Source organism: Aquarana catesbeiana, linkage group LG07 (genome assembly GCF_042186555.1).
Source record: "Aquarana catesbeiana isolate 2022-GZ linkage group LG07, ASM4218655v1, whole genome shotgun sequence".
Taxonomy (NCBI): Eukaryota; Metazoa; Chordata; class Amphibia; order Anura; family Ranidae; genus Aquarana; species Aquarana catesbeiana.
In genome coordinates this window covers 251,407,240-251,551,418 of record NC_133330.1, presented here as the reverse complement: position 1 = coordinate 251,551,418, position 144,179 = coordinate 251,407,240, and positions in this window count along the sequence as shown.

The window sequence follows — 144,179 nt, the reverse complement described above, 5'->3', positions numbered from 1 at the left end:
GTAATAAAAGTAAGGAATATCCCTTTTGGTAGAGTAGAAGCATCCTGGATGATATTCTGTGTGTATCAGAACAATTATTATGCCCCGTACACACGGTCGGATTTTCCAACGGAAAATGTGTGATAGGACCTTGTTGTCGGAAATTCCGACCGTGTGTAGGCTCCATCACACATTTTTCATCGGATTTTCCGACACACAAAGTTTGAGAGCAGGATATAAAATTTTCCGACAACAAAATCCGTTGTCGGAAATTCCGATAGTGTGTACACAAATCCGACGGACAAAGCGCCAAGCATGCTCAGAATAAATAGAGATGAAAGCTATTGGCCACTGCCCCGTTTATAGTCCCGACGTACGTGCTTTACATCACCGCGTTCAGAACGATCGGATTTTCCGACAACTTTGTGTGACTGTGTGTATGCAAGACAAGTTTGAGCCAACATCCGTCGGAAAAAATCCTAGGATTTTGTTGTGGGAATGTCCGAAACAAAGTCCGATCGTGTGTACGGGGCATTACAGTTGTTTATACTAAAGCGTATAGAATTTTATGGTTCTGTTGTACTAGTTATATCTTTCACAGCTAAGGTACTGCAAGTTCTGCAGTGGTGGCTGGGAGTGTATTAGAAAATCCCTGACCAGAAAAGCAGCCATATTGTTTAGAAAAATTGTATTATGGAGAGAGGGTGCCTCACACAATCATGGAAGACTGTTCTTCGAACAATACTCAATATAAGTGCCTTCCCCTTGGCCACAGTTACCCTGCAGCAGTAAAATGGCAGTCTATTATAGGTGCAGATCTACACAGCAAATCTAAAACTTTTTTTTAACAAAGGCTTTAACACTTGTCACAGGTCACAGCCATGCCTCATAAATGAGACATTGAGGTTGATTTATTAAAACTTGAGAGTACAAAATCTGGTGCAGATTTGCATGGTAGCCAATCAGCTTCTAACTTCAGTTTGTTTAATTATGCTTTGACAAATAAATCCTGGAAGCTGATTGGTTTTCATGCCAAACTGCACCAGATTTTGGCATTACGTCTCCTTTCACACTGAGGTGCTTTACAGGCGCTATAACGCTACAAATAGTGCCTGCAAAGCACCTGTAAAGCGCCTCTCCTGTCACTCCAATGTGAAAGCCCGAATGTTCTTTAACTGTTCTTTTCTACCTCCTCATGGCTCCATGTCTAGCCTGCTTAGTGCATCTGTGTGAGAGTTAACAAACTAATTGACACTAACTGTGATTTAAAAAGCCACAAATGTGGGAAATTAACCTTTAATTTCCATATTAACCTGTGTGTGTCACCTTCTGTGTCTCTACCAATGCCAAACTTACCAGGGTTTGTAAACTTTTTATCAGGGCCATTTAGGTGATTTCTGTTATCATTATGATTTAAAAAAGATCCAAAAAACTATGTGATAATAAATGGCTTCATGTGATTGCTATCCTTAAAAAACACAGTTTTTTGGCATGATCAGTCATATTTCCAATATTGATGCCAAAATTTCACAATTTCTGCCAGGTTATGCAAACATTTGAGCATGACTGTATGTGAAACTGGCACAAATACGAATGTTATACACATTGTATATACTTTATACATTACATTTTTACAAAGATAAATCATAAAATAAATAACTAAATAAAAAAAAAAACATTTAAAATTAAAAGCTCTCCAGCCTACCTTGGACAGCAAGCATCACAAATAAAGCAGCTTTACAGTTTGCTAATCGCTGTTCATTTACCTGTTGTATAACGTATCTCTTATAGCATGCCAGTCTCTTATAATGTGGAAGCTCTTTCATAACAGAGTGGTGATAAAAGCAGGTTTTTGGTGGTATGGGGGTCAAACCATAGGGACAAGAAGATTCTGGAGTGGGCTGCAGTTCTATTTACAGCTCTACAGATACATTTTTTTTAAGTACTATCAGTTTTTTCATGTATTTTTATATTTTGGATAATGGTTTTGATATTTCCCTCCATTTATAATGGCTATATTTATAATCTGCAACTATTCTGCTTTTGTAGTATAGGTATTCATTAGAATATACACAGAACTCAATACCAAAATCTTAATTTTAGATTTTATTTAGTTCCTAGCTGACCCACAGGTCTAATACTTTCATACCACAGCCCATTCCAACCTACTACTAACACTATCCTACACAGTGAATGCTCTTTTCCCGTTATGCCCCCAAGTCTTATACATGCTGTAAATGGAAGCTTTATAACTGTTTCACTTGTCTGTACATGCCACTTTCAGACCAAGCCAAAAGTTTTACTTTGCTTGAAGTAATAAAACGCCCTTCGTAAGGCATGCACACATAATATGGAGCTTAATACTTCATAATTTTCCCATAACTAAATGTCACAGGACATGGAGATATAGTAAGTGTTTATAGCAGTAAATAGAAGCATCAAGCAGTAAAATTGAGTTTAAACTTAGGAAGGAAACAATCAAATGGCAAGGACTGGAAAGTAAGAGCATTAAAAACATTTTGATATTAAAAAACTTGATCTGAATGTCTAATAGTTAACGAAAGAATATTAGATAGATTATACAATAATGTAGACTAGATCTGGTCTTGAACTTATTAAACACCAATTGACCAAAAGTTTGTGAACACGCAACCGTCACACTTATATGAGCATGTTGGACATCCCATTCCAATACTATGGACATTGATTTGGAGTTGCATCTTCCACCACTTTGCAGCTATAACAGCATGCACTCCTCTAAGAACACTTTCCATAAGATTTTGGAGTGTCTGTGGTAATGGACACCCACCGAGCCACAATAATAGTTGTGAGATCAAGGATTGATGTTGAGTGAGAAGACCTGACTAATTCATCCTAAAAGTGACCAAAGGGATCAGACTGGAGCACTGTGTTATTCATTCATGTCTGTATTCCCTTTCAGACACCATACTTACTGTAAAGCCAATGTCACACTGGCAACTCGGTCACTAGTCCGGTGAATAACAAGGTGCAGCTGCTACACTACCCAACTGAAGCTACACCAACACATAATCTCAAGGGACCAACAACATTGTGAAAACATAGTGACCCCCTAAATGATAGTAAGTGGATGCTTAGCGATTCAGTGAAAAGCCAGTCAAATATTATTGCCTGAATAGTGATTGCTTTATAGCAGATGCAGTCACTGTCTAGGTATTCAAGTAGCCATGGGTACTGGGGCTGCCTGAATACAATAGCCGGCAGGGTAGATACCTCTGTGCATGTTGTTTAGCGTGTATGGGAGAATCGATTTTTCAGCCAGGTGCTTTACTTCTTGTCCCAATTGACAATACTTACTACATTGTATCTATGGAAAAGTAGTATCATCACTCTAAAGCCCCGTACACACGGGCAAAATGTCGGGAGAAAATGGCTGATTCAAAAACAATCAGCTGACATTTGGTCCATGTGTATGTGGGTCTGTCCGACAGAAGCCAGCGTGGTTGCATAAAAAAAAACCTGTTAGTGTGTACCCAACTTAAGGTGCTAATTCACACCAGCCTCTGCATTACAGCACAGCGGCTGGTGTACATTGCAATGCCGATGTGCCGATTGTAGCGCATCACACTGTTCACTTTTTTAAAAAAAGCAACTTGGTGTGATCCAGGCCCATAGGGGTCAAGGGATTTTGCCTTGTTTTGCAGTGGTACTGCACTGGAATAGCTGCCCAACGCAGTCCCACAGTATCTGGTATGAACAGACCCTAAGACAGGACTACAGGACACCTCTCCTCTCTATAACATAGGAACAGTTATGTAGTTCACAGAGATAAATTAGATAAAGCTAGTAAGACTGTCTGAGATAGCACAGCTGTCCACAAGACTGCACTGGATTTCAGGCAGGATCAGCAGACATTTTTTTTGCACTTATTAAACAAACATAAAATGATGCATTCAATGGTACATTTAAAAAACCAAAAGAGCAGTTCAATATTGAGTTCACATACTGTACACTCTGATGTGGCCCGCCACCTCCTGCTCTGGGATGGCGGATTGGCACGCCCAGAACATGGGTCCCTACCCGCTATCCCGAGCATCAGTGTAAAGAATGGAGCTGCCGCTAAAGGAAGCAGAACCGATGCTTCCTGTATAGTGCCAGCTCCTGTCACAGGCGGAGTGATACCAAATGTACTCCGCCTGTGACAGGAGTGATACAGGAAGCATCGGCACGGCTCTCTGCTGAAGCCGCATGCTTCCTCTAACGCCGGCTCCTGTCCCACTGATGGGATGATGGGTTGTGAACCCACCAACACTACCCACCAGCAGTACCAGCTAGCAGTACCCACCAGCAGTACCAGCCAGCAGTACCCACCAGCAGTACCAGCCAGCAGTATCCACCAGCAGTACCAGCCAGCAGTATTCACCAGTAGTACCAGCCAGCAGTACTCACCGGCAGTACTAGCCAGCAGTACCAGCCAGCAGTACTCATCAGCAGTACCCACCAGCAGTACTCACCAGCAGCACCGGCTGGCAGTACCCGCCAGCAGTACCAGCTAGCAGTACCAGCCAGCAATACCCACCAGCAGTACCCACCAGCAGTACCTGCCAGCAGGACCCACCAGCAGTACCCACCAGCAGTACCAGCCAGCAGTACCAGCCAGCAGGACCCACCAGCAATACCCACCAGCAGTACCAGCCCTGAAGCACAATCAGCAGCAGCCACCAGCCATACCTGCCTGGGGGACAGTAGCAGCCAGTGATACCTACAGGAATCCTGAGGAAGAAGTGAAGATTGAGGTCAGTTGAGGTGCAGGTACTGCAGTGCATCAGTGTGAAAGCAGCCTTAGGCCCTTTTCACAGGATCAGTCCAATCGGGTCCGCCTGTCTGTTTTTCAGGTGGACCCAATCGGACCCTCCATTCACCTCTATAGAACGGCAGATGTAAACGGAATTGTGTCCGTTTACACCCACCTATCTCCAATCTAATTAGATTAAAAAAACAGAAGGGGATCTGTCCCCTTCTGTCTGGGTGGATTGGCGGGCCCGTAGAGTAGAGCGGGCTGTGTCCGTGTCTGTGTCCGCTCTGCATATGCAGAGCGGACACAGACCTGTCATCTGCCTGCTCTGCTCATTGTGGCCCCCGACCAGTTACCAAGTCTCTAAAGTGGCCCTCACTCCTAAAAAGGTTGGATACCTCTACTTTAAAGTGTCACTAAACTCTGGTTTAAAAAACAAATCTGTTGAAGCTCATTACAAGGAGGCAGAAAAACACAATAAGTATAGTTTAATGAAAAATAGATTAAAGAGATTAAACCCAGGTCCCTGCATTCACTATATCTGTCTCCCACAGTATACAGAACATGGAAATGCAATAGTTTAAGTAAATATAAACTGCAAAATACCTTTTCTCATCAGCAATTAGAGCAGTCTTGTGACTTCTATCAGTGTGTGGTTAAAGCTTGTAGGAGGTGTTTTCATTCTCTCCTGATTGTCCTATGAGGCTGCAGGACCCCTGTCCTTCTATCTGGACAGTGCTGATTGGTCATGTGCTGATCCCATGCACTCTCCCAAGGAAAAAAGCTCTCTAGCAATCCACACCAAATTGAGCATGTGCAGAGTGCCCCCAGGGCTCTGTTCTATCAGGAGATGGATTGGGGACTATGGAAGAAGGGCGGGATTAGAGAAGATAGGATCAAACAGCCTTTTCACACAATGCAGAGGATTAACCCCTTCCACAGTGAGTATAACAAGCATGCTTTACTGCATATACAGACTGATTTTACTGTTGTGGGTTTAGTAACACTTTGAGTAATGGATGTGCATGAATTATTTTCGGGGGAATAATGAAATTACCCAGCCCAACAATGGAATAATGTGATAATATAAAAAAAATTGCGCTACTCATATAAGGAAAAGAGCTGCCTGCACCAGCAGTAAGACTAATTGCATATCATATATGGGGGAAAAATGTTTACTGTGCCCTAGGGCAAAGGTGAGCACATAAAAATGGTTGTGCTGAAAAGTGCAAAAAAAAAAAAAAAAAAACTACTCAAAGATACTTAAAAGTGTTTTTGTGAAGGTGAATATTAAGTGCACCAAAAAAAACCTTTGACTCGAAGTCCCATTGGACGAAACGCGTCAGTACACAGCCTGCTAGGCACCATACACTGAGCCTGTTTTACTAGTTCCTGTGATCACATTTTATGTACGCATCTTGAGTGATGTTTGTACCAATTCTTTATTATTAAATACCATACGTTGTTTTGATCTGCGCTATGTGGAGGCCTTCCTTTTTTTCTTTTATGATCCTCTTTTTTCCCTGATGGGAGGAGAACTACATGTACCAGAAATATCATGGCTGAGTCCTTGTTCCCAGGATTGTGGCCCGATCAGATTGCTGCAAGTGTACGCTCACATCAGTCCACCTATAAGAGTGTGTGGCTTGTGATCCTGACCTTCGTTCATGCCTGTTTGACCCACCGCCGCTGGCGTGTGTGTCCACATCTTAGGGTAAGAGTACCCATCTCTCCCCTGAGTGTTGGAAGCACAGTCCTGGGTGCCGTGTGTGAATATCACCTTACATGCTTTAGAGACTTACCAATATCTGTGATCCATGCCTTCCTTGAGTCGTGTTAGATGAATCTACTAGGCTGTTTACTTTTTGATGGACTCTTTCATTGTCTCATTGAGTTCAAAGTTTATATGCATAGTCCTCTTTTTGATATAACATCACACCCGTGATTGGTTACTATATATATTTGTTGTACGAAAGTATTAATAGATTTTGCAGTTATACCAAAGTATCAATAGATAATGCAATGTCATCTGACCTTTTGACATTTGTGAGATCCCATTGGGTTTTTTTTTGGTGCACTTAATATTCACCTTCACAAAAACACTTTTAAATATCTTTGAGTATAGTTTTTTTCTTTTTTTGCACTTTTCAGCACAACCATTTTTTGTGCTCACCTTTACCCTAGGTGTATATCTAGGGCACATTAAACATTTTTACGCTGAACTTTTTCCCCCCAACAATGGAATAACCCTAGTCCTTGTCCAAAATAAAAAAAGAAAAGCTGTGTTTGACCTAGCACTGTCTTCACAGCAGCATGCACTTTACAAGGCTAAAAAACCTATGCTTACAAACTGAGAAACAAATAAAGTGCTGTTTAAAGGCAGTAAAGGTGAAATTGTAATTTTTTTATGCATTCATAGCCCAGATTTAAAATATTTTTCAGTATGCTATTTAGAAAAATAAAAAAAAAGTTCTCTTTTGTCACTGCTGAGACATTGAATAGGAATGTTATAAAATGAGAAAAACAGCACGCTGCATTCACACAAAGACAACTTCAAAATTGTGGCTCAGGTGTGAACAGGATTTTAAATATTTAAGTGATAATGAAACAGATTGGCCAATGTACTATCTATCTATCTATCTATCTATCTATCTATCTATCTATCTATCTATCTATCTATCTATCTATCAATCTATATATATATGTATATATATATATATATATATATATATCTATATATATATATATATATATATATATATATATATATATATATTACCGGCAGTAAGTAAGTAGATATCACCCAGAATGTAAGAATGTAACTCTCTGGAATGTTTCTTTATTAATAATCTCCATATTTTGGCCCACTACAAAACGTCTGCTTTATAAACCATTGTTGGGTTGTGTCCTGGCAGTAACTTGAGATGGACTGATTATTTTTACAATTTTATAGGGGCCAGGTACCGACATAAACAGGTCCTGTTACAGTTAATACAAGGATCTGACAGCTTGACGTGTTTTTATTGGCACTTTTCCTCAAAGCAGGGAGCTTCATTTTGTTGAAGAATGTAATAGATTAGTCTATTAATGCATTACTCATTTCAACAAAATATGTCTTATCACCCCAGCAACAATAAACCTTAAAGCGATATTGTGATATTACAAAATTACAAAGCGATATTACAAAAATGTAATATATTTCAGCTTACCAATCATTAGTTGTGGTAGCAGCAATAGTTTTAATTTTTTTAGGCTGTGTTCCTTCTGTTTTCACTTGGCGATCTGGCCAGTAACACATAGGGTTGCCACCTTTTCTTCAAGCCAAACCCAAACACTTTAGCGGCGCACAGCAATTTTTGTTGTAGTATACACTATATGATTAGTAAAAGACCTGGGACACCTTTGGGTGTGCCAAGAAAAGTAATAATGTGGCGGGGGGAGGGGGGTGGACATGGGGAGGTTGTGGGTGGTATAAAAAGGAGGGGCTTCAAGGGGAGGGGTGACCTAGGAAAAGAAGGTGGGGGTGGGGGAATGGAAAGAGGGGATGCAGCAAAGAAAGGTGGTAGGTTGGTGGAGTTGGGTGGAATTCAGACAAGGATGGGGAGGGAGGAAAGGGAGGAAAGGAATGGAACGAGACCTGCAGAGAGAAGGGAGCTTGCTCTATAAGGTGAGAGATGTGGATGGAGGTGAACAAGGAGGCAAGGGCAGGGGAAGACCAAAGTTGGTGGTGAGGGGAAGGAAAAGGCTGAATGAATGGGAGAGCGGCAGTTCTGAAGTGAGATGTGGCATTGCTAGTAGGAGTGAAAGATCGAGCAGCATGTAATGTGAATGAAAGGCAGTTAGGTTGTGTTATAGTGGAGGTGGACCAAAGCATAGATGGATAAGGATCAGGAGAGGCTTGGGGAGCAGCCAAGTGAAAAGGGAAACAGTGCAGGGGGGTAGAGTGTAAACTGAAGGTGCCGATGGAGGGGGACAGCTAGGGGCAGTGAGTGGCCAAAGGTGCAGAGGAAGGGAAAGAGCTGGTGGTGGTGAGTGGCCGAAGGTGCAGAGGGGGTGGTTGTCATAGGGGAAATCCTGATGAGATTAGATCTGAATAATGTTTCCGAGTTTTAGGTGGACTGAAACCTGGACTTATGATTCAAAACCGGAATTGTCCAGGTGAATCCCAGACAGGTGGCAACCCTAGTAACACACCTCCTGTATTAGAGTGCCTCCACTCTGGATGAACGAGCACAGGGGACACATTTGGACAGCAGCATTTTTAAAATGAGGGAGGGGAGTGCTACATTAGCATCTTTAGATACACTAACAAACTGAAGCCAAACTCCAGTTAACGCTTTATAAACAGTTACAGCAAACAGTTTTGTTCCTTTTGGGATAAAGGTTTTACACAAATAAGCTAATCATTGTAAGCACCCCTGTCAGTGGTAATTGTTTGTCTCAGCACTCTTAGACAATTAGTGCCCATAGATCATTCAATTCAGATGGGGTTGCGCATATTGGTCAACTTTTGAAGTTCTTAATTTAATTACCAAAATCTCTTATGATATTTAACATGTTACTGTTGGAAGAATAATAACATGTAATGTAAAGTACTGTGAACTACATAGTGTATGCATTATATCTTTCTATCCAGTAGGTGGCACTGCAGTATTATAGTGTGTTATCTATGGTAAGGTAATCCGAGGAAGTACCATCCTCATTGTGTTATATGTACTTGTTTGCTGTTCTCTTCCTGTTCTATGATAAAAGGCATGTAATATATTTCTCCAGAAAAGAAAAGCCGTTTGCTGTATGCAAGAAGCTTTTAAAGCATGATTTCAATACTCATCTAATAATTAATTTTTAAAGTTGTTTTTATTCTTTTTAAATCTGCAGCTTTTAATACCTGGTGATCCTGCCATGTAGGTTCTTGTTCAGGCACTTCCTGTTATGGGGTGACACTTGTCTCCCAGCTCTGCTTTAGTGTTATCACCCTGTCACATTTGCCCTAAATTGAGAGTACAGCTACTCATTGTGCAGCTGTGGCTCACTGCCACTCTTAGAAAATTGGTCCAGAGCAATGCTGTGCAGCTGACACTGGAGCATGTGTTAAGACCATCATCACTGAGTTACAACAAAAAGGAGAACGCTATTTTTTGGGGAAAAAACATGGCAATTGTTTATGATACACTGCTATAGCATACAAGTTGTATAGCATATAGTTGGAATTTAGATCTATTTTATTTTTGGTTCCTCAGGAGTCAGCCAAAAGTTGTTCCATATACAGCCAGCTTAAAAGGTATTTTAACCCTCATGAAGGACTTCCATCATATCCACCCCTCCTCCTCTCCGTTAACTGATTAGTGCTGTGTTTTTTTTTTTCTTTTTTACCTCTTTATAGGGGAACAACATTCACCATCCTTCCTTTGCCAATTAGGATATGCACGTCACATATCCCAGTAGCCAAAGCGCTTCATTCACAAAGGAGGAGGGGGGCAGGCTGAGCGCCACATCATCAGGAGGCTGAACCAGGAAGAGCCAGCGGGCCTCTTGATGATGTCATAATCAGGATGGTGGCATAGGACAGAAAGGTGGAAGAGAACCAGAGGATCTCATTGGGACAATGCAGGATACTCAGGGTGGGTGAGTATTGGTAATGGAGGCAACGGACCACCCGGTAAGTGGGGAGCGAGGGGAAAAAAGTGGGGCAAGTGAAGACCCTCTTTAAGTGTTTATGGGGCTTTCCATCAGATGTGATCAGTATCTTCTGATCTAATTAAAGTAAACAATGATGGGATGTCATCTTACCCATATGTGCTTGTGGGATTCTCATCTTTTACACTCATAATACCTAGAAATCCAAATATATAAAACAACCTAATGAATTTGATTTAAATGATTTGTAAAGTAAGACACTGAGGCAGTTTTCAGGCGTTTTAGAGCTAGAAATAGTGCCTGAAAACCGCCTCCCATTCATTTCAGTGTGACTTTTCACACTGGGGCAGTGCGCTTGTGGGACGTTAGGAAAAGTCCTGCAAGCAGCATCTTTGGGACAGTTTGGGAGCGCTGTAATTAGTTCTCCTTAAACGCCCTGCCCACTGAAATGAATTCCAAAGCGACTGAAAAGCACTATGGAAGCACTGCAACACGTGCCGCTTAAACAGCACTAAAGCTGTCGTGTGAAAGGGGTCTATACAACAATTGATTTCATTTTATTTTTAAAAAAAAGTTGAGTAATAAAACCAAAGAGGGATGTGTAGTGGAATTGCAAGAATGAATGAATGGCTATAAATTGGAAATGACAAACTGAATAACAGCTGTAGGTTATTTATGGCATGAAACAAATAGATGTTTGAACTTTGACCATATACCACCCTAGTGAAATCTAAAAAACATCTAGTAAAATTACATGCTCAGATTGGCAATTTCATTATCTGAGCATTACCCAAAAGGACTGCTTTATTCAATAGCATATCTGTACATCTGCAACCTTAGTCAGCCCAGGTTAATTGTAAAATATATTTTTCTAAACTGACCTTTCCAATCCCTTTTGTAGGGTTGTCCTTAGTTTGGACTGATAACTAAAAAGAATGACATGAATCAGTATATATAGCAATGGAGGCAATGGCATTACTTTGACAGAATGTGCCAATACTTTTCTTTGCATGCTCATTAAATTGAAATCTTTATGAATCAGTCAACCATACCAGAGAATATTGCAAATGTTTATTAGTAGTGTAGGCACCCTGCCATATGTTGGAGTATCTCTAGTCTGCATATAACGTGTGCAGCTAGGTTGTAGCCAGCCTAAGCTCTTTTTGTTTATGTTATCTGGGCTCATTAGTGTTTTCCTAAGCCTTAGAGCATTGGATGCATCTGCCTGCTACTGGGGGACGTTTTATTCTTCCAAGGCCAATTACAGAGGGGTTTATGCCAGTGATGTAGGCTATGGAAGGGTAATACTTATTTAAAGTGACCTTCTAGAAGGCCTTTCTTCTCAGGGATTGCCTGGAGAAAATATGTGTTTGTGAAGTGTCCATTCATGACTCCCACGCCTGCTGCCTACGGACGATTACAGTCCAGAGGTTCCTGCCTCCCAGGATTTTTGCCTGGGGAGGGTATAGCTCCAGAGAGGCCCAGATCATGTGTCTCAGTCCTACTGCCTGGTAAAGTAAGGTGAAGCTAAAGAAGAGTACAAATCAGAGTAATTACTGGTCTCGGCTTAATGGTCCACAACTACAAATTGCCGGTTTTGGTTTAAATGTCCAGAACTAGGCCATGAGAAACTGAAGATTCTTAACGCTTTGATGTCCACCTGGTCAACCTAATCTATATTAGCATATGGCAGAGGTTAGAGATACTACAAGATATTACTGAGTAGAGGGAATTTTTTCTGCTGTTTTCGGGTATCCTGTACCCCCAACTCTCTCCTTCCTAAACAATTGAACCAATTAAATAATGGATTGAATCAATTTAAAAAGGTGATTGATGGGGCTGAAGCCTATCTGCCAGTTACTTTTGGTGAGTTAGTGAGAGTTTGGGTGCAGCTACAAGGCTAATTTCCAGTAGAAAGGCTGGAAGGACCCATCAAAATCAGTAGATCCTTAGGGATCAGTGCTACAATAGCACTAATAATCATTACTACTGAGCATAAGTATTGTGCTACTTTAATAAGGACAATACAAGATTGGATGTCCAAACCATATAAATTGTGAAAAAAAAAAATACTAATGAAAGAACACTTGACCTTTGTTGAAGTAAGAAGTCATTGATGGTATGTTTCATGCTGCATTTATTTAACGCCAAGTTTAATAAAGGAAGTAAATCCATTTAAGCCTCATCACTTAAACAAGAGAAGTTATGAAATTGAAAGATCATACCTGCTCTGAAGCACTTAATGAATAGTGCTCATTCAGCTGTTTCCACTCTCTTTGGCTTAGGCTTTGACAAGAGTCCTGGCACTGAATCATATCGGAAGTTCCTACAAAGTGAAAAAAAACTACATAGACATAGTCAAAAAAATTCAATAAAAATGGTCACTAACACTTTTTGAATAACAACAACCCTAAACAATGTGGTTTCTTAATTACTTTGCAAAATGTGCTATTTTTTTGTCACAGACTAACAAATATATTTGCATTTTTTTAGGGAGTGTTTACAAATTTAATATTAATTCAAAAGTCAAATATGGATCATTATTTGAGTCTAAAATTTTAAAAAGTTTTGTCTTAGTAACTGACAGTTTTATCGAATTCTGAGGAATATCTAATTGGTCAGAAATATAACTTTTTTTTCTCTAACCAAATAAAGCACAAATCCCTATTTAGTGGAGGACTTGGGGCCTTTATTCCATAAATTTCCATGTCAAACAATAAAGAAGGGGGGCTTAAGGCAGTGCTGGCATCTCATTAGCATGGCATGGTTGCTTTGAAGTGTGTAGACATGGGACTGTTTGGTATAAGCTTCGTTGTAGCTTTTAGCTTGAGGGTCATGGAATTTTATGCTACAAGCTCATTCTATTGTCAGTGGCCTGTGTACTGCAGCTGCTTTTGGTAGACATAGCTTCTGTGAGAAAACCAAGCTATTGTACTTAACTGTGCTTAAACATTAGCAACAAATGTAGACAGAAAGACATTTGAGAATTGTATTTTAATTAATCAAGTCTCACATTTTATTATATAGAATTTTTTTTAAAATTGTTTGATTACAATTCCTATTTTGTACTATAAGCTGAACTTGCTTTGTGGTATGATTAGAGCAATAGATTTGTAGTCTGTTTTAGATCTGTTACCAGCATGGAGCCAAAACAAAATTCCACTACATGCCAAGATTTTTTTGAAAGGCTCTCAAAGTATGAGGAATCATCAAGAATCCTTTGTTCATTGCATGATTCAAAATCTCATATGTATGAAATATGTATGACCAAAACAAATAATGACTGTCTGATCCAATTCAGTTGGAATTGTCAGCTTCAGAAATAGGTTCTAAACAGTCAAGATTGCAAAGACATCACTTAGCCAATTTAATGTATATTAGCCAGCTTAAAAAAAATCAATTAATGTCCATTTAAAAGCTATAACCAGCTATAGATGAGTTGTGCTTTTAGTAAACACATCACTTACTTTAGCCTTATGCAGAGGGGCAGTTCTGAGTTCCAAAAAGACAAACCAATTCACTACTTTTATGTGCAGAGATCCTTTCACCAAGACACATAGCCTACTTGTACCTTCCAACTTGACGTGTCCCCTGTTGACAAATTAACAGTGTATGATCTAGTCATCTTGAAACATCATGTATTAACAACAAAAATATTTGATCATTTTCTTCAGTGCTGTAATTGTTCTTGAAATTTTTGTTTCACTTTTGTAAATAATATTTCTTTTTTGTTTTTATAAAAAAAAAAAATCACAAACTAAGAGCTATACTGGAAGAAATTAAAGAGCGTTGCTTGTAGCAAAAAAAAATGATTCTATCAACTACTTTAAGATTTGCAGTGTTATGCCGCATACACACGAGCGGACTTTACGGCGGACTTTGCCCGGCGGACTTTTCGTCGGACTTTGTTGGCTCCTTGAGCCGGACTTAAAAACGGACGGACTTGGCCACACACGCTCATTGCAAAAGTCCGCTGGTTTTGAACGCGGTGACGTATAGGACGTACGACGGGACTAGAAAAAGGAAGTCCAAGCCCCACTCCGGCACCCTTTGGGCTCCTTCTGCTAATCTCGTGTTTATCTCGTGTTAGTAGAAGTTTGGTTAGAGACGATTCGCGCTTTTCACACTTCAGCTTATTTCGTTCGTTTTCTGCGGTTCAGTTTGTGCTTGTGAGGTTTGTATCTGCTTTTCAGTGCGTGTTGGTCAGTTCGTAACCTGCCTTGCAGGCCGTTCTGGTCCGCTCGTTCCTGATTTTCAGGTCGTTCTTCATAGGCCTTGCTGTTCTTCAGTGCGTTTGTTATAAGTTTGTTTGTTTGAGCAGCCGACCGTTTTGAAGTCATGTCGAGTGGACGTTCTCGTTCTCGAGTTCGTGCTGTGTGGGGACTTGGTGTTGGGGTTAATACTTTGACCCGAGTCCAGTCCATGAACAGGGTGAGGAGGAGTTCATGGACCAAGAATTGGTTGCGCCAGCGTGACCAGTTCTCTCATATGCCTTTGCTCCGTGAGCTCCGTGAGAATAATCCTGAGGATTTCAGGAATTTTCTCAGGATGACGGACCCCGTCTTTGAGCGTCTGCTGGCTATGCTGACCCCCTATATCAGCAGGCAGGATACCTGCATGAGGCAAGCCATCAGTGCGGAGCAGAGGCTAGTTGCCACGTTACGTTACTTGGCGACAGGGAGAAGTCTTCAGGACTTAAAGTTCTCGACAGGCATCTCCCCCCAGGCTCTGGGGATCATAATCCCAGAGACCTGTTCTGCTATTATTCAGGTCCTGCAGAAGGAATATATGAAGGTAAGTTTTATCCTTTAACATTACATGATATGTATTAACAGTTTTTAGATGTATTGTAGAACTGTCCTCTTTACCTAATTGCCATGCTTTCAATCTGCTGTGAATGTCCCCTTTATCTTCGTGCATGCCTATTTTAATCATTTATTGCCCTACATGCATAATTTCTTTCATTAACCTCCCCACCATGCAATGCTGGGTCCATTTTTTTCTCTAGCCTATAGTCCATTGAACAATGTATATTGTCTGCTCCATTGTCTTGTTTGCCCCTCCCCCACCCCACAAATGTTTGAGCCAGTCAGGTGTGTTTGTTAACCTAATTAGAACCCCTCCCCCACCCCACAAATGTTTGAGCCAGTCAGGTGTGTTTGTTAACCTAATTAGAACCCCTCCCCCACCCCACAAATGTTTGAGCCAGTCAGGTGTGTTTGTTAACCTAATTAGAACCCCTCCCCCACCCCACAAATGTTTGAGCCAGTCAGGTGTGTTTGTTAACCTAATTAGAACCCCTCCCCCACCCCACAAATGTTTGAGCCAGTCAGGTGTGTTTGTTAACCTAATTAGAACCCCTCCCCCCACATTCAAATGTATCAATGGGCCATCATAGGGGGTGAGTAATCTTATAAGTGTGCCTTATGTTTTTCCACATTTCAATTACAAACACACATATTCATAATATTTGACTGCTGTTGTTTACTAATGTTTTGGTGTAATCTGATATACAATTTTTTGATTAAAGTCCTTATCTTATTTTTTTTTGCACTCCACAGTTTCCTTCAAGTCCACAGGAATGGCAGACTGTGGCCTCCCAGTTCGCTGACCGTTGGGACTTTCCCAACTGTGTAGGGGCGATTGACGGGAAGCACGTCCGGATTGTGCCACCACCGCATTCGGGGTCTTATTTCTTTAACTACAAGGGGTTCCATAGTGTAGTTTTGATGGCGGTGGTCTCGGCACATTTGGACTTTATGTTTGTGGATGTGGGGAAGAACGGCCGGATGTCTGACGGAGGAGTCTTTGCACAGACCGAGCTGTGCCATCGTCTCCAGACCGGTGGCCTGGAATTGCCACCTGATGACGATAATGTGGATGGACTCCCCTCAGTTTTTATTGCTGATGAAGCATTTGCTCTCTGTGAGAACTTGATGAGGCCTTTCCCCCAAAGGACACTCACCCCTGAGAGGAGGGTATTTAATTATCGGCTGGCCAGAGCAAGAAGGGTTGTGGAGAATGCCTTTGGTATTCTGGCCAGCCGGTTCCGTATCTTCCTTACGGCTATTAATTTGGCGGACTATAAAATCAACCACGTCATCCTTGCTTGCTGCATTTTACATAACTTTTTAAGGAGACATTCAGCTACATATCTATCCTCTGTTGGGCCTGAGGCCAGACTGGAAGAGGCTAGCACTTTCACAGGCCTAGAAATTGGCCGTATTGGCTTGGCCCCCCAAACCGCACGTCAAGTGCGTGACCGTTATGTGAATTATTTTAATGGTCGGGGGGCCATTGCTATTCAGCAACAGCTGTAAGTTTGTTTAAAAAAGAAAAAAGAAAATTGGTTTATCTAAATATCTTGTTTTTATTGTTGTTTACCTTTAAGTTATGTCTGTCTCCTAGTGCACTTGTAGTAGTGTCAAGTGCATTTAGCTTTAGTTAATCAGGCCCACAAAAACAAACCCAAAATTTTGACTTCAAGAAACAGCCACACACATTGTATAGGGTAAAAAATTTTACTTGGTGCACATTGAAAGGTGCATTTTTTACCATATTTTTTATTTTTTTTTGTTCTTTTTTTTTTTTTCAAAAATATTTTACGTTGTGTAAAAAAATTATCTTTGACTAAATTATTCAAGCCATTTTTTCACAAATATATAGAACTTTATCTAACAAGATTTACATACACAACAGTGTTTTTAGAAACAAAACTTACAATAAATGAACTTACAAAGTTCAATATTTCTAGAACGGTGCATGTAATGTCACCCTTGCAGAAATTTGTCATTTATAAGATGCTCAAAATTGAGCTTTACTAAAGGGTCAAGTCAACATGTGCTATCTCCTATCATGGGAGAGCAATGTACGTGTTTTGTGTGTGCAATCCCATTTTTGGTTCCTCTCACCACCAAAGATTTTTCAGGATGAAGGGTTTGCAAACACAAAACAAGTACATTGCTAACCCATGATGGAAGATAGCACATGAGGACACACCGTGTGCATCACACATAGTAAATTTGGTTATACCCCCAAACTAGTAAAAAAATTTTTAATAACAAAAAAACTTCCCAAGGAAATGAAGAACATGATTGATGTTTTTAGGCCAAACGTGATTATATTCGGCCCAAAACATCAATCATGTTCTTCATTTCCTGTTGCATGGAGTCCAGGCGAAGTTTCATGCTGTGAATTTGTTCACGCATTTGATCTATGTGGCCATTCCACAGCATAATCTGGCCAATTAATCTTTGCGCACTGTCTGTGGTGAAGTGCTCGGCCGCTTGGCCTTCCACAACCAGAAACTCACCTAAAACGAGTGAATAAAAACAAGGTTTACAATATGCACGCCAAAATACAGTAACTCAAGCTGGGGTGTCAGTCACTCACTTGGTGGGCTTGAAACCTCGCACACTTCCTCCACCTCTCCTTCCTCAAGGTCGTCGGGTGGGCGTGGTCTTGGGCTGGGGCTTGGGGTAGGTTCGGCCTCAGGCTGGTGACTTGGGGGGGTCCTGAGATCCTTGGACTGTTGTCTGAGTCTTTTCTCCCCTATGAGATTAGAAAAAAAGGTATAGTTAAAACACACTGATCTTTTTGGTTTTAATAAATAAAGTAAAACGTTGGTTAAGATTTTTTGCCAATTTTGCATCATAATAAATGTTGTTGACAGGATGAACCTTACCTATGAACAACAATTATAAAGAATGCTTATTTTCGGGCAAGTTTCACAGATGCTGACACCTCAATGATCTCCTATGTGTATTACCCCTCAAAAATTTAGTGATGGTCACATAGTACACTAGAAAATGCATTTCCTGCGCAAAATGCGTGGGAATGCTGAATAGCTAAATTGCTAAAATGACCGCCATCAAAACTGCCCCCATCATATTCCTCTATTATAAATCAGTACATGGTGTGTCTGTCCCCTCCCCCAGGCTCTGTAATCAGAGCTGAGATGCTCCAGCCACCTCCCCCCTGTGTATAACAGAAGCTTTGGTAACCATGGCAACAAAACACACACAGTACACTCTGATTAATGTCTAAAATTTCACGAAATGACCTCTAAACAAAAAGCTTTTTATCCAAAAATTACAAAAATATCAAACTGAAAGGATATAGCCAGATAGCTGAATATTTATTGAACATTGTAAAGTTTGTTTGGTGTCTCTAGGTGAAAGTATGAAGGAGCTGAAACTTTTGGGAGCGGAAGAAGAATTTAAGGATTTCAAGCATGCTCCCATTGAATTCAATGTTTAAACAAGTGAAAAAAACCTTAATATTTAAAAACGTATAAATGGTAGTAAAAAAGTTGAAAAAGACCACACATCAGCTAAAAGAGACGAACATTTTAATAGTTGAATGGTTTTAATAGCTGAAAGTATGCAGACGTTACGCAGAGCCAAAAAACGTACGGAATAAAATTAAAAGTAAATTTAAAAATAAATAAAATCGAAGAACAATAGTGGGACTGCTAAATCATTCCCACTAACTATAGTGCTCGTGAGTACAGATGTGGAAACAGCTGCTGTGTCCTGTCCCTACATTACACTGAATCATTTTTGAGGAAGCATTATATTTTCAAACACATCTACACCACATCAACTCATTGGGGGAATTCGACAAATTATCAAGCCATAAATGTATGTCCAACACTGTCCCATCGTATTTGGCGAAAAAATAACGTCACTTTATAAAGTATCATATCTATTCCAAAGAACGGTATTTACGAACGATGCAGAAAAACCGCCAAAAATAAGGATCAGCATGCAAGTTCTGTATCTCAATAGTAAAACACAAGTACTTACTTTTTTTAAGCACCTTCTTTATTCGCCAATATTGGTCTGGCTCCCGACTTTTTATGTCAGACCACCGCTTCCGCAATTGTTCTTTCGAACGTTTTGTCCCAAATTTCCCTTCAAGAGCGGTGACAATTGAGGACATTATTTTGTCCTTTCTCAGATTGGGTCGTGTGTACGGTCCTTTTTTGCCATCGTAGTCCTCCCTTCTCAATATGGACACCATCTCCACCATCTCTTCAAAAGACATGTTGGTGGCCTTATATCTCCTCCGGGATGTGGATGTTTGGGGCTCCGGGCTTTCCTCCGCGCTACTTTCACTTAATCGCTCCGCCATCTTTTGCTATCTACTCCCACTGCGCAACGAAGAGTGAAGGGGCGGGGCCAAATCGTACTTACGAACGTCAGGGGCGGGCGACGCAGGCGGAGCATGACACATGCGCAGTGTATATCAAGCTATTACGATGGCCTATGTATGTCCGTGCGGAAGTAGCGACCGTCACAAACGAAGGTAAGATTAAAGAGTGTGTGTGTGTGTGTGTGTGTCCCCTAGATTACAACACAAACTAATCCTGAGATTTGGGCCTGACATTTAAGTTTTGATCTTGTGTCTTGTCTTCCAGAAAAAATGAATCCCTTTAAAGAGGAAGAATTTTTGTGCCATTTTATTGAGCTCTATGAGGACAAGAAAAACCTGTGGGAGGTCAAACACCCCCTATATTATAATCGGGATGTTAGGAAGGCAACACTGGGCACACTTTTAGAGTTTGTGAAGACTCGACTCCCCCAGGCAGACCTCAAGTTTGTGGACAGGAAAATAGGTATCTTGCGTAACATGTATAAGCGGGAACACAGAAAAATCCAGGAGTCGCTCAGATCCGGGGCAGCAGCTGACCAAGTATATGTACCCAAGTTGTGGTATTACCACAAACTGCGATTCCTGGATGAGCAGACCGAAGCCAGGCAATCACTTTCCACCCTTCCCCCCACCCTTCCCTCCAGCCTTCCCTCCACTCTTCCCTCCAGCCTTCCATCCACTCTTCCCTCCAGCCTTCCATCCACCTCCACCCCAGCTGAGGAGTCCCAGGATGAACTGGGCCTTTTCACCATTGATGAAGTGGATGCGCCCAGCTTCAGCCAGGTATACTTTTTTTTTAGATTTGGGGATTGTGTAAATGTTATTAATGATGTTAAGGTGTTCATTTTGAAAGTGCTTCCTAAAAAATCACTTCTGCACAAAGAGTAATATGTAGATACATCACTAGACAGTAGTGGCCAAATATATATGTAACCTCAGATCTTGTTGATCATCTGAAATAATGGTGTGGTCAAATAGATAGCCTTTACTATTTTGTGTAATTATATTTGAAAGTTAAGGAGCTAAAAATTGTGTGTGATTGCATAACAGAAAATTACAACTATGTCCCTTTTTTTACACAGGATGACCTCAGCCAGGAGGAGGCCTTGCCCAGTGGGAGAGAGGAGGAGGCCTTGCCCAGTGGGAGAGAGGAGGAGGCTGTGGCTGGGCCAAGTAGAAGCCACACAGAGTGTCAGGTGCCTCCCCTCCGCATTCTCCACAAAAGGCCCAGTAGAATGACACCAACAGAGCAGGAATCCCTAGACCTCATACGGGAAGCAAGCCGGATCCTGAGCAAACCTCCCAATGCAGAGGAGGCGTATGGCACCTATATAGCCAGCAGATTACTGGAGTTGGAAAAGGGCCAACGCCTCCTCTGTGAGGGTCTAATTTTCCAGGCTTACCAGAAGGGCTTGAGAGGGGAGCTTACTACTACAACCTATCTAGCAGATGAAGCCAATCCTCCTCCTCCTCCTCCTCCTCCTCCTGCCCCAAGTACACCACCAGAGGCACAACCTCCGAGGAAGGCTGCAGAGAAGCGTGGAGGGAAGGCTGCAGAGAAGCGTGGAGGGAAGGCTGCAGAGAAGCGTGGAGGGAAGGCTGCAGAGAAGCGTGGAGGGAAGGCTCCACAGAAGAGTCGAAAGTGATTGCCTGGTTTCTGTCTGGTCTGACTGTGCTCCCTGTGCTCCCTATAGTCGCAAGATACCTATTTTCTTGTCCTCAAACTTGATGTGTGTCCTGGGGGACGAAAGGCTTCCCGGATTCTAAAAGTGTGTCCAGTGTTGCCTTCCTAATTTTTGTGGGAATAAAATAAATACATTTTGGTTTACCTTACATTCTTGCCTATGTCTTTTGATTAAAAAACGCCATTTTGTTTGGGAGTAGGCAGGTACAGGTCGAAAAGACTATGGGGTTGATTTGAGAAAAGCAAATAGTCTGTGCACTTTGCAGAGGGCAGTTGCCCTCTGCAAGTGCAATTGCTCCAGAGCATCAGAAATTATTTTAAAGCTTGACTTTGCAAAGAGTACCCAATCCTGTGCAAGTAAAAGAAAAAAAAAAATCTATTTTAAAATTTTATAGTTATGGAGATCTGGCTGTTACAAAATATTATATTAGTCATGGCAGGAGGATAAATGATGAAGAAAGAAGTTTGTGAGAACTCTGTGTGAATATAAAGCAGAAAAACAACTTCATTCCTCTCGCATTATCGATTCTAAAAAAAGGCTGTATTAAAAGACGACAGAAGAGGAATGTGCTAGCTTCAAGACGAAGGCTAGTTTTACCAGACCGAGCGCTTCCGTCTTGTAATTGCTTCAGAGCATGCGTCAGTTTGAGTTCGTCGGACTAGCACACAGACGATCGGTTTGTCCGCTAGAAAGAAGAGTCCGTCGGATAAATTTAAAACAAGTTTCAAATCTAATTCCGTCCAACTTTTGAGAAAACAAAGTCCGCTGGAGCCCACACACATCGAATTGTCCGACGAAATCCAGTCCGCCGGGCAAAGTCCGCCGTAAAGTCCGCTCGTGTGTACGCGGCATTAGGCTTCATGTACACTTGAACTATTTTGACTGCCTGTCATGGAACCGCAAAGCGCTGAAAAATCATGGCAAAATCACAACGCGATTCTACAGAGATTTTTCCACAATTTTGCGTGTTTTGCGGCTGAAGGTCAAAATGTTTCTATCCTGAACATGATTCTACCTTGTTCAGGAGAGGGAGGTTAGGGGAGGTTGAACCTCTTCTAACCTTAACAGCTCCCAAACGATCCTAAAAGCCTGTGTATACATGAACACATAGGCTTTTATAGAGTTGAGTTTAGGAGCTTTGGAAAAAAAACACCAAGAGCTCCTAAACTCAAGATTAGGAGCTGCTAGTGTACATGGAGCTTAAGAATGAAGGTTGTAAGCAAAAAAAATTCAATCACATCCGTAAGGAAGGAGATACACAATCCAAGAAATACAAGCCATGCATTACATTTTAGAATTACTTGATAGGTTGGTATGAGTTTTGCCTTAGGTTAACATCTCTGCAGGTTGCAGTTTGCATATTCCAGGTGCATTTTGCATTTTCAATGCACATTTTTGATCCATTGAAGTCTATGGAACCAAAAACCAGGAAAAAGTCCCTGGCTCTTTCCATAAAATGCATAGATGTGAACATGACCCATAGGAAACTATGTTAACCAGTTGCCGACCGCCGCACAACGATGTACGTTGGCAGAATGGCACGGGCAGGCAAAAGGACTTACAGGTACGTCCTTGCCTGCCCGCGGGTGGGGGGTCCGATTGGACCCCCCCGGTGCCCGAGGCGGTCGGCAAATCTTCCCCGGCGATCGGAGGTGAGGGGGAGGCCATCCATTCGTGGCCCCCCCTTGCGATCGCTCCTAGCCAATCAGATCATTTCCCTGCCTCTGTATTGTAGACAGAGGCAGAGGAAATGATGTCATCTCTCCTCAGCTCGGCATTTTCCGTTCCGGCGCCGAGGAGAGAAGACTGTAATGTGAGTGCACCAACACAACACATCACAGTAGAACATGCCAGGCACACAATACACCCCCGATCCCCCCCTGATCCCCCCCGATCACCCCCCAATCACCCCTCCCCCCGGTCACACTGACACCAAGCAGTTTTTTTTTTTCCTGATTACTGCATTGGTGCCAATTTGTGACAGTTAGTGTGGTAGGGCAGTTAGTGTTAGCCCCCTTTAGGTCTAGGATACCCCCCTAACCCCCCAATAAAGTTTTAACCCCTTGATCACCCCCCGTCACCAGTGTCGCTAAGCAATCATTTTTCTGATCGATGTATTAGTGTCACTTGTGACGCTAGTTAGGGAGGTAAATATATAGGTTCGCCGTCAGCGTTTTATAGCGACAGGGACCCCCATATACTACCTAATAAATGTTTTAACCCCTTGATTGCCCCCTAGTTAACCCTTTCTCCACTGATCACCGTATAACCGTTACGGGTGACGCTGGTTAGTTCGTTTATTTTTTATAGTGCCAGGGCACCCGCCGTTTATTACCGAATAAAGGTTTAGCCCCCTGATCGCCCGGCGTTGATATGCGTCGCCCCAGGCAGCGTCAGGTTAGCGCCAGTACCGCTAACACCCACGCACGCAGCATACGCCTCCCTTAGTGGTATAGTATCTGAACAGTTCAATATCTGATCCGATCAGATCTATACCAGCGTCCCCAGCAGTTTAGGGTTCACAAAAACGCAGTGTTAGCGGGATCAGCCCAGATACCTGCTAGCACCTGCATTTTGCCCCTCCGCCCAGCCCAGCCCAGCCCAGCCCACCCAAGTGCAGTATCAATCGATCACGTTCACTTACAAAACACTAAACGCATAACTGCAGCATTCGCAGAGTCAGGCCTGATCCCTGCGATCGCTAACAGTTTTTTTGCTAGCGTTTTGGTGAACTGGCAAGCACCAGCCCCAGGCAGCGTCAGGTTAGTGCCAGTACCGCTAACACCCACGCACGCACCGTACACCTCCCTTAGTGGTGTAGTATCTGAACGGATCAATATTTGATCCGATCAGATCTATACTAGCGTCCCCAGCAGTTTAGGGTTCCCAAAAACGCAGTATTAGCTCGATCAGCCCAGATACCTGCTAGCACCTGCGTTTTGCCCCTCCGCCCAGCCCAGCCCACCCAAGTGCAGTATCAATCGATCACTTTCACTTACAGAACACTAAACGCATAACTGCAGCATTCGCAGAGTCAGGCCTGATCCCTGCGATCGCTAACAGTTTTTTTGCTAGCGTTTTGGTGAACTGGCAAGCACCAGCCCCAGGCAGCGTCAGGTTAGTGCCAGTACCGCTAACACCCACGCACGCACCGTACACCTCCCTTAGTGGTGTAGTATCTGAACGGATCAATATTTGATCCGATCAGATCTATACTAGCGTCCCCAGCAGTTTAGGGTTCCCAAAAACGCAGTGTTAGCAGGATCAGCCCAGATACCTGCTAGCACCTGCGTTTTGCCCCTCCGCCCAGCCCAGCCCACCCAAGTGAAGTGCAGTATCAATCGATCACTTTCACTTACAGAACACTAAACGCATAACTGCAGCATTCGCAGAGTCAGGCCTGATCCCTGCGATCGCTAACAGTTTTTTTGCTAGCGTTTTGGTGAACTGGCAAGCACCAGCCCCAGGCAGCGTCAGGTTAGTGCCAGTACCGCTAACACCCACGCACGCACCGTACACCTCCCTTAGTGGTGTAGTATCTGAACGGATCAATATCTGATCCGATCAGATCTATACTAGCGTCCCCAGCAGTTTAGGGTTCCCAAAAACGCAGTGTTAGCGGGATAAGCCCAGATACCTGCTAGCACCTGCGTTTTGCCCCTCCGCCCAGCCCAGCCCAGCCCACCCAAGTGCAGTATTGATCAATCACTGTCACTTACAAAACACTAAATGCATAACTGCAGCGTTCGCAGAGTCAGGCCTGATCCCTGCGATCGCTAACAGTTTTTTTGGTAGCGTTTTGGTGAACTGGCAAGCACCAGCGGCCTAGTACACCCCGGTCGTAGTCAAACCAGCACTGCAGTAACACTTGGTGACGCGGCGAGTCCCATAAGTGCAGTTCAAGCTGGCGAGGTGGCAAGCACAAGTAGTGTCCCGCTGCCACCAAGAATACAAACACAGGCCCGTCGTGCCCATAATGCCCTTCCTGCTGCATTCGCCAATCCTAATTGGGAACCCACCACTTCTGCAGCGCCCGTACTTCCCCCATTCACATCCCCAACCAAATGCAGTCGGCTGCACGAGAGGCATTTTCTTTATGTCCTCCCGAGTACCCCTACCCAACGAACCCCCCCAAAAAAGATGTCGTGTCTGCAGCAAGCGCGGATATAGGCGTGGCACTCACTATTATTTTCCCTCCTGTCCTGACAATCCTGGTCTTTGCATTGGTTAATGTTTTGAACGCTACCATGCACTAGTTGAGTATTAGCGTAGGGTACAGCATTGCACAAACTAGGCACACTTCCACAGGGTCTCCCAAGATGCCATCGCATTTTGAGAGACCCGAACCTGGAACCAGTTACAGTTATAAAAGTTAGTTACAAAAAAAGTGTAAAAAAAAAAAAAAATATATATAAAATTAAAAAAAAATAGTCGTCGTTTTATTGTTCTCTCTCTCTCTATTCTCTCTCTATTGTTCTGCTCTTTTTTACTGTATTCTATTCTGCAATGTTTTATTGTTATTATGTTTTATCATGTTTGCTTTTCAGGTATGCAATTTTTTATACTTTACTGTTTACTGTGTTTTATTGTTAACCATTTTTTTGTCTTCAGGTACGCCATTCACAACTTTGAGTGGTTATACCAGAATGATGCCTGCAGGTATAGGTATCATCTTGGTATCATTCTTTTCAGCCAGTGGTCGGCTTTCATGTAAAAGCAATCCTAGCAGCTAATTAGCCTCTAGACTGCTTTTACAAGCAGTGGGAGGGAATGCCCCCCCACCGTCTTCCGTGTTTTTCTCTGGCTCTCCTGTCTCATCAGGGAACCTGAGAATGCAGCCGGTGATTCAGCCAGCTGACCATAGAGCTGATCAGAGACCAGAGTGGCTCCAAACATCTCTATGGCTTAAGAAACTGGAAGCTACGAGCATTTCATGACTTAGATTTCGCTGGATGTAAACAGCGCTATTGGGAAATTGGGAAAGCATTTTATCACACCGATCTTGGTGTGGTCAGATGCTTTGAGGGCAGAGGAGAGATCTAAGGTCTAATAGACCCCAATTTTTTCAAAAAAGGGTACCTGTCACTACCTATTGCTATCATAGGGGATATTTACATTCCCTGAGATAACAATAAAAATGATTTAAAAAAAAATGAAAGGAACAGTTAAAAATAAGATAAAAAAGCAAAAAAATAATAATAAAAAAAAAAAAGCACCCCTGTCCCCCCCTGCTCTCGCGCTAAGGCGAACGCAAGCATTGGTTTGGCGTCAAATGTAAACAGCAATTGCACCATGCATGTGAGGTATCACCACGAAGGTCAGATCGAGGGCAGTACATTTAGCAGTAGACCTCCTCTGTAAATCTAAAGTGGTAACCTGTAAAGGCTTTTAAAGGCTTTTAAAAATGTATTTATTTTGTTGCCACTGCACGTTTGTGCGCAATTTTAAAGCATGTCATGTTTGGTATCCATGTACTCGGCCTAAGATCATCTTTTTTATTTCATCAAACATTTGGGCAATATAGTGTGTTTTAGTGCATTAAAATTTAAAAAAGTGTGTTTTTTCCCCCAAAAATGTGTTTGAAAAATCGTTGCGCAAATACTGTTTGAAAAAAAAAAATGAAACACCCACCATTTTAATCTGTAGGGCATTTGCTTTAAAGAAATATATAATGTTTGGGGGTTCAAAGTAATTTTCTTGCAAGAAAAAATATTTTTTTCATGTAAACAAAAAGTGTCAGAAAGGGCTTTGTCTTCAAGTGGTTAGAAGAGTGGGTGATGTGTGACATAAGCTTCTAAATGTTGTGCATAAAATGCCAGGACAGTTCAACCCCCCCCCCCCCAAATGACCCCATTTTGGAAAGTAGACACCCCAAGCTATTTGTTGAGAGGCATGTCGAGTCCATGGAATATTTTATATTGTGACACAAGTTGCGGGAAAGAGACACATTTTTTTTTTTTTGCACAAAGTTGTCACTAAATGATATATTGCTCAAACATACCATGGGAATGTGTGAAATTACACCCCAAAATACATTCTGTTGCTTCTCCTGAGTACGGGGATACCACATGTGTGAGACTTTTTGGGAGCCTAGCCGCGTACGGGACCCCGAAATCCAAGCACCGCCTTCGGGCTTTCTAAGGGCGTAAATTTTTGATTTCACTCTTCACTGCCTATCACAGTTTCGGAGACCATGGAATGCCCAGGTGGCGCAACCCCCCCCCCCCCCCCCCCCAAATTACCCTATTTAGGAAAGTAGACACCCCAAGCTATTTGCTGAGAGGTATAGTGTGTATTTTGCAAACCTCACTTTTTGTCACAAAGTTTTGAAAATTTAAAAAAGAAAAAAGAAATGTTTTTGCTTGTCTTACTTCATTTTCAAAAACAAATGAGAGCTGCAAAATACTCACCATGCCTCTCAGCAAATAACTTGGGGTGTCTACTTTCCAAAATGGGGTCATTTGGGGGGGGGTTGTGCCACCTGGGCATTCCATGGCCTCCGAAACTATGATAGGCAGTGAAGAGTGAAATCAAAAATTTACACCCTTAGAAATCCTGAAGGCAGAGATTGGTTTTCGAGGCCCTGTACGCGGCTAGGCTCCCAAAAAGTCCCACACATGTGGTATCCCCATACTCAGGAGAAGCAGCTAAATGTATTTTGGGGTGCAATTCCACATATGCCCATGGCCTGTGTGAGCAATATCTCATTTAGTGACAACTTTCCCGCAACTTGTGTCAAAAATATAAAATATTCCATGGACTCAACATGCCTCTCAGCAAATAGCTTGAAGACGTCAAGTGACGAAGCGCGCATGACGGAACTATGCATACTACGTCACTTCCCTGCAGATGAGTGGGTGGAACGCAGGTGCAGCGCACAGCCGTCACATCCCCCATTTCGGTACATGCACTGGGCTTAGTGACTTTGTACTCTGCCGGGATCTGTTGTTTCCCTGTCCCAGTGTATCACTGGGTGGGAGGACACACTTCTTTGGGACTTTTTCTTTTTTTCTTTTTGGTTTGTTTTAATAGATGATTTTTAAATAAAAGCGGTTTTTACTTTATTACACTATGGACGCCTTTTTATATATTTTTTGATATATGAGGATACTACTGCATCTTCAACCACCTGGATACATCTGAAGCACCCATGACAAGCAACAGGGAGCAGTGAAGTCCATTTAGGATTACAGGCCTAATACCCCTGCAGGGGTTCCATGAGTCGGTGAGTAGGAAATCTGAAGGGGGAGCACAGAAGTCACCTGACAACACTGTATGCACGAAAGTCACCCCTGGGAACTTCCTGACCTGTTGCAGTGAAAAACGCATGGGACTATTGTATTGCATATTGCATTTTACTGTGATTCAAATGTTGCAATACATGCTGGGTCCGGATCTCAATATATGAACTGTGAAGCACCACAAAATTTGATGCATGCACATATATGGTTGATATAGTTGTATACCTGTGAACTAGCATATATCACCGTGATATGCTTATTGCAATATAGGGCTTGTGTTTTTTGCTGCTCTGAACCATTTTTCAGTTGAAATTTTACTGGTGGGCATAATTCTAAGTCTGAGTACTGGTTGTTTATCTACCAGGACTATACAGAGCTAATATAGTACATAGTAGTACATATACAGCAGTATCATCTCAATCTTATTATACCCACTCAGCCACTTACCATTGGTTACAGGTTACACAAAACTTATCGCCATATGCACAAATATAAATATCTACAGTGTAAGGAATTTAGAATGCCCCTTACCCATCTACACTAATTAGTAGTGTCTATAATAACCCCCCCCCCATATACATCATTGAGGGGATAATTTATGTTTGGTGTGTGAGAAATAAAAAAACACTCTTTGGGTTTTTCCTGTATATGCTTAGCAAACAGGTTTCCAGGTAGCGGCATTTTATGGCCTTCAAAACTGTGATAGGTAGTGAGGAGTGAAATAAAAAATTTACGCCCTTAGAAATCCTGAAGGCGGTGATTGGTTTTCGGGGCCCCGTATGCGGCTAGGCTCCCAAAAAGTCCCACACATGTGGTATCCCCATACTCAGGAGAAGCAGCTGAATGTATTTTGGGGTGCAATTCCACATATGCCCATGGCCTGTGTGCGCAATATATCATTTAGTGACAACTTTTTGTAATTTTTTTTTTTTTGTCATTATTCAATCACTTGGGACAAAAAAAATTAATATTCAATGGGCTCAACATGCCTCTCAGCAATTTCCTTGGGGTGTCTACTTTCCAAAATGGGGTCATTTGGATGGGTTTTGTACTGCCCTGCCATTTTAGCACCTCAAGAAATGACATAGGCAGCCATAAACTAAAAGCTGTGTAAATTCCAGAAAATGTACCCTAGCTTGTAGACGCTATAACTTTTGCGCAAACCAATAAATATACACTTATTGACATTTTTTTTACCAAAGACATGTGGCCAAATACATTTTGGCCTAAATGTATGACTAAAATTGAGTTTATTGGATTTTTTTAATAAGAAAAAGTAGAAAATATCATTTTTTTTCAAAATTTTCGGTCTTTTTCCGTTTATAGCGAAAAAAATAAAAATGGCAGAGGTGATCAAATACCATCAAAAGAAAGCTCTATTTGTGGGAAGAAAAGGACGCAAATTTAGTTTGGTTACAGCATTGCATGACCGACGTGCTCTGGTCAGGAAGGGGGTAAATCCTTCAGGGGCTGAAGTGGTTAAATGGACTGTAGTGTGATGCACTAAAAAATGCATAGGTGTGAACTAGGCCTTAAGTATATGTAAGCCCAATTGCATAAATCTCATATAAGCTTTAACATGTTAATGTAATTTCAATAGTAATTTTCAATATTTTTAAATCTGCAGCTGTCATGAAAATAATACCTGGTGATCCTGCCATGAAGGTCCTTGTTCAGGCACTTCTTGTTATAGGGTGACAATGCTCTGTCTCTTTCTTCAAATTGTACTCTTTCTTTGTCATTCTGTCATGATGGGTATCACAAGTGGCCATTTAAACACACATCATACAGACATGACCCACTTTTGTCATCATCAGGAAGCCTACCCTGAGAAATGTCATCCAGCCACCATGGAAGAGATAGGCGGGAAGTGGCTACAAAGAGGATACAGGAAATCAGCCACACTGAATTGCAACAAGGGATGAAAAAGAAAAGATCAAACCAGGTATTTGTTCAACCCCTATACCTTTCACCTACAGGTGAGATATACTCAGATGCAAGACCCATGACCAAAGGGACTTTGCAGAGACCAGACTGGGGAGATACTAATCTTTCTTCTAGCATGCATATGGTTATACGCCAGTGGCATAACTAGAACCTTCAGGGCCCCGATGCAGGAAACCATGAAGGGCCCCCCTGACGCCCAGACAGGGCCCTTTCCTCCGAGCCCGGTGGCAGAACAACAGAGCCTGGTCGCAAGTGGGTGGCTGCATATAAAGGAACCGATTTCTCCATTTCCCCCCTGCTTCTTCTCCTCTCCCTCCCGCAGGCATTCAGCGGCTGCAGGAGGAAAATGGAGAGATTGGTTCCTCTATGCCAGTGTTTCTCAATCTTTTTCCAGTCAGGGCACCCTTGAAGTATACCCTTAGGAGAATGGGGCTGCGCTGCAACCACTCCGCAAATGTGTGCATTGCATGCAGTTGCAGCATAGCAATGATGCATTTAAGGGGTTAAAACAGGCGGTCAGGAGGCAACATATTGCCTCTTTACCGGCTGTCAATGCCTCTGAAAAGTGATCTGAGCATGGATCGCTTTTCAGAGGAACAGCATTTTTTGCTGGTACTATGAACAAGCAAGAACAAAAAAAATCATTTCTGATTGTACACATATAGGAGGTCAGGATTAAATACATATACATAAAATGCGCATATATACAAGTAAACACACACACACATATACATACACATATTTAAACACACACATATAATTCACACATATATACTGTATATATACACATATATAGACACACACATATATATAAATGCACAAACATATAAACATATGCACACACACTTACATACGTACATGCATACACATACATGCACATACACACATACATTCACATATATACATGCACATACATGCACATACATACATACATACATGCACATTCACACAAACACACACACATAAAACACACATACAGTAGATAGATAGATAGCCTTTTAAAAAATGAGTGCTTTACCTTACCTCTTCCTGCCGGGTACTGCACTGTAGGGGGAGACAAAGAGCACAGCACACACTGTGCTTTCACTTCAAATCAATGTGACGAGCTCCCTGCAGTGCCGATTACAGTTCGGCTGACAATGGTGGAGCTAGGTCTCAAACGCCCTTGTCGCTCCTCTTATCAAGGTATACAGGGGGCCCTCAAGGGCCGCTTGCAGCATGGGGCCAGGTCGCCATGGCGACCTCAGCGACCCCTATACTTCCGCCACTGTTATACGTTCAGTTATGGAGGTACCCAAGATGGCCCCTCCAAATTACCTGTGGAAGAATTGTGGATACTTCCACCTGTACATACCTCTGAAGAAAGCTCAATAGGATCCTGGTACTCAGTTTCTCCATATTTTGGGTCCCAAGGCAATGCTCCCCAGCATAGCAATGCCCCTATAACAATGCAACAACTGGATATAAAAGCCTTCCTAAAAACTGACTACTAATGCTGACCTAAAATACCTTAATCCCTGCTAAGGCTGATTTTGAAACACCTACTGTCAGGATCACTTTTCTGCTCCTGCTCCTCATTCTAGCATCCTCGTGTTGGCTGTCTGCCCTGCTTTGCTAGTTTGGATTTCCGTGTGTATGACCTGTATCTGATATTGGACTATCCCCTGAACTCAGCCTGCCTTTTACCTGGACTGTCATTGGATCGGATATTGGAATATTCCCTGAACTCAGCCTGCCTTTTACCTGGACTGTCATAGAACCACGCTATCTGTCTGCTAACTGCAAGTAGTCTGTTTGTTTGCTCTGTTTGCATCTGCCCTGGCGTGGTAGCCAGGCACTATAGCATTGTGTATAAGTCCTGGGGGCAACCAAGTACCGGTAGGTCTGCTTGCCTTAAGGGAAAGGGGGCTGCTATAGGTGAAGCACACAGTAGCTAGGTATATGTCTGACCACCTGCGTTGGGGTGGACGTGACACCTACATCTTGTATAGAGTAAGCCAACAAGGAAGATCTTGCCTAGATCAAACAAGAAATACTATTCTTAGACATCAGAATGACTATGCTAGAACTGTCCAACACTAACTTACAACAACACATCACAAATTTGGAACGCAAGCAGAATACCTTCCAATAACAATCCACCTCAATGCTGTTGCATCTTGATGACCTAGAAAATAGGGGAAGAAGGAACAATATATGGATCAAAGGTCTCCCAGTAGCAGCAACCACAGTAGACTTGAAAGATGCTGTCTGCATCTTCAACTTAGATCTTGACAATCCCCTGAAACAGACAGAGTGCACCATACCCTGGACTCTCCCTCCACAAACCCTGCTCAATGTAGAGATGTCATATGCAGAATTAACTAAAAAACAAAAATGACCAATTGTTTACAACACATAATACTTTAGCTAACTAAATGCCATATGCCCTGTACACACGATAGGATTTTCTGATGGAAAATGTGTGATAGGACCTTGTCGGAAATTCCGACCGTGTGTAGGCTCCATCACACATTTTACATAGGAATTTCCGACACACAAAGTTTGAGAGCTTGCTATAAAATTTTCCGACAACAAAATCCGTTGTCGGAAATTCCGATCGTGTGTACACAAATCCGACGCACAAAGTGCCACGCATGCTCAGAATAAATTAAGAGATGAAAGCTATTGGCTACTGCCCCGTTTATAGTCCCGACGTACGTGTTTTACGTCACCGCGTTCAGAACGATCGGATTTTCCAACAACTTTGTGTGACCGTGTGTATGCAAGACAAGTTTGAGCCAACATCTGTCAGAAAAAATCCATGGATTTTGTTGTCGGAATGTCGGAATCAATGTCCGACCATGTGTACAGGGCATTACAGTTACAGTTTACACCTGCCTTGAGAACTCATATGGAAGGAAGCCACATGCATAGAAGCAAAGACACAGGGTAAAATGCAATTACTATGGTTTATTATTATCAACATTTGGATAAGTTGCACATGAAGAATGCGTACTCCAACCCACCAAAACATCAAAGGCAATAAACCATAAAACCAAAAGAACTCACTTTCACATTGACACACATACACCACAAATGTACTGTATATGTGACCATATTTATATTTAGGCATCCTCTAAATTATTTTAATTCACCAACAATAGCCTATTAAAAAGGTGATAATAGCTATGTCAGCCATTTGTCAAGAAGCTCAATTGAGAAGATGTGATAGGTGAAGCATGATCTTTGAGCAGAAATAAAATGTATTAAATATAACCAGGCTTGACCAAATGACCTAATCCTTTTTTGATTTGTTTTTAATCTCAGCATGCGGACGCTCCTTTGAGGATGCTTTCATAAAGTCATTGCTTATCACGCTCATGAAAAAGATGGGACTTGTTAAACAAACTCACTGTGCTCGTTGCAGTTAATGAGATGTGAAAAGCTTTGTAATTTGATTTGCTGGACCATATGTTGTAAAGTGATACTGCTGATTTCACTTCTTAAATTTTTTTCCCATTTAAACAGTGGGCAATACTTTCTTACACAATCAACTTCCATGTAATGAAAAAATGATTTCCAAGCACCAGGTTTGTGCCTTTGTACAGCTTTCTCTTTGCAGTTACTCAGCTTCATATCTTTTCGCTGACATCTGTAATGTTCTTCACTTCACACCTAGGAAAATATTTGACAATTCATAGTAACCGCTTTTTGCAATATAAACTATCATGCCATGGCATGGCAACAAATTAGTTTCATACCCTGACAGCCAGGTTCATTTAGTGATTGGGTGAAACCTCTCCTGTAGAATAAAGGGAAAATGTTGAACATTAACTGAAAGCACAAAAAGGACTGTTGATGGATGAATATTGGGAGAACATAGAATATTTAATTTAACATGTAACAATCCAAATTCTGAAAATGTAGGATCATGAATATGGCTTTCAATGCACATGGGAAATAAATGGTTTCTATGTGCTAAGACCCATCAGAGGTGTAACAAGATATTTGAGATGTAGTACAATGGCTGACTTTCTTGTCTTAGAGTTCTCCCAAACAATGAGAAATACACATTACCTATATAGGCCTCGGTCCATTCAGGGAAGAGAAGGGAGCTCAGAGAGAAGGGGACGAACAATGATTTGCAGGTCTGCAAAAACAAAGAGGAATAAATACAGGCTCACATAACCTGGGTATAAGTAGTTAATATGGTTTAGAAGGACCTAAAGCTGAAATCCTGCCTTACCTTTCATTATGTATAGTTGTACAGGCTCCTTTCTTGTACATATATTGCTTACTCTGTCTTTAATGTGCAATGTGAGCTTCTCACAATGTGCATATGAAGCTACAGCAAGTCAAATAGAGCCTGCCTCATTTTATGGCTGGAGGACGTCTAGCATCATCTACCCCGCCCTGTCTGACTGTCCTGGCCCACCTCCTTTATTGATTGTGTAGTGCACCCCCTTAAGCGTGGCAGATGAAATGGATCCCTCACTTCTGCACAGGCAGTTTTCACAGACACTTCAGAGACAAAGAACAGACCTTGACTTTGTTTTTGTTATTTATTGAAGGTTAAAAACTTGGATAGGGATGGGAGGTTATGGAATGCCCACTTGACTTTAGCAAAACTTTAGCAACAACTTCAGGGACATTCTTCCTATATACAGTCTCCATATACAGTCTATATAAAGCTTCAACTTCTTCCTCCAGCACACACTTACTTGTAGACCCCAGCTGAATCACTTTTTGGATATCTGACAAACTCTCAGTCAAATGTTTGAGCGATGGCCCATTACAGGCAGGAACCTGAGGCCCCTTGTAGTGTAGCAAAAATACAGTGAAATAGCTTGCACTTTTATTCCTGTGGCTACTGATCCCAGCACCACCTCTTCAGGCAATGCCAACCCACCTGGCTGCAGCTGCCCCTTTCACTAGCCCTCCAGGCTAACTTTTCTCCACAGTCCTCCATACAGTACTTCTCACCACCCCTCCCGGCTGACTCTGCAGGAGTTCTCCCTGGGTAGGAATGAATACTTGGTGCAACGCGGCCTTCAGGGAGAACTGGCTAAGTATGGCAGTCTCCCCCCCACTGTAAGTCCCCAGTAGTGCTGCTCTACTCACACTGTTCTTCACTTGCTACCGTGTCTCCAGGAAGGGCTTCCTCCCGTGTGTTTTAGAAAGATCTTTACAGCACTCGAGCCCCAGCCCAAGGTCACCCCCCAGACTAGGGGGTACCCCAGAGGGCCCCCGACAGTCTCCACATCACTAAATCTCCATCTTACACCCGACTGCCCCTGCTGACATGACTCATGCCTGTTTATGAGGTGGCCTGTTCCCTACCAGCCATTTTACTGGGGATTGGCTGAGGCCCTCATAAATATTCCAAACAGCCCCTCTTAACCTCCACCCACTAGCTCTAGAAGTTTCTACAACTTTCTAGACCAGAAAGAGGCACCAGAGGAGCTGTCAGGATGAGTCGTCCAGCCTGACTCGCCTTAGCCCTGAGCTAAAGAAATTTACCTACACTAAAAAATCTACACTAACAAACCTACATTAACATGTAGCACACAATAAAGGGTGCTACAAATGGATTTCATTTCTTTCAATTACAGGGGTTCACATATGATATACCATATGAGGTGATATCCAAATGTTTTGAGACTAGTTCTGTTTACAAGAAAGTACTTTATCTACGGTTACACACTACTACCTTCAAAATAGTCCCCTTGCACAGCATTACAGCGCTGCCACTTCTGGAATGTATCCTGGAAGTCTGAGCACGTGCGCAGAATAGCACCAGTTGCACAGCTTCCAATGTACACAGGATGATGTCTTTTGGCACACTCATTTATTAAGGTCACTTCTGGAATGTATCCTGGAAGTCTTCTTTTTGAAGCGTGTCAAGCACCTTCTGCTATTCGCGCTGGATCTCCGCAATGGTGTCAAAACTGGAACCTTTGAGCTGGATCTTCAACTCATTGCAGCATCTCTGTAAACTTGCGGAATCATGTCAAACATCTCTGTGGCAGATTTGCCCAGTTTCACGCAGATTTTCACATTTTCTCTTTATTCTAACTTACTGCCTATGATGAAATAGCAGAAGTGGTAACGCACGTGCGCAGAATAGCACCAGTTGCACAGCTCCCAATGTACACAGGATGATGTCTTTTGGCACACTCATTTATTAAGGTCGGTGCTCCCTGTGACTGTGCGTGCAGCCTTGTGCTGCCATCTGTTGGCGTGTTACAAAACTAGTCGTTAAACTTTTTGCTACCACTTTGTGGATATTGCCTAGTTTTATGTCTGAATTCTTCAGACTAAGACCCACCTTTCATGGCATTTTGACATTTGTTATGATTTTGGGCTCCCAAGAACCAATCTACTACTTACACCAAGACTGAGGATTTTTGAGAGGAGTATGGGCAGGGCAGGGTACTATGAGGAATTCAGGGAGCTATATACAGCACCCTTCTGGCCCCTTGCACCAACAATGACCTGCCTGCATTGCATAGAGAAACACAGAGGCCTAATGATAAAATCACTTTGTCTAAAATGCCATATGTAATGCAAACGGAAAGATTTTATTTGGACATTACATTAGAACAGTGTTTCTCAACTCCAGTCCTCAAGGCGCCCCAACAGGTCATGTTTTCAGGATTTCCCTCGGATGAAATAGCTGTAGTAATTACTAAGGCAGTGAAACTGATCAAATCACCTGTGCAAAACAATGGAGAGCCTGAAAACTTGACCTGTTGGGGCGCCTTGAGGACTGGAGTTGAGAAACACTGCATTAGAATGTCAATGAGGTGGAGGGAGGAACCAGAAAAGGCAAAATGTAAGCAGATCAGCTTTAAGGCAACATTTATATCTGGTAATCAGCTCACATGATGCTAAGTAACTAGTCCAAAAACATTTGGTTCCTGTACTAGTTGTTTGAAAGAGGAAAAGCTTCTGTATGCTTTCCAACAACCTGCCATGGCTTGATACTGCTAGGATCTCCATGTGCATTACATCTATGTATCTATCTAGCCCACTTCACCCGTGACAGGATAAGAGTACTATCTAGTGCTAAGAGATCACCTCTCTGGCTGCCAATTGGCAAAGTCACAGTATGATTTTTTACCCATTCAAATAGACCTTTAGAAGAAGCATGGCGATCTGTTATGAGGCTCTCACTGAGAGGAGACACTGCTGGGTATAGTAATTAAACATCATTTTCCGGACAGGAGTCAGGTGGTCAGAGTCTCACCTATCGTGTGTATAAGAAACCGGGGATCAGTAGCAGATCCCAATGTTGGAAGGAAAGATACTCCAGAGTTCAGCAGGGGTCTTATACCAGAAAGAGAGAGTTTATTAACTTTTTCCTGTAGGTAAAGGGACATGGATAAAGAATTTGTTAGGATGAAACTCTTCTTCTGTTCAGCACTCTGAGAAAGATCTCCCAAAAAAAGCCTCTCATTTGGCCACAAAAAAGTCCTCCCAAAGAAGTCCCCAATTTCTGCAGCATATATAGGGATGAAGTGATATGTGATGGGGTATCAGCTTATGTGAAGAGTTACTCTATTGGAGTTAGTACTTCAATTCTGGGGGGATCTTGTGTAGTAGGTCTTATCTGCTATCATATATAAGAGTAGTCCCCTAGTGGCTGCTGTATAGATATGTTTAGTTTGGAGAATGTTCTACAGTAGGAATTACATTCTAGAAATCAACATGTACTACAGTAGGAATTACATTCTAGGAACCAACATGTAGTCATTTATTTGGTACCTTTATGTAGAAGGCAAACAAAAATGTTTCTTTAAGCATAGCCTGGTTAACAGTTGTGGGCATTTGATTGAAAGAATGTTTCTTCCAAGGCCACAATAGAACAAACATCTCCATTAATGTGTAATAAGACAAAGGGGGTTATTTACTAAAGAAAATCCACTTTGCACTGCAAGTGCACTTGGAAGTAAAGTCGCTGCAGATCCGAAAAGCAAGGACAATAAAAAACAGAATTTTAGCTTGCACATGATTGGATGATAAAATCAGCAGGACTTCCCCTTATTTCAGATCTACCCCTTAGATTTAGAGCAACTGCACTTCCAAGTGCACTTGCAGTGCAAAGTGGATTTGATTTCGTGAATAACCCCCAATGTCTTGCCTTTATTTCACTCTCCTACCCCTTTTAGATAAGACATTTTGAATGGGATTGTGTGCTAGGGACAATAAAAAAATGCTAATTCGGTAGTCAGGAGAGAAGTTTATTGCCCCACTGGTGGAAGGTCCTCAACAATGCAAAAATAGCTGATTTGTCAGGTTTTGGGAGGACAGGTTGTTAAATACAGGCGGTCCCCTAGTTACAAACATCCAACTTACAAATAACTCTTACTTACAAATGGAGGGAGACAACAGGAAGTGAGAGGAAATCTACCCCTAGAAAGGGAAATTCACTCCTGTAAGATGTATTATGAAAAAAGGTACTTCCACTAATGCTTTATCACCAAGGCTTGTTTCCATAACAACCCAAAATTTTCAAAATCTAATTGTCATAGGGACAGAAAGTGAGATGAAATCATCTGAACGGGGCACAGACAGCAAAACAAATGTTACAGGGGTGATGATAACCTGCCCTATGCTATCCAAAAAGCTTAGAAAATTGTTTTTTTGGCTGGAGCTACACTTAAAAAATGTACCTGTTCTGACTTACAAACAGATTCAACTTAAGAACAAACCTCCAGACCCTATCTTGTTTGTAACTCGGGTACCGCCTGTATAACCATAATTAAGCTATGTTTGGCTTTCATTGTAGTTTAGGATGCAGACTCATAATGTTATGGTGAAGTATGGAATGTGTCAGTGTGATGTGTACTCACTGAGCTGGTGTAAAATACCCTTTGACTGGCACTAGTGACACATGGTACTAGTGACAAACGAAGTGTGTTTTTTGGGGGTGCTGTCAAAAACCTACTTCATTTGATGTAATAGGATTGATTTACTAAAGGCAAATAGGCTTAGTGAATGAGGTAACTTTTACCATCCAATCATGTGCCAGCAAAATAAATACCTTTTCTTTAAATTTCCTTGTTTGTGATTGGGTATTCTTTGCAAAGGGAATTTTCACCATATTGCTCTGCAATGCTCCCCTCATCGCCCGGCAAAACTAACACCAGCCTGTATGCTAAAATGGACCGTTTTAGCATGCGGCTAGTGTGAATGGTTCATTTTTATAGCTGTGGCCAAAATATTCCAAATAAAAACTGCTGTATTTGTGATTATTTACAGAGATCCAGTATTATATGTGTGGTATGTGTCAGTTTATGGAGCTTTTGAGGGCCTTTAGACTTGAGACTATATCTCTGCTAGGGAAATCACCTGAGCTGATATTGCATACATAGGAAACATTATAGCTTCTCCCAGCCTAAACATATTTGGACCTTTCATATACTGTTTAACCCAAGCATCATACAATAATATAAAACTAAATTATTTTTGCTAGGTGCTTAATGCAATTCCTAGATCTTAATTTCCTGGAAGAATAAGGCCCTCTTATCATTTAATCAGAGGTTACTGAAATCATTTTGAGCAATAAAAAAAAGAAAGAGAATAGAAACACACGCTCGTTACAAATGACTGGGTTTCAGAGTTCATTGCTTGCCGTTCATATGAGAGAGATGTTATGCGTTGTAATGTCTTTATATCACATGCAGCTAGGGAATTTTCTGAAACAAACTCCCGCACACCAACAGTGTCTAAAGGACTCTACTCCTGCAGTATAAAAATTAAACTTTCTATTAAATGGCAGATAATAACACATGGAATTTGAGACACTAACCTCTATTAAATGTACTTCCTCAGCAATATGTTGAATTCTCTTGTGGATACACATAATAGGAAGTGTTGTAGAGATCAGTGGGCCTCGTGGGTTTCCATTTTTTTTTTTAGACATAATGAAATGACTATGTAGCTGTTAAACCAGACTGGCTGTGTTACATAACTCATAAAAGTTAAAATCAGTTTGACTTATCACACTATACCCTTTCCCAACCTTGTTAAAATGACACTGTGTTCCATTTAGCTCATTTTTTTCTGTTATTATTATTAAAATAACCACAAACCACTAAATGATTAAAATGCCTCTGGAAGTGCAATTTTTTGCCTCAACAACACCGTTACTGAAGGATGAAAAGTAGCTGAAAATATAGACAGGAGAATACATATAATAAATTGGTCATGCTGTATAAAAACAAATGCATTAGGATTTCATTTGATGCTGTCTGTTTAGTCTTTTGCTGGGTTTTTGATGGTTTTAAAGAGCAACTCCAAACATCAAGAACATTTTTTTATTGACCCGTAAAATGCCAACTCCAGCCAAAATGTTTTTTTGTTTTGTTTAGGAGAATAGGAAGGAATAGAATTTCAGATAGTAAAGCTGAACTCTGGGATAAGCAAATATCATCTAAATACAACAGACATGTGTGTCCTTACTTGAATCATAGTATGCTTTGTGTGTTTTTACTAGTTCTGTGCAGTAATCCAGTGTGAAACTGCCTCTATGAAGCTTCCTGTAATAAACACTGGTCACTACTGCCCTCTCTCTGTTTGTGCAGGGTGGCTGGTCCTGTATCCGCCCCAACTATATTCTTCTTCTGCAGGCAGCTTGTAGTAGGTGGACTTGTTGGGTACCCCCCACAGCTTTGCTCTCTGCACAGGCTGGGTGTAGCACAATGATGATGTCACTGCCACTTTATTAGGTATACCTTGCTAGTACCGGGTTTGACCCCCTTTTGCATTAAGAACAGCCCTTATTCTTTGTGGCATAGATTCAACAAGTTGTTGGAAACATCCCTCAGAGATTTTGGTCCATATTGACATGATAGCATCACTCAGTTGCAGATTTGTCAGCTGCACATCAATGATGCAAATCTCCCATTCCAACACATCCCAAAGGTGCTCTATTGGATTTAGATCTGGTGACTGTGGAGGCCATTGGAGTACAGTGAACTCATCATCATGTTCAAGAAACCAGTTTGAGATGATTTGATCTTTGTGACATGGTGCATTATCCTGCTGAAGGAAGTAGCCATCAGAAGATGGGTACACTGTAGTCACAAAGGCATGGACATGGTCAGGAACAATACTCGGGTAGGCCGTGGCATTTGGATCAAATCATTAAACCACCAGCCTGAACCGTTGATACAAGGCCGGATGAATTCATGCTTTCACATTGTTTATGCCAAATTCTGACCCTACCATCTGAATGTCGCAGCTGAAATCGAGGCTCATCAGACCAGGCAACATTTTTACAATCCAATTTGTCCAATTTTGGTGAGCCTGTGCAAATTGTAGCCTCAGTTTCCTGTTCTTAGCTGACAGGAGTGGCACCCATTGTGGTCTTTTGCTACTGTTGCCCATCTGCTCCAAGGTTTGATGTGTTGTGCGTTCAGAGATGGTATTCTGCATACCTTGGTTGTAATGAATGGTTACTTGAGTTACAGTTGCCTATCATCTCAAACCAGTGTGCCCATTCTCCTCTGACATCAGCAAGGCATTTTCGTTAAAACAACTGCCACTCACTGGATATTTTCTCTTTTTCAGACTATTCTCTGTAAACTCTAGATATGGTTGTGTGTGAAAATCCCAGTTGATCGTTACTTAAATACTCAGACCAGCCCGTCTGGCATCAACAATTATGCCACGTTCAAAGTCACGTAAATCCCCTTTCTTCCCCATTCTGATGCTCAGTTTAAACCTTAGCAAGTCGTCTATACCACATGTAGATGCCTAAATGCATTGAGTTGCTGCCATGATTGGCAATTTGTGTTACCAAGCAATTGAACAGTGGCTGGTGAGTGTATTTACATTCATTTTTTGCACCTGGAGTTCAGCTTTAAATATTGCCTGTCTCCTTTTAGAATAATTTTCTGTCAGATATTAAAAGCTGTCTGTACTTCCATAGAGGAGATTTGTTTCAGATTCCTGTTCTGTTTGACACCCATCATCTTGAGAGTAAGTAAGCAAATGTCTACTTCATGTTGATGTAGACAGCATTAAAATCCTGACAATAGCTCTACATCCTCCTCATTCTCCTCATCGGGGCTTTTTTTCTCAGAAAATAGGTGCAGGAACTCAACCACGCCCCCTTCATGGGGGATAGGTTGCATTAAATGTTGCGTGTGGCCAAATTGTACTAACAGTAAAGGGTCTTAAATGGACATTGTTAAATACCAGTAGTGAGTTACATACAGAGTGCAGGGTTCAGGAGAGTGCTATATACCGAGTGCTCTGTTCAGGGGTGTGCTACTTAGAGAGTGTTGAGTACAGGAGAGCATTATGTACAGAGTACATAGTTGCTAACTTTCAAATATAATTCCAGGGACACCTTTTTCAGTTGTATGTTCAGCAAGCCATTGTAGAATGTACTTTATGTGATGGGGCATTCATTTACGTATAAAGCGTATGAAAGTATTGCAGGAAAGGAGTGCAGTGCGTATGATGGTATGTGGAGAAAAAGAGTGCAGTGTGTATGACAGTGGGTAGTATAATCAGGTGAGGAGTGTGGAGTGTATAATGGTGGACAGGATGTTCAGGAGAGGAATGTGGTGTGTATGATGGTAGGTGGTATATCAGGAGAAGAGTGCAGAGTATTTGACAGCAAGATAGTATGTTCAGAAATGCAGAGTGTATGATGGCGGGTAGTATGTTCAGGAAAGGAGTGCGGAGCGCATGAAGGCAGGTAATATGTTAAGGAGAGGACTGTGAAACGTATAATGGCTGGTAGTGGGTTCAGGAGACGAGTGTGGAGTATATATTAGCAGATAGTGGGGGTTATTTACGAAAGGCAAATCCACTTTGCACTACAAGTGCACTTGGAAGTGCAGTCGCTTTAAATCTAAGGGGTAGATCTGAAATGAGGGAAAGCTCTGCTGATTTTATCATCCAATCATGTGCAAGCTAAAATGCTGTTTTTTATTTTCCTTGCATGTCCCCCTCTACAGCGACTGCACTTCCAAGTGCACTTGTAGTGCAAAGTGGATTTGCCTTTAGTAAATAACCCCCAGTATGTTCAGGGGAGGAGTACAGAGCATATGATGACAGGTAGTATGTGCAGGGAGAGGAGTTCAGATAGTATGAAGGTACATGGTGTGAATGAGAATTCAATGCTCCATCAGTGGCATGCATAGACAAAGCAACTGATTTTAGCTGCAGAGACACTACCACCTTCTGCACACTCACCCCCTTCTGTTTCTCCTTGCCACCTTAACACCTTGTCACCCTGCCACCTTAACACCTTCATGACATCCCACAACATCCCACCAGCTTACTGTTCCATAGACCGTAGTTGCCAACAGTCCCAATTTTCACGGGACAATCCCGCTTTTGGGACCCTCGTCCCGATCGGAGGCTGTCCCGAATCGGGATTTTCCCAGGGAAATTGGGAATGTTTGCATTTTACCGTTTTTGAACAAGCAGGCTTCAGGAAAATGGCGGTCGGTCCCGTCGCCACCGCTACAACGCTCCCCCTTGTGTTCAGTAGAGAGGGGAAGGGAGCTCGATCCATGCAGCCAATGAATCGACTTCTCCTCTCGCACGGATCAGCCCCTTCCCTCTCCACTGAACACATTGCGCTGTAATGGACATGTGCTGGGGCCTGGAGGGCGGTAATGGACATGTGCTGGGGCCTGGGGGGCGGTAATGGACATGATGTGCTGGTGCCTGGGGGGCGGTAATGGACATGTGCTGGGGCCTGGGGGGCGGTAATGGACAAGTGCTGGGGCCTGGGGGCGTTATGGGAGGGGGGTCTGCACTGAGGGGGGTCTGCTGAGGGCATCTGCACTGATGGAGGGGGGTCTGCACTGATGGAGGGGGGTCTGCATTGATGGAGGGGGGTCTGCACTAAGGGCGTCTGCACTGATGGAGGGGGTCTGCACTGATGGAGGGGGGTCTGCATTGAAAGAGGGGGGTCTGCATTGATGGAGGGGGTCTGTACTGATGGAGGGGGGTCTGCACTTAGGGCATCTGCATTGATGGAGGGGGGTCTGCACTGAGGGGGTCTGCATTGATGGAGGGGGTCTGCATTGATGGAGGGGGGTCTGCACTGAGGGCGTCTGCATTGATGGAGGGGAGTCTGCACTGAGGTGGTCTGCATTGATAAAGGGGGGTCTGCACTGAGGGGGTCTGCATTAATGGAGGGGGGTCTGCACTGAGGAGGTCTGCATTGATGGAGGGGGTCTGCATTGATGGAGGGGGGTCTGCACTGAGGGGGTCTGCATTGATGGAGGGGGGTCTGCACTGAGGGGGTCTGCATTGATGGAGAGGGGTCTGCACTGATGGAGGGGGGTCTGCACTGAGGGGGTCTGCATTGATGGAGGGGGTCTGCATAAATGGAGGGGGGTCTGCACTGAGGGCGTCTGCATTGATGGAGGGGGGTCAGCACTGAGGGGATCTGCATTGATGGAGGGGGGTCTGCACTGAGGGGGTCTGCACTGAGGGGGTCTATACTGACTCTGCTGGGGGCACCTGATGCGAGGACGGACTCTGCTGGGGCACCTGATACGAGGACAGACTCTGCTGGGGACACCTGATGCAAGGACAGTCTCTGCTGGGGGCACCTGATGCAAGGACGGACTCTCCTGGGGGCACCTGATTCAAGGAAGAACTCTGCTGGTGGCACCTGATGCAAGGAAGGACTCTGCTGGTGGCACCTGATGCAAGGATGGACTCTGCTGGTGGCAGGCAACGTGGCTAGTGACACGCTCAGGGATCCCACTGATTCGGCATTATGGTGAGTTGAATGATTTAATTTTATATTACAATGTAATAATAGAAATAATGCACTTCAGTCATCCTGACACCATAACAATCATGGTGGCGGGATGATTGAAGCGTTAACACCAAGTGTTTGGAGTATCTTTATCTGCTGATTGTTAAACTTTCTAGACTACAGATATTTCTATTGTTGTGTAGGATGTGGGGCTGTTGTCCCTTCATTCCTCTCTCCCCCTTTCCCTCTCCATCCCTCATTCATCTCAGACTCTAACCACTCCCCTTTGAGCAACACCCATTTAAGCCACACCCATTATTTCGTGTAAACCGCGCCCATTTTTGCCACGGCGTGCTTCGTGTGCCGCAGTTTTTTTTTGCTAAGTCACATCTACAAACGCATGCCCCGCCCCCTAGCTCAAAACAAGTATAGAAAGAAATAAACAATAACAAAAAAAATAAAAATAAACAAACTTAACCACTTCCCATCTGGGCCAGTTCTGGCACTTCACTCCTACATGTAAAAATCATAATTTTTTTCCCTAGAAAATTACTCAGAACCCCCAAACATTATATATGTTTTTTTTTAGCAGAGACCCTAAGGAATAAAATGGTGGCCATTGCAGCTTTTTGTGTCACACAGTATTTGCGCAGCAATTTTTCAAATTATGAATTAAAAAAAACAGACAGTAAAGTTAGCCCAATTTTTTTGTATAATATGAAAGATGATGTTATGCTGAGTAAATAGATACCTAACATGTCATGCTTTAAAATGTAAAACTCGTGGAATGGCGCCAAACTTTGGTACTTAAAAATCTCCAAAGGTGACTCTTTAAACATTTTTACAGGTTACCTGTTTAGAGTTACAGGGGAGGTCCTAGGCTAGAATTGTTGATCTCGCTCTAACGCATGCGACGATACCTCACATGTGTGATTTGAATGCCGTTTACATATGTGGGCACGACTTACATATGGGTTCGCTTCTGTGCACGAGCATGCGGGGACGGGGGCTCTTTACATTTTTTATTTATTTTTTATTTTACTTTTATGTTTTTATCTTTACATTTTTTTTTATTTCACATTTTTTTGATCACTTTTATTCCTATTACAAGAAATGTAAACATCCCTTGTAATAGGAATAGTGCGTGACAGGTCCTCTTTATGGAGAGATGTGGGGGCTATAAGCCCCCACATCTCTCCTTCAGGCTGGAAAGACCAAGTTTAAAAAAATAAATAACCTTTCTCGGCCTTTCCAGCCAAGTCCTACCATTGTTTACATCCGCAGGCCCGGACGTGACATCATAGCTTCGTGCCCGGGCCTCCGAGGGTCATAGAGATGACTGGGGACCATCTGGTCACCAGAAATCTCTATGGCTAACTTCTGGTGGTGACCAATTCATTCTCCCGCTTGCCGATCGCACGGGCAAGACCGGAGAAGCACCAGAGGGCGGCAGGAGGCGGGGACATCCCCTCCCGCCGCCTGTAAGAACAATCAAGCTGCTGAACTGCCACTGTGATTGTTCTTACGGTGCAAAGAATCATGGAAAAAAGGATATCTGGATGATGCCTGTAGCTGTAGGCATCATTCAGATATTACCACTGAAAGTCCATGACGTCATATGACGTACTGCCAGTGCAAAGTAGTTAAAGTGGTTCTATAGGCTGAAGGTTTTTACTTTCATGCATTCTATGCATGAAGGTAAAAAAACCTTCAGAGTGCAGCTCCCCCCTCAGCCCCCCTAATACTTGCCTGAGCCCCATCTTGATCCAGCAATGTGCACAAGAGTAGTGACCCTCCCCGAGTCTCTCCCTCCCCATTGGCTGAGATGCAGCAGCATGAGCCATTGGCTATTGCTGCTATCAATCACAGTCAGTGAGGAGGGAGCGGAGGGGTGGACACAGAGAGTTGAGCGAGCACGCATGAGTGTTTTCAAAGTAAACGGTTTGCTATGGGGGCACTGGACAAAGGGGTGGGATCTCGGAGGCTGGTCAATGAGCCTCTTTCCTGCCCACACACGTCAGCAACAGCAGCCAGTAGTAGAGATGCTCTGCCTCCACCTTTGAGCTCTTTGTGCAGTCAGCACTAGAGCACATTGAGCGAGAGTACTGGAGAGTGCCGAGGGGGGGGGGGGGGGGGGTGATGGAGGAGTAAGGGAGGGGAGAAAGGGATCTGTGGAGCTGCTGGAAGAGGACTTCTGTGTTTACAAGTGACAATAAGGAGCAGCAAACACAGGGCCAGCACTGGAGGTGGCAGGACTCTATTCTGCTGCATTTCAGCTCAAAACAAGCCTTGCTCTTCACACTACAAAAAAAAAAAGAAAAAAAAAGTTTTTTTTTTTCTTCCTGTTCTGTCTAAAACCCATGAAATAGAGGGACAGGCCAATATATTTCATTATTTCCTGGTCTTTTTTAGCCAGGAAATAAAGGGAATATCCCAGGATACAATGTGAATAATTTCAGAATGATCATAGGTATAGATATTTGGTTTGCATCAAAGAGATTTTAATCAAAAGATAGGCAAACTGTCAGATCCTCTAAATGTTCATCTGTTTTAAGTCCATACAGAATGGAACTGTAGCACAAATAGTCAGAAAATGTTATGACTGTCAATTGATATATTTTAATGTGTGACCAGAATTAGAGTGAATGTGCTGGTAAACACCACATTATATTGATGCTATTATGCTGGAAACAATAAGTGGGCACATTATTATTATATACATATAAATATCTATTACCAGGTTGGGCTTCCTGTTGCTTGATTACTTAATAGATTAAACAAGGTGCCTGTAACAATCATTTTTTTAGTTTACCTTGAAATGATAGCCCCACACAGCTCTTTTAGCTTTGTTAGCAACACTATCACGCTGCAAAGCCCCCATTGGGAAATTTTCAACTGAAGGCACTGTCATATGTATGGAACCAGCTTGTGACTATGCCTACTTGGGTGGGCTATAACCATAAAGAGGTCTAAATGATCAACAGTATTCTTTAAAGCCCTTTAATTTCCCTAGAGTGGGCTTTAAGTATGCAGCTATTAAAAGGCCTAATGTTTTCCTCAGCATTGCACCTCCCCAAGTCTGAACCATAGACACAGGATTGGGTTGATCCATTGATATATACTGTGTACACCACATTATGACCATATGGGTTGCACGTTGCTGCAGATACTGATTTGTCATACCAGGCAACCTTATTCCAATCTTCATGGACCCGGTTTTGATAATCTTTTGTGATCTTCTTCTGCTGTAGCTATCCTCATCGTGGCTTGATGCTTCACTCATCTGTTGTGGTTATCTGAAAAGTACCGGATCTCATGTCAACCTAAAAAAAGTTGACCATTCTCTTCAATTTCTGTGGAATTATATATTATATATATGCACAACATTTTCAAGATTGAGATCAGATGCCCCATGGCAACCAACTTAATTTAAAACATAAATTGTTATAAGGATGGAATTGTTTTCACTGGAAGGAACAGACCACTGCATCTATATAGACTGCTGTAATTATCTGGAGAGCTGCCAAATATTTTCTCATAGCAGAGGGAAGACTTCCATCCAGGGCCAGCATTCTTTATGTACATGTTTTTTTTTCTTGTTTTACACTTGACATTTGTGCAATCCTGTTCTAAACTTTTACAAATTATAAATGAGGAAAAATAGCAACGTATTATGTAATTTGAGGATCTGTAAAACAGTTTTGGCTCTGAAAGCAGCATGATTCATTAAAATATGTGTATTCACAATAAAACCAATCAATATATTTAGGCAGGTTTAATATCCCATTGAAAGTAAGACAGAAACAGAAAAAAAACTTGACAATGGAGCACAAATCCACACATATGTATTTTATAGATACAGAGTTGTATGTGGGATTAGCACGTAGTAGAGTGCTGTTAAACATGTCGTAGAAAAGGAAACATAGCAGAGTTATCCAAGCCATTTTGTACATGTGATCTTTAAATAAGACCTGTTTTATATCTCTTACAATTGCTAAACATCATTGTCACTTTCAAATACAGCAATATTTGATGGGACAGAAAGATTTGCTGTATTGTTTCCCTATTTAAGGTGTCAAATTTTTTTCGTAGTCTTTTAGCACGTGGAAAAAAGATTATGATTGTAACGGTTAAGCTTGAGGAAGGAACTTCACTGATGTGGCCTAAAGTGTGAAACTATAACACTTTTTTGGTTTAGAAGGCAGTACAAAGTGTGTAAAGTACCATTACTATATATTCAGGATGGGGAATGGGGATAGGACAACTCTTCCTGGGCCCATGGGGTCAGAGTCTTCAGTTATAATTGATCCTTCAACTTATTCATCAGCAATGTGAATCCATGTCCCCAATTCTTTATCTCTTCAGTAAGTAAGTTTTTTTAAGTACCCGTATTTATCGGCATATAACACGCACTTTTTTCCCCTGAAAATCAGGGGAAAATCGTGGGTGCGTGTTATAGGCCGATCCCCCCCCAATTGTGTGTGATCGGAGCGATCGCGGCAATTGCCGCGATCGGCGCCGACATACACAGCCGTGTGGAAATTCAAATACGGCGCCGAGACTGCAGGGACTCGGCGGAGCGGAGCTACACATAGCCGAGAGTCCTCGGGTTTTCTCGGCGCCGCTTACAGTCCCGCCCATAGGGCGGAACTGGGCGGGACTGTAAGCGGCGCCGAGAAAACCCGAGGACTCTCGGCTATGTGTATCAGCGCTCCGCCGAGTCCCTGCAGTCTCGGCGCCATATTTAAATTTACACAGGGCTGTGTATGACGGCAGGGATCGCGGCGATCCCACAAAGCTGCACGGGGGCAAGGCTGCACGGGGGGGCAAGGCTGCACTGGGGCAAGGCTGCATGGGGGCAAAGCTGCACTGGGGCAAGGCTGCACTGGAGAAAAGCTGCACTGACAAGGCTGCACTGACATGGCTGCACTGACATGGCTGCACTGACATATCTGCACTGACAAGGCTGCACTGGGGCAAAGCTGCACTGACAAGGCTGCAATGGACACTGGGGCAAAGCTGCACTGACAAGGCTGCACTGACAATGCTGCAATGGACACTGGGGCAAGGCTGCACTGACACTGACAAGGCTGCAGATGGACACCGATAACGCTGCATTGATGGGCATTTTAATGTAAGTTTTTCTTCCTTAAACTTTACTCCTAAAAGTTTTTTTCCTTAAAATTCCCCCCTTAACTTGGGTGCGTGTTATACGCCGGCGCGTGTTATACGCCGATAAATACGGTATGTAGTAGGCCTGATAGGTTTCTTGAAGAAAAGAAGAAACAATTAACCATGCTATTACACCTCTGGCAGTAACCAACACAAGCTAACCAGAATTAATTTCTTAGCTGAGCTTACCGATATAAACTGAAATAGGATTGATTGCTATAGGTTAATGAAGATGGACACAGGTATTTTTGTAAATAAAGGTCAGCTTTATGTAACAGGCATATAATTGATAGAGGGTTTTAAATATGAAAAGAGAAACACTAAAGAATAAGATATTGTAAATAATAAAAATGTATAAAAGTTTTCAAAAAACAGATATCTCCACAGCTTATCTACAACATAGATATACTGTATGTAAAAAAGAAGACAGCATACAGAGTCCTCAAGAATGCTTTACAGTAGTGGTTTTAATAGAGGTGGTCAATATCAATGTTTCATTTCCATCAACGGTTTACTATACCACAGCAGTAAAAAACATTGGGAAGGGGGAATCTTAATCTTGCTGTGGAAGCCCTGGATGGGTAATGGATAAAATGGATATGGGGGGTGGGGCTAATAGGAAAGAGGATATGTAGGGGGTACTAAAGGGAGGGGTTAGGTTGGGGGGGGGATGGATTCAGGTAGAGTGTAGCCATACAGACCAAATTTTACCCTACTTTACTAGGTAGCCTCTTCTCACATATGTCAGCTGGTACAGGTGGGGTACAGGTGTAGGAGCACAATTAAATAGTTGAACACCAGTCACCATAAGACGGGGGAAAAAAGATTCCATTTGAGAGTATGTAGAATAGGAAAAGTTTAACATATTTTTGTTTTTTAGTAATTGTAATGCCAGAAAAAGGCTTTATTTTAAGCCAATGTTGTACCTGGCATACCTGTGTTTGAGGAGGCTGCTCCACTTGCAAACAGTGACAGAGTAACAGAAGTTGCAGCAGTTGCAACTATTATCAGGCTTCTGCTTGAAGAGAAGACCTGCCCCATAATGCGTTAGCAATAACACATTAAGCACTGGACAGCACTGAATGGGTAATGGATAAAATAGGTATGGGGGGGGGGGTGTAGTAGAAAAGAGGATATGTAGGGGGAACTAAAGGGAGGGGGTTTGGTGGGGGGTGGTGGATTCAGGTAGAGTGTAGCCATACAGACCAAATTTTATCATACATTGCTGGGCAACCTCTGCTCACATATGTCAGTTGGTACATTGGGAGCACACTTTGAATAGTTGAACACCAGTCACCATAGGACAGGGGAAAAAGTTTCCATTTGAGGGGTATCTCCTGTCTGGCATAATAGGATGCATAGAATAGGAAAAAATGTATTTTTTTTGTTTTTTTTAGTAATTTTGATCTCAGAAAAAGCCTATGTTTTATGCCAGTGTTGTACCTGGCGTACCTTTGTTTGAGGAGGCTGCTCCACTTTTAAACAGTGACAGAGTAACAGAAGTTGCAGCAGTTGCAGCCGTGATCAGGCTCCTGCTTGAAGGGCAGACCTGCCCCCTATTGCCTCAGCAATAACACATTAAACGGAAATGAAATGGATCTGGGTCACTTGTATTTTAGATTTTTTTGTTTATAAGTTAAACGATTGTATTACATCTGCCTGTATTTCCTGGTTTAGGGCTTGCTTTGTTCGAGTGAAACCTTGGAGCAGGCCATCCAATAAGGGACTTATTTACTTATGCTATTATGATTATTATACAGCATTTACAGTATAGTATATATAGCCAACAGTTTGCACAGCACTTTACAACATGAGGGCAGGCAGTACAGATACAATACAATTCAATAAAGAAGAAATCGGAGGGCTCTGCTCGTTGGAGATTACAATCTAAAGGGAGGGTCAAGTGAAACAAAAAGATACAAATTGTGGGGGATGGGCTGATGGAGAAAATAAAATTACAGTTGTTAGGTGGAGGCAGGGTAGGCTTCTCTAAAGAAAAGGGTTTTCAGGGATCCCCTAAAAGTAGACAGAGTAAGAGATAGTCGAAAAAATTGGGGTAGGGAGTTCCAGAGGATGGGAGAGGCTCTGGAGAAGTCCTGGAGGCAAGCATCAAAGGAGTTGAGGGGGCTAGAAAGCAAGTGGTCTTGGGAAGAAGAGAATGATTTGGTTGGTATTTTGAAGCAAGTTTAGCAATGTAGCTGGGTGCAGAGTTGTGGATGGCTTTGTAAGTTGTTGTTAGTATTTTGAAATTTATTGGGTGAGCGGAAGCCAAAAGAGGGATTGGCAGAGAGGGGCAGCAGACATTGAATGGATGGTAAGGTGGAATCGTTTGGCTGGGGCATTCATGATGGACTAAAGGGGGAAAGCCTATGTAAAGCTAATCCAATGAGGAGAGAGTTGCAGTAGTCGAGGCAGGGAATAACCAGGGAGTGAATTAGAAGCTTTATGGTGTTATTTGTTATGAAGGGGCATATTTTAGAGATATTATAGAGGTTGTAACTGCAAGATTTGGACAGTGATTAGATGTAGGGCCAAAAGGAGAGTTCAGAGCACAGGATTACACCTAGCACCCTGGCATGCATGGATGGACTGATAGTTGATTGATCTTGATCTTGATCTTGACAGAGAAGTCAGGGGAAAATATTATGAGCTCAGTTTTGGATAGATCGAGTTTGAGGAAGTGGTATGACAGCCAGACTGATATGTGTCGTATGTGTCTAAATTCATTTTTTTTATTTTTTTTATTTTTTAGGAGTAAGGAGATTGAGGAAACATTTAAAGCAAAAAGCTCCATCTGCTGGCTTAAAATGAGAATACAAAATATCAATACACAATTTGTCATGTTTTCTTGACTAGATACAAATAAATATTTTTAAAATGTTTGTTTTTTCTTAACTATAATATACTGTATAAAAAGACATTTCCTTTAATGCAACCCTTTCTTTTTCCAATGTTTTTAGAAAACAGAATTGAAAATGGTAAAATATTAACTATTCAACATATTAACAACTAATTGGTAGATAATTGATAAAAAAAAAAAACTCATACCCAGTTATTCCTTCACTGGGCTCTTGCATCTTCAATAGCTGACAGATAGGAGGAACTGTGATTGGTGGCAATGGGTCCTACACACAGATTCCTAAAAATTAGCAATATTTTTTTTAAAAACACGACAAAAACAATGGGTTAGCAAATAAATAAAATAAATGAATGAATACATAAATACAAGGCCTAGTTCACACTTCCGCGAGATCAAAGTCACGCGACTTTGAAGCCGACATCCCAGCGCGACTTCAGCATGACTTGCATGCGACTTCTTCAACAGAAGTCAATGAAAGTCTTGCTAAAGTTGAACCAAAAGTAGTGCAGGAACCTATTAGAACAGTTCCATTGCACTTAATGGGGTGTGACTTGTGATGTGACATGTGCTCTTAAAGTCGGAGCACATATTGCACCAGTGTGAACTAGGCCTTAGAGCTGTCACAGGGGAAGTGAGGGAAAATCTGCAACAGAAACACATTCAAAATAAAATTCTGACAGGCTGCTAGCCTTCCCCTACTCTTCCAAGAAAATCATTAATGTCTTTGTCTGTGTAGCTGTTGGAAAGTTTAATTTTCTTCCTGTTCAATAAAACATTGTCAGCAGGACAGAAAATAAGGGTACATTTTTCTAATTTTGTTTTTATAGGTAAATGGGGTCAATCCTGATTTTTCGTCATCTGTGTCTGGAACAGGGGGAACAAGGAAAGTGGTGTCCTTCATTTTCAGTAGACACAACATTAAAATTAAAGAAAACCCACTCTCAGGCAGGAGTAACTGGAACAGGCTTCTCCATTGGAAGATTTATCCTCCTGTTTTTGGTGACAACACACATTTTTGGGCTTTTCAGTCCTGGTGATAGTGGACAAATAAAGAGAGTAAATCTACCCTGAGAGGACACAGACAGCAATAAAAACCTAAAAGAGGTTCTGTTCTCTCCCTACTACATCCAAAATCAAAAAACACAGTTTTGGGCAGAGATAACCTTCAACATCATCTAATAAGAAGATGGGCTCCATTTGGTCTATTCCATTGTTAGGGTGGTCCTACATAGCCTAAACGTTGCATGTGATACAAAACGTTTAGTCATTTGGTCCTGGAAAATTAAAAAATAAGCAAAGAAGTTATGGCTGGAGCTGGACTTTGACTAGACAGCAATAATGAGCATGTCAAAGCATTTATTGCCTTTCAATATGGTTGTAAAATCTCTTGAACTAAGGCTAGGCCACAGCCAGCTACACAGCCAGCTACACATGGGATTCCAGCACAACTGGGACTTGCCAGACTTTCTCTCCACAAGTCAGAAATGTTACAAAGGTGTCCATGCATGATTGCATGACGATTCTATTTATTTTTTTTAAAGAAGCAATTGCAGAAATGTTCTGTGTTGGAAAACCTCTAGGTGCAATAGTGAATCATTCAGATACTTGGAAGTCATTATTATTGCTAGAGTTGACTGCATTCCTTTCGAATATTAGAACTTCTATTTTGCATCTTGATGCATGTATTGGCTGGGAACATTGAATACTATGAAATTATGGATATAACTTTAAATTTTTGGACCAAAAAAAATAAAAAAAATATAAAATAATAGTAATGTTATAAAATAATTAAGAATAACAACAGAACAAACTAAATTGGGGAGAAAAATAGGAAAGTGAAAAAACCCAACAAACATCCATTTAAATGAAGTTCTGCACAGTGGTGACAGATACTCTATAAAACCGCAGGACTTAAAATTAGTTTCTCAACTTTAACTTACACAAAATAATGACTGTGTTTAGACTTTTTGAGGTGATCAGGTTTTTAATAAACAAGAAACCACTCTGTCTTGACAGCCAAACAGAGGTGAGGCAATACATACGGCTGTTTGCCAGCACATAAAAATGATTGCTTTTAATGTCTGCCTTAGTATACAGCTGCATTTGGAGACACTCTCCAAATCCTTTTAAAATCATCTTCCTTTTAGAATCCACGAGAATGCATGTAACTAGAAATTGCAGAAAATGAAGCTGTGTTATCAAATCACAACTATGGGCACATATGCGAGATGAGTTGTTTATGGATTTCTGCATTACCAAGGTAATATTTTGATACTACTTTTCTTTTTCTTTTTTTTTTATAAACCTAGTATTCAGTTCCATCAGGCTGTAGGTCTGTTTCCACTAATCAATGAAACTTTCATTAAATGATACTACATTTCCTCATTCTGATATAGAAGTCTCAACTTTTCCTTGTACGCACGTTTTACCATATGTTAACGCAGCGCATAGGCAAGAGGGGGGCCTTAGTGACACTGAAAACACTTAAGCTATTTTGCAACAGCTGTCTGCAACAGCCAGAATTTACAAGATATTACTACTGCTATTTTCTAAAAACAGTTTTAAAAAAAAAATTTTTGGAAGACCATCTCTTCCGACAGTTATGGTCTTAAAAGTAAAACAAAGGGTGCTATTACTTCTAGACAAAAACCCCACTATGAAAAATATAGTGTCAAAACCTCATTACGGTAACAGAACCAGGTGGGAAGTTTTTTCTAATGAGAACTTCCGTGGAGGCAAAGTAACTAATGATAGTCTGAAAGGAGCTTTTGTCTTCCCATATACTAATGATCACATTTTTAATTACGCAGGAAGGCCCCCATGTATGTTGCTAATGATGAGCAATTAAGAACAAGATGTGGGACGCTAAATGAAAGTCCAATAATAATACAAATGAGGAAACTTAAATGAGAAATGTAATAAGTATGAGGAAAGAAATTAATGATGTTTTTTTGAATATGAACTTTTGCATCTTTAATGGCTGAAGTAGTTTGGCTGGAGTTTTTAATTGTTTTTATGTATAGATTGAGAGCTCCTGGGATCCAAGCTTTGTGTTGGTACCTAATGATGACTTTCCCATAAACTATTAGTGAGTCTTCTGGATTTCTGCAGATTGACTCTAAAAAATATAATTATCAACAACAAAAAAATATTATTAAAGCGTTAGTACTCCTAAAACTGATGCTTCAGATGGGAGTGGATGCAGGTGGGGTAAAGAAAACTGTCTCTAATGTTTTTTCTGGGATTCAGGATCTCTGCACCTGTGATTTGGGCTCAGTGCATCAACCATTACAATAGATAGTTTAAATAGTTTGCTGCATTATCTATCTATTTTACATTAGAAGGCAGCAGGCATAGTGAGAGTGCTTTGCTTGATTCTGCAAGAGCTGTGCCAGGAAAAAACCCACAAAATCTTCTAGGGGACCTCACTCCTAGACTCTCTGGAAGGTTTTAAGCTTGCCATAGACAGTTCATAATTTGGCTGGTTCCACAGAGACTGGCCAAATTTCACTCAGTTGATTCACTCAATAGCTGCAGCTACTGATCAGTGCATTCTGACAGCAGTGGGTGCAGCTCATAGAATACAATGTCCACCTCACTTGTGTGGATGGAGGAAACTGTTAGTTATTTTTTGTTTAGCCAACCATCTATGGCCATGTCAGTAACCATGAATTTAGACTGAGACAGAAGTGCAGTAAAAATCACACTATTTAATAAAATGGTAAAATGGTATAAACAGAGCAAACATAGACAAAACATAGCCAGAGTTTGGTAACCAGGACGGGTAGTCAGAACAAGCCAGGTAAACAGGAGTCCAGAGATCAGCAAAGTCGGGTGCAGCAAACAGGATCAGGAACCAGAAGGGAATTCAGCCAAGCAAAAGTCTTTCACAGGAAAACACAGCAGAGAGAGTCCGGATATGTTGACCAAGGCAAAGGCACAGAAGATCTGATCCAAGGAATTTATATAACCAGCAGCTCTAGCTGACGAGCAGGAAATAAAGACCAGGTGAGTCACTGAAGGAAGAGTCTTTGGCAATTAACCGACAGCTGAGCACAGAACTCTGAGACGGAAGGGCTGAGCCCAGCCCTGACAGGTCAACTTTAGAAACCCTACTGTTTATATTAGAGGACAGGCAGGCTGGCATAATTCTGTTGCAATAAAAATGAATAGGAAAAAAATAAAGATTTGTACATTCCTGTTGTGAAATTTTAAGACACATTTCTCCACAATACCTATGGCTAAAGAGGTAAAGGTTTAGGAATTGTTCAGAAAACATAAATACTTTAATGTGCATGTGCATCTTCAGGAACTTAGGCATATTTTCAACATGGATAGAAAATGAACAATAAATCTCACAAGCATTGGTATATAAAGACATACGGTATGTATATAGTCTGATATAACATGCTGGTTATCCATCACCCAGCATGCAAAAGGCCGAAATATACAGCTCAAATGCGGAAACGCTCGCCACAGCTATGGGGACACATGCAACATCAGTTTACCAGTACAAAAGTAAGCAAATAGTACATAAAATAAGCAAATAAGACCAACCATAAGAAGAAATGCACCCGGAGCCAGGTGTAACCACACCTATATAAGTGCAGGGGAGCTATTTATTGTAAAGAAGGGAAAAAACTTACATCATTTTAATCATAGTGGGAATTTGCTGATTAAAACTTATATAGAGAAAACCTGATGTCCAGGATGCAGCGGAGGCTACAAAATGAACTTCTTTCATAAACAAAAATGACTGAATGCTTTGTCTAGGCACATGAACATCCATTTTGCAATCAACAAGAATCAACTAAATATTTTCAATCGGATAAATAAATATTTAAAAAATACTTTAATAGTTGAAACTGAGAGGTGAAAAATAGTATATCCTTTGCAGATTATTTCACTATTCTCTATTCGATTAATCCAAATCTATACAATTTTATGATTTGTTTACATCGCTGTGAATTTTGGGTCCTGTTCCAACTGTGGGTTGACTGATTTGAAAAGTCATAGGAATCAATAGATAGCTGTGATCTTGATCACTGCAGACTGGATCATTACGCGCAATGAAAGGCAATTCTTCAGGTATGCTTGAGAATGTTTGGTCAGTATCTTGATCTAACAAAGATAATATACAAAGCAATGTAATAGGTAAGTATAGAAAAATCATGGTTAGGGTCAGAGATGAGAGCATGGCTATGCTCTATGCAGTAGTGTAATTCGTGCTTATACGGCATATCATTCATTTTAGAAAAAGGAATAGGAGTGATAAAAAAGAACCTATTCTGGTTGCCTCTTTCATGCATTCTTAGTTCAGCATGGGGGTTGTATTTTCCAGGGTGCAGAGGGAGCAACCCCAGGTAGCACAAAAGACATATACCAGTGCTGATGTTGGAAGACTCCTAATAGGTTAGGAAGGTCACCAAGCGATTTAAACATTGCAGATTTACCATCTTTATGTACGGTTAGCTGGAAAGGGAAACCCTAGTGATAGGTTATTTAGTTTTCCCGAAGCAGGTCTAGGAGTGGACTGCAACAATGCTGACAGGTCTGGTGCATCAACGTTCTCCAAGAAACGGCATACTCTTATGATGTTATAATGTGTGCAGTTCTCTTGGTCATCCAAGTGCATAATGAGGTCATTGATTTGCATCGTATGATGGGAGATCGCTATACTGTGCTCTTCCAATGTGAAGTGTATGTTCTCTTGTGTTTTTCCACCCCCTCTACTCTGTTGCTAATATAGAGTACATCTTGTTTAACTGTCTGCGTATGTGCCTTATGAGAGTCCACAATTCTAGTGACATAGTCCACCAAATCTGCTCTGGTCGGGAGAGATCAGATGTATGTGTCCAGATCAGCGTCAGAGTCAATGAAGGTAAGAACTGACCTTGAAAAAAGGGAAAATCTGCGCTCATTCCTAAAATAAAATAAAAGCTATGTGAAAATATATAGTAATTTTAGCAGCCACTCAATAAACTGTGATACCAGCTAGAAGACAATGTGAACAATAAAAATCAGCGCTCAAAATGTGATAGTGTTAAAAAAAACTCTATAAAAAGTGAATGAAGTGTAAAGAGTTCTAAAAATGATAAAATACTACTAACATCAAAATATATAGCGAAATACAAACATATGGATGTGCATATTAGGTATACAACCAACTAGTGACCAGCAATCATCCACAAATCAACAAAAAAAGTCCATGAATAGTGAGTAGTCCATTACTGAAGTGAATCAATCCATCCAAGAAGTGCACTGTGAAATGTAAACAGGTACAGGGGTCCGTCACCAGCAACACCCTCCTAAATACACACTGAAGAAACGGCCTGTTCGTGCCGTTGCTTCAGCTGATGTGCTGTGACAGGCGGCTCCCATGCGCATACGCCGGAGTGACGCTATCGTGGCTCCAGCCAATCACAGAGCCGGAGCCCACAAACCCGGTAACATTCCTGAGATATGTCGCCGGTCACAGCGGTGTACGGCCACCGCTGCACAAGCTTCGATCTAAGATGAGCATTTCATAATGAGCTAGTATGCGATGCTTACAAGCTCATTATGCCTTTGTCTTGCAGTTTTTTTTGGAAGGGTTTACAACCACTTTAATTCAGATAGTATACAGCATGTAAAATGATAACGATGTAAAATCCAGCAAGCTGTCGGCTCTTTACACTGCCGCTGGGTCACGGCTCGGTGTGCGTGATGTCATCAAGCCACTCCAGGGATATGATCTCAGGGAACTCCTGCTGGCCCAGGACACTTCTTCTACCAGAACACTATTAAGTGTTGATGTGATGAATTCCTGTTTTTAAATACTGGATGTTTATATACGCATGCCCCCTATCAAACAACACCTAAAAGAAGATGGAACCTATTGTGATTTGATGGATCAATTGAAGAACTCAAATCAGAGCTGGTGGCTAGAATAACATACAAAAGTCACCATGTGCATGGAGAACAATGCAACACACACAGCAAGAACTGAAAATATTAAAAAAGATCACTTTATTTGTTTAAGATAGGATCAGTTATCAGTTTTCGTGACACATGCAGATATTTGTTCAGTCTTTGAGAAGTCATTTTTAAAGTTCCGCCAAAGCCAATTATCTTGGAAGAGCCAACATCGATCAAGAGCTAACAAAAATGATCTGATGGGGGATCACTGGTTTGAATGATTTATTGCATATTGTTAGAGTTTGTGTGCGTCCACCTTTAGGGACTATGAAAGAAATATATATGTATAACTTAAAGTACCAATGAAAAAAATAAACATGGCAATAGATATAGCACCATTAGTAAAAAGTAAAGAATCGCAACACAGAGCTCGCTAGAGAAGCAACTGCATTTGAATTATTTAAGGGCTGTGTATTACAGCCAGTGAGCTCGTTTTAATGGAAGTCACAAAACCAATCTTACACTTTCAGCCTGACAACCTCGAATCATCTGAACAGTTTTAGGGCATTAGAAAGCTCTTTGCTTTTTCATGCAATGTATTAACAAAGATAAATGACCAAAACACTTTGCTTGATTGTGTCTAGTGCAGAAAATTAAATGTACGGTATACAGTTTTATATCATCCTCTATACGTTTTATGTGCAAACACTGGCTGTGAATGGTTTCTTGTCCCTGGGTTTCATCAAGCCTTACGTACTATGTCCAAATTGACCATACTCATGACGACATCACACAGAATTATTGGCCATGCTGAAAGTCATTATGGAATGGTAAGAATAATCATACTCAAAAAACATTGACAGAAGGGTTTAGAAGAGAAAGGTATTATAATAGGGCAAAGAATATCAGTAATATAGCAACTTCATTTTCCATACATTCTCATTTTTCTCACACAGATGTATAGTGTCAGCAATCAGCAGCTGGGAGACCAGATAAATGCTACACCAATAAACTGGGACAAGACCATGTACAGTGCCTTGAAAAAGTATTCATACCCCTTGAAATGTTCCACATTTTGTCATGTTACAATCAAAAACTTAAATGTATTTTTTTGTGATTTTATGTGATTATAAATGGTTTTCAAAATGTTTTACAAATAAATATGTGAAAAGTGGGACGTGCATTTGTATTTATTCATTTTACTATGGATCCAGTGTTTGTCCAAGGAGGTAAAAGAAAGTGAGTGTATTTATACTGCGATTAACCACATAAGGACCAAGCTTCTTTCTGAGATTTGTTGTTTACAAGTTAAAAACAGTTTTTTTGCTAGAAAATTACTTAGAACCCCCAAACATTATACATTTTTTCTAACACCCTAGAGAATAAAATGGCGGTCATTGTAATACTTTCTGTCACACCGTATTTGCACTTCAAAATTGCGCCCGCTTGTGGAATGGCGACAAACTTTTACCCTTAAAAATCTCCATATGCGACATTCAAAAAATTCTACAGGTTGCATGTTTTGAGTTACAGAGGAGGTCTGAGGCTAGAATTATTACTCTCACTCTATCGATCGTGGCGATACCTCACATGTGTGGTTTGAACACCGTTTTCATATGCAGGCGCTACTCACGTGTGCGTGTTCTGTGCACGAACTCGGCAGGATGGGGCGCGTTTACAAATGTAAAAAAAAAAATTTCGAATTTATTTTACCTTTTATTTTTTATTTTTACACTGTTCTTTAAAAAAAAAAGTGTCACTTTTATTCCTATTACAAGGGATGTTTACATTCCTTGTAATAGGAATAAAAGTGACACCATTTTTTTTTTTGTGTAAACATCCCTTGTAATAGAAAAAAAGCATGACAGGACCTCTTAAATATGAGATCTGGGGTCATAAAGACCTCAGATCTCATATTTACACTAAAATGCAATAAAAAAAAAAAAATTATCATTTGAAAAAAAAATGGCCTTTTACGAGTTATGGGTGGAAGTGACGTTTTGACGTCGCTTCCCCCCTGCCATGGTATAGAGAAGGGTGGGGGCCATCTTCCCCTCACTCATCTCCATACCACACACAGAAGAGGATCCGATCGCCTCTGCTGCTTCCGACGGCTCTGGTAAGCGGCGGAGTGTGGCAGGGGCCCCCCTCTCCCGCCGCCGATAAAAGTGATCTAATGGTGAATCTGCCGTGAAGACCACTATTATCGGAAATCGGCGGCCGAAGAAGAGGATACCAGGGTTATGGCAGCCATAACAAAGATATCCCTCTTCAAAGTTAGGACGTATATCAGCGTGCGGCGGTCCGGAAGTGGTTAAATTACACACAGGTGGACTTTATTTACTAATTAGGTGACAGTAGGGATTAGGGGAGAGCAGGGAGTAGATGGGAAAGGGGAAAACAAAACTAGGACGGGAACAAGGCACCAGGATACTGGAGTCAGGCGGCAGCAGCACGACAACCAGGGTACAGGCAGGAGCAGCCAAAACACTGAGGCAATGAGCAGTAGCAAAGGTGGAGCTTAAGTACCCTACAAGTAAGTGTGGCCAGGTGGAGCTGATCGCTGGAACCTGATGGATGCTGGGAGACACCTGCTGGCAGACACTAAAACGGCAGCTTTCTGCCTAGAGCACCACAGTGCCAACAGCAGGCAAACTCGGTTCTAACAGTCATCCCTCTTTAAGCAGTGACCTATGGACACTCTGGCTGGGTGGCAGCCTGGAAAGCAATATAGTCCGGCTGGTAGCAGATCACAAGCAGGCTTGGAAGAAAAAGTGGTTTACAAGAAGCAAGCTTGGCAGTAGACCGCAGGTCACCAATGGCAGACAGACTTGGCAGTGGACAGCAGGTCACCAGAGGCAGGCTTGGCAGCAGATGGCAGGTCACAAATAGCAGGCTTGGCAGTGGACGGCAGGTCACCAGTGGAAGGTCTGGCAAAGGATGGCATGTCACCAGCGGAAGGCTTGGCAGAGGACAGGAGGTCATTGGCAAGGACAGGAGGCCATTGGCAAGCATAGATGCAGGCTGAACCCCATTGGCAAGCATAGAGGCATGCTGAACCCCATCGGCAAGCAGAGGCAGGCTGAGCCCCACCAGCAAGCATAAAGACAGGCTGAACCCCGTTGGCAAGCATAGAGGCAGGCTGAAACCCATCAGCAAGCAGCATGGAAGCAGATTGAACCCCATCAGCAGGCAGCATGGAAAAGGAATGGACCCCATCAGTAGGCAGCATGGAGGAGGAATGGACCCCATCAGCAGGCATTATGGACAAGGAATGGACCCCAAAGTGGAACAATCATTAGATGTGGTGACTGCATTTGTTATATTTTTTTAGGCTTTTTCCCCTCTGTTTTCACCTGGTGATCTGGCCAGTTACACACCAGTAACTGGCCAGATCACCAGGTGAAAACAGAGGGGAAAAAGCCTAAAAAGATAACAAATGCAGCCACCACATCTAATGATTGTTCCACTTTCGACTGAGATTGGCTGCTCTGGGAATTACCTTCAAGCCCAAACCCTCTGCCTGGCTTAATCATAGAGGATTCTTGGATCTGGATCTGACCGGTGATCAAAGGCCCAAGCTGGGTTAATAGCCGCCAGCGCTACACAGCTTACTGTCTGGTAAGCGTGAAATCTAGGTGGTGGAGGGATTGCTGTATTTGTGAGTCACTGACACCTCAAGAAGATTCTGTAAAGTGATCCACTCACTTTGATGAGCGATTCACTTAATTACAAATTTGGCAATTTTTTTACCTTACACATTGTGCACCTATACTTGTATTACTGACTTTTGAGAGGACTCTGCAAGGTGATTCATACACTTTGAAGAGCGATTCACACACTTTGATGAGCGATTTTTTAATTTTAATTTTATTTGTTGCACTGTGGTTTTTTGTTCACACACTTTGATTCACTCATTTTGAAGAGCAATTCACTTATATTACAATTTTTTCATTTTTATTTGGCCATATTATATCCAACACATTGTGCACTTATATTTTTGTATTGACTTTTGAGAGGACTCTGCAAGATGATTCATACACTTTGAAGAGTGATTCACACACTTTGATGAGCGATTCACACATATATTTTTCAGTTTAATTTTTTGCATTTTGGTTTTCTGTTTACTATGAAATTCACGCTATCATGATTTTTAGTGCAGCTCATTTTTTTTTATGTGTTTTTAATGCTTCGGTGGTGCTTTGATGATGCTTCGGTGGTGCTTCAATGATACTTCGGTGGTGTTTCGATGATGCTTCTGTGGTGCTTTTTTGAAGCTTTAATGAAGCTTGGAAGATGCCCTGTGTGTCTGTGTTGATCTCACATACCTGCAATTTCTCCAAAACAAAGTGAGGCTAAAGCTGAATTAAAGCCTCTCAAAAGCTGTAGGTGCTTCAAGCGAGCTTTGTCATAGACTTCTATGGAGGCTTTGAAGCACCACTAAAGCGACATGGGGTATAATTTTTGAAGCAAAGCAAATGCAAGGTGTAAACAGGACTGTAAGCTCACCATTTTATTTAGTGACAGGAGTTTTGACTGGAGTTCAGAGAGTGTTAACAAAGCGTGTATGAAGCCATGTTTTGACGCAAGTGTAAACGAGCCCTAAGTCTGGGATGCCATTAAAGTTCATGTGTGTGTAAAGGCAGGTGTCCCAATACTTTTGGTAATATAGTGTACATTTCATTCTGCTATGCAGGCAGTAGGTTTGAATTTTGGCTGGAGGGACACCAGGGGGAAGCCTATTCAACTTTTAGCCCGGGTTCACACCTATGCGAATTAGATGTGCGTTTCCCCACATCTAATTCGCATAGTAGGAGAATGTGACCGGCTCCCTATGGAGCCGGTTCACATATCTCCGGGGCGGCTGCAGAGCGCACTGCACAAAAACGCTGTGCGTCTTTGGCTCAGTTTCCGAGCCGAATTCAGGCATAGAATCAGCCCTGATTTGTCCCTGAAATGTGGAACAGGGAGGCACAGCGCTCCTGTGCGATCTGCAGCCCGTTATAGTGTGAACCCGGGCTAAAGGTTTATAGTCATGTACAGTTTGAAGTGGTCACATCGCACAGCTAAAGGGACGAAGTCCAGGCCCAAGGGGCGACTTCAAAGGGAATAAAAATGGTCCCTTTGAGTAATTATTTGAGGCATTTTTAATGTCCTTTTATACAAATCAAAACTAATAGTCCTTTTAAAGTAAATATCAAAACGATTGAATAATGTGGTTATGTTCTTATAAATAAAAACACAACTGGATAATGTTCACTCCTAATCTTCTATTCTGAATGCACTCATAGAACTCAGTACAATAGGAGCTGGAAATAGACATCAGTAGGTTTTCTTACACAACAAGGGTTGACTTGTATAGTCCCAGAAACCATTAATATTATTGACAGATTTCTTAAAAACAAAATGCGTCATTCCCCCTCTCGTGTGTGTTCTTATCTGCTGCACTTAGCTGTTATTGTGCAGGTTTTTCTGCGAGAATAATGAGTCACTAGTTACAGAGAACAAGGGAGAGAAAGCCCGTCAGTGGCAGATCATCTGCAAACAATTAGGTCTCTGCTACTCATTCCATTCCAGTATGAAAGGCCAGAGAAGCTGCAATCATTTATATATCCAATTACCATAAAACGTATTAGCAATTCATTTATTAATGATTCATTAGTTAACTGCACCTAATGAGCAAACAATAAGCAATGCTGTTCAGGCTGCCAAAAGAAAGGATTGCGGGGAGGGTTTTAAAGTGAAAAGGGTATGCATATTAGATGCAAAGCCCAGGTCATGATGAAGTTAATACGCAACATAATTATGAAATCCGCTGTCTTGTGCCAGGCGCCACAAAACTCCGTCTAATAGAAGCGAAATTAATATTTTTTCACATTTTGCTGAACAATGACGGCTGAATTTCTGCCGCACAATCTCCCTTCAGTAAGTTATATGGCACAATTAAGTTAATAAAATTCCAGACAGCAAGACTGTGTTCTTTGTTTGCTGTTCAGGCCCCTTCTAGAAAAACAATAAATCGCATTCATGTCAGGCGAGGCCCATCCCTTTGCTAATTACCTTGTGGTGCTGAAATGACTTCTGTGAAATTGGGAGCACGCAGGAATATACAAGCATACAAGGAAGCCTTTCTCAGACTTGTGCAGTAAATGTGTGATAGGCCCCAGGCACACAGATGTTAAACCAGCGAATTCCCCTACAGATTACACTAATGGAAACCCTGTCAGGGAAAGTCAAATGCAAGATCTGTGGTCAAAATCTAATTAAATTTTCTGTACTTAAAAGAATATGAAAGCCTGCGGGTAATGAAGAGTGTATAGAGGAGGAAAAAAAAACTGGCTTGTTTGTAAAACTGTTTAATTGAATAGTAACTACTACTGAGCTATAAGTCACAAAGCAACACCTGTTATCGGAATGAGCATTCTGAGTTATGGCCTGTGTGTTGGTGTCGGGGTCCATTCCAAATTAGCGCAAGCAGCAGTTACAGGAACTGTAGCTTGGGAAGCGTAGATCCTGCTGTTCTTAATGAGTGAATATGTGTTTGTTTCTTGCTCTATGAAACGATCTGCTGCTACGATGCCTTTAGCGTTGGTACGAAAGATTCATTCCATGGCACTATGAAAATGAGAATGGCTTTGATGTTGTTCTATACGTATAACCTTATGGCTAGGTTTACACTATCAGGTTCTCATTACATTTTTTTTTCTTGTCTGCAATTTACAAAATGTATCAATTTCCTGCCTAAACAAGGTTGCAGCTCAATGATCCTTCCTGTTGGCCATGCAGAACATTCTTTCATTTAGGTTATGTTTAAAAAACTGTGTTGATGCTCCTCTCATCTCTAGCCTAGCAGTCTCTAAAGCCTATGTTTAAAGCTACCATTTTCTGCTTTACTACATTCAGGTGAATCACACTGGGCATAAAAATGCTGATTTTAAGGGAGTTTGATGTTTTTTTTACAACCTCTAAACACGCCTATAAGTTAGCCTATGTGGCTATGCACACATAGGCGCTTACAGGCATATTAGAAGAGGAGTGTTTAGAGGCAGAAATAAAAAAAAAACAATCACCAACATGTTCAGGAGAGGAGTGTTTGGGTGGTAAAAAATTCTAAACACTCTTTAGGCATGTTTTTAAGTTGCTTTTCTCTTGCAGGAGAAAAGGCATTTAGAGGTTTTGGGCAAACGTCCAGTGTTCACAAGGCCTAAAGGAAATGTTTTACCTACATTTCATTTCTTAGTATAGTAAGTATAACTTAAGGCAAAACTTTGTTTTTTAGTTTTGCATAGAATGGAGAGGGATTGGTACCCTTGTCAAGGGAGGGATCTCCTCTCACTTCCTGTTTTTGTGATGAGACAGTTAAATCTCCTCAATGTGATACAGATGTGGTACAGGGCTATAACCATCCCTTACTCTATCCAGAAAAAAAGTTTAGTCTTTAGTTCTACTTTAAGTTCTGAGGGTTACACAGGGTTGGCACACAGCAAACCAGGGGGATGATACCACGTACAAGTAAGGAACACTTTCAGACAGTGACTGAACAGTGAAGGATCTGTAGCAGACTATAGGATCATCTCTCTTTTCACTTTATTCTCAACTCCTTGAAGGCACATTTGCATGTAGAGCTCCAGACTGCCACCTAGCGCAGTCCCTCCCTCTCCTAGTTTGAATCTTGCTGTATAGGGGTTTGAGCACAAAACTGCATTAATTTGTCTTATCTTTTTTCAGAATGGACATAACTGTGTGCTGGAGCTTGCCATCAGCCTTCCACTGCAACTCCTGCCCCCACCCTTTGTGTCTGAAGAAAGAAAACTGCTGAGTTTTACTGTATCCCCCACAGTTTCAAATTTGTGACCTTAAAGAGACCCGGTTTTTAGAGAAAGTCTGTAATAACTACACTCTGTCATGTAAGAACTTCCTATCTCCTGTTTGAGCACACTGCAAAAAATTCAAAACTTTCACATGATAAAGATACTGTTATGAAAGAAAACTTGAGGCTTTGTTACTTGACAGTTTTATCCCCTTCCACATTATGATTCTTACAAAACACCATTTTTGACTCTTTACCAAAACTTGTAAAATACACCTGCCAACAGCAGCTGCCTTTCTTCTATACATGTCTTTCTATCATGATCAGCCTCAGAGACCAGTAGCTATAGGGGTAGAGAGGTGCCAACTGACTAGCAGGATAAGTATATGAGCAGGTCACCCTGGCAGATGAAGCGGGCTCACCAAAGGCATCGAGTCTAAGCATTAACCAGTCTTGACCAGAGCTCCAGATGGAGGAAATGGGTTTTATTGTTTGTTAGTGCCAAGTCGTATTCCTCAGGATCGCCCCACCAGGTGGTAAGCAGATACAATAGGTAGGGATCAAGCAGAAGTATAGTCAGTAGACAAGACAAAGGTCGGTAACAAGTGGTTGCAGGTTGGGATCAAGCAGAGGCATAGTCAAGGGATGAGGGAAAATGTCAATAATGTATGGTTGCAAGTTGGGATCAAGCAAGAGCGTAGTCAAGGAACAAGCCAAAGGTTGGTAAAAAGTTGTAGTGAAGATATGAACAGAAGCAGGAGTGAAATGAGCAAGATATTGGCTGAAGAAGATCACAATAATCTGGCAAACAGGAAGTGCAAAGACATGACTTAAACAGGAAGTTCATGGAGGAGCAAAGAGTTCAAGACTCATGAAAAAAAAGATAGAAAGAAAGGTTGTCCAATGAATCAGGTAGAACACTCTCCAGCATCTCTGGTGTCATAGTAAGTAGAGTTACCTTCAGACGCAGCAGAGGTCCTGGGTTCAGATTCAGGTAGTGACAGTGCCCCCTTCCTCCCCGAATGTCTTAGGGCCAGATTTGTGAGGAAACCTCTGATAGAATTCTCTTGTTCATCTAGGTGTAGTTCTCCTCAGGTTCCCAAGAATTTTCCTCTTTTTTCAATATCCTTCCTATTGAACCAGATATTGTAATTTGTTCCTAAAGATCCTGAAATCAAAAATTCTTTCAACCACAAATTCTTTTTTACCCTGTACCTCAACAGGAGGAGGAGGTGGAAGAATTCTTCCAGAAAAAGGTTTTTCATTAAATGGTTTAAGGTAGTGATATATAAAAAACAGGTTACATTTTCATACTTTGAGGAAGTTTTAAGTGAAAGGTGACTGGATTGATTTAAACAGAGATCTGGAAAGTTTCCACAAACTTTTGATGCAACTTAGGAGATGGAACATGAACCTTTACATTTTTGGTAGAAAACCAAACTTTGTCACCCACATGAAAAGTAGCGAGTAAGCCGCATTGTCTGTCAGCAGCCTTCTTGTAATATTCCTGAGTAGGGATGAGCCGAACACCCCCATCAGAACCTGAGAACGGACCGAAAATTTGCGCGAACTTTAGAACCCCATTGAAGTCTATGGGACTCCAATGTTCAAAATCAAAAGTGCTAAATTTAAAGGCTAATTTGCATGGTATTGTCCTAAAAAGAGTTTGGGGACCCGGGTCCTGCCCCTGGGGACATGTATCAATGCAAAAAAATTTTTAAAAAAGGACGTTTTTTCGGGAGCAGTGATTTTAATGATGCTTAAAGTGAAAAAAAAGTGAAATATTCCTTTAAATATCGTACCTGGGGGGTGTCTATAGTATGCCTGTAAAGTGGCGTGTGTTTCCCGTGCTTAGAACAGTCCCTGCACAAAATTACATTTTTAAAGAAATAAAAGTCATTTAAAACTGCTTGTGGCTTTAATGTAATGTGCAATATGGATGAAAATCAGTGAGACAAACGGCATGGGTACCCCCCCCAGTCCATTACCAGGCCCTTTGGGTCTTGTATTTATATTAAGGGGACCCCCACACCCAAATTAAAAAAGGGAAAGGCGTGGGGCCCCCAGGCCCTATATACTCTGAACAGCAGTATACAGGCGGTGCAAACAAGACAGGGACTGTAAGTTTGTTGTTAAGTAGAATCTGTTTGTAATTTTGAACTGGTACATTTTTAAAGTGTAGCTCCAGCCAAAAAATCTATTTTTAAGCTTTTGGAAAACATAGAGAAGGGTTATCACCCCTGTGACATTTGTTTTGCTGTCTGTGCACCTCTTCAGAAGATTTCACCTCACTTTCTGTCCCAATGACAAATGTTTTTTGACAATTTGGGGTTTTTAGTGAAACAAGAATTGGTGATAAAGCATTAGTGGAGAGGAGACACGTTTTTCCCATATTAACTCTTACAGGAGAGAATTTCCTTTCCTAGGGGTAGATTTCATCTCACTTCCTGTTGTCTACTTCCATTTGCAAGTAGGAGTCGTTTGTAAGTTGGATGTTTGAAAGTAGGGGCCTGCCCTATATACTCTGCAGAAATTGCGGCCTTAGGCGTTGGTATTGCCACAACACTGTAAGCCCTCACAGTTACTCTTGGTGGGCGCAGGAACGGGCTCTGCTGTGAAATGTTAGATCAAGAATTGTAATTAAATGCCTCTGTTGAACAGGGTCAGAAAAATTGGGCCTTTGGTGGTGGTGGTGGTGCTGGTGCCACAACACTGTAAGTCCTCACAGTTACTCTTGGTGAGCGCAGAAACGGGCCCTGCTGTGAAATATTAGATCAAGAATTGTAATTACATGTCCCTGTTGAACAGGGGCAGAAAAATTGGGCCTTAGGCACTGGTGCCACAACACTGCAACCCCTCACAGATACTCTAGTTGGAGCGCAGGAATGAGCCCTCCTGCAAAATATTGCATCAAAAATTGTAATTACACGCCCCTGTTAAACAGGGGCTGAAAAATTGGGCCTTAGGCACTGGTGCTGGTGCCACAACACTGCAACCCCTCACAGATACTCTAGTTGGAGCGCAGGAACAAGACCTGCTGCAAAGTATTGCATCAAAAATTGTAATTACACGCCCCTGTTAAACGGGGGCTGAAAAATCGGGCCTTAGGCACTGGTGCTGGTGCCACAACACTGCAAATCCTTACAAATACTCTAGTTGAGCGCAGCAACGAACCCTCCTTGCAAAATATTGCATCAAAAATTGTAATTACACGCCCCTGTTAAACAGGGGCTGAAAAATTGGGTCTTAGCCACTGGTGACAGCGCCCAGAACCAAAAATATTCTTACAAGCTATCAGCATGATCATTGAGGAGGAAGAGGATAGTTGTTAAGCCACCCCTATTTCTCCTTTGAACCCGGGTTGGACCTATGGGTGTATGGATAGAACTCTCTGATCGATCGGGTAATCAAGACACACACACATGGGATGGTGAATCGAAATTACAATGATTTACTGGGTTTGCATATATCTTATACACTTACAGAGAGAGAGAGAAAAACCTCCCTCTTATTATCAGCCAGTGAGATTGAAGCATAGACTTTATGAAAAAATAAGCATAAAACGTCATAAATTGCATATTCTGCCTATAGATATCCCTCAGGCTATATCTAAATATAAGTTTATATATATATGTGACCACGTATGGTAGGCAATCTGCCAATGTTCTAGACACCCAACTTCTAACATGTTATAACTTTGTTATTTATTGTCTATATTAAAATGTCAGGCTAACCACACGTACATCCTGTTCAAGTACATAGCTCGCAAATAATCTTTGCACTTCTAATTTTCTGCATAAGAAAGCAAAATACATTTCTTCTTGTATAACATATCTTAAAGCAGCACTCTAACATCCTTACAATCCCTCCTTTGATCATAACAGATGAAAAGTCTGTATTGATCACCAATATTATTCATTATACCATCTCTGTTTTGTGTAAAGCATAGAAACAAAAGAACATATTTTACATGTCATTGAAAAAGCTGATAGGCAGATTGATAAGTTTCTTTTAGGGGGTGGGAGGGGGAAAAAGAATCTGGAAAGTCACTTCTTCCATTTGGGGAACAGGGGCAGAACCAAAGTCTGTAGGGGGTTCCTGTTATTGAGAGAATTAGAGTTCCATTGTTTCATCTGTGGACATGTATATTTTTCAGTGATCAGGGGCTTTCTTTATCCTTGATTTGTGGATCCATTATGGGCTCTGGTCAGTCAGGACTGATGTTCTTGCAACTTTCAATACTTCAAAAAGATCCTTGGAAGATCTTCTTGCTGCTAGTTGCTTGACCAACACCCTGTCTCTGGATATAAAAGGATGTGTTGGTTCTGTGGAGAGAGGAGGAAAGGTGACAGCTACCTTGTCATAATTTTCTGTAAAGCTACTTACCAGGTTTTTCACGTACTCTTCCTGTAAAGAATATAGATTAGGTTCCTCTCCTAATTCTATCTATTTCATCTGTGTTGGTTTTCCCATTAATATCTCATAAGGGGATAAGCCGTTTCTAGAATGGGGTGAGGTACGAATTTGGAAAAGTATTGCACGAAGAAAATCTAACCAGTTTCTCAAAGTTCCTCCTGTTGCTTTCTTTAGTTTATCTTTAACATTTCTGTTCATCTTTTCTACAACTCCTCCTGCACTTTGGGGATGATAAGGGATGTGTAGTTTCCATTGAATACCTATCAAATCAACCTATCAGCGAGTGCATTCCCTTTTGCTATTTCTGTTTTATCATATGAGTGCCCGCGAATCTTAATTACATTAATGTGGCAAGGAAGAAGGAGCGTTTCAATAAAGCGTCCACATGCTATCTGTGTAAACATTCACATCCTGTCCTTCAAAGAGGAGTTGCGCTGAAGTTACTCGCAGTGGTTAACTTTCTAAGATAATGTCTGGGAGCCTGACAACTGAGTAACCAGTCTTGTATGTGTGACCGTCAGGACGTGTACAGCTATCGTCTACAAACACATGTAGGTAATCAGGGTTGGGGGTGTCTTTTAAATCAGAACGTGGAGAAGTAGATTCTAAAAGCTGTTGATTACAGTCATGTTGAGGAATAGGATCAGTTTCTGAAAGATGCAAGAGAGAGTGTAGAAACCTGACTTGTGGTGTGGTCTCTGAACATGATTTGATGTCAAGATGTTGTGTGTTAAAGAGTATAACTTCATAGCCACTTGTACGTTGTGCTGTCATGTGCTGAGTACTCATGTTCTGCATAAGGTGAACTACCGAATGTGTTGTGTATAATGTTGTCTGCCCTCCCAATGTTAATTTGAATGCCTCCTTTACAGCCATTGCACAAGCCCCGAGAGCTTGAAGGCAAGAGGGCATCCCCTGAACCTGCACGGGTAAGACCCAATGCAGGTGCCCTTGAGAGGGACGCAGTGAGGGTGGTAAATGCTTGTAGTATTTCCTCAGTCCAATTAATCATTTTTGGAGAGCCCAACAACGTAGCTGCTCTAAGGATCGAATCCCAGTGTGAGCAATCAGGTATCCATTGTCTGCAGTAGACAATCGAGCCGAGGAAGGAGAGAAGCGCGGCCTTCTCCTTCGGGGGACTGAGGCATGTAAGTACTTTGACCCGAGCCGGTGACACCAAACGTTCCCCTTGTTTGGTTATACACCCCAAATACTCAACCTGCGACCTGCATCACCGGATCTTTTTGCAAGACACCTAGTGACATTCTGAGGCGAGGCGATGCTCAGAGTTGGACTCACAGCGTCCCTGGCTCTCACTACACAGCAGTAGGTCATCTACATATTGAAGCAGTATGGAACCCTGAGGAGGTGTCCAGTCGTCAAGGGATTGTTTCAATACCATAGAGAAGGCTGCTGGGCTGTCAACAAATTCTTGTGGGAGCCATGTCCAATTGACCCGCCCCAAACAAAACCAAAGATCCTTTGTGCGTCCTCCCAAACCGGTACACTAAAAAAAAAAAATGTGTTCCATGGACTAACTATTTCCTTTAGTATGCCTTCCTTTTTGTATTCTTCAATCAATGGTGAAATGCCCTGCAGTTTTTCTTCTGTAAGGGGATATTGTTTTTGGAAGTGTGATATTGTGTTGGGTTTGAAAGTAGGAGAGTAAGGTGTACGATTAAGATGTCCTACAGAGGTTTTGTCCTTAGCCCAAATTGGGTGATTTTCTAGCGGTCTAGGTAGAAGCATGTAATGTCCCCTGAAGTCGTGATATTTAGGATTAGTCAAGTCACATAGTGGAGACTTTGCTGTCAATCCACCTTCTTGGTCAAATCTTATATTGATTCTTAAAGCAGACATTAAGTCTCTTCCCATTAGGGAAAGGCCAGTCAGTCAAAACAGCAAAACACATAGTTGTAAGAGGTTCGTCCTGTAATGTACTAACTTGTAATGGAGGAGTCACTTTATGTTGGACATCAGTTCCATTAATACCCATTGAGCAACCCTCTGTACATTCTGGAGTGATAAACCTACAATCAGTAAAGGATATATTTTATGTAGACAAACCATAAATGAGTAAAAATCTTCCCCGTAGTTTTGTTTGCAAGGCAACATAGTGTGTACACTTGTGTCCCCTTTGTATGCTTTCTGCCAAGCTAGTCCTAGTTGGCCCCCAAAAATATCCCACCCTTCAGGTTTGTCATAGGGATCTGCCGTGATAAAAGCTGCCACTACATTAAATTCAACCGTGGTTTCAGGGTCTACTGCTTGAATAATGATTTGGAGATCTTCTGCACTCATCCTAGCTCCTGTACAATACCTTTTTAGAAAAGCTGCAGCAGCTCTGGGATCCTTTCTAGGTTTAGGGCAGGTGTCCCTTATATTAGCCGACAGGGAGGGGGATCTGAACATGAGTATTACCTATCATGATCAAAGGAAGGGCCTTAAAGGGTTCCTTCTCTTTGTTTGCAGAATGAAGGATTATCTGACCCGCAGACTCTACTTCTTGTAATGCTATAGCTAGTTCTTCTGATTTTTTTTTTCTCTAGCCTCTTTGCTTCCCTCTCTTCTTTCTCCCTGTCTTTCCCTTAGTACATTTTACAACATTTCATCATATATTTACAATCCCAGTGTCACCCGGGGGGTAATTGTGTCGATTATGCGTCCCACAAATTTTCATTACCTCTTCCCAATCTTCCAGGGAACACGGTCCCAATGACCCCAAGCCTGAAAGATACAACTGATGTGCACGAGTTTGTACATTTCCCCAAAAAGGATCGACACAATTTGCCCCACAAGTGCCTTTTACAAAATCATAGGGGGAAGGTTGGTCCCGCTCACCTTCGGGAACTTCCTTCCCTAATTTATTTCCCATAATTATTACACAATATCCTTAATGTCACAATGATACTTATAATACTTATTACTCCTCTTACTGTTAAACCTTCTTCAAATACAAAATTATTTTGTATATTGAATCTCAACATTTGAACCCTTGGAGTACCTTCTCTTAATAAAAGTCCCTTTCTCAGTTTAAGATGGTAATACACTCAGAACACCTTTGTGACATTTGTTTAACACACAACAAACAGAATAACACTGATATAACTCTATAACTCTATGTATATCACTTATCAAGATCAAACCAAATAGTAAATCAACTCCCTTATGTCGAAGTATATATTCACACATGCATATGATCACAACAAAATACAGAGCAATATATTCACAAAGAAACCGTTAAATTGTGTGCACACAATTTCCCCTTCTTTTTTTTTTAGAGCTCCATACACCCGTCCTGTATTTTAAGAAAGCATCAAATGCTCTCTATAATCCTATAAGTCCGGCCAGCCTAGGGGGACATCATTTAACCATTAAAACTATGCAACTTCTTTATCCCAGGAGAGCCAACCTAGCAATCCTCGAGATTATGCTACCTCTTTATCCCAGGAGAGCCAACCTAGCGATCCTCGAGATTATAAAATTTAAAAAAACAATAGGGGTCAATCGTGCTAGGATAAGTGAAAAGGCTTCGTAAAATAAATTTACAAAGTTTCCACTCACCTTGCAGTCAATCGCCACCACTTCTGGTACCATTTCTGTTAAGCCGCCCCTATTTCTCCTTTGAACCCGGGTTGGACCTATGGGTGTATGGATAGAACTCTCTGATCGATCGGGTAATCAAGACACACACACATGGGATGGTGAATTGAAATTACAATGATTTACTAGGTTTGCATATATCTTATACACTTACAGAGAGAGAGAGAAAAACCTCCCTCTTATTATCAGCCAATGAGATTGAAGCATAGACTTTATGAAAAAATAAGCATAAAACGTCATAAATTGCATATTCTGCCTATAGATATCCCTCAGGCTATATCTAAATATAAGTTTATATATATATGTGACCACGTATGGTAGGCAATCTGCCAATGTTCCAGACACCCAACTTCTAACATGTTATAACTTTGTTATTCATTGTCTATATTAAAATGTCAGGCTAACCACACGTACATCCTGTTCAAGTACATAGCTCGCAAATAATCTTTGCACTTCTAATTTTCTGTATAAGAAAGCAAAATACATTTCTTCTTGTATAACATATCTTAAAGCAGCACTCTAACATCCTTACAATAGTCACTCAGCATAACAGGATAGTCACTCAGCATCAGCATAGGCAGTCTTGAAGGGATTTGACATTTCAAAAAAAATATTCAGTTACATCAGCATCAGGTGCTTGGTAGCTGGTGGTGATCCAAGACTGATTCATTATTATGAAGGTCAGTCGATCGACCGAGTCGGTGGACAGGCGCACCCTGTCATCGGTTACAAAGCCTCCAGAAGCACTGAATGTGCGTTCCGAAAGAACGCTGGACAGGCCAGTAGCTCAATTGCATACTGTGCAAGCTCTGGCCAGTGATCCATCCTCAAGACCCAGTAACCCAGAGAATTTTCCGTGGGAAAGATGTCCAAGTCAGATCTTGCCCCTAGGTATTCCTGCACCATGTAAAACAGACGCTGGTGATGGTTGCTGGAACCGATCATACCTTGGGGCTGCGGACTAAAAAATTGTCTGAACGCATCGGTCAGACGGCCACCTTCTCCGCCGCTCCTTCTTTGACTGACCGAAGCCTCATATCATGGTGACAGATGCACTCTGTAGGAGTCAGAAGTGCACCGCTAGGTAGTGGACCCTAAGACTGACTGCTGCGGATTGAACCCTGGGAGGTTCAGGAAGTAGGTCTACTGGATCACTGACACAGATCCCACTGGGAGTTAGAGCATAGATTCCCCAGGGCGTGGAGTCTAAGAGCCAGCAGGTGTTCACCAGAGCCTCTAGTGGTGAGGATGGACTGCGCTGCAGTCTGGCTCCAGGTCGTGCCCCCCAGGGTCTCACAGCTCACGCTCACGGTAGACTACAGGAGAAGAGGCAGGAGGCAGCAGGCTGGAACAACAAGGAAAGTAAGGGACAGCCAAGGTCGGGGCCACAAGCAGACAAGGACAACAGAGTTCACGCCAAGGTTCAGGGTTACAGGCAAACAGGGATGGCCGAGGAAATGCCAAAGGTCAGGGTCACGAGCAGACAGGAATAGTTAAGAACAGGCCAAAGTCAGTAACTGGAATCAGATGTAGGAAACACAGCAAGTACACACCAAAGCTAACACACAATGGTTGATCAGCACTGCTGACTTGCAGTGCACAGGTTATATAGGGTTCCCTGATAGGACCTAGGGTGGGGCCATGCTAGAGGAGAGGTTATAAAACCAGTCAGGTGAGGGTCAGCTGGTCTCTAGAGATGAACACATGGAGACAGGTAAGCTGACAGAAACTCTATTGCCTAACCCTGACACCTCAGTAACACATTGTCCAGGAACAGGTGTTTGTAACCTCCCAGTCTCTGGGAACGTGTTGCACAGACCTTTCTGCAAGGCCTCCCGAAGATGTTTCATCCTCTGCTCCCTCTGCGATGGCAGGATAAGGTCCGCAACCTTACCCTTGTAACGTGGATCAAGGAGGGTTGCCAGCCAGTATTGATCCCTCTACTTGATACCACGAATACGAGGATCCTTCCTCGGGCTTTGCAGGATTAGGGAGGCCATGCAGCGTAGGTTTGCTGAGGTATTCGGTCCGGAGTCCTCTGGGTCACTAAGGACGACATGATCCTCAGCCACCTCCTCCCAGCCACCTACAAGTCCATGGGTTTCTTGGGACTGTAAATGATCCCTTAAAGACTGCTGCTGATGCTGAATGCCAGGCTCCACCTCCATGCTGACACAATCCTCCTCTTCCTCCTCCTCCTCGTCCTCTTCCTGTGTGATCGGCGGGCACGCAGGAACACTGTCTGGATAAAGGGGGCCTTAAGAGCTAAGGAGGTCCTCCTCTTCCTGCCTCTGTTCTGCCTTAAGTGCCCTGTCCATTATTCCACGCAGCGTGTGCTCCAACAGGTGGACAAGGGGGACAGTGTTACTGATGCATGCACTGTCACTGCTCACCATCCTCGTGGCCTCCTCAAATGGTGACAGGACAGTGCATGCATCCCTGATCATGGCCCACTGGTGTGGGGAAAAAAAACAAGCTCCCCTGACCCTGTCCTGGTGCCATAGTCGCACAGGTACTCACTGATGGCCCTCTGCTGTGTTTGCAGCCGCTACAGCATGGCCAGCGTTGAGTTCCACCTGTTGGGCATGTCACAGATTAGGCGGTTCTTGGGCAGGTTAAATTCCTTTTGGAGGTCAGCCAGCCGAGCACTGGCATTATATGACCTGCGGAAATGCACACAGACTTTCCTGGCCTGCCTCAGGACATCCTGTAAGCCTGGTTACCTGCCCAAGAACCGCTGCACCACCAAGTTAAGGACGTGAGCCAAACAGGGCACATGGGTCAGTTGTCCCTGTTGGAGGGCGGAGAGGAGATTGGTGCCATTGTCACAAACCACCATACCTGCCTTAAGCTTGCGTGGCATCAACCACCTCTGAACCTGCCCCTGCAGAGCTGACAGAATCTCTGCCCCAGTGCGGCTCCTGTCCCCCAAGCACACCAGCTCAAGCACCGCATGGCATCTTTTGGCCTGCGTGCTTGCGTAGCCCCTTGAACGCCTACGGAGCACCGCTGGTTCCGAAGACAAATCAGCACAGGAAGAGGGCATGGAGGAAGAAGAAGAGGAGGCGGTGGAGGAGAGAGGTGTGGCAGAATCACCACTAGTAGTATTTTGGAGGCGTGGTGGCAAAACAACCTCCAACACTACTGCACCCTGTCCTGCATCCTTCCCAGCTGCCAGAAGAGTCACCCAGTGCGCGGTGAAAGATAGGTAACGTCCCTGTCAATGCCTGCTGGACCATCAGTCAGTGGTAATATGCACCTTACCGCTGACTGCCCTGTCCAATGAGGCCAAGACATTGCCTTCCACATGCCGGTAGAGAGCTGGAATCGCCTTCCGTGAGAAAAATTGACGTTTGGGAACCTGCCACTGAGGAACTGCAAATTCCACAAACTTACAGAAGGGGGCAGAGTCTACCAACTTAAAAGGCAACAGTTGAAGTGCTAGCAATTTAGCCAAGCTAGCATTCAACCGCTGGCATGTGGATGGCTGGGAGAGAACTTCTTTCGGCGGTGCAGCAGCTGGGGCAGGGAAATTTGCCTGGTACAATCTGACGTCAGTGTACCGATAGCAGATTGCCCCCAAGTACTTGGCTGTGACACACCTAATTCTACACCTTAATTCCTCTCAGTGCAGGTCTCAGAGAGGACTGAAGGTATAGTGGTGTTGGAGGTCCCAGCTGATGAGGAGCAAGGAGAGGTCCTCTTTGTTCTTTGGTGTGGGTCTTTTAGGTACGCTTGCCAACGAACTGCATGGCAGGTCAACATATGTCTGGTCAAGCATGTGGTGCCCAAGCGGGAGCTGTTTTGGCCACACGAGATACGCTTGAGACATATGTTGCAAGTAGCAGCGGTGGGATCTGATGCACTCGTCTCAAAAAAGGCCCACACCAAAGAACTTTTGGAATAACGCGCAGTGCCCTGCACATGCGGAGCTCTGCTGTGTGATGCAGTCGGTGTGCTGCCCTTAAGCTGGCACCTGGAGGGCATCCTGCCTCGTTGGTGATGTGCCTCCTCCTCCTCCTCTCTCCTATCAGGCACCCACGTGGAGTCAGTGACCTCATCACCCCCTCCCTCCTCATTACTGGAGCAAAGCTGACAAGATGCTGCAGCTGGGGGATTCAGGGAACATGACTGCCAGATTGCTGTCCTTCTTGGGCACCCCCTCTCTCTAGCTTTAGGTGCACACTGTGCAGAAGACACAGTACACTAACTGTAAATACTGTAGCTGCCTGCCTGTGGTATTAATAGGAGCAGAACAACAGCAATTTTCTTCAGGTAGCTTTAGGAACGCACTGTGCAGAGGACGCACTACACTAACTTGTAAATACTGCAGCTGCCTGCGGTACTGTACTAATAGGATTAGAAGAACACCACCAACTTTCTTCAGGTAGCTTTAGGTGCGCACTGTGCAGAGGACGCACTACACTAAATTGTAAATACTGCAGCTGCCTGCGGTACTGTACTAACAGGATCAGAAGAACACCACTAATTGTCTTCAGGTAGCTTTAGGTACACACTGTGCAGAGGACGCACTACACTAACTTGTAAATACTGCAGCTGCCTGTGGTACTGTACTAATAGGATCAGAAGAACACCACCAACTTTCTTTAGGTAGCTTTAGGTGCACACTGTGCAGAGGACGCACTACACTAAATTGTAAATACTGCAGCTGCCTGCGGCACTGTACTAATAGGATCAGGTGAACACCACTAATTTTCTTCAGGTAGCTTTAGGTGGACACTGTGCAGAGGACGCACTACACTAACTTGTAAATTCTACAGCTGCCTGCGATACTAATAGGATCAGAAGAACACCACCAATTTTCTTCAGGTAGCTTTAGGTGCACACTGTGCAGAGGATGCACTACACTAACCTGTAAATACTGCAGCTGCCTGCAGTACTGTACTAATAGAATCAGAAGAACACCACTAATTTTCTTCAGGTAGCTTTAGGTGCACACTGTGCAGAGGACATACTACACTAATTTGTAAATACTGCAGCTGCCTGCGGTACTGTACTAATAGGATCAGAAGAACACCACTAATTGTCTTCGGGTAGCTTTAGGTACACACTGTGCAGAGGACGCACTACACTAACTTGTAAATACTGCAGCTGCCTGTGGTACTGTACTAATAGGATCAGAAGAACACCACTAATTTTCTTCAGGTAGCTTTAGGTGCACACTGTGCAGAGGATGCACTACACTAACTTGTAAATACTGCAGCTGCCTGCGGTACTGTACTAATAGGATCAGGTGAACACCACTAATTTTCTTCAGGTAGCTTTAGGTGCACACTGTGCAGAGGACGCATTACGCTAACTTGTAAATACTACAGCTGCCTGCGATACTAATAGGATCAGAAGAACAGCACCAATTTTCTTCAGGTAGCTTTAGGTGCACACTGTGCAGAGGACTCACTAGACTAACTTGTAAATACTGCAGCTGCCTGCAATACTAATAGGATCAGAAGAACAGCACCAATTTTCTTCAGGTAGCTTTAGGTGCACACTGTGCAGAGGATGCACTACAATAACTTGTAAATACTGCAGCTGCCTGCGGTACTGTACTAATAGGATCAGAAGAACACCACTAATTTTCCTCAGGTAGCTTTAGGTGCACACTGTGCAGAGGACGTACTACACTAATTTGTATATACTGCAGCTGCCTGCGGTACTGTACTAATAGGATCAGAAGAACACCACTTATTTTCTTCAGGTAGCTTTAGGTGCACACTGTGCAGAGGACGCACTACACTAACTTGTAAATACTGCAGCTGCCTGTGGTACTGTACTAATAGGATCAGAAGAACACCACCAACTTTCTTCAAGTAGCTTTAGGTGCACACTGTGCAGAGGACATACTACACTAATTTGTAAATACTGCAGCTGCCTGCGGTACTGTACTAATAGGATCAGAAGAACACCACTAATTGTCTTCGGGTAGCTTTAGGTACACACTGTGCAGAGGACGCACTACACTAACTTGTAAATACTGCAGCTGCCTGTGGTACTGTACTAATAGGATCAGAAGAACACCACTAATTTTCTTCAGGTAGCTTTAGGTGCACACTGTGCAGAGGATGCACTACACTAACTTGTAAATACTGCAGCTGCCTGCGGTACTGTACTAATAGGATCAGGTGAACACCACTAATTTTCTTCAGGTAGCTTTAGGTGCACACTGTGCAGAGGACGCATTACGCTAACTTGTAAATACTACAGCTGCCTGCGATACTAATAGGATCAGAAGAACAGCACCAATTTTCTTCAGGTAGCTTTAGGTGCACACTGTGCAGAGGACTCACTACACTAACTTGTAAATACTGCAGCTGCCTGCAATACTAATAGGATCAGAAGAACAGCACCAATTTTCTTCAGGTAGCTTTAGGTGCACACTGTGCAGAGGATGCACTACAATAACTTGTAAATACTGCAGCTGCCTGCGGTACTGTACTAATAGGATCAGAAGAACACCACTAATTTTCCTCAGGTAGCTTTAGGTGCACACTGTGCAGAGGACGTACTACACTAATTTGTATATACTGCAGCTGCCTGCGGTACTGTACTAATAGGATCAGAAGAACACCACTTATTTTCTTCAGGTAGCTTTAGGTGCACACTGTGCAGAGGACGCACTACACTAACTTGTAAATACTGCAGCTGCCTGTGGTACTGTACTAATAGGATCAGAAGAACACCACCAACTTTCTTCAAGTAGCTTTAGGTGCACACTGTGCAGAGGACGTACTACACTAATTTGTATATACTGCAGCTGCCTGCGGTACTGTACTAATAGGATCAGAAGAACACCACTAATTTTCTTCAGGTAGCTTTAGGTGCACACTGTGCAGAGGACGCACTACACTAACTTGTAAATACTGCAGCTGCCTGTGGTACTGTACTAGTAGGATCAGAAGAACACCACCAATTTTCTTCAGGTAGCTTTAGGTGCACACTGCGCAAAGGACGCAGTACACTAACTGTAAATACTGTAGCTGCCTACCTGTGGCATTAATATAGGATCAGAAGAACACCACCAATTTAATTCAGGTAGCTTTAGGTGCACACTGTACAGAGGACACAGTACACTAACTGTAAATACTGTAGCTGCCTGCCTGTGGTATTAATAGGAGCAGAACAACAGCAATTGTCTCCAGGTAGCTTTAGGTGCACACTGTGCAGAGGACGCACTACACTAACTGTAAATACTGTAGCTGCCTGCCTGTGGTATTAATAGGATCAGAAGAACACCACTAATTTTCTTCAGGTAGCTTTAGGTGCACACTGTGCTGTATATTTAAGAAGTTGCTGCGTAACACCAACTGTTATTAACAGACAGAATAATAAAAAAGAATAAATGTGAAGCTCTACCCACTTACGCGTTTCGCCACTCTCCTGCGACTTTATCAAAGGGTATGATATAGTCGCAGGAGAGTGACAAAATGTGTCCGGGCGGGGCTTGTGACATCATTGCGTCATTGTAGGAAGTACAGGATCATCCACGAGGGCAGCAGGGCCAAGGACTTGTGGAAGATTTTGTGACCCCAGGGATGGATCTGTATTTGTTTGAGTTCATCACCTGTATGCACCAGGGCTAGTGCATTCCTAAATAAGAGTGGAATAGTTGCTTGTGTTTTAAATAAATTTTGTTTTACAGTATTACACTATGCTAGTTCCTTCTTTGTCCTTATGTTGCCATCACCTATGAGAGACCACGCTTGCAGGAATCCACTGTTGGGAGCTTAAGAGACACTGGTATGAGACCCCAAAGGGGAAGGTGCTACTTGGCCTAATTGGGGCCCGCTTTGGGAGGTGAGCGCATAGTGTGACTGGTGGCGGGTCCACTTGGTGTCAAGTCACTCATTTGCTAGTATTCACTGTTGGACTGTGTGCGGATAGCAATTTGTTTACAGAAGACATCACTGGATATATTGACTTTTTTTTTTTACATATTATGTGTTATATTTCTTTTATCCACTAGAGGTCACTGGTTACAACACTTTATTTGTGTTGGTTTTAATATTATTAGGGGCCACTTTCAACACTCCCACTAGGGGCATTTTTTTTGATTATAGGTTCATATTATATATTAAGTTTATTATCTGTTAAGGAGGTAATGCTTAACATTTATTCTTTTTTATTATTCAGGTAATATTATTGTTTACGTTTCGATCACCATAATGTTACAGTCAAAATTGCATACATATTGTTAGGTGTATGGATGATATTGCATCTGCGTGTGTTTTATCAACTTACGTAATTTCTTTTTAGTATAGTGCTGCACTTTCTTGGCTTTTTCATAGAGACTATGTACTTGAGTTCAAGTGAAGTGAGTCATTCTCATACCCCTCTTTGAGGGGACTCAGGAATGTCTTGGAACTTGTGGCTCCTAGGAAGTTCTTTTGGGACAGAATTGTACATTCAGAGTTGCTTTCCTGGAGAGGATCATACAACATCCTCAATAAAATATTGGCCTTACCATTCCTTGACCCAGGTCGATACGAGATAATAAATTTGAACCTGGAAAAGAGTAGAGACCAACATACTTGTCTTGAAGAGAATCTCTTGGCAGAACAAATTAATTCCAAATGTTAATAATCAGTGAGAACAGTTGCAAGATGATTAGCCCCTTCCAGCAGATGTCTCCATTCAGAGAAAACTTGCTTCATTGCCAGCAACTCTTTATTTCCAATGTCATAATTCATTCTATCTGAAGACACTAAATGGGAGAAATAAGCACAAGTTGCATCTTTTTGACACTTCACTGAGAAAGGATGGTGCCCAAGACAGAATCTGAAGCATCCACTTCCAAGATAAAAGGTAGTTAAGGATTGGGATGTACCAATATTGGTGCAGAAGAGAAAAGAATCTTTAGCTTACTAAAAGAAGTCTGTGCCTCAGGTGACCACACAAAAAACATCCCTTTCTTTGTCAGCTGTGTAATTGTTGGTGTTAACTTAGAGAAGTTTCCTATGAAATTCCTGTAGAAGTTGGTATATCTAAGAAATCTTTATATTTCCTTAGCGTTTCTAGGGGCAGGCCAATTCACCACTGCTTTGATCTTGGGATCCATGCCCACTCCTAGAAAAATAATGTATCCCATGAACTGGATCTGGATTTTTCAAATTCACATTTCTTCAGTTTGATGTAAAGTCCGTTTTGGCTTAATCTTTTAAAGACAAAACATGCTTGCAATGCTCCTACGGGTTATCAGAAAATATGAAAATATCATCCAGATATGCAATCATAAACTTGTCCAATAGATCTCAAAGAACATCATGGATGAAGTGTTGAAAAGTTGCCCGAGCATTACCAAGGCCAAAAGGCATAACCAATGACTTGAAATGCCTAAAAAAGACTCAAAATTATTCAGAGTTGTGGTATCTTGTTCTACATAAGGGGAGGCCCAAGCTAGGGCTTCTTCAGTAAGGAGGTTGATAACAAACAGTACCATCTTTTTTCAGAAATACATTGGTTAAGGAAACTTCTGTAATGGTAGTGGTCTTCACTGAACTTCAGCAGTAGTGACATATGTGTGTTAGCATCATCTTGGGAGCATAAGTCCAGCAACTGTCTCTGCAGAGAGCATGGATTTCCTCCTGTTGCCCTATCACCTTTCTTTCCAGTTTGAATTTTTTTTCTTGGTAGGTAATACTGAACTCTTGCAACTCTGCAATTTGCTACCTGAAAGGAGCCACATCAGTTGCCATAGCAGTCTTCATGTTTGGACCAGATTATTTTCTCACGGTCAGACTCAGAGGCCAGTAGGATAAGTATACAAACAGGTCACCCTGACTCAGCGGAGCAGGGGGAGTGGAGTCTAGCATTGACTGATCTTCATCAGAGCTTCTGAAGGTGAAGATGGGTTTTACTGCATGCTAGTGCCGGGTTGCAGTCCTCAGGATCGGCCCACCAGGTGGTGGGCCAACCGGTAGCAGATGTAGCATGTAGGAATCAAGCAGAAGTATAGTCAGTAAACAAGCCAAAGGTTGGTAACAGATGTTTGCATATTGGGATCAAGCAGAGATGTAGTCAAGGAACAAGACAAAGATCAATAACAAATGGTTGCAGGTTGGGATCAAGCAGAAGCTTAATCAAGTAACAAGCCAAAGATCAGTAACAAGTGGTAGTGAAGATAAGGATGGCTGCAAGACTGAAAGGAGCAAGATAATTACTGGAGAAGAGCACAATAGTCTGCCAAAGAGGAAGTGCAAACGCATGGCTTAGGTAGGAGGGTTATGGGAGGAGCAAGGAGCTCAAGGTTCATAAGGAACAAGATCAAAAGTAAGGTTGTCCAAGGAATCTGGCAAGTCCCTCTCCAGCATTTCAGGTGTCTCAGCAAGCAGAGATACTGTTAGACACAGCAGAGGTCCTGGGTTCAGATCTGGGTAGTGACACTACCAGTCCAAGTCTGGAGTAAGGCTCAAAACCTTTCCAGAACATGTGACTGATTAAGTGCCATTTATTGACTGACGCTGTAGACACATCATTAGTATGCCCGGTGTCCAAATTCATATTTCCATGGCTCACAGTGGTTTATCTCCATGCATGTGAGTGAAGTGGAAAGTTTGAATTCCCCCTTTTGCACACCACTTCACTGAGCACATTGTTGTTTTGCTTACTGGCTGTCTTCCTTTAACAGAATAGGTAATTGGCAGCATGATTAGACAGGGAACCACCGTATCTTGCAGTTTAAACAGGTGCAAAGTTAGAAGCAATAATGAAAAACAAGTTCAGGCAGGTCCATGGCAAAAAGCATGCATATACTGCAGAATAATACAAAACAGATTATGAAAGCTGCACAAACATGGAATCTTCACAGCAATGTCTCTGTGGCTCAATCAGGGTAACATGTGGCTGCATGGCATAGGGGTTTATTTACTAAAGCTAGAGAGGGCAAAATTAGTCACAATTCTGCAGAGAAACTGATTAGCTTTTAACCTCAGGTTGTTTAATTAAGCTTTAGCATAAAACCTGGAAGCTGATTGGTTTCTCTGCAAAATTGTGACTAATTTTGCCCTCTCTAGCTTTAGTAAATCAACCCCATAGTCTCTATAGCAAATTATAACAACATAGGGTCTAACCAAGAGTCGCTACTTCAGTAAAAGAGTTCAAAACACAAACAGCTACTTCAGATTATCCTCATAAAGTGAGTGCAGTGAAACTGGTTACACAGGCAACTAGCTGAAGGGATCCAAGGCTACCCCACTGGAGCTGAATTACTCTGGCAGCAATTGGGAAGGTGTTCCTCAAAGTAGCTGAGTCTTTTGGAGAAGCTGCTTGCTATAAGACTTGTTTCACATGGACTTCAGCTTGTTTAAACAGGAGGTAAACGCTGATGGGTTTTACTTCCTCTTTATTTCCCTGCAAAGGTAAAGCATAATGGGCTACTATGCAACGCATAGTAGCCCATTATTGGTCCCTTACCTAAAACCGAAGCCTGCGATCCCCACTAGCAGTGAGCATCCATCTGCACCCCTCTTCCTTTTGGGGCCGCAAACTCAGGCTCTGTGACTGGCCGGAGTCGCATGACCTCACTCCCGCGCATGCACGCAGGAGCTGCCAGTCACGGCATGACCCCTTTAGAAAGGGCAGGATCTGCCCTTTCTAAAGTACGCATGCGCCATAGACATTGGCGCATTACTTTATTGTAAATATCTCCTAAACTGTGGATGTTTAGGAGATATTTCAAGCACCTACAGGCAAGCCTTAATATAGGCTTACCTGTAGGTAAAAGTGGTTGTACACGGTGTACAAACACTTTAAGAGCAGTGTGAACAGCAAGCTTTGACAAAGCATTTGCAGAGCTTTCAGCAAGCTTTGTTGAAGCTTTTAAATTACTTTTCAACTACAGTTTGCAAACACAGATTCCAATGGGAGTGTTGACTGCCACTTTAAGCAAGCTTTAAGAAATGCTGAAGCCTGCTAGCAGCTTGCTAAAAGTGGTAGTCAACACTCCCATTAGGATCTTTTTTGATATTTACAAACTGGAGCTGAATGGTAATGTAAAATATTTAACAAAGCTTGTTAAAAGCTCTGCAAATGATTTGTCAAAACATTCTGTTCACACTGCTCCTATACCAGTTGAAGCCCAAAAAGCTTTAGGCTCCTGCCTGGCTGCTGAAAACATGACCAACTGCCTCTGCCTCCTCATTTGTGGCTTCTCTGAGCTACTGAGGGAGAGAAGCCAAGAAACGTATCTTTCCTGGGTGTGTCAAGAAACCCAGGGTGTTGTGGGAAATTGTGTTCAAGGGGCCTGTATATGCATATAAGCATACTGAATTGATGGGAATTCTGCTACACTCCACCCCACATGCAATTACTTTCCTTCACATTTTTGCAGACCATTCAAGATTAGGGATGAGCCGAACACCCCCCGGTTCGGTTCGCAGCAGGACTTGCGAACAGGCAAAAAATTTGTTCGAACACGCGAACACCGTGAAAGTCTATGGGACACAAACATGAATAATCAAAAGTGCTCATTTTAAAGGTTTATATGCAAGTTGTTGTCATAAAAAGTGTTTGGGGACCTGGGTCCTGCCCCAGAGGACATGTATCAATGCAAAAAGAAGTTTTAAAAACAGCCGTTTTTTCGGGAGCAGTGATTTTAATAATGCTTAAAGTGAAACAATAAAAGTGTAATATTCCTTTAAATTTCGTACCTGGGGGTAGTCTATATTATGCCTGTAAAGGGGAGCATGTTTTCCATTTTTAGAACAGTCTGACAGCAAAATGACATTTCAAAGGAAAAAAAGTAATTTAAAACTACTCGTGGCTATTAATGAATTGTCGGTCTGACAATACACATAAAAGTTCATTGATAAAAACGGCATGGGATTTCCCCACAGGGGAACCCCGAACCAAAAAAAAAAAAATGCGTGGGGGTCACCCTAAATTCCATACCAGGCCCTTCAGGTCTGGTATGGATATTAAGGGGAACCCCGCGCCAAAATAAAAAAAATGGCATGGGGGTCCCCCTAAATTCCATACCAGGCCCTTCAGGTCTGGTATGGATATTAAGGGAAACCCTGCGCCAAAATTTACAAAAAATGACGTGGGGGTCACCCTCAAAATCCATACCAGACCCTTCAGGTCTGGTATGGATTTTAAGGGGAACTCCGCGCCAAAATGTAAAAAAAAAATGGTGTGGGGTCCCCCCAAAAATCCATACCCGACCCTTATCCGAGCACGCAACCCGGCAGGCCGCAGGAAAAGAGGGGGGGATGAGAGAGTGCCCCCCTCCTGAACCGTACCAGGCCATGAAGTGTTCTTCGCATGCTCAGAATAAATTAAGAAACGAAAGCTATTGGCTACTGCCCTTTTATAGTCCTGACGTACGTGTTTTACGTCACCGAGTTCAGAACGATCGGATTTTCCGATAACTTTGTGCGACAGTGTGTATGCAAGACAAGTTTGAGCCAACATCCGTCGGAAAAAATCCATGGATTTTGTTGTCGGAATGTCCGATCAATGTCCGACCGTGTGTACAGGGCATTCGAGAATATTGAGGAGGAGCATGAGACAGCTACTATTAAACCTCTGGTGGAAGAAGGGATATTTTGGACCATAGGTCTGTGGGCCTCCCCAGAGTACTACCAAAATAATATAGTAGGGTGAGCAGCCTGTTGAGGAATGTTATGTGTGGTTGTATTTTCAGACCACTTTGGCTGAATAGTGCACACATTTCTAAAGTTTCTCACAAATGAGGTCTCTCAGCAGCTGTATAAGGGTGTTTTGAAGCTCCATTGCATTGCCTTCTGGGTGATACAGGGTAGTTTGTGATTTCTTAATGCTTAGTAAGTGGCGCTATTCTTGGAATAACTCAGTTTTGGAACAGGGTGGTCCCTGGTCTAAATGTATCTTCTGTAAACCACTTTAAGGAGGGCTGAAGTGCTTCCACACGATCTAGACATTGGTTCTGGTGGTCTGGCACAACCTCAACAAGGCAGGATGTCCTCCAGAGCACACTGGGTAACTCTGCTTGCAACTAGGAAGGATGACAGGGCTCCAGTGCTGGAGCTTGTTTTGCCACCATGTCTCCATACAGCTGGTGATGATGATGCAAGATCTATCAGCTCCACCCCTCCTCCTCCTCCTCCTCCTCTATGCCCTCCTCTGCTGTCCTATGAACCACCAGTACCCCCAAAGTGCTCAAGGTACTAGTCAGGCTAAAAGATGCCATACAGTGCTTCAGCTGGTATATCTAGGGGACAGGAGCCACACCAGAGCAGAGATTATTTTAGCTCTGCAGGGGAAGGCCCAGAGGTGGTTCATGCCATGGCAAATTAAGCCAGGAATGGTGGTGTGCGATAATGTCACTAACCTTCTGTCTGCCCCTTGAAAGGCCAAGTTGACACATGTACCATGCCTGGCACATGTCTTCAATTTGGTGGTGCAACCTTTCCTAAACAGGTACCCAGGGTTGCAAGTTCTTCTAAAGCAGGCCAGAAGAGTCTGTAATTATTTTAGGTGATCATACACAACTAGTGTTTGGTTGGCTGAAATTTACCGGGAATTCCGCCTGCCCATAAACAGCTTGATTTGTGACATGCCCACCAGGTGGAACTCAACGTTGACAATGATGCAGTAGCTGCACATGCAGCAGAGGGCCATTAATGAGTACCTGTGTGAGTATGGCACAAGGACAGGCTCAGGGGAGCTCGACATTTTCCCCCACGCCAATGGCTGCTGATAAAGGATGCATGCACTGTACTGTCACCATTTGAAACAACAAGGATGGTGAGCAGTGACAATGCATGCATCAGTGACACAATCACTCTTGTGCTCCTGCTGGAGCATACTCTGTGTGGCATTATGGACAGGGCACTTGAGGCAGATCAATGGGAGGAAGAGGAGGCCTTCCTATAGTATGGGGAAGACACATATAGGAGAGGTAGGGGGGCTGCACACAACAAACAATATAGGGAAGTTCCCCCAAGGGGTTTTAAAGCAGCAGTACAGGCGGATTCGAAAGAGATTGTATAAAAATACTTTATTTGAGTAAATATAGGGTCAACAACATGTTGCAGTTAAAATATGAGCTCTGGTTAGGGGAAAACAAAAACATTCCATGATACAGAAATGCAAACACAAAAATACAGCATCGCATGTCACATGTCTGTTGTGATGATGCACCGACGCGTTTCAACCCATGTGGTCTTCTTCAGGGGAAGGATTTTCTCTAAAGAGATATATTTTTAACATCTCAATTATCAAAAGAAATTATTTCATCATATATTCAATTTCATATATACAAGGTATAGTTACCACTGTAAGGTGAAATGGGATCTCTTGACCAGAATTTTTTAAAACGACATGATCCCAGAGGTTCCATGGCCATTCGTGTTCCAAGGGTGGAAAGAGTTCGACCTGATAAGGCTTGCAAGCTGTCACGCTTAGGACACCCTCAGAGGGTAAAAAAGGGGCAAACACCTACAGCAAAATCCCAGTGATATAATTTTATCAGGATATAATTCTAATTTAATCCTAACGTATTATAAGGTATCAGATGGATTGCAAATGTTTGTCAGTGTGTATCTACATTATAATAGTATTATCAAGTGTTTGTCATTGGCACCAATTAGGTTCCAAATGTTTATTATTATTAATATGTTTATATATTATTGTAATAATGATGAGCTGTTATGCAAAGGGGAGAATTAAATGATGTGGATGTTTATTTGATTATTAGTGTATGTGTGTGTTGATGTGATTAGAATGTGTTGGTGAATAGAATAATGAAATGAATGAACGTGTAAAAAGGTGAAGCATGAGATATGTTGTGCAGAGTGAAGGTGTGATAGACCATGATGACTAAGTATAAAGAAAGAGTATATAAAATTGGAATAAATGTGAAATAAAAATAAAATAGAAAACATGTAAGGTAAATTGCCTGAGAATGTGATGCTAGTTTAACCGCTTCCCGATCGCCTCACGCAGATATATTGCAGCAGAAGGGCACGTACAGGCAGATTAACGTACCTGTATGTTGCCCTTTAAGAGGTGGCTTGCGGGCGCGTGCTGCTGAGAGCTCCACGAGCGCGATCGCGGGTCCCGCGGACTCGATGTCCGCGGGGATACCCGCGATCGTCTCACGGAGAGGAAGAACAGGGAAATGCTAATGTAAACAAGCATTTCCCTGTTCTGCCTAATGACACTGATCACAGCTCCCTGTAATCAGGAGCGGTGATCAGTGTCGTGTCACACAAAGCCCCTCCCCCCACAGTTAGAATCACTCCCTAGGACACACTTACCCCTACAGCGCCACCTAGTGGTTAACCCCCTCACTACCAGTCACATTTACACAGTAATTAATGCATTTTTAATTGCACTGATCCCTGTATAAATGTGAATGGTCCCAAAATCGCACCAAAAGTGTCCGATGTGTCCGCTATAATGTCGCAGTCACAATAAAAATTTCTAATCGCCGCCTTTACTAGTAAAAAAAAATATTAATAAAAATGCCATAAAACTATCCCCTATTTTGTAGACGCTATAACTTTTGCGCAAACCAATCAATATACGCTTATTGCTATTTTTTTTACCAAAAATATGTAGAAGAATACGTATTGGCCTAAACTGAGGAAAAAATTTTTTTTTTATATTTTTTTGGGGGATATTTATTATAGCAAAAAGTAACCAAGCATAACATCCGGAAGTGAACAAGGGATGCCACTGGCAAGGTGTTGCTCCCCCCAGTGGCCAAATTGGACTGCATTTTGGCTGCCTACTAGAGCCTTAACAGGAAATGCAGAAGCACTCTGCATCCCCCACCTTGCCGGGAAGCCATAGGGGGCCGAAATCCCACCAGAGGAGACATCAGAAAGGCCAGGAACCCACCAGGGTCTGCAATGGAAAGGATATTTAACCATTTACAGTAAATATGTTATTACTAGTACAATTTATAATTAACAACAACATAAGAGATGATTTTGTTTGACAGTCCATATTTTTATGTACATTTTTAAACTAGCATCACATTCTTTAAACATTCTGGTCAGGAGATCCCATTTCACCTTCCATTTGTAACTATACCTTGTATATATGAAATTGAATATATGATGAAATAATTTCTTTTAATATTTGAGATGTTAAAAATATATCTCTTTAGAGCAAACCAACACCCTGAAGAAGACCACATGGGTCAAAACGCGTCAGAGCTTCATCACAACAGACATATGACATGTGATGCTGTATTTTTGTGTTTGCATTTCTGTATTGTGGAATGTTTTTGTTATCCCCTAACCAGAACTCATATTTTAACTGCAACGTATTGTTGACCCTATATTTTCATAAATAAATTATTTTTATACAATCTCTTTCTAATCCGCCTGTACTGCGGCTTTAAAACCCCTTGGTAGAACTTTCCCATATTGAGGGCATATCAAGGCTCTCTTTATGCAGACACCATTCTTGCAACGCCACAGAACACACAAGAGGAGAGGAAGGTGGAGGAGGGGGAGAAGGATTCTAGCAGTTTTGGAGGCATTGAAGCTGAGGAAGATATACTTCAAACCTTAACAGATGATTTTTAGTCCCCAGAAACCTTGGGAGTAGTACATGGCTGGGAGGAGGCAGTTCCAGATATCGTAATCCTCAGTGACCCTGAGAACTCTGCTTCTCATGCCTCCGCAAACTTGTGGTGCATGGGATCCCTTATTTTTCAAAGCCCGTGAAAAGACCTGAGAATTTGTGGCATCAAGGAGAAGGATCATTATTGGTTGGCAACCCTCCTTGACCACCGTTACAAGGGGAAAGTCTTGGGAATGTATCCTGCCCTTGCAGACGGAGCACAGGATAAAATATCTTGAGGACACCTTAAAGAGGAGTTTATGTAACACCTTTCCATACTCTGGTAGGTGACAGTCTCATGGAAATGGTAGTTTTGAGGCTTCTGTTGGCCAAAACAGGGGGAGGTGGAGAAGGGGGCTGCCTAAGTTTTAGTCCTCAGGGCCCAGGGCTGTCAGCTTCAACATCCCATCGGCAGCATCTGCATCATATGGTGGAAGATTATCTATTGGTGAAAATAGACATGGAAAGCTTTCCAGTAGACAATCCAATGGGTTAACTGGGTCATGAGAATAAACCACTGGCCAGAACTTGCCCAGTATGCAATTGAGCTGCTGGGCTGCCCTGCATCCAGTGTGCTTTATGAGAGGACATTCTGTGCTGTCTATGGTTTTGTGACAGATAAAAGAGCCTGTCTGGGCTGTGGCCATTTGAGCCAACCCCAATATTCACGGTGTCTCTAGTCTTGCCAAGACTCATAAATGCGCTTTCTTTGCCAACGTTTTGTTACTATTTATAACAGATCCTATCACAACCCTGCCCAATTTATTTGCTACACTTTCTAGGTTTGAAACTGTCTCAGGACTGCGAGTTAATCAATCTAAATTAGAAGCGCTGGACATAAATCTTCCTCACTCGGTATGGGAAACAGCACAGAGGTCCTTTCCCTTTAAATGGTGTACACTAGGGATGAGCTTCATGTTCGAGTCGAACCCATGTTCGACTCGAACATCGTCTGTTCGCCCGTTCGCCGAATTGCGAACGATATGGGCTGTTCGCGCCAAATTCGTTCGGCGCATCACGGCCCATAATTCACTGCGGCATCGCAGTGCATTGCTGGCTGATGATTGGCCAAGCATGCACTATGACCCGCATGCTTGGCCAATAACAGCGCCGTCTGAACAGAGAGCCGTAATTGGCCAAAGCCAAGGAGGTTTTGGCCAATTATGGCTCAGGAGATTTAGTACACGCCCCACACTATATAAGGCCGCCTGCACGGCGGCCCTGTGTAGTGTGTGTTCCGGCGTTGAGATAGATAGTTAGACAGAGATAGACAGTGTCATTCGATTTAAGTTAGATAGATTAGGCAGGACAGTCAGTGAGTTAGCTGCACTTACAGTGTATTGTGTATGCATCCCAGGTGTTGTGTATATATATATATATATATATATATATATATATATATATATATATATATACACACTGTATTCAGTTTAGCTAGATCTGTTCCTGTTATCTTGCTACTGACAGGCAGGCTTGTCTTGTTAAAGTATTTACAGCTACCTGAAGAAAATTGCTGGTGTTCTTTTGATCCTATTAGTACCACAGTCAGGCAGCTAGACTATTTACAGTTAGTGTAGTGCGTCCTCCTCACAGTGTTCAGTTAAAGCTACAAGTTAGTGTACTGTGACCTCTGCACAGTGTTCAGCTAAAACTACAAGTTAGTGTAGTGCGTCCTCCTCACAGTGTTCAGCTAAAACTACAAGTTAGTGTAGTGCAACCTCTGCACAGTGTTCAGCTAAAGCTACAAGTTAGTGTAGTGCGACCTCCTTACAGTGTTCAGCTAAAACTACAAGTTAGTTTTTTGCGAGCTCTGCACAGTGTTCAGCTAAAACTACAAGTTAGTGTAGTGTGACCTCTGCACAGTGTTCAGCTAAAGCTACAAGTTAGTGTAGTGCGTCCTCTGAACAGTGTTTAGCTAAAGCTACAAGTTAGTGTAGTGCTTCCTCCTTACAGTGTTCAGCTAAAACTACAAGTTAGTTTTTTGCGAGCTCTGCACAGTGTTCACCTAAAGCTACCTGTAGAAGGTCGGTGGTGTTTCCCTGATCCTATCACTACCGCAGGCAGCTAAATAAGCTACAAGTTAGTGTAGTGCGTCCTCCTCACAGTGTTCAGCTAAAACTACAAGTTAGTGTAGTGCAACCTCGGTACAGTGTTCAGCTAAAGCTACCTGTAGAAGGTTGGTGGTGTTTTCCTGATCCTATCACTACCGCAGGCAGCTAAATAATCTACAAGTTAGTTTTTTGCGAGCTCTGCACAGTGTTCAGCTAAAGCTACCTGTAGAAGGTTGGTGGTGTTTTCCTGATCCTATCACTACCACAGGCAGCTAAATAAGCTACAAGTTAGTGTAGTGTGAGCTCTGCACAGTGTTCAGCTAAAGCTACCTGTAGAAGGTTGGTGGTGTTTTCCTGATCCTATCACTACCGCAGGCAGCTAAATAAGCTACAAGTTAGTTTTTTGCGAGCTCTGCACAGTGTTCACCTAAAGCTACCTTTAGAAGGTTGGTGGTGTTTTCCTGATCCTATCACTACCACAGGCAGCTAAATAAGTTACAAGTTAGTTTTTTGCGAGCTCTGCACAGTGTTCAGCTAAAGCTACCTGTAGAAACTTGGTGGTGTTTTCCTAATCCTATCACTACCGCAGGCAGCTAAATAAGCTACAAGTTAGTGTAGTGCGAGCTCTGCACAGTGTTCAGCTAAAGCTACCTGTAGAAGGTTGGTGGTGTTTTCTTAATCCTATCACTACCACAGGCAGCTAAATAAGCTACAAGTTAGTTTTTTGCGAGCTCTGCACAGTGTTCAGCTAAAACTACCTGTAGAAGGTTGGTGGTGTTTTCATGATCCTATCACTACCGCAGGCAGCTAAATAAGCTAAAAGTTAGTGTAATGCATCCTCCTCACAGTATTCAGCTAAAACTACACTTTAGTGTAGTGCAAGCTCTGCACAGTGTTCAGCTAAAGCTACAAGTTAGTGTAGTGCGTCCTCTGAACAGTGTTCAGCTAAAGCTACAAGTTAGTGTAGTGCGTCCTCCTTACAGTGTTCAGCTAAAACTAAAGTTAGTCTTTTGCGAGCTCTGCACAGTGTTCACCTAAAGCTACCTGTAGAAGGTCGGTGGTGTTTCCCTGATCCTATCACTACCGCAGGCAGCTAAATAAGCTACAAGTTAGTGTAGTGCGTCCTCCTCACAGTGTTCAGCTAAAACTACAAGTTAGTGTAGTGCAACCTCTGTACAGTGTTCAGCTAAAGCTACCTGTAGAAGGTTGGTGGTGTTTTCCTGATCCTATCACTACCGCAGGCAGCTAAATAAGCTACAAGTTAGTTTTTTGCGAGCTCTGCACAGTGTTCAGCTAAAGCTACCTGTAGAAGGTTGGTGGTGTTTTCCTGATCCTATCACTACCACAGGCAGCTAAATAAGCTACAAGTTAGTGTAGTGCGAGCTCTGCACAGTGTTCAGCTAAAGCTACCTGTAGAAGGTTGGTGGTGTTTTCCTGATCCTATCACTACCGCAGGCAGCTAAATAAGCTACAAGTTAGTTTTTTGCGAGCTCTGCACAGTGTTCACCTAAAGCTACCTTTAGAAGGTTGGTGGTGTTTTCCTGATCCTATCACTACCACAGGCAGCTAAATAAGTTACAAGTTAGTTTTTTGCGAGCTCTGCACAGTGTTCAGCTAAAGCTACCTGTAGAAACTTGGTGGTGTTTTCCTAATCCTATCACTACCGCAGGCAGCTAAATAAGCTACAAGTTAGTGTAGTGCGAGCTCTGCACAGTGTTCAGCTAAAGCTACCTGTAGAAGGTTGGTGGTGTTTTCTTAATCCTATCACTACCACAGGCAGCTAAATAAGCTACAAGTTAGTTTTTTGCGAGCTCTGCACAGTGTTCAGCTAAAACTACCTGTAGAAGGTTGGTGGTGTTTTCATGATCCTATCACTACCGCAGGCAGCTAAATAAGCTAAAAGTTAGTGTAATGCATCCTCCTCACAGTATTCAGCTAAAACTACACTTTAGTGTAGTGCAAGCTCTGCACAGTGTTCAGCTAAAGCTACAAGTTAGTGTAGTGCGTCCTCTGAACAGTGTTCAGCTAAAGCTACAAGTTAGTGTAGTGCGTCCTCCTTACAGTGTTCAGCTAAAACTAAAGTTAGTTTTTTGCGAGCTCTGCACAGTGTTCACCTAAAGCTACCTGTAGAAGGTCGGTGGTGTTTCCCTGATCCTATCACTACCGCAGGCAGCTAAATAAGCTACAAGTTAGTGTAGTGCGTCCTCCTCACAGTGTTCAGCTAAAACTACAAGTTAGTGTAGTGCAACCTCGGTACAGTGTTCAGCTAAAGCTACCTGTAGAAGGTTGGTGGTGTTTTCCTGATCCTATCACTACCGCAGGCAGCTAAATAAGCTACAAGTTAGTTTTTTGCGAGCTCTGCACAGTGTTCAGCTAAAGCTACCTGTAGAAGGTTGGTGGTGTTTTCCTGATCCTATCACTACCACAGGCAGCTAAATAAGCTACAAGTTAGTGTAGTGCGAGCTCTGCACAGTGTTCAGCTAAAGCTACCTGTAGAAGGTTGGTGGTGTTTTCCTGATCCTATCACTACCGCAGGCAGCTAAATAAGCTACAAGTTAGTTTTTTGCGAGCTCTGCACAGTGTTCACCTAAAGCTACCTGTAGAAGGTTGATGGTGTTTTCCTTATCCTATCACTACCACAGGCAGCTAAATAAGTTACAAGTTAGTTTTTTGCGAGCTCTGCACAGTGTTCAGCTAAAGCTACCTGTAGAAACTTGGTGGTGTTTTCCTAATCCTATCACTACCACAGGCAGCTAAATAAGCTACAAGTTAGTGTAGTGCGAGCTCTGCACAGTGTTCAGCTAAAGCTACCTGTAGAAGGTTGGTGGTGTTTTCTTAATCCTATCACTACCGCAGGCAGCTAAATAAGCTACAAGTTAGTTTTTTGCGAGCTCTGCACAGTGTTCAGCTAAAACTACCTGTAGAAGGTTGGTGGTGTTTTCATGATCCTATCACTACCGCAGGCAGCTAAATAAGCTACAAGTTAGTGTAATGCGTCCTCCTCACAGTATTCAGCTAAAACTACACTTTAGTGTAGTGCGAGCTCTGCACAGTGTTCAGCTAAAGCTACCTGTAGAAGGTTGGTGGTGTTTTCCTGATCCTATCACTACCGCAGGCAGCTTAATAAGCTACAAGTTAGTGCAGTGCGTGCTCTGCACAGTGTTCAGCTAAAGCTACCTGTAGAAGGTTGGTGGTGTTTTTCTGATCCTATCACTACCACAGGCAGCTAAATAAGCTACAAGTTAGTGTAGTGCATCCTCCTTACAGTGTTCAGCTAAAACTACAAGTTAGTGTAGTGCGAGCTCTGCACAGTGTTCAGCTAAAGCTACCTGTAGAAGGTTGGTGGTGTTTTCCTGATCCTATCACTACCGCAGGCAGCTAAATAAGCTACAAGTTAGTGTAGTGCGTCCTCCTCACAGTATTCAGCTAAAACTACAAGTTAGTGCAGTGCGAGCTCTGCACAGTGTTCAGCTAAAGCTACCTGTAGAAGGTTGGTGTTGTTTTCCTGATCCTATCACTACCGCAGGCAGCTAAATAAGCTACAAGTTAGTTTTTTGCGAGCTCTGCACAGTGTTCAACTAATGCTACCTGTAGAAGGTTGGTGGTGTTTTCCTGATCCTATCACTACCGCAGGCAGCTAAATAAGCTACAAGTTAGTGTAGTGCGTCCTCCTCACAGTGTTCAGCTAAAACTACAAGTTAGTGTAGTGCGAGCTCTGCACAGTGTTCAGCTAAAGCTACCTGTAGAAGGTTGGTGGTGTTTTCCTGATCCTATCACCACCGCAGGCAGCTAAATAAGCTACAAGTTAGTGTAGTGAGTCCTCCTCACAGTGTTCAGCTAAAACTACAAGTTAATGTAGTGTGAGCTCTGCACAGTGTTCAGCTAAAGCTACCTGTAGAAGGTTGGTGGTGTTTTCCTGATCCTATCACTACCGCAGGCAGCTAAATAAGCTAAAAGTTAGTTTTTTGAGAGCTCTGCACAGTATTCAGCTAAAGCTACCTGTAGAAGGTTGGTGGTGTTTTCCTGATCCTATCACTACCGCAGGCAGCTAAATAAGCTACAAGTTAGTGTAGTGCGTCCTCCTCACGGTGTTCAGCTAAAACTACAAGTTAGTGCAGTGCGAGCTCTGCACAGTGTTCAGCTAAAGCTACCTGTAGAAGGTTGGTGGTGTTTTCCTGATCCTATCACTACCGCAGGCAGCTAAATAAGCTACAAGTTAGTTTTTTGCGAGGTCTGCACAGTGCTCACCTAAAGCTACCTGTAGAAGGTTGGTGGTGTTTTCCTGATCCTATCACTACCGCAGGCAGCTAAATAAGCTACAAGTTAGTGTAGTGCATCCTCCTCACAGTGTTCAGCTGAAAACTACAAGTTAGTGTAGTGCGAGCTCTGCACAGTGTTCAGCTAAAGCTACCTGTAGAAGGTTGGTGGTGTTTTCCTGATCGTATCATTACCACAGGCAGCTAAATAAGCTACAAGTTAGTGTAGTGCGTCCTCCTCACGGTGTTCAGCTAAAACTACAAGTTAGTGCAGTGCGAGCTCTGCACAGTGTTCAGCTAAAGCTACCTGTAGAAGGTTGGTGGTGTTTTCCTGATCCTATCACTACCGCAGGCAGCTAAATAAGCTACAAGTTAGTTTTTTGCGAGCTCTGCACAGTGTTCACCTAAAGCTACCTGTAGAAGGTTGGTGGTGTTTTCCTGATCCTATCACCACCGCAGGCAGCTAAATAAGCTACAAGTTAGTGTAGTGAGTCCTCCTCACAGTGTTCAGCTAAAACTACAAGTTAATGTAGTGTGAGCTCTGCACAGTGTTCAGCTAAAGCTACCTGTAGAAGGTTGGTGGTGTTTTCCTGATCCTATCACTACCGCAGGCAGCTAAATAAGCTAAAAGTTAGTTTTTTGCGAGCTCTGCACAGTATTCAGCTAAAGCTACCTGTAGAAGGTTGGTGGTGTTTTCCTGATCCTATCACTACCGCAGGCAGCTAAATAAGCTACAAGTTAGTGTAGTGCGTCCTCCTCACGGTGTTCAGCTAAAACTACAAGTTAGTGCAGTGCGAGCTCTGCACAGTGTTCAGCTAAAGCTACCTGTAGAAGGTTGGTGGTGTTTTCCTGATCCTATCACTACCGCAGGCAGCTAAATAAGCTACAAGTTAGTTTTTTGCGAGGTCTGCACAGTGCTCACCTAAAGCTACCTGTAGAAGGTTGGTGGTGTTTTCCTGATCCTATCACTACCGCAGGCAGCTAAATAAGCTACAAGTTAGTGTAGTGCGTCCTCCTCACAGTGTTCAGCTAAAACTACAAGTTAGTGTAGTGAGTCCTCCTCACAGTGTTCAGCTAAAACTACAGGTTAATGTAGTGTGAGCTCTGCACAGTGTTCAGCTAACGCTACCTGTAGAAGGTTGGTGGTGTTTTCCTGATCCTATCACTACCGCAGGCAGCTAAATAAGCTACAAGTTAGTGTAGTGCATCCTCCTCACAGTGTTCAGCTGAAAACTACAAGTTAGTGTAGTGCGAGCTCTGCACAGTGTTCAGCTAAAGCTACCTGTAGAAGGTTGGTGGTGTTTTCCTGATCGTATCATTACCACAGGCAGCTAAATAAGCTACAAGTTAGTGTAGTGCGTCCTCCTCACGGTGTTCAGCTAAAACTACAAGTTAGTGCAGTGCGAGCTCTGCACAGTGTTCAGCTAAAGCTACCTGTAGAAGGTTGGTGGTGTTTTCCTGATCCTATCACTACCGCAGGCAGCTAAATAAGCTACAAGTTAGTTTTTTGCGAGCTCTGCACAGTGTTCACCTAAAGCTACCTGTAGAAGGTTGGTGGTGTTTTCCTGATCCTATCACTACCGCAGGCAGCTAAATAAGCTACAAGTTAGTTTTTTGCAAGCTCTGCACAGTGTTCAGCTAAAGCTACCTGTAGAAGGTTGGTGGTGTTCTCATACTACAGGCAGGCAGTTGATTTTGCTAGCTGTAGTATCAGTATATATATATATATATATATATATATATCCCAGCTTAGTGCAGCTACAGGCCATTAGTATGTCTGGAGGCCAACAAGGAGAGGCAGACAGTCACAAGCCAATAAAAGAGGGCAAGCAGGCTCTGTGTCTAGAGGCAACAGTGCTGGTCGTGGAGACGGTGCATCCTCATCAGCACTTGGCCGTGGGACACGCTTGGCCTTTTTTCGGCAGCTGGCCATGTTGAGCCGCAACATGCGGAAGACTTGGTCGAGTGGAGGACCAAGCCGTTCTCATCCTCCTCATCCTCTCTCACCCATGCTCAGGGTACTTTGTCTGGCAAAGCAGCTGCCAACGTGGCCTCTTTCCTCAGCTCAATGGCATCAGTGACTCCTTCCCTAGCTCCACCATGTCCTCCTGAGGAGTCCCTCGAACTGTTTGACCACAGTGTTGGGTACATGCTCCAGGAGGATGCCCAGCGTTTAGAAGGCTCTGATGATGATACTGAGCTAGATGAAGGCAGTAACGTGAGCGCGGACAGAGGGGGTGCCCAAGAAGGACAGCAATCTGGCAGTCATGCTCCCCCTGCTGCAGCATACTGCCAGGTTTGCTCCAGTGATGAGGAGGGAGGGGATGATGAGGTCACTGACTCAACGTGGGTGCCTGATAGGAGAGAGGAGGAGGAGGTACATCACCAAAGAGGCAGGATGCCCTCCAGGGGCCATCCTAAGGGCAGCACACTGACTGCATCACACCCCAAAGCTCCGCATGTGCAGGGCGCTGCTGTCTCTGCGCGTTATTCCAAAAGTTCTTTGGTGTGGGCCTTTTTTGAGACGAGTGCATCAGATTGCACCGCTGCTATTTGCAACATATGTTTTAAGCAAATCTCGCGTGGCAAAAACATCTCCCGCTTGGGCACCACATGCTTGACCAGACATATGTTGACCTGCCATGCAGTTTGTTGGCAAGCATATCTAAAAGACCCACACCAAAGAACAAAGAGGACCTCTCCTTGCTCCTCATCAGCTGAGATCTCCAACCCCACTATACCTTCAGTCCTCTCTGAGACCTGCACTGAGAGGAATGAAGGTGTAGAATTAGGTGTGTCACAGCCAAGTACTTGTGGGCAATCTGTTTTCGGTACACCGACGTCAGATTGTACCAGGCAAATTTCTCTGCCCCAGCTGCTGCACCGCCGAAAGAAGTTTGCTCCCAGCCATCCACATGCCCAGCGGTTGAATGCTATCTTGGCAAAATTGCTAGCACTTCAACTGCTGCCTTTTCAGTTGGTAGACTCTGCCCCCTACCGTGAGTTTGTGGAATGTGCGGTTCCTCAGTAGCAGGTACCCAAACGCCACTTTTTTTCACGGAAGGCGATTCCGGCTCTTTACCGGCATGTGGAAGGCAATGTCCATGCCTCGCTGGACAGGGCGGTCAGCGATAAGGTGCATATTACCGCTGACTCATGGTCCAGCAGGCATGGACAGGGACATTACCTAAGTTTCACCGCGCATTGGGTGACTCTGCTGGAAGCTGGGAAGGATGCAAGACAAGGTGCAGTAGTGTTGGAGGTTGTTTTGCCACCACACCTCCAAAATGCCACTACTAATGATTGTGACACACCTCTCTCCTCCACCCCCTCCTCTTCTTCTTCCTCCATGGCCTCTTCCTGTGCTTTGTCCTCGGAACCAGCGGTGCTCCGTAGGCATTCAAGGGGCTACGCAAGTACGCAGGCCTAAAGATGCCATGCGGTGCTTGAGCTGGTGTGCTTGGGGAACATGAGCCACACTGGGGCAAAGGTTCTGTCAGCTCTGCAGGGGCAGGTTCAGAGGTGGTTGACGCCACGCCAACTTAAGGCAGGAATGGTGGTTTGCGACAATGGCACCAACCTTCTCTCCTCCCTCCGACAGGGACAACTGACCCATGTGCCCTGTTTGGCTCACGTTCTTAACTTGGTGGTGCAGCGGTACTTGGGCAGGTACCCGGGCTTACAGGATGTCCTGAGGCAGGCCAGGAAAGTCTGTGTGCATTTCTGCTGGTCATATAATGCCAGTGCTTGGCTGGCAGACCTCCAAAAGGAATTTAACCTGCCCAAGAACCGCCTAATCTGTGACATGCCCACCAGGTAGAACTCAACGTTGGCCATGCTGCAGCCACTGCACACGCAGCAGAGGGCCATCAATGAGTACCTGTGCGACTATGGCACCAGGACAGGGTCAGGGGAGCTTGGTTTTTTTCCCCACGCCAGTGGGCCATGATCAGGGATGCATGCACTGTCCTGTCTCCATTTGAGGAGGCCACGAGGATGGTGAGCAGTGACAGTGCATGCATCAGTGACACTGTCCCCCTTGTCCATCTGTTGGAGCACACGCTGCGTGGAATAATGGACAGGGCACTTGAGGCAGAACAGAGGCAGGAAGAGGAGGACTTCCTTAGCTCTCAAGGCCCCCTTTATCCAGACAGTGTTCCTGCGTGCCTGCCGATCACAAAGGAAGAGGAGGAGGAGGAGGATTGTGTCAGTATGGAGGTGGAGCCTGGCACTCAGCATCAGCAGCAGTCTTTAAGGGATCAGTCCCAAGAAACACATGGACTTGTACGTGGCTGGGAGGAGGTGGCTGCGGACCATGTCGTCCTTAGTGACCCAGAGGACTCCGGACCGAATGCCTCAGCAAACCTACACTGCATGGCCTCCCTGATCCTGCAAAGCCTGCGTAAGGATCCTCATATTCGTGGTATCAAGGAGAAGGACCAATACTGGCTGGCAACCCTCCTTGATCCACGTTTACAAGGGTAAGGTTGCGGACCTTATCTTGCCGTCGCAGAGGGAGCAGAGGATGAAACATCTTCGGGAGGCTTTGCAAAAAGGTCTGTGCAACACGTTCCCAGAGACTGGGAGGTTACAAACTCCTGTTTCTGGACAACGTGTTGCTGAGGCTTCAGTCAGTCAAAGAAGGAGCGGTGGAGAAGGTGGCCGTCTGACCGATGCGTTCAGACAATTTTTTAGTCCGCAGCCCCAAGCTATGATCAGTTCCAGAAACCATTGGCAGCGTCTGTTTTACATGGTGCAGGAATACTTAGGGGCAATATCTGACTTGGACACCTTTCTCACCGAAAATCCTCCGGGTTACTGGATTTTAAGGATGGATCACTGACCAGAGCTTGCACAGTATGCAATTGAGCTACTGGCCTGTCCTGCATCCAGCGTTCTTTCGGAACGCACATTCAGTGCTTCTGGAGGCTTTGTAACCGATCACAGGGTACGTCTGTCCACCGACTCGGTCGATCGACTGACCTTCATAAAAATTAATCAGTCTTGGATCACCACCAGCTACCAAGCACCTGATGCTGATGTAACCGAATAATTTTTTTTGAAATCTCAGATACCTTCAAAGACTGCCTATGCTGATGCTGAGTGACTATCCTGAGTAATTATGCTCTTCCTCCTCAATGATCATGCTGATAGCTTGTAAGAACATTTTTGGTTCTGGGCGCCGCCACCAGTGCCTAAGGCCCAATTTTTCAGCCCCTGTTTAACAGGGGCGTGTAATTACAATTTTTGATGCAATACTTTGCAGCAGGACTTGTTCCTGCGTTCCAACTAGAGTATCTGTGAGGGGTTGCAGTGTTGTGGCACCAGCACCAGTGCCTAAGGCCCAATTTTTCAGCCCCTGTTTAACAGGGGCGTGTAATTACAATTTTTGATGCAATACTTTGCAGCAGGGCTTGTTCCTGCATTCCAACTAGAGTATCTGTGAGGGGTTGCAGTGTTGTGGCACCAGCACCAGTGCCTAAGGCCCAATTTTTCAGCCCCTGTTTAACAGGGGCGTGTAATTACAATTTCTGATGCAATACTTTGCAGCAGGGCTCGTTCCTGCGTTCCAACTAGAGTATCTCTGAGGGGTTGCAGTGTTGTGGCACCAGCACCAGCGCCTAGGGCCCAATTTTTCAGCCCCTGTTCAACAGGGGCATGTAATTACAATTCTTAATCTAATATTTTACAGCAGGGCCCGTTTCTGCGCCCACCAAGATTAACTGTGAGGACTTACAGTGTTGTGCCACCAGCACCACCACCACCACCACCACCAAAGGCCCAATTTTTCAGCCCCTGTTCAACAGGGGCATGTAATTACAATTTTTGATGCAATACTTTGCAGCAGGGCTCATTCCTGCGTTCCAACTAGAGTATCTGTGAGAGGTTGCAGTGTTGTGGGACCAGCAGAAGTGCCTAAGGCACAATTTTTCAGCCCCTGTGTTGTGCCACCAGCACCACCACCACCACCAAAGGCCCAATTTTTCTGGCCCTGTTCAACAGGGGCATGTAATTACAATTCTTGATCTAATATTTCACAGCAGGGCCCGTTTCTGCGCCCACTAAGATTAACTGTGAGGACTAATGCCCCGTACACACGGTTGGACTTTGTTCGGACATTCCGACAACAAAATCCTAGGATTTTTTCCGACGGATGTTGGCTCAAACTTGTCTTGCATACACACGGTCACACAAAGTTGTTGGAAAATCCGATCATTCTGAACGTGGTGACGTAAAACACGTACATCGGGACTATAAACGGGGCAGTGGCCAAAAACTTTCATCTCTTTATTTATTCTGAGCATGCGTGGCACTTTGTCCATCGGATTTGTGTACACACGATCGGAATTTCCGACAACGGATTTTGTTGTCGGAAATTTTATATCCTGCTCTCAAACTTTGTGTGTCGGAAAATCTGATGGAAAATGTGTGATGGAGCCTACACACGGTCGGAATTTCCGACAACAAGGTCCTATCACACATTTTCCGTTGGAAAATCCGACCATGTGTACGGGGCATTACAGTGTTGTGCCACCAGCACCACCACCAAAGGCCCAATTTTTCAGCCCCTGTTCAACAGGGGCATGTAATTACAATTCTTGATCTAATATTTCACAGCAAGGCCCATTTCTGCACCCACCAAGATTAACTGTGAGGACTTACAGTGTTGTGCCACCAGCACCACCACCAAAGGCCCTGTTCAACAGGGGCATGTAATTAGAATTCTTGATCTAATATTTCACAGCAGGGCCCGTTCCAGCGCCCACCAAGAGTAACTGTGAGGACTTACAGTGTTGTGGCACCAGCGCTACCATCACCAAAGGCACAATTTTTTTGGCTCTGTTCAACTGGGGCATGTAATTACAATTCTTGATCTAATATTTCACAGCAGGGCCCTGTGAGGGCTTACAGTGTTGAGGCCACAACAACACCTAAGGCCCAAATTTCTGCTGAGTATATAGGGCAGGCCCCTACTTTCAAACATCCAACTTACAAATGACTCCTACTTGCAAACGGAAGGAGACAACAGGAAGTGAGATGAAATCTACCCCATAGGAAGGGAAGTTCTCTCCTGTAAGAGTTAATATGGGAAAAACTTTTCTCCTTTCCACTGATGCTTTATCACCAATCCTTGTTTCACTAAAAACCCCAAATTTTCAAAAAACATTTGTCATTGGGACAAAAAGTGAGGTGAAATCTTCTGAAGAGGAGCACAGACAGCAAAACAAATGTCACACGGGTGATAACCGTTCCCTATGTTTTCCAAAAAGCTTAAAAACAGATTTTTTGGCTGGAGTTACACTTTAAAAATGTACCAGTTCAAAATTACAAACAGATTCTACTTAACAACAAACCTACAGTCCCTGTCTTGTTTGCACCGCCTGTATACTGCTGTTCAGAGTATATAGGGCCTTGGGGCCCCACGTCTTTCTTTTTTTAATTTGGGTGCGGGGTTCCCCTTAATATCCATACAGGACCCAAAGGGCCTGGTAATGGACTGGAGGGTACCCATGCCGTTTGTCTCACTGATTTTCATCCATATTGCCAGGACCCGACATTACATTAAAGCCGCAAGCAGTTTTAAATGACTTTTTTTCCTTTAAAAATGTCATTTTGTGCAGGGACTGTTCTAAGCACGGGAAACACACGCCACTTTACAGGCATACTATAGACACCCCCCAAGTATGATATTTAAAGGAATATTTCACTTTTTTTTTTTTACTTTAAGCATCATTAAAATCACTGCTCCCGAAAAAACTGACATTTTTAAAAGTTTTTTTTGCATTGATACATGTCCCCTGGGGCAGGACCCGGGTCCTGAAACCCTTTTGAGGACAATACCATGCAAATTAGCCTTTAAAATGAGCACTTTTGATTTCGAACGTTCGAGTCCCATAGACGTCAATGGGGTTCTAACGTTCGTGCAAATTTTCGGTCCATTCGCAGGTTCTGGTGCGAACCGAACTGGGGGGTGTTCGACTCATCCCTAGTGTACACAAGCACTTCCTTATCTTGGAGCTAAACTCACTCAGGACATTAGTTCGGGTTAACTATATGCCCTTTATAACTCCATTGAACATCCCCCTTTGTAACTCCATTGAACAAGAATTAAAGAACTGGCAGATACATGCACTTTCCTGGATGGGTAGAATAGCGGCCATTAAGATGATAGTTCTCCCTCGAATCCTATATTATTTTCAGTCACTGCCGATTCCAATACCATTTACATTCTTTAAAATAAACTTCAATTACTGCTTTACAAATTCATTTGGGGTGGTGGTTCAGGGGGCAGGTGGAGGAGCCCACCTGCCCCTCATCTATCCATTTAATGCATGTGCTTCCATTGTGGAGACACTTATAAATTCAGTAGTGTTAGGACTGCAAGCATACACAGGGTGCCGTGAAGAGGCCTTGCAGCTTATGCATGCGTTTGCAAATGCGTGCTAACTAAACCCCTTTTTTTAACGCAGACTGTTGGACAGGTTAATTTGGTCAGTTGGCAGACTGGTTGGTGAGTTGAGCTATGGAATGTTCTGTTTTTGTCTTTCTTGAGATAGCCCTTCCATGTGCTCCTTGCTGTGAAGGCCAGTTATAGGTGGGGGCAGGGGGCATTTGTTTGTTACTGGTGTATATTGGTCCAGGGACACACTGTACACCTTTGCTGCCATTGTGCTCTTGCTGGGTGTCCAGTGTGCTCCTGTTCCTTTAAGGGGGATTGGGCTGCCTCCAGGCCCACCTGCCCCTCATCTATCCATTTAATGCATGTGCTTCCATTGTGGAGACACTTATAAATTCAGTAGTATTAGGACTGCAAGCATACACAGGGTGCCATGAAGAGGCCTTGCAGCTTATGCATGCGTTTGCAAATGCGTGCTAACTAAACCCCTGTTTTTAACGCAGACTGTTGGACAGGTTAATTTGGTCAGTTGGCAGACTGGTTGGTGAGTTGAGCTATGGAATGTTCTGTTTTTGTCTTTCGGTGGATGTAAGGTGACCCACTCCACTCTGTATATCTCGAAGTGGAGAGGTGGACTGGGAGTTCCTCATTTTTTGATGTACTAAAGGGCTGCTCAATTGGTACAACTATACCAAATTTTCTCTACAACATACCAACCTGACTGGATATGATTGGAAGCGCAAGCTAGTCCCTCCTATAGACCTCCTGATGTGGCTTCCGACAAGAGAGTGTTGGGCTATTCTGAGTCCTTTCTTATCCCACTCCCCATGTCTCTGGGACACATTGTGCAAAATGTACCCACTGAGGTCTCCCCATTCCCCTGTGGCCCCTATACTTAATAACCCGCATTTTCTTCCAGGAAAGGATCCCCAACAATTCACATGGTGGGTTAACAAAGCCCTTTACAGGATAGCACATTTCATAAATCACAAAGGGATTATGCAATAGTCTTATTTTCTGGACACCATACAGATGTCCCAGACAAAATCTTTCTGTCTGTACCAAATTATGCATTTTATAAAGTCCCTTGTTTGAAAACAAATGCATACATTGACCTGAGTCTCATGGGGGGGATCTCGGAGCTCTATGTCCTCTTCAATACCCAACGGACTAAGCCCTCGTATCAAACGACAAGGGAATCAGATCTAGATTAGACTATAGAGGAGGAGGTTTGGGGGCAGTGGTCCACTATGGTGCACAGAGGAATACTCAATACTTCTTTGGTGAAAGCGAATTACAAGGTGCTGTCATGATGGTACCTGGTCCCGGCAAGGCTGGCGAGATTGTACCCTGGCACTTCACCCCTTTGCTTCAGAGGGTGCGGGCGAGAGGGTACTATGTTCCATGTTTGGTGGTCCTGTCCAAAGGTACAGCGCTTTTGGATCATAGTATTCACTCTGGTCTAATTAGTGACAGAAGAAAATATAACCTAAAAATCCTAAAACGGCGCTGTTTGCGGACCTGCTGGACGAGATCCCTAGATATCTCCGAACTCTCATCTTTTTAATTTTTTTCAGCAGCTAAAATTACTATAGAGCGAGTATGGAAAACCCCAGTGGTGTCGCATTAGTAAAACACAAAGTTTCAATGAAAAATTGATCAGCATCCCCAGAAACAAAGAAGCCAGGTTCAAAAGGGTGTGGTCCCCCTGGATTACATACCTTCAAGCCCCATTGTTCTCAGAACTGGGCGGTCAGGGGCCTAGGCCAAGGGAATTTACTCCTGCTTTTTTCCTCTGACCTCTTTTCTTCTTCTTTTCAACCCTCCCTTTTTTTGCTTTTTCTTTTCTTCTCTTCTCTTTTTATGTTCAATGACATTTACCTATGGATGCAAGTGGAGAGTCCTGGAGCCTCTCATTTTTCAAGGTCAATGTGGGAGCTACGTAAAGTAACTTGAAGTACCAGATCAACCTTGATGATAAGTGCTCCGATCTCTAGTTATGCTATAGGCAGTTGGATCAACTGCTGCAGGGATGTTTTTTTGGAGTAATGTTCCTGAATTGTTTATGTCACAGAGTATTTATGATTATTCCATATATGCCCTGGGCAGGCAGTAGCCTAATTCAATTGAATTTACCTTTCACAATTGATTTTTGTATTATAGTTTCAATAATCTGACACTTGGTTACCTTTGAGGGTGCATGGATCTTTCTATATCTGTATGATACTATTTGTATCCTAAGAAGTTTGTTAAACTTTTGAATACAAATCTATTGCTAACAAAAGAGCTTGTCCGTCCACAGACTCCGTTGAAGAGCTGACATTTGTCAAAATTGGTTCTGGATTAGCAGCAGCTTTCAAGCCCCTGATGCTGATGTTGCTGATGAAGTGTTTTTGGGATCTGGAATCTCTGCAAGACTGTGTAGGTTGATTAGCTTTGTGGGTGCTGATTTTATCTTGAAGTAATTTTTTGGTATAGGTTTCATGGGCACAATTAACACCCAAGGACAAATTTTTCCACACCTGTTTGATAGGTGCATATAATTTAAATTTTTCACAGCAAGGCCAATTCTTGCTTTCATTAAGAGTGGCTCTATAGGGTTACGGTGTGAATGCACCACCAACACCCAAAGACCAATTTTTCTGCAACTGTTTGAGTGGGCATATCATTAACATTTTTTACAGCAAGGCCAATTTATGCTTTCATCAAGAGTATCTCTATAGGGTTACGGTGTAAAGGCACCACCAACACTGAAAGACCAATTTTTTCCACAACTGTTTAAAAAGGGCATTATATTTAAATTTTTTACAGCAAGGCTGATTCTTGCTTTCATCAAGATTACCTCTATAGGGTTACGGTGCAAAGGCACCACCAACACCCAAAGACCAATTTTTCCATACCTGTTACTTCTATTCTTTATCTTTATACTCTATTCTTAAAAAAATTGGTTAATCTTGGCCTGAGTGTACTATAATTTGGCTTCTTCATGTAAGGCTTGCCCACTGTGGTGCAAAACTTTGTTATTTCCATCGAGAGCCTGCCAAAGAGACACCAGAATTTATCCAAAAAATCTCTAATCTTGTTCCGAGTGCACTAAATTGTGGCTTCATCATACAGACTGGCTCCCCAAGCTGTTGTTTACAAAATAAAGAAAGCTTGCAGGAAAAATCAATTTAAATGTAATTCTTTTCCATTTCTAAATGTCAGTTTTGCTGCAGCAGGTTCTATATATGGTACAGATGCGCCACTTTGCAGGCAGACTAAGGTGACGCCCCCAGGCACTATATTTAAATGATTTTTTCATTTTTATTGTTTCCTTTTAAGCATCATTAAAATCACTGCTCATTTAAAAATAATCTTTTAAAAAAAAGATTTTTGCATTGGTACACGTTCCCCAGGGCAGTACCCGGGCCCCTATACCCTTTTTATGGCCAACAACTTGCATATAAGCCTTCAAAATGGACACTTTTGATTTTTCAAGTTCAGGTCCCATAGACTTTAATAGGGTTCGCGGTTCAGGTCTGAACTTTTGCAATGTTCGAGAGTTCTGATGCGAACCGAACCGGGGGTGTTCGGCCCAACTCTTGTAAGCAATAATGTAAAACAGATTCAGGATGGCAAAAGAGCAAGGATACTCTAAAGAATAATACAAAATGGCCGCACAGACATGGACTCACAGCAATGTCTCTCTGGCTCAATCATGGTAGCACGTGGCTGCATAAAATAGTCTCTATAAGACTCTATAACAGATAGTCTAGCTGACAATCACTGCTTCAGTAAAACAGTTCAGAACACAAACAGCTACTTCTGATTATCCTCAAACAGTGTCTCTCTCTGTAAGGTCCAGTGTAGTCCCGATAACATAGGAAAACAGCTAGAGGGATCCATGGCCCATGGACAAAAGGCCACCTTACTGAAACTGAAGTATTTTGGTAGTAACTGGCAAGGGACTTCTCAAAGTAGCTAGGTCTTCCACAGACACTGTGCGCTATTAGGCTTCTGACCAGTTGCCCACATGCCAATTCTGACAGTGGAGGGTCACTCACCTGGCTGCAGATCATTTTCTTAGTTATCACTTTCTCAGCAGGTATGGCCTTTCTAAGCTACTGAGGGATAGAAACTAAGGAGTTTCTCCTTCCTGGGTATTTCAAGAATCCCAGGGGGGTTTTGAAAATTGGCTTAAACAGGCCTGCATCTTAGTATTGTGAATAAATGGGGAGACTGCTACACATCTCTTTACTGCACAGTGCAGTATGCAGGAATAATTTCCCATATTCTTTCTGTGTTAATGACATAATTTGTGCCCTGTGATGTCACATAACTAAGTGCAAGAGATGCCTGAAAAGCAATTCTTACTCTCTGTCAGGTTTGTAACTCTTCAATGCAGCCTAAATGTATGGTGAAACTTCAAGCTTTTGGAGGTGCTATGGACTTTTAGGGTTATGCATGAAGACTTCAGAATAATATCATTCCATACATGATAACACTGATCCAGCCACTCTTATAAGGCTGCATAATAACCCTGTGCCTAGCCTCTACTTAACTTTGAACTTTCAGGGATAGTGCCTTGGGATTTGTCTTCTATATTGGTGGATTATGTGGTGACTGGATATTATGCTTATGGTAGCTTGTAACAATCACCTTTGAGGCTTATAGGTATGTTACATAGTTATAGTTACATAGTAGGCGAGGTTGAAAAAAGACACAAGTCCATCAAGTCCAACCTATGTGTGGTTATGTGTCAGTATTACATTGTATACCCCTGTATGTTGCGGTCATTCAGGTGCTTATCTAATAGTTTCTTGAAGCTATCGATGCTCCCCACTGAGACCACCACTCGTGGAAGGGAATTTCACATCCTTGCCGCTCTTACAGTAAAGAACCCTCTACGTAGTTTAAGGTAAAACCTCTTTTCTTCTCATTTTAATGAGTGGCCACGAGTCATGTTAAACTCTCTTCTACAAAAAAGTTTTATTTCTATTGTAGGGTCACCAGTACGGTATTTGTATATTGAAATCATATCGCCACTCAAGCATCTTTTCTCCAGAAAGAATAAGTTCAGTGCTTGCAACCTTTCCTCATAACTAAGATCCTCCAGACCCTTTATTAGCTTTGTTGCCCTTCTTTGTACTCGTTCCATTTCCAGTACATCCTTCCTGAGGACTGGTGCCCAGAACTGGACAGCATACTCTAGGTGCGGCCGGACCAGAGTCTTGTAGAGTGGGAGAATTATCGCTTTATCTCTGGAGTTGATCCCCTTTTTAATGCATGCCAATATTCTGTTTGCTTTGTTATAGCAGCAGCTAGGCATTGCATGCCATTGCTAAGCCTATCATCTACTAGGACCCCCAGGTCCTTTTCCATCCTAGATTCCCCCAGAGGTTCTCCCCCCAGTGTATAGATTGCATTCATATTTTTGCCACCCAAATGCATTATTTTACATTGAACCTCATTTGCCATGTAGTTGCCCACCCCATTAATTTGTTCAGATCTTTTTGCAAGGTTTCCACATCCTGCGGAGAAGTTATTGCCCTGCTTAGCTTAGTATTGTCTGCAAATACAGAGATTGAACTGTTTATCCCATCCTCCAGGTCATTTATGCACAAATTAAATAGGATTGGTCTCAGCACAGAACCCTGGGGAACCCCACTACCCACCCCTGACCATTCCAAGTACTCCCCATTTATCACCACCCTCTGAACTTGCCCTTGTAGCCAGTTTTAAATCCATGTACTCACCCTATGGTTCATGCCATCGGATCTTATTTTGTATAGTAAACGTTTATGGGGAACTGTGTCAAATGCTTTTGCAAAATCCAGATACTCCACGTCTACGGGCCTTCCTTTATCTAGATGGCAACTCACCTCCTCATAGAATGTTAGTAGATTGGTTTGGCAAGAACGATTCTTCATGAATCCATGCTGATTACTGCTAATGATACCGTTCTCATTACTAAAATCTTGTATATAGTCCCTTATCATCCCCTCCAAGAGTTTACATGCTATTGATGTTAGGCTAACTGGTCTGTAATTCCCAGGGATGTATTTTGGGCCCTTTTTAAATATTCTTGCTACATTGGCTTTTTTCCAATTAGCTGGTACCATTCCAGTCAGTAGACTGTAAAAATTAGAAACAACGGTCTGGCAATCACTTGATTGAGTTCCCTAAGTACCCTCGGATGCAAGCCATCTGGTCCCGGTGATTTATTAATGTTAAGTTTCTCAAGTCTAATTTTAATTCTGTCCTCTGTTAACCATGGAGGTGCTTCCTGTGTTGTGTCATGAGGATAAACACTGCAGTTTTGGTTACTGAAGCCCCCCGATTCACTAGTGAAGACTGAGGAGAAGAATAAATTCAATACCTTCACCATCTCCCAATCCTTTGTAACCAGATGTCCTTCCTCATTCTTTATGGGGCCAATATGGTCTGTCCTCCCTTTTTTACTGTTTACATACTTAAAGAATTTCTTGGGATTTTTTTTGCTCTCCTCCGCTATTTGTCTTTCATGTTCTATCTTAGCCGTCCTAATTGCACCCTTACATTTCTTGTTGCATTCTTTATAAAGTCTGAATGCTGAGGATGATCCCTCAACCTTGTATTTTTTGAAGGCCTTCTCCTTTGCTTTTATATGCATTTTTACATTGGAGTTAAGCCATCCAGGACTTTTGTTCGCTCTTTTAAATTTATTACCCAATGGGATGCATTGTCTAATGCCCTTATTTAATATGCTCTTAAAGCAAACCCATCTCTCCTCCGTATTCTTTGTTCCTAATATTTTGTCCCAATTTATGCCTTTTAGCAAGGTTTGTCGTTTAGGGAAGTTGGCTCTTTTGAAATTCAGTGTCTTTGTGTTCTCTTTGTGTTTCCTATTTGTGTGCTTTATACTGAAACTAATTGACCTGTGATCGCTGTTACCTAAATTGCCCTCTATTTCCACATCCGTGATCAGGTCTGTATTGTTGGTAATCAGTAGATCCAGTAATGTTTTATTTCTAGTTGGTGCGTCTACCATCTGACCCATAAAATTGTCCTGCAAGACATTAAGGAACTGGCGAGCCTTAAATGAATGCGCGGTTCCCTCCGCCCAGTCTATGTCTGGATAATTAAAATCCCCCATTATGATAACACTTCCCATCCTTGCTGCTAATCCAAATTGTGATAGGAGATCTGTCTCCACTTCCTCCCTCATGTTAGGGGGCCTATAGCATACTCCCAGTATTATTTTCCCCTTAGCATCATCCCTTTGGAGCTCTACCCATAAGGATTCCACCTCCTCCCTAGCTCCCTGTACATTATTCTTGATATATTGGCATACCCCTCACCCTCTCTATCATTGCGGTAAAGGGTATACCCTTCAATGTTTGCCAGCCAATCATGAGCGCTGAACCAGGTCTCTGAAATTCCCACAAAATCCAAATCCTCCTTGTACAACAGTATCTCTAGTTCACCCATCTTATCCGACATGCTCCTGGCATTGGTGAACATGCCACATAGTTTAGACCGGTCGCATATTGTCCTCGTATTGGGTGTTTCGAGATTGCAACTAGGACTTGCTACTATACTTCCCTTGTGTTTTTGTGCTTTGGTCAACCTACCACTAATGCCCCCAATACTACCCACTGGAATATCTTCCACGCTGACTATCTCTACCTCTGGACCCTCCCCCCCATCGCCTAGTTTAAAAACCCCTCTAACTTTTTATCCATCTTCATTCCCAGCAGATCTGCACCCTCCTCATTTAGGTGCAGTCCATCCCTTCTATAGTACCGGTTATCGACTGAGAAGTCGGCCCAGTCCTCCAGGAACCCAAACCCCTCCTTACTACACCAGCTCTTCAGCCACTTGTTTACTTCCCTAATCTCCCTCTGCCTTTCTGGTGTGGCTCGATGTACCGGTAGTATTCCTGAGAATACTACCTTGGAGGTCCTTTTCCTCAATTTAGCTCCTAAGTCCCTAAAATTGTTCTTTAGGACACTCCATCTGCCTCTGACTTTGTCATTGGTGCCAACGTGCACCATGACAGGTGGGTCTTCCCCAGCCCCTCCCAGTAATCTGTCCACAAGATCCGTGATGTGCTGAACCTGAGCGCCCGGTAGACAACATACTGTTGGGCGCTTCAGGTCTTTGTTACAGATTTCCCTCTCTGTCCTTCTAAGAATTGAGTCCCCTACCACCAGAATCTGTCTTTCCTTTCCCTTCACTGCCCCCCCCACTCTCACTGGAGGAGTTCTTCCCCCGGCAGCTAGGAAAGTCCTTCAGCTCCAGCAGTGTTGGTCCCTGACTGGTTTCACCAATGTCACTCAATGGAGCGTACTTATTGGGATGCTCCAGTCCTGGATCGGCCTTCCTGGCACTTCCCCCTCTACCCTTCCTGACTGTCACCCATCTACTCTTTGCTAGTGCCTGCACCTCTTTGTCTCCACCCGCCTCTGTGCTGGCCCCTGCCGGCACCTGCCGTGTATGTTCCTGGCTCTCCTTTAGTATGGAGGGACTTCTCAGTGCTGACAGTTGCTTCCCCAGATTCAGAACATGGGCTTCCAGGGAAACAATGTGCTTACATTTTGCACAGCAGTATTTGCCCTCGATCGGATGATCAAGGAACGCATACATGCAGCAAGATGTACATGTTAGTCAAATGAGAAAAAATAATCACTTTTATCAACAAAATGTTAACACACATTTATCCTTACCCTCTATTTTTTTTTTTAAGTCAAGAATGATGATATTGTCCTGCACCAGTTTTCCTCTTGAGTAAATTACACCATCTAGTTGTTAATTTGGCTCACACCAAAGCCTGCACAAATCTTTATTTTGTGGCTTCACAGAGCTTCACCTTAATACTGAAGCACGGGATTCTGAAAGATTCCTACATTCCAGTTACCATGTTCTCATGTTTTATAATTATTTATTTGACATTGCAACATTAACAATTAACTGTAAAATTGTAAGGCCCGCTACAAAATGTATTAATCAATTATAACTAACGTGGAACTGCAAGCTAACAGCTAAAAACACACTTGAATTAAATACTGTATATGTTATTCATTTTTCCCACAAAATGATTTTTACATCTCTTGAGCCAGTCTTGCGATCTTCACAACTCTGCCACACCACATAGCCATGCAGATGACAACCCTATTTCCAGGTCCAATTTTAAGGCTTCCAGTGCTATCTGCACTCCATCAGCTTGCCCGTTGGACAGTAAATCAACACTATAAACTGTATATCCTTACTGCTGCAAAGGAAACGATTACCAGTGTATGGATATCACCTACTTTATCTATAGGTGACACCAAGTCCAGAGTCATCACCATTATTTTACATGAAAAACTTCAGGCAAAGAGCCTAGATAAAGTTAAGCCCATTCAGGCCATCTGGAGGCCATGGATTTCCTAGCACCTGGGATTCTCTGGGATTTGATCAAGATCTGTTACTCTCACAATAAAAATCCATGGAAATCCCTCCTTTCCTTTCCTTATCCACTCATGTCCTTTCTCTCCCCACACTTTTTTCCTCCTCCTGGTTGCCCAGTTAGCACTGTTGTTATGATCAATACATGACCTTTACTTCAATAATATCAAAGTTTATGTATGTTTTATGTATTCAACATCTGTACTTTGTGTGAATGTTACTGTGGTCATATTGCCTGTGATGTGTTATTCTTTTCTGCTTCTAACTGTTCATCACTCATATGCCTGGAACTCTCTTATTATCAAAAACCAATGAAAAGAATGAGCAAGAAAAATCAAGGGGGTGTCCCAAGAAGCTGTAAATAATAGCAAATGGGTCTTCCTTGTGCATTTTGGCAGGAATGTTGGAATCACAAATCTGGCTGATCAAAATTAAAAAAAATCTCTGGAAAGTAATACAATTATTACATACAATATTTGTTTTATCTTCCTATTCTGCTGTCCAATAGGAGTTAAAATTGAAGTAATCAAAACATGAAAATTCAGTATGATAACTTTTAATAAGACAAAGGTTCTTAAAATAACATGTTAAACCTTGGAATCCAACATTTTCCCAGCTATCCAACATTACAACAAATAAACACAGTCACCTTAGTCTTGATAAAAGGAAGACATAAGAAAACTTGCTTTTAATAGACTGCAACAGGCTCCCACTAATCATATAAGCACAGCAGTAATCCAAGATAGAGACACGTGTATAATTTACTAACAAGCCATATTTGGCGAAAGACGTTCCCCCAAAGACAGTCTTTTGTAGGCTTTAAATCTGCCTGCCTGTACACCATGACTTTTACTTAGTAGTTTTTGTTAATGCTGACCTTATCCAACCTTAAATGTTTGACTCTGGGTTCTGTAATGCATGTGGAGAGCTGTGTGATGTGCAATTTAACATTTGAGAGGTATTTTTTTAGAATCTGGACTTCGCACTAATTGGCTTCAGAGAGGTAAACTGGAGCCAAACTCTGAGTGAACTTTTAAACAAGTGACTTTAGTTAGAGTGAAGGCAAAATAAAGAAAGGCATCTTTGTTCCACAGTTAAATAAGCTGATTAAAAATACAAACTTTATATGTCTTAAATGCAGTATTAATTATTTATGTGAGAAATAAAGCCAGTACATGTGAATTACTTCTTGTATTTCAATTAAGTTATAGGAATAATGATCCTGCAGCTTCTAAACTTCACTCCATTAAGTGAATGTTGGCCTTTAAGGGCTCTATTCATTGAAACAGAATACTTTTTAGTCACTTCATATTTTTTCCCGGGATGTTTGTGAACTGGCAATTTGGTTGACGCTAAAACCAATTTGTAGAGAAAAGAGGTTTCCTACTTGCAAATAGTAATCCACTACATTAACCACAGCAAGTTGGAGTTTTTCTTTCGTCCTTGCTTAGATAAACACATGGCAAAATGAAATATCACAGAAAAATGTTTATTTTTAGTGGATATGAATTATTTACTAATTAACAAGCACCCGCAAATACCTTGCGGGTGTTGTGTTTTTACCTTTCAGTCTGCTGAATTCAATGGATAGACTTAGGCTCCTAAGCACCAATGTCATATACTGAGGTATGATTTGTTAACTCATTCAAAGTTATACTGCAGCAAAGAAAACTATAGGGTTGGACTATATAAAACTGCAGTATAAAATTGAATTCCAAAATACAATTATATTTGATTTGGTATGGGTATGATACGGGTAAGAAAATTTGTGATTTGTAAGTGTTTATAACTTATCTGTTTTAACAGAAGTTCTTAAAGCACCCATTGTGCCCAGTGTCATATATGTATATCTATATACATATCTATTTATATAGATATATAGATATATATCTATATATATGTACAGTGCCTTGAAAAAGTATTCATATCCCTTGAAATTTTCCACATTTTGTCATGTTACAACCAAAAACGTAAATGTATTTTATTGGGATTTTATGTGATAGACCAACACAAAGTGGCACATAATTTTGAAGTGAATGGAAAATGATAAATAGTTTTCAACATATTTTACAAATAAACATATAAAAAATGTGGCGTGCATTTGTATTCAGCCCCCCTGAGTCAATACTTTGTAGAACCACCTTTAGCTGCAATTACAGCTGCAAGTCTTTTTGGGGATGTCTCTACCAGCTTTGCACATCTAGAGAGTGACTATTTTGCCCATTCTTCTTTGCAAAATAGCTCAAGCTCTGTCAGATTGGATGGAGAGCGTCTGTGAACAGCAATTTTCAAGTCTTGTCACGGATTCTCAATTGGATTTAGGTCTGGACTTTGACTGGGCTATTCTAACACATAAATTCTTTGATCTAAACCATTCCATTTTAGCTCTGGCTGTATGTTTAGGGTCGTTGTCCTGCTGGAAGGTGAACCTCCACCCCAGTCTCAAGTCTTTTGCAGAGTTTAACAGGTTTTCTTCTAAGATTGCCCTGTATTTGGCTCCATTCATCTTCCCATCAACTCTGACCAGCTTCCCTGTCCCTGTTGAACAAAAGCATCCCCACAACATGATGCTGCCACCACCATGTTTTATGGTGGGAATGGTGTGTTCAGGGTGATGTTCAGTGTTAGTTTTCCACCACACATATCATTTTGCTTTTAGGTCAAAAAGTTCAATTTTGGTCTCATCTAACCAGACCACCTTCTTCCACATGTTTGCTTTGTCCCCCACATGGCTTCTCGCAAACTGCAAATGAGACTTCTTATGGCTTTCTTTCAACAATGGCTTTCTTCTTGCCACTCTTCCATAAAGGCCAGATTTGTGGAGTGCACGATAGTTGTCCTGTGGACACATTCTCCCACCTGAGCTGTGGATCTCTGCAGCTCCTTCAGAGTTACCATGGACCTCTTGGCTGCTTCTCTGATTAATGCTCTCCTTGCCCGGCCTGTCAGTTTAGGTGGACAGCCATGTCTTGGTAGGCTTGCAGTTGTGCCATACTCTTTCCATTTTCGGATGATGGATTGAACAGTGCTCTGTGAGAGGTTCAAAGCTTGGGATATTTTTTGTTAACCTAATCCTGCTTTAAACATCTCCACAACTTTATCCCTGACCTGTCTGGTGTGTTCCTTGGCCTTCACCATGCTGTTTGTTCACTAAGGTTCTCTAACAAACCTCTGAAGGCTTCACAGAACAGCTGTATTTATACTGAGATTAAATTACACACAGGTGGACACTATTTACTAATTAGGTGACTTCTGGATGCAATTGGTTCTACTGGATTTTAGTTAGGGGGAAGAGTAAAGAGGCCTGAATACAAATGCACGCCGCACTTTACACATATTTATTTGTAAAAAAATTGAAAACCATTTATCATTTTCCTTCCACTTCATAATTATTAGCTGCTCTGTGTTGGTCTATGACATACAATCCCAATAAAATACATTTACGTTTTCGGTTGTAACATGACTAAATGTGGGAAATTTCAAGGGGTGTGAATACTTTTTCATGGCACTGTATATAGCTATATATAGATATATATAGATCTATATCTATATAGATATAGATATATTTATATCTATATATATAGATATATCTATATCTAGATATATCTATATCTATATAGATATAGATATCTATATAAGAAAAAACAAAAACGTCCAATCTACATCTACATGTAGATTTATTAAGAGAGTTACAAACTCATAAAGTTACAATAGTTTTGGATCTGTCAGGATCCTTAATCAGGTATAACAAGCCCTTGTATACCTGATGAAGGATCCTGCCAGATCCAAAACTGTTGTAAATTTACGAGTTTGTAACGCTCTTAATAAATCTAAAAGGTGCTGCAGATTGGACGTTTTTCTTTTTCTATTCATTGGAGGTTGGGTGATCTCCATTATCTGCTTTGCACCTTAACAATCTGTTTTTTGCTGGTTTATGCTGCACTGACCAGCTTATATATACAAAGATATCAAAGACTTATATATTCGTATATATGAAGATATGAAAGAATTGGATAAGGAAATCTTAAAATGGAAGAAATATAAAACAAAACGAAGAAGGCGCCTCTGAATGCAAGCATTTAATTAGACATATAAATCGCATAGGTACACTTACAGTAAGGATGGACAAGGTAGAGTTGCGGTAGAACAGTCATCTGGGATTAGTAAGCGTCCAATTAGCGTGTTCCTATAATGAAACTCCAGAGGGACAGCCGCGGACCTCCACTCGGGGTGACAAATAGTAGGGCGGCTAAGCTGGATAGCGGCTTCCGTGTTCCGACCGCTCACTATGGGCGTGTGACGTCACCGAGAGACTGTAGTGAACGAGGGCACACAGCGCATTTCAGAGCATGCGCGAAGCTCACAGTGGGCATGCGCGCTCCTTTCTCAAGTGTGAAGAGGGCAGAAGGGATCAAATGTTAAATAATCTTACGTTGATGACCATTAACATTTTCATTGGTTAAGGACGAGCCATGGGTGTGCTGGACAAGGGGCTGGTATACAGATAATGTCTAAAATGTCTAAAAGGGACAAGCTTATAATATATCTCATAGAGCATTAAACATATATATTAAATATAGAGCAATAAATAAATTAAAAACAGTTCATTAACGATCAGTTAAAAATTAGAATTAATTAATTAATTAACAACCTCAGATAATAGTATTATTATAAAAGTAAAAAACTTTATAAAAATGGAGAGTATAGAATAAAATAATAATAATAGCTGCACAGATATATTTCACATTGAGTTATAGTTGCTTGGAAGATATAAACCGGTCATCTTTCTAGATCATCCCGTGCGTCAACGGCTGTCATATAGACGCTTAGTGACACGCTAGATGCTATAAAAAGAATTCCCAATAATAATAGTTGTTAACCGGATGCCATATATAGGGGGAAAAAAAAAAGGAATTAAAGCGTATGATTCCGGAGGGCTAAAAAAAAAAAAAAAAAAAAAAAAAAAAAAAATTAAAGCGTATGATTCCGGAGGGCTATATAATAGTATTAATCTCTAATTCTTCATTTAACCCATTGGGTGCCAGGGTGTCTAAGGTATAAATCCAGAATGTTTCACGTTCGCATAACTTAGAGAAACATTCGGCTTCAGATAATTTCCATGGTATAGACTCTATCACCCACACTTGTAGACCCACGGTTGATCGATTGTGATGCTCCAGAAAGTGACGAGGAACGCTATGCTCATCGCAGCCTTTTTCTATGAATTGGCAATGTTTGCCAAAGCGTTGTCGGAGAGGGCAAATTGTACGGCCTACATATAACAATTTACATGGGCAGATTAAACAATACACTACATAATTGGTAGAACAGTTGTAGAATCTCTCCAGCTGATATGTTTTATTTTTATGTTGGAAGCTGCGTTGGCCATGATTCACAAAGGAACATGTCTTACATAAGGCTTTATTGCATCTATACATCCCTACAAGGGGAATAAGACACAAAGATTTTTCAGCTTTGCTAGTCTTCAATTTACTGGGCGCTATCTTATTTTTCAGAGTTGGTGCTCTTCTGTATGTTACCTTGGGTTTATTTCCTAGACTATTCTGGAGGAGGGGATCCTGTTTCAAGATATTCCAATGTTTATGGAATATACGTTCCATTTTTTTATGTCCACTATGGTATCTCGTAATGAACCGTACAGTATCATTATTGGATGGCTTTGTTGTTTTAGGTTTTTTACCTGGGAGAAATGTGGCGTAGGCTTGATCTATTATTTTCTCTGGGAATCCTTTATCCAAGAATTTTTTCTTTAGATGTGCGCTTTGAGAAATGTAGTCAGAGTCCCTAGTGCAATTTTGTCGTAGTCTGCAATACTGGCCTTTGGGGATATTATTAACCCACTGTGGGTGATGGCAACTATTAAAATGTAAATAAGAATTCCCAGCAGTGGGTTTGGTGTAGTTGCGCGACAGAATGGCATTATGGTCATGAAAGAGCTCAAGATCAAGAAAGGAGAGACTATCTGTATTATGTACGAATGTGAATGAAAGACCTAAATCATTGGCATTACAGTGGGAAATGAAATCATCAACAAAAGAAGGCGGACCATCCCAGATGACAATAATGTCGTCTATGTACCTGCCGAAAAAGACCAGATGTTGGGCAAAGGGATTATTATTCCATATGAACCGCTCTTCCACTCAGGGTGTGAATCCTAGAGTCCCCAGTAAAAGACTACTTTCATCACACAGACCCCCTATATCTAACCCCAAATTTCCTGTTCGTCGCTCAGAAAAGCCTTTACCACGGAGATCCAACATGAGACACGTCAAGAAAAATACATCATTACCAGTGAGAGTAAATTCTACACTCACTACACCAATTTCTCCTTCTATCCCTAGTAATTCGTCTCAAACCTCATCTACATCTATAATCCCTGGATCCCAGGATTGTGCTGTTGCTACCGCTGATGGAGTTAACCCTCAGCCCTCATTCATTTCTACTGTAAAAAATACAAACATATCCTCCCCTTCCACGTCCAACCCCGATTCTGTTCTCAATAATGTAGTGCTTGGTGACTTCCACAGTGGCGAAATAGCCTCCTATTCTGAAGCCTTGTCTTTTTCTTTTTTGGAGAAAGGCCCACATCGCAAGCAGCGCCAAAAAAGAAAATACATAGACGAGGATGCAGAGGTGGACACAATAAATCCAAAAATACACGCCAAACTTCAGAAACGATAAAAATATTTAATTTATCTACACATCTGTTATCCTTAGAAGAAATCTCTTTGCTTGGAAAAGGACTTACTTTTTCACTCACCATACCACCCAATTCCTTTCTTTTATTTAAGGATCTAAATAAATTTATCAGGAACCTTACCTTAAAACGCTATTTCAATATCCAATCTGCTAAGAACACACCAGCTGTTAATAGCTCTGATATAATTTGGCCTGTTACCTCTCCTCACACTATTGTGCATGATACATCTGACATTTGCATGAGTGTCTATGAGTCGTATTCAGAACTGGGCATTCTAGATCTTGAATCTAATCTTGAGCTACTAACTCAACATCCACAGAGCTCACCTCCAGTTAAACACACAAATCGTAAACCTAAATCGGTGTTCTATCCTACCAGATCAAAGGGCCCTTACTTAGAAACTTTTTAGAGTGTTTTTTGCTGAACTTCAACAATTGTGTGACCATACGGGAAACACACAAAAATATCGTTCCCATAATCTTAACCCTAGAGAAAAGGCTGCACTCCACTCCCTCACCAACAACCTCGATATTGTTATTAAACCGGCAGATAAGGGTGGCGGGATCGTCATATTAGAGCATATCTCTTACATCACAGAAGCATTAAGATTATTATCAGATCCACAAACATATAGAAAATTGCCCTCAGATCCCCTGCCTCAGTTTAGACTAGAGGCTGAGACACTAGTTAATCAGGCCCTTTTAGATGAAATAATCAATAAAAATGAAGCCCAGTTTTTATGTAAAGAATTTTATAGCACACCTTATTTTTATTATTTACCTAAGGTGCACAAAAATTCATCCCATCCCCCTGGTAGACCTATTGTGGCCTCCATGAATAGTGTATCTAGTGGCTTTTCTCAATATGTTGACTTTTTTCTACAGCCTCTTGACCAGAACCTCCCCTCTTATGTACGGGACTCAATACATCTGATGGAGCTCCTGGAACCTTACAGATGGCAAGAGAGTTACTCTTGGCTGTCCTTAGACGTTAACTCTCTATATACATCAATTCCCCACCACATAGGTTTAATGGCAGTTCAACATTTCTTGTCTCTAGATCCTCTCATTAATGCAAAACAAGCTGTATTTATCTCAGAAGCCACTTCATTCTGTCTGCATCATAATTATTTTCATTTTGATGAGGAATTCTACATACAGACCCATGGTACAGCTATGGGAACAAATTTTGCCCCTTCCTATGCTAATCTGACCATGGGTCTGTTGGAAGATAGGTTCATATGGAATAATAATCCCTTTGCCCAACATCTGGTCTTTTTCGGCAGGTACATAGACGACATTATTGTCATCTGGGATGGTCCGCCTTCTTTTGTTGATGATTTCGTTTCCCACTGTAATGCCAACGATTTAGGTCTTTCATTCACATTCGTACATAATACAGATAGTCTCTCCTTTCTTGATCTTGAGCTCTTTCATGACCATAATGCCATTCTGTTGCGCAACTACACCAAACCCACTGCTGGGAATTCTTATTTACATTTTAATAGTTGCCATCACCCACAGTGGGTTAATAATATCCCCAAAGGCCAGTATTGCAGACTACGACAAAATTGCACTAGGGACTCTGACTACATTTCTCAAAGCGCTCATCTAAAGAAAAAATTCTTGGATAAAGGATTCCCAGAGAAAATAATAGATCAAGCCTACGCCAATTTTCTCCCAGGTAAAAAACCTAAAACAACAAAGCCATCCAATAATGATACTGTACGGTTCATTACGAGATACCATAGTGAACATAAAAAAATGGAACGTATATTCCATAAACATTGGAATATCTTGAAACAGGATCCCCTCCTCCAGAATAGTCTAGGAAATAAACCCAAGGTAACATACAGAAGAGCACCAACTCTGAAAAATAAGATAGCGCCCAGTAAATTGAAGGCTAGCAAAGTTGAAAAATCTTTGTTTCTTATTCCCCTTGTAGGGATGTATAGATGCAATAAAGCCTTATGTAAGACATGTTCCTTTGTGAATCATGGCCAACGCAGCTTCCAACATAAAAATAAAACATATCAGCTGGAGAGATTCTACAACTGTTCCACCAATTATGTAGTGTATTGTTTAATCTGCCCATGTAAATTATTATATGTAGGCCGTACAATTTGCCCTCTCCGACAACGCTTTGGCAAACATCGCCGATTCATAGAAAAAGGCTGCGATGAGCATAGCGTTCCTCGTCACTTTCTGGAGCATCACAATCGATCAACCATGGGTCTACAAGTGTGGGTGATAGAGTCTATACCATGGAAATTATCTGAAGCCGAACGTTTCTCTAAGTTATGCGAACGTGAAACATTCTGGATTTATACCTTAGACACCCTGGCACCCAATGGGTTGAATGAAGAATTAGAGATTAATACTATTATATAGCCCTCCGGAATCATACGCTTTAATTCTTTTTTTTTTTTTTTTTTAGCCCTCCGGAATCATACGCTTTAATTCCTTTTTTTTTTTTCCCCCTATATATGGCATCCGGTTAACAACTATTATTATTAGGAATTCTTTTTATAGCATCTGGCGTGTCTCTAAGCATCTATATGACAGCCGTTGACGCACGGGATGATCTAGAAAGATGACCGGTTTATATCTTCCAAGCAACTATAACTCAATGTGAAATATATCTGTGCAGCTATTATTATTATTTTTATTCTATACTCTCCATTTTTATAAAGATTTTTACTTTTATAATAATACTATTATCTGAGGTTGTTAATTAATTAATTAATTAATTTTTTAATTCTAATTTTTAACTGATCGTTAATGAACTGTTTTTAATTTATTTATTGTTCTGTATTTAATATATATGTTTAAATCTCTATGAGATATATTATAAGCTTGTCCCTTTTAGACATTTTAGACATTATCTGTATACCAGCCCCTTGTCCAGCACACCCATGGCTCGTCCTTAACCAATGAAAATGCTAATGGTCATCAACGTAGGATTATTTAACATTTGATCCCTTCCGCCCTCTTCACACTTGAGAAAGGAGCGCGCATGCCCAATGTGAGCTTCCCGCATGCTCTGAAACGTGTTGTGTGCCCTCGTTCACTACAGTCTCTCGGTGACATCACACGCCCATAGCGAGCGGTCGGAACATGGAAGCCGCTATCCAGCTTAGCCGCCCTACTATCTGTCACCCCTAGTGGAGGTCCGCGGCCGTCCCTCTGGAGTTTCATTATAGGAATACGCTAATTGGACGCTTACTAATCCCAGATGACTGTTCTACCGCAACTCTACTTTGTCCATCCTTACTGTAAGTGTACTTATGCGATTTATATGTCTAATTAAATGCTTGCATTTAGAGGCGCCTTCTTCGTTTTGTTTTATATGGTCGTTTTAAGAGCTGGTTTCGCTCTCCATGAAAGCTGCCCTCAGCGCTGGTGATTATTAAAGACAAAAGATTTCATCTACCAATATATGCCCCTACCTATATGGACTGTTTTGAAACCAAGCAACTATTACTGATTGCTACAAGGACTATAGCGCTGATATTGTTATATATTAAAATGGAAGAAAGACCATGGTAACATGGCTTCCCATGCTGGTTCCTTAGATAAGGATAAAAAATTAAAGGAACATTTGACTAAATATGCTACTAATCTTATTAAAACGAAAGAGAATAAATTCACTAGGGATAAGAAAGCCTATGATTATGAACAAGCATATAAATGGACCCAACAAGGAACACAGTCTCGCCGTAGGGGCCATTATAATCAGGATCCCCCCCCCAGCAACTAATCTTGATCTAATAGAATCAGATACTTCATCCTTATACATTCCAATAGGTACACGCTTTGATGGCATAGGAAATGCATCAAAGAAAAGGAAAAATTAGGGAGAAACCGGATCACATAGGCACCCTAAAACAGCACATGGTTCAAATAAAGATAAAAGATCACGTTCACAACTTTCACAAAATCAAACAACACCTAGCACACCAATGTCAGGTAATGTACTTAATCACTCTTTGATGTCACTTACTTCATCTACGGTTAGCATTAACTCAGTTTCACTACCTGCGGGATCAATGTCCAAACAGATGGGTGAACAACATACACATACACAAGGTCCCCCTGTGGACATACGCACAGCACCTATCTTTAATTCCAATACCTCCATTGACTCCAAAAGGGCACCACTATTGGCACCCACACCTATGCGTATACTAAGTCAGCCACTAAAGTATCTTGTCCCGATTCCACATTGGTTGAGAATCAGGAAACTTATGATATTATTAATCTGTCCTCATATCCGTTATCAGGGGATGAGTCCGAAGTATTGCGACTCAGTCTGACCTTCTGTTCAGATGAGGAGACAGATAAATTTGAATTAATTAAGGACCTACACCTTTTCACTAGGAGATTGATGTATAAGGTTCTTTATGACAAAGACCAATGCGATATTCCAACTCTTGGAAAGTGTCACCTTTGAAGAACTGAGGGCCCTACAGGACCTGATGGAGCTCTGGGATAAGATTAATCCAGAGGAGGAGGGGTGGACTTTTACTTCATCTGGGGTGAACAATGCATAGTCTTGTATTCCCCCTCACTCCCTCCCCACTCCAACATTTAGTGCACACTAGACATACAAACCTAAGTCAACATTTTTCCCCACTCTGCAGGGCAATTCCAACATATGAGCCTTTGTTATTCAGGTCACTAAGGAAATAGAAACCACCAATTGGAGAACAGGACCCCATCCCAATTTACCAAATCATCTAAAACAAGCCTTGAAATCCCTTAGCTCTATTAAAAATATTATAATGAAGCCTTCAGATAAGGCGGGAACCTTGTTATTATGGATGTGAAGGGCTATAAGAGTATGTGCCTTAACATCATCCATAATACACAATGGTATAGACCAGTTCCAATGTCCCATATTGATTATTACATCAAACAATATAAGGACATTCTAGCTAGAGCATACCATAAAGGCCTCATTGATGCCAACACTCTTAAGTTTTTAGACAGTAAAAATCCTACCAACCCCACATTTCATGCATTACCGAAAGTGCATAAAAGTCTACTTCATTCCCCTGGTCGACCAATTATATCGACTGTGGGTCACTTACGGAAAGAGCGAGTCAACTCATAGACGAGTATCTCTATCCACATGTCAAGGGTCTTTTTTCTCATGTGAAAGACACCATTGAACTTCTAAAAATTATAGATGGACTGCAAGTCCCATAGGGGGCCTAGTTGGTTGCTATAGACATCGAGGCTTTAAATAATTAGATCCCACATACACTTTTTTTTTTAAATTCAATCATTTTTATTAATGTTTAAACAAAAATACATCTCAGTGCGTAATATCAATACAATGATGCATTACAATTCAATCCTCCACTTTGGGTGTACATAAAAAACCCCTATCAAAGAAGAATAAAGTGCTTTGTTATTTTGTCTACCTTACCCCTTTCCTTTGCTCCCTCCCCCTCCCCCTCCCCCTCCCCCCCCCCCTCTCCCTCCCACCTCTACATCCGTGCATATTAACCTTCCTATTTCGTGAGGGCGTTATCTCTTTATTTACTATAATATGTATCCCATTTCCTCCAGCCAGGGTCTCCAAAGTTTTTTAAATGCTTTTAGATTCCTCCTTTTTATATATACTGTTTTTTCCTTCCACATTGTTTCGGTCACTGTTTTACACCACTCCTCTATTTGTGGGGGGGTTCTTGCCTGCCATCTTTGGGCTATAAGTTTTCTTGCCTGGAATAGACACCTCTGAACTATTGTAGTTTTGCAGGTTCCAATGACCATATCCTCCCCTACCCCCAGGATACATAATTTCGGTTCCATTTTAAGTTTTAGGGAAAATACTTTATTAATTGTTTCTAGAATCTCTGACCAGTACCGGAATAATTTCGGGCATTTCCATAACATATGCAACAAGTCCCCTTCCTGCTGACATCTAGGGCAGTTGGCATCCGTTCCCCTCCCAAACTCAAATAACCTTTTAGGGGTGTAATACGTCCTGTGGATTACCATTAGATGTGATATCCTTTGGGCAGGGGAAATCGATACCCGATGACCTCCCGCTAATATCTCTCTCCATTGCCCATCTGAGATTTCTCCCAATTCCCTCTCCCATTTACCTCTACTTTTAAGTTTTTCCGGGGTCTCTATACTATTTTTACAGATATGTGGGTATATTTCAGCTATGGTCCCCCCATGGCCTTCCCGGTCTCCTAATTTCTGGAGTACAGCAGATTCACTCCAGGAGGGGCCGTGTCCCCCAAACTGCGAGTTAAGGGCGTGTTTAATTTGTATATAGTTATATAATGAATTATCTGGTATACCAAATTCCACTTTCAACGTAGCGAAGGGTTTTAATAAAGCCTGGTTGTAGAGCTGAACTAGTTTCACTATTCCATTCTTTTCCCATGTTTTAATTGTTCCTATTTTTTTTTAGTTCATGAAGATTCTTATTATTCCATAGGGGGGTATGTTTAATCCAACCATTTATTCCCAACAGAGTTTTAACAGTTCTCCATGCTTTTTTTATTAATTTGACCGTAGGGGTATTATATATAAAGGAGTCTGCTTCCAACGTCTCTATCACTGTCTTATGGGGAGCTCCCATAATAATCAACTTCTCCTTGCTGTTTCCCCCTATATGCTGCAACTGAGCAGCCAGGAAATAGCTACGTGGGTGCGGAACAGCCATCCCCCCTTCCCACGTGGATAATTGTAGGGTCTGCAATCTTATCCTAGCGGTTCCTCCTTTCCATATAAGGGCTCTAAATATTGTTTCTATTTTATCAAACCATTTCCTGCTTATCCATATTGGGGAGTTCTGCATTATGTACAGCAGCTGGGGGAGCCATAGCATTTTAATTAAATTGCACCTCCCTGCTACTGATAACGGGAGGTCCTTCCATATTCCAATCTTATCCTTAAATTTCTTTAATAGTGGGGCTAGGTTATTATCTAAGTAGCTCTCTGGGTCATTAGTTATTTTAATACCTAGGTATTTTGTTAGTGTTGTTTTCCCCAACCTGTTGATGTTAATATTTGAAAGGGTGTCTATACTATCTGGATCCAGTGGTAGTAAGACTGACTTCTCCCAATTTATGGACAATCCCGAAACTTTCTCGAACCTTGAGAAAATGTTCATTACTTGATTCAGAGATTCCTCCGTGTCTCCCATGAATAAAAGGACGTCGTCCGCATACAGTGCGATCCGCTCTTCGCCGTCCTCTCTCTGGAACCCCACTATTTTCCTATCTTGCCTCACTGTTGTGGCTAATGGTTCCATGGCCAAGGCAAAAATCATGGGGGACAACGGACACCCCTGCCTTGATCCCCTCTCTAATCTAAACCCAATCGAATAATCATTATTAACTTTTACTTTAGCATTTGGTTCATTGTACAATACTTTGACCCAGTTTATAAATGAGGATCCAAAACCATATTCCTTTAGTACTCTCCAGACATATTCCCATTCTACGCTGTCGAATGCTTTTACCACATCCAACAGAAGCATTGCTCTCGAGCCTCTGTTTTCCGTGGGAATCTGCAGGTTTAAAAAAACTCTTCTTATATTCATGCTAGTTGTACGGCGGGGTATGAATCCCGTCTGGTCTGGGTGGACTATTTTATGAATCACTTTCTTTACTCTGGTAGCTAGAATTTTTGCTAAAATCTTAACATCTGCACAAAGCAGTGATATAGGTCTATATGATCCCACATACACGAGGGATCCAAGTGATAGGGGAATTTATAGATGAGCGAGACTTAGATTCATGGAAATACAATGACTTTATTGTGGAAATGCTGAGCTTCATTCTTACACACAACATCTTTGTCTTCAAGTGTTTCCACTACCTCCAGGTACAGGGGGTTGCTATGGGGGCCAAGTGTGCCCCCTCATATGCCAACCTGTACCTGGGGGGGTGGGAACGGGATCTATTTGTGGATGAATCAAGAACCTTGGGAATACGCCAAATTTTGTCCTGGCATCGCTATATCGACAACGTCTTTATGGTATGGGCAGGATCAAAAGATGACCTGATTAAATTTTTGAACAGCTTGCAACAGAATCTATATAATCTTAAGTTTACCTTCACATTCGATTAGGAAAGAAATACATTCCTAGATGTGGAAATTTTTACCAACGAGATGGGGGTTTTATGTTCCACATTATATAGGAAACCGTCAGCTGGAAATAGCATGTTGCATGCAAGCAGCTCACATCCGGAAAAATTGATTAAGAGCGTCCCTTACAGTCAGTTCCTTAGAATCAAAAGAAACTGCATCCAGTATGAGGACTTCCAGAGGGAAGCTTATCTACTGCGAGAACATATCTTGATAAGACGCTACAGTAAAACATGCTTTAGAAAGGCCTTCAACAGGGTTAAAATACAGGATAGACACTCGTTTATAAGTCCCGAGACAATACACAAACATCATCTACACAAATTATTACTAATTAAGTACAACAGACAGCATAATAAGGTATGCAATATCTATAGTAAATTTTGGTATTTATTAACTGCTGATAAGAAAATTATGAAATTCATTAAACCCCACCCCAAAACATACAAGAGATCGAAATCTCTGAGAGACACCTTAGTGACCAGTCATCATAAAACTATGGATGGATGCAATACCAAGACACCTGGAACATACCTGTGTGGGAAATGTAATTTTTGTCCTTTTATTTTGAAATCCAAGAGTGTCACTCTCCCCAACACTACAATTTGGACTCCAAGATATAGGACTACTTGCCAATCAATAGGAGCTGTATACATAATGAAGTGCTGCTGTGGAGCATTTTATATAGGGATGATGAAACAACCACTCTTTTGTAGGATTAGGGATCATGTTTCCCTAATCTCTAAACATAAAATGGAAACCCCTATCAGTAGGCATGTGGGACTATATCATAATTTTGACCTGAACTCAATTGGCTTCTTTAGCCTTGAACATATTACCCACCATGAACGGGGGGGGGGGTGATATTGATAATACATTTTTACAACTTGAAACCAGGTGGATTTATCTGTTACAAGCGACTTGATACCCAGCTTTGAACGAAGGTATCAGTTACAAACCATTTCTATAGATGCCTTTGCTAATGATTGGATAGCCGGTTTGTTGTTTGGTTTTGCCTTCCTCATGTCTCCTGCTGCTCTCTTCTGGTATTGTTTACTTCCTGGAAGGGACTGTTGATGTCTTGTCTATGTGTCACCATGTTTAGACCCGGTGTTACTTATTTTGTGCGGAGGTAAGCACATTATGTTGTTTACATTGCATTACATCTCTTTATTATTGCTTGGTAACCTATGTTCAAATGTGGAAGTTTTATGCATTTGGTGCTAAGTTGATATCTATTTGACTGTACATGGTTGCACTTGTTTTGTATGGTAACACCCCTTTTTTTCCCCAGCATTTCCTTTTACTGTACCTTTTTTTGCTACTTTGCCATTCGGGTCCCCATATGGACGCCCAAGGGCGCCCATTGGATTGCCCGGCCACTGTGGCGTGCCCCTCGGGTTCCGTGTGGTGTTGTGGGCTGTGGCATTGCCCCTACACATATGAGGTAACAGCCGTGGTCCCCGCCCTGATGGGCGTGTGTACCATGACACCCTCTGTGTGGGGGTATGTGCCTCAGCGTGCGGCATGATCTCGGACATCCAGGAGCTTCCATGTCACATGACCCCTCCCCTTTTTGCATCCACGGTGCGTCATCACGGCACGACGCTCTGCGCCGTGCTCTGACGCAATGGGGAGGGGTGTATAAGGACCCACGTGGCAGCAGCCATTTTGTTGGGATCCTTAGGAGCCTCACACTGATTCAGAATGGACAACAGGTATCTTTTGTACCCTAAGAAACTATCAGTGGAGACCTTTTCCTTTTTCCTTTGAATTGGCAAATATCAGCAGTAGAAAATTCTTACCTGGACTTTTCCTTTTTGAACAGATACAGGCATTGTTTGACGACTGGGGGCCTTCTTTATATCCCTTCGTCTAGCTGATTGGAATATACGCCTTGATCTATGGAAGGGTTTTTTTGACCCGCAATCGAGGCAAGTATGATTAGGTCTCAATTCAGCCCTCTAATGCCGCGTACACACGATTGCACATTCCGACAACAAAATCCATGTTTTTTTCCGACGGATGTTGGCTCAAACTTGTCTTGCATACACATGGTCACACAAATGTTGTTGGAAATTCCGAACGTCAAGAACGTGGTGACGTACAACACATATGACAAGCCGAGAAAAATTAAGTTCAATAGCCAGTGCGGCTCTTCTGCGTGATTCTGAGCATGCGTGGAACTTTGTGCGTCGGAATTGTGTACACACAATCGGAATTTACGACAACAGATTTTGTTGTCGGAAAATTTGAGATCCAGATCTCAAATTTTGTTTGTCGGAAACTCAGACGGAAAATGTCAGCTTACACACGGTCGGAATTTCAGCTCCCATCGAACATTTCCCGTCGGAAAATCCGACCGTGTGTACACGGCATAAGAGTGTTCGTTACATATATTGTATGTTAAGAGTTTTCTTGTTTTCCCTTGTTCTTTCCTCTTTTTGCGTGACTTTAGAACTGTGAAATGGTCTATTCTGTTGGGATACAATTACCATTGCCTGCTGATGTCTGGGGCTCCCAGTTTATAATATCTTTCAAGACAAACTTGATTTGAACTGAGTTAAGCATAAGTCTATATCCCTGTCAGGAACTTTTATATTTTATTTTTATCTTCATATATATTCCTAGAATTTAGTCTATCTCCATTTTTATTGGCAGGTTACCTTTATAACGTCTGACATCATTTCACTCATCACCCCTCCCTACGGGTGACCTGGCAATAATTGGTGTTTTGTGGGTATGCGGATGCAGTATATTGCCGGATCTCATTTTCTATTCATTTTTTAATTCTGTCCAGGCTCCCACACCCAAAACATGAGGTAGGGGTCTGATTTTTCTTATTGGGTGTTTCTTACTTTGTACATAAGTGCAGCCATATGTATGTAAATAAGAAATAACATGTCTATATTTGATGTATTAATCTTTATTTTTCTCTGTCTTTATTGCACAACCCAAGTTGTCGGATTATAGGTTTTTATACTTAAATAAACAAACCACCACGCTCTTTCCTGAAGCAGCCATACGGCGAAACATGCAGAAAACATGACCGTGATTACAGTAAATCATTGTCACTAATAGGATGTTTTGCACGCACCTATGGCTATGATTATATTATATGTATTGATTTTATGACATTGTTCATTTAATAAAAATTGTATATATTTTTAAAATATATCGTTGATTCAATACCTTGTCGTTATGCACCCATAAAGTCCCACATCTTCCAAATAATCTACGGGATGTTGGTGTCATATTTTATGTCGATTGATACTGGTCTCTGCCCACATACCTTAAATATATATATATAACCATAGGTGTGTGCAAAACATCCTATTATATATGTATGTATGTATATATATTTATATATATATATATATATATATATATATATATATATATACAGTATCTTATGAAAGTGAGTACACCCCTCACATTTTTGTAAATATTTTACTATAACTTTTCATGTGACAACACTAAAGAAATGACACTTTGCTACAATGTAAAGTAGTGAGTGTACAGCTTGTATAACAGTGTAAATTTTCTGTCCTCTCAGAATAACACACAGCCATTAATGTCTAAACCGCTAGCAACAAAATTGAGTACACCCCTAAGTGAAAATGTCCAAATTGGGCTCAATTAGCCATTTTTCCTCCCCGGTTTCATGTGACTCGTTAGTGTTACAAGGTCTCAGGTGTGAATGGGGAGCGGGTGTGTTAAATTTGGTGTTATTACTCTCACTCACAATACTGGTCACTGGAAGTTCAACATGGCACCTCATGGCAAAGAACTCTCCGAGGATCTGAAAAAAAGAATTGTTGCTCTACATAAAGATGACCTAGGCCAGTGATGGCGAACCTATGGCATGCGTGCCACAGCTGGCACGTCAAGCCCTCTCTGTCGGCACGGCAGGGGAATCCCCTGGCCAGGCAGTCACTTGCACTGACAGTGCAGGCAGGGAGGAGCCGGCTCCCTTCCTTGCATCAGTGCCAGTGACGTCGGCAGGGGGGCGGGCAGCCAGTTATCTTATTCCATGCGCGCTGTTTAGGAGGGGTGTTAAATGTTTCCTCCACCATCCCGACTGTTCTGCAGCTTATTGCCTCCCCCGGACCCCTACACCTCTGGTAAAGCATTCTGGGATTACTTTCTGCAGGCACCCTATTCCAACTCCCCCTGCTCCAGGACGTCCAGTCTGGTTCAGTCTGTCCTAGTGCAGCCTGTGGAAAGTAGAGGGGGAGGGGCGGTGCTTGGAGCAGATCGTCCATGGGAGAGGTGTAATGGCTGCTAGCTGACATCCTGGTGGCGGGATATCGAGGAGCGGCTGGATGGTGGGGATTCCTACAATACTGCCCCGGGAGAGCTGGACGATGAGGCCATGGAAAGGTAAGGAGAAGGATGGATCCTCCGATCCACATTGTACTGTGTGGGGGGGGGGGATGTTAGTAGTGCAGGAAGCATGTGTCAGGTAGGTGAGTGCAGGTGTCAGGTAGGTGAGTGCATGTGACAGGTAGGTGAGTGTAATATCAGGTAGGTGAGTGTCTGTGTCAGTTAGGTGGGTGCATGTGTCAGGTAGGTGAGTGTAATGTCAGGTAGGTGAGTGCATGTGTCAAGTAGGTGAGTGCATGTTTCAGGTAGGTGAGTTTAATGTCAGGTAGGTGAGTGTATGTGTCAGGTAGGTGAGTGCATTGCTCAGCTAGGTGAGTGTAATGGTCAGGTAGGTCAGTGTATGTGTCAGGTGAGTGCAATGGTCAGGTAGGTGAGTGCATGTGTCAGGTAGGTGAGTGTAATGGTCAGGTAGGTGAGTGTAATGGTCAGGTAGGTGAGTGTAATGGTCAGGTAGGTGAGTGCAATGGTCAGGTAAGTGAGTGCAATGGTCAGGTAGGTGAGTGTAATGGTCAGGTAGGTGAGTGTAATGGTCAGGTAGGTCAGTGTATGTTGCACAGTGCATTCTGCATTCTTTTTGGTCCCTTAGGACTCATTCAGAGGGATTATCAGTCCCATCCTCTGTACAGATACGCTGGAAGGTTTAATTCTGTGTTGGCACTTTGAAAGAAATGAGTTGGTTTTGCATCGCGGTTTGGGCACTCGGCCTCAAAAAGGTTCGCCATCACTGACCGAGGCTATAAGAAAATTGCCAAGACCCCAAAACTGAGCTGCAGCACAGTGGCCAAGACCATACAGCGGTTTAACAAGACAGATTCCACTCAGAACTAATCTGTCCTAGTGCAGCCTGTGGAAAGCAGAGGGGGAGGGGCGGTGCTCGGAGCAGATCGTCCATGGGAGAGGTGTAATAGCTGCTAGCTGACATCCTGGTGGTGGGGATATCGAGGAGCGGCTGGATGGTGGGGATTCCTACAATACTGCCCAGGGAGAGCTGGACTATGAGGCCATGGAAAGGTAAGGAGGAGGATGGATCCTCCGATCTACATTGTACTGTGTGGGGGGGATGTTAGTAGTGCAGGAAGCATGTGTCAGGTAGGTGAGAGCATGTGTCAGGTAGGTGAGTGTAATATCAGGTAGGTGACTGCAATAGTTAGGTAGGTGAGAGCAATGGTCAGGTACGTGAGTGCATTGCTCAGCTAGGTGAGTGCAATGGTCAGGTAGGTGAGTGTAATGGTCAGGTAGGTCAGTGTATGTTGCACAGTGCATTCTGCATTCTTTTTGGTCCCTTAAGGCTCATTCAGAGGGATTATCAGTCCCATCCTCTGTACAGATACGCTGGCAGGTTTAATTCTGTGTTGGCACTTTGAAAGAAATTAGTTGGTTTTGCGTCGCGGTTTGGGCACTCAGGCTCAAAAAGGTTGGCCATCACTGACCTAGGCTATAAGAAGATTGCCAAGACCCCAAAACTGAGCTGCAGCACGGTGGCCAAGACCATACAGCGGTTTAACAGGACAGGTTCCACTCAGAACAGGCCTCGCCATGGTCGACCAAAAAAGTTGAGTGCACGTGCTCAGCGCCATGTCCAGAGGTTGTCTGTTGGAAAATAGATGTATGAGTGTTGGAAAATAGACGTATGAGTGCTGCCAGCATTGCTGCAGAGGTTGAATGGATGGGGGGGTCAGGCTGTTATTGCTCAGACCATACTCTGCACGCTGCATCAAATTGGTCTGCATGGCTGTCATCCCAGAAGGAAGCCTCTTCTAAAGATGACTCACAGGAAAGCCCGCAAACAGTTTGCTGAAGACAAGCAGACTAATGCCGCTTACACACAGTCGGACTTTACGGCAGACTTCGGCCGGCGGACTTTTCGACGTACTTTATGACGGACTTTCTGAATGAACGGACTTGCCTACACACAGTCCACCAAAGTCTGTCGAATTTGTACGTGATGACGTACGACCGGACTAAAACAAGGAAGTTCATAGCCAGTAGCCAATAGCTGCCCTAGTGTGGCTTTTTGTCCGTCGAACTAGCATACAGACGAGCGGGCTTTTCGACCGGACTCGATTTCGACGGATTAATTTAAAACATGTTTCAAATCTAAGTCCGTCCAACTTTTGAGAAAACAAAGTCCGCTGGAGCCCACACACGATCGAATTGTCTGACGAAATCCAGTCCGCCGGGCAAAGTCTGCCATAAAGTCCACTCGTGTGTAAGTGGCATTAGGATATGGACTACTGGAACCATGTCCTGTGGTCTGATAAGACCAAGATAAACTTATTTGGTTCAGATGGTGTAAAGCGTGTGTGGCGGCAACCAGGTGAAGAGTACAAAGACAAGTGTGTCTTGCCTACAGTCAAGTATGGTGGTGGGAGTGTCATGGTTTGGGGCTGCATGAGAGTGCTGCGGGCACTGGGGAGCTACAGTTCATTGAGGGACCCATGAATGCCAACATGTACTGTGACATATTTGTTTGTGCACTGGTGTGCAGTCATGTTGGAACAGGATGGCGCCATCCCCAAACTGTTCCCAAAAAGTTGGGAGCATGAAATTGTCCAGAATGTCTTGGTATGCTGACGCCTTAAGAGTTCCGTTCACTGGAACTAAGGGGCCAAGCCCAACCCCTGAAAAACAACCTCACACCATAATCCCCCCCTCCAGCAAATGATTTGGACCAGTGCACAAAGCAAGGTCCATAAAGACATGGATGAGCGAGTTTGGGGTGGAGGAACTTGACTGGCCTGCACAGAGTCCCGACCCCAACTCAATAGAACACCTATTGAAGTAGAATGGAGACTGCGAGCCAGGCCTTCTCGTCTGACATCAGTGCCTGACCTCATGAATGCGCTTCTGGAAGAATGGTCAAACATTCTTATAGACATACTACTAAACCTTGTGGACAGCCTTCCCAGAAGGGTTGAAGCTGTTATAGCTGCAAAGGGTGGGGCAACTCAATATTGAAATCCACGGACTAAGACTGGGATGCCATTAAAGTTCATGTACGTGTAATGGCAGACATCCCAATACTTTTGGTAATATAGTGTGTATATATACATATATATTTATTTATATATACGCATACACTCACTGGCCACTTTATTAGGTACACCTGTTCAATTGCTTCGTAACACAAATTGCTAATCAGCCAATCACATGGTAGCAACTCAATGCATTTAGGCATCCAGACATGGTGAAGACGACTTGCTGAAGTTCAAATCGAGCATCAGAATGGGGAAAAAAGAGACTTTAAATGTAACTTGGTTGTTGATGCCAGACGGGCTGGTCTGAGTATTTCAAGAACTGCTGATCTACTGGCATTTTCACACATGACCATCTCAAGGGTTTACAGAGAATGGTCTGAAAATAATAAAATATCCAGTGAGTGGCAGCTCTGGGGACAAAAATGCCTTGTTGTTGTCAGAGGTCAGAGGAGAATGGGCAGACTGGTTTGAGATGATATAAAAGCAACAGTAACTCAAATAACCACCTGTTACAACCAAGGTATGCAGAACACTATCTCTGAATGCACAACACATTGAACCTTGAAGCAGATGGTCTGCAGCAGCAAAAGACCACACCGGGTGCCCAGTGGCGGCTGGTGCTCAAAATTTTTGAGGAGCACAAACAAACTGAAAAATACTGAACCCCCATCAATTGCAGCCTCACTGTGCCCATCAAATGCAACCATTGTGCCCATCAAATGCAGCCACTTGTGCCCATCATATGCAGCCACTTGTGCCAATCAAATGCAGCCACTTGTGCCAATCAAATTCAGTCACTTGTGCCAAACCATATGCAGTCACTTGTGCCCATCATATGCAGCCACTTGTGCCCATCATATGCAGCAGCTTGTGCCCCGTCATATGCAGCCACTTGTGCCCATCATATGCAGCCACTTGTGCCCCGTCATATGCAGCCACTTGTGCCCCGTCATATGCAGCCACTTGTGCCCCGTCATATGCAGCAACTTGTGCCCCGTCATATGCAGCCACTTGTGCCCGTCATATGCAGCCACTTGTGCCCCATCATATGCAGCCACTTGTGCCCATCAAATCCAGCCACTTGTGCCCGTCAAATCCAGCCACTTGTGCCCGTCAAATCCAGCCACTTGTGCCTGTCAAATGCAGCCACTTGTGCCAATCAAATGCAGCCACTTGTGCCAATCAAATGCAGCAATTTGTGCCCATCATATGCAGCAATTTGTGCCCATCAAATGCAGCCACTTGTGCCCATCAAATGCAGCTAGGCTTGGCTGTCACTTCACTAAACTCCCCACCCCCCGCGGCCGGTCCGGCGGCACTTACCACTCCTCTCCTGGAGTGACGGGGCTCTCCTCCTTGGCGGGAACCGGCGGCTCTTCTCTTCGGCGGCTCTTCTCCTCGGAGGCTCTCTGTCAGAAACCATGAACCAGACCGAGACAGAAGTACAGTAAAATCACACTTGTTTATTACTAAAAATAAAAAGGTAAATAGAGTAAGCGTAGTCAAAGCATAGCCAGATTCCAGTAACCAGATCGGGTAATCAGCCAGGCCAGAAGTCAGGGATCCAAGTAGAGGAACAGCAAGCAGGTTAAGGAGCCAGAAGGAATGTCAGCATAGCCAGTCTTTAAACAGGAAAGCAGGAGATGGTTTCTTGTGATGTGACCAAGGGGAAGGCAGGAATGAAGTGAGCTGGAGATCTTTAAGTAGGCAGGACTGACGAGCAGATCCACAACAGCTGGTTAACTGTGGAGAGAGATGAGAGTTGGCAATTAGCTGACAGCTGAGCGGCCAGCTCAGAGAAGGAAGGGATGAGCCAGCCCTGACAGTAACCCCCTCCTCAACGACCCCTCCCCCTCGGAGTACCACCGGGCTTGAGGGGAAACCGTCTATGGAAATCACAGAGGAGGGCAGGAACATGTACGTCCGAGGATGAGACCCAGGAGCGTTGCTCCGGACCGTACCCCTTCCAATGCACCAGGTACTGTATGCGCCCACGGAACCTATGGGAGTCAACAATGGATTGTACCTCATACTCCTCATGGTTCTCAACCTGTATAGGGTGAGGACGTGGCACCGAGGTGGTAAAGCGGTTGCAGACCAATGGTTTCAACAAGGAGACATGAAACACATTTGAGATGCGCATACTAGGAGGAAGGTCCAACGCGTAAGCCACTGGGTTAATCCTGCGAATGATACGGAAAGGCCCAAAAAAACCGAGGTGCGAACTTCAGGGAGGGAACACGAAGTCGGAGGTTGCGGGATGACAGCCAGACCCTGTCCCCAACCTGGTAGGAAGGCACAGGCAGGCATCTGCGGTCAGCATGGAGTCTGTACCTATCATTAGCATGACGCAAAGCCTCCTGGACTTGTGCCCAAGTGGAACGAAGACCACGGAGATGCTCCTTTAGCGCAGGAATACTCTGCGGAACAAAGGAGTCAGGCAACATGGAAGGTTGGAAACCATAATTCGCCATAAATGGAGACAATCGGGAAGCAGAATTCAAGGCACTGTTGTGAGCAAACTCTGCCCATGGTAATAGGTCTGACCAGTTGTAATGGTCAGAAATATAGCAATGTAGGAATTGCTCCAAGGACTGATTGGCTCGTTCTGCGGCCCCATTAGACTGCGGGTGATACGCAGAGGAGAAAGCAAGCTGAATTCCCATCTGTGCACAAAAGGCTCACCAGAACCGTGACACAAACTGACTACCCCCTATCCAAAACAATCACCTTGGGTAGCCCATGTAAGCGAAAGATCTCCCGAGCAAAAATGGAAGCCAGTTCCTTAGAAGTGGGTAACTTCTTAAGTGGAATACAATGACAGATCTGTGAGAACCAGTCAACCACCATAAGGATAACTGTGTTGCCTTGGGAGTTGGGCAACTCCACAATGAAATACATAGACAGGTGGGTCCAGGGCCTCTCTCCCTTTGGTATGGGTTGTAGGAGGCCCACTGGAAGGTGTTGTGGAGTCTTACTCTGAGCACACATGGAACAGGCAGCTACGAAGACAGTTACATCAGTATGTAGACTAGGCCACCAGAATTGTTGGGAAATGGCCCAAACGAGTTGATTCTTACCAGGGTGGCCAGCTACCTTGGGAGAATGATAAGTCTGGAGCATGGCAGTACGGAGACACTCTGGGACAAAGCAGCGGTCACAAGGTTTCTCAGGAGGAGCATCGACCTGAGCAGCAAGAATTTTGTCACCCAAAGGTGAAGTGAGACTGGTGCGAACTGTAGCCAGAATACGATCAGGAGGAATCATAGGAACTGGAGCCGACTCCAACTTGGAGGTGGAGGAAAATTGTTGTGACAAGGCGCCAGCCCTTACATTCTTAGTACCGGGTAAGAATGAGACAATGTCATTGAAACTTGACAAGAAAAGAGCCCATCGCGCCCTTCTGGGAGAGGGGCGTTTAGCCTCAGACAAGAATGTGAGATTCTTATGGTCAGTAAGAATGAGAATCGGCACAGTGGTACCTTCAAGATGTCTTCATTCTTTCAGGGCTAAAATGATTGCCAACAGGTCTCTGTCACCAATCTCGTAATTGCACTCGGCAGGTGACAATTTCTTGGAAAAGTAGCCACAAGGATGCATAGCACTCTCAGAGGTAGGACGCTGAGACAGAAGGGCATCAACACCAGTCTCAGAAATATCGACCTCAAGGATAAAGGGTAACGTAGGATCAGGATGTGCCAACACAGGAGCAGAAACAAAGGCAGCCTTGAGACTTTCAAAGGCCTTAATGCACTCCAGAAACTCTGTGGGTTACCGTTATCCCTAGTCATATCGGTCAGGGGCTTGACCAGAGACGAGAAGTTACGAATAAACTTCTGATAATAGTTGGCAAAACCCAGGAAACGCTGCAGAGAACGCTGCAGAGAACGCTGCAGAGAACGCTGCAGAGAACGTAACCCCAAGGGTCGAGGCCACTGTAGGACTGCCAAAAGTTTCTCTGGGTCCATCGAAAAACCAGCAGTGGAAATGACATCTGGTGCCCGAACGTGAGGCTATTTGGGTTCTGATCCGAGAGGGAGCCGATCGAGAAGAGGCCGGGACAAACCAACACGGGCACAGGAAGGAGACTGATCACCTCTGAAAACGGTAAGACACTTTTCATACCTAGTCTACTGTTTATCCTATACCCGTGATTGGCTAATCTCTGTCTATATCGACTCTCCACGGTCAGCAAAGGGACAGGTATATATCTTGCCCATAGCCTATTGAACCTGTACTAAATATATCTGCCACCTGTTTTGTTCTGTTCTGTTTTGTTGATCGATCTTGTGTTTTGCGGCGGCTGTTGGGAATGAGGGATTGATTATATAGTCACGGATGGAATTAGTTGACGTTGATTAAAACTCCTCCTGGGGAATAAATAATTG